General features: G+C 44.6%; 1 protein-coding gene across 2 annotated transcripts; it reads left to right on the forward strand.

Annotated features, from left to right (window-relative positions):
- The first annotated feature begins 37,168 nt into the window (after positions 1–37,168).
- Positions 37,169–94,428, forward strand: TMEM161B (transmembrane protein 161B). 2 transcript variants are annotated; one of them, XM_075325125.1, is made up of 13 exons: positions 37,169–37,458; positions 40,410–40,483; positions 62,306–62,409; positions 66,515–66,601; positions 69,349–69,446; positions 72,424–72,580; positions 81,675–81,826; positions 83,222–83,282; positions 87,477–87,617; positions 87,777–87,890; positions 90,293–90,467; positions 92,359–92,455; positions 92,570–94,428. In XM_075325125.1, the coding sequence occupies exons 2-13, from the start codon at positions 40,481–40,483 to the stop codon at positions 92,836–92,838; spliced, it is 1,458 nt and encodes a 485-aa protein (XP_075181240.1). In that variant the 5' UTR covers positions 37,169–37,458; positions 40,410–40,480; the 3' UTR covers positions 92,839–94,428. The 2 variants fall into 2 exon arrangements, with proteins under 2 accessions (XP_075181240.1, XP_075181241.1); XM_075325126.1 differs by having other exon boundaries at positions 37,169–37,295.
- Positions 94,429–144,179: the final 49,751 nt, after the last annotated feature.

The following is a 144,179-nucleotide window of genomic DNA, read 5'->3' on the forward strand; positions in this document are numbered from 1 at the left end:
TGCTGGGGACAGAGAGGCTGATGCTGGGGACAGAGAGGCTGATGCTGGAGACAGAGAGGCTGATGCTGGGGACAGAGAGGCTGATGCTGGGGACAGAGAGGCTGATGCTGGGGACAGAGAGGCTGATGCTGGGGACAGAGAGGCTGATGCTGGGAGGAGAGAGGCTGATGCTGGAGACAAAGAGGCTGATGCTGGAGACAGAGAGGCTGATGCTGGAGACAGAGAGGCTGATGCTGGGGACAGAGAGGCTGATGCTGGGGACAGAGAGGCTGATGCTGGGGACAGAGAGGCTGATGCTTGGGACAGAGAGGCTGATGCTGGGGACAGAGAGGCTGATGCTGGCGCAGCATGGCGGATGGAGCACATTTGGGAGTGCGCAGCATGGCGGATGGAGCACGTTTGGGAGTGCGCAGCATGGCGGATGGAGCACGTTTGGGAGTGCGCAGCATGGCGGATGGAGCACGTTTGGGAGTGCGCAGCATGGCGGATGGAGCACGTTTGGGAGTGCGCAGCATGGCGGATGGAGCACATTTGGGAGTGCGCAGCATGGCGGATGGAGCACGTTTGGGAGTGCGCAGCATTGCGGATGGAGCACGTTTGGGAGTGCGCAGCATGGCGGATGGAGCACGTTTGGGAGTGCGCAGCATGGCGGCTGGAGCACGTTTGGGAGTGCGCAGCATTGCGGATGGAGCACGTTTGGGAGTGCGCAGCATGGGGTATGCAGCATGATGGGGAGTGCGGAGTATGGCGGATGGAGCACGTTTGGGAGTGCGCAGCATGGCGGATGGACCACGTTTGGGAGTGCGCAGCATGGCAGATGGAGCACGTTTGGGAGTGCGCAGCATGGGAGATGGAGCACGATGGGGAGTGCGCAGCATGGCGGATGGAGCACGTTTGGGAGTGCGCAGCATGGCGAATGGAGCACGTGTGGGAGTGCGCAGCATGGCGGATGGAGCACGTTTGGGAGTGCGCAGCATGGCGGATGGAGCACGTTTGGGAGTGCGCAGCATGGCGGATGGAGCACGTTTGGGAGTGCGCAGCATGGCGGATGGAGCACATTTGGGAGTGCGCAGCATGGCGGATGGAGCACGTTTGGGAGTGCGCAGCATTGCGGATGGAGCACGTTTGGGAGTGCGCAGCATGGCGGATGGAGCACGTTTGGGAGTGCGCAGCATGGCGGCTGGAGCACGTTTGGGAGTGCGCAGCATTGTGGATGGAGCACGTTTGGGAGTGCGCAGCATGGGGTATGCAGCATGATGGGGAGTGCGGAGTATGGCGGATGGAGCACGTTTGGGAGTGCGCTGCATGGCGGATGGACCACATTTGGGAGTGCGCAGCATGGCGGATGGAGCACGTTTGGGAGTGCGCAGCATGGGAGATGGAGCACGATGGGGAGTGCGCAGCATGGCGGATGGAGCACGTTTGGGAGTGCGCAGCATAGGGGATGGAGCACGATGGGGAGTGCGCAGCATGGCGGATGGAGCACGTTTGGGAGTGCGCAGCATGGCGAATGGAGCACGTGTGGGAGTGCGCAGCATGGCGAATGGAGCACGTTTGGGAGTGCGCAGGATGGGAGATGGAGCATGATGGGGGGTGCGCAGCATAGGGGATGGAGCACGTTTGGGAGTGCGCAGCATGGCGGATGGAGCACGTTTGGGAGAGCGCAGCATGGGGGATGCAGCACGATGGAGAGTGCGGAGTATGGCGGATGGAGCACGTTTGGGAGTGCGCAGCATGGCGGATGGACCACGTTTGGGAGTGCGCAGCATGGCGGATGGAGCACGTTTGGGAGTGCGCAGCATGGGAGATGGAGCACGATGGGGGTGCGCAGCATAGGGGATGGAGCACGTGTGGGAGTGCGCAGCATGGCGAATGGAGCACGTTTGGGAGTGCGCAGGATGGGAGATGGAGCACAATGGGGGGTGCGCAGCATAGGGGATGGAGCACGTTTGGGAGTGCGCAGCATGGCGGATGGAGCACGTTTGGGAGAGCGCAGCATGGGGGATGCAGCACGATGGAGAGTGCGGAGTATGGCGGATGGAGCATGTTTGGGAGTGCGCAGCATGGCGGATGGACCACGTTTGGGAGTGCGCAGCATGGCGGATGGAGCACGTTTGGGAGTGCGCAGCATGGGAGATGGAGCACGATGGGGGGTGCGCAGCATAGGGGATGGAGCACGATGGGGAGTGCGCTGCATGGGGGATGGAGCACGATGGGGAGTGCGGAGTATGGCAGATGGAGCACGTTTGGGAGTGCGCAGCATGGCGGATGGAGCACGTTTGGGAGTGCGCAGCATGGCGGATGGAGCACGTTTGGGAGTGTGCAGGATGGGAGATGGAGCACGATGGGGGGTGCGCAGCATGGGGGATGGAGCACGATGGGGAGTGCGCTGCATGGGGGATGGAGCACGATGGGAAGTGCACACCTCCCCACAACACACACACACACACACACGCGCGCGCGCACTGCACAACACACCACACACACACACTGGGAACCACAAACAACTGCCCTACACAGACACCCACACACACAGACAACGCTGAACACACAAATATACGCACATACCGCACAACACACACATTGCACAAAACATACCTCCCCCCAAAACACACCACACACACACAAACTGCGCAACACACACACAACGCTACAGACACACAGCGCTCCACAAACAACGCAACACACAAACAACACCCCTCTCACCCCCCATCACACCCAGACAACATCCAGAACATGTACAGCGCCCTACACAAACACTTGGTAACTACACACAACAACATCTATGTATATATATATATATATATATATATATAAAACAAAAATCATACATGAACTACACAATACGTAAATTCTAGAATACCCGATGCGTAGAATCGGGCCACCTTCTAGTGAATCAATAATGACACATTAGTCGTGGTTAAAGAGGAGACGCATAATGTGATCATGTCATAATATACATTATTTAAAAACAGGGGAAACCTGTCTTCAAACAAACCATATCCTCATGTCACTCCAGCAGTATATTTTATATTATTATGTTATTGTAATCTAGTCGTGGATAGAGAGGAAATTGAATATAGCCTCAAAGGTCCACAATAATGTTGAAAAGACCGTACCATAGTCGTGGTTGGAGAGGAAAATGAATATAGATATTGCCTCAAATTTACTGTATTTTTCGCTTTATAAGACGCACCGGATTATCAGACGCACCCCAAATTTAGACATAAAAAAGTTAAAAAAAAGAAAAATGGGGTCCGTCTTATACTCCGGTGTTCTCTTACCGGAAAGGGGGCAGCAGTGGTGGTGAAACGGGTCACAGGAGGCACAGGTTGTGCTGGCAGGCGCGGCGGGTCAATGGTGGCAGGTGCCGTGGCATCCGTGGTGGCAGGCGCGGTGGCGTCCGTGGTGGCAGGAGCCGCAGGGTCCACGGTGGCAGGTGCGGTGACGTCCGTGGTGGCAGGAGCCGCGGTGTCCGTGGTGGCGGCAGCAGCGGCAGCAGGTGAGTCATGCAGCAGGCCGGTGCAGTGAGAGTGTCCGCGTTCCCGATTCAAATGGTGGCTCAGTGGTAGCAGCGGTGGTGACGGCTCAGTGATGGCAACGGCGGTGATGGCTCAGTGGTGGCAGCGGTGGTGACAGCTCAGTGGTGGCAGCAGCGGTGACGACTCAGTGGTGGCAGGGGCGGTGACGGCTCAGTGGTGGCAGCGGTGGTGATGACTCAGTGGTGGAGCCAACCGATGCGGTGTTTTCCCAGTGTGTCCGCGGTCCCAATTCAAGTGATGGCACCTGGAGCGGCGCATGCGCAGATGGAGCTCTCATCCCAGGGCTCCATCTGCGCACGCACTGACTCCCGGAGCAGCGCATGCGCAGATGGAGCTCTCATCCAAAAGCTCCCGGCGACATCATTTGAAAGTGGGACCGCAGACAAACTGGGTAACTTACTGCACAGCCGCCCGCCCCGCACGCACAGAGTGGCAGCCAGCAGGCTACCCGCCCACCCTGCGTGCAAGCGGCAGGGTACCTGTGCTTGCGTGCGGGTGGCAGCCGGGTGCCTGTGTGAGGGCGGCAGATGCCTGCTGCCCGCACGGGCACCCAACTGCTGCCCACATGGGCACCCAACTGCCGCCGGCACACAGCACACGGCTGCCGCCAGCACACAGCACCCGGCTGCCGCCCGCACACAGCACCCGGCTGCCACCCGCACACAGCACCCGGCTGCCGCCCGCACACAGCCACGGGTACCCGGCTGCCACTGCACGCAAGCACAGGTACCTGGCCGCTTACACGCAGCCACAGGCACCCGGCCACCCGATCGCCGCACAGACAGGACCCCCAGGTTCCGCTATATTCGGATTATAAGACGCACCCCCCATTTTCCTCCCAAATTTTTGGGAGGAAAAGTGCGTCTTATAGAGCGAAAAATACGGTATATTGATATACATATACCATCTACTCACCCATATAACAATATATCATAATATGATATCAATAAACCTATACAGATGATAAAAAGGGATATAATATACATTCCACATTTCTATATAGCATAAGATCACCCCACAATATTTAAAAAAAAAAAACAATTTTTTTTTTCCACAAAAGACCGAGATAATTGAGAAGAACATGGGGAAAGAGGAGAGGGACATAGACCATACATACCATGCCACCATCCTCTGTCTCCATGCTCGTGCATTACTGTGGGGACAAAAAAAATTAACAATTAAAAACATCCATAAATCATGATCAAAAAGTACACGGAGACATGAGGGACCCTAGTCGGTGAGAAGAAGGCCCTTTTCATATTTGATATTTAAACCCATAGGGGACAAACTGTCCAACTTGAAGATCCATCTCAACTCCTTCTTCTTAAGTAGCTTAATCCTATTACCTCCCCTCCTTAGGGGTGCTTCACACACAGCGAGCTCATTGCCGAGATCGCTGCTGAGTCACGCTTTTTGTGACGCAGCAGTGACCTCATTAGCGATCTCGCTGTGTGTGACAATGAGCAGCGATCTGGCCCTTGCTGCGAGATCGCTGCTCGTTACACACAGTGCTGGTTCGTTTTCTTCAAAGGCGCTCTCCCACTGTGACACACAGATCGCTGTGTGTGACAGCGAGAGAGCGACAAATGAAGCGAGCAGGGAGCAGGAGCCGGCATCTGGCAGCTGAGGTAAGCTTGTAACCAAGATAAACATCGGGTAACCAAGGTGGTTACCCGATATTTACCTTAGTTACCAGCCTCTGCAGCTCTCACGCTGCCTGTGCTGCCGGCTCCGGCTCTCTGCACATGTAGCTGCTGTACACATCGGGTTAATTAACCCGATGTGTACAGCAGCTAGGAGAGCAAGGAGCCAGCGCTAAGCAGTGTGCGCGGCTCCCTGCTCTCTGCACATGTAGCTGCATTACACATCGGGTTAATTAACCCGATGTGTACTGTAGCTAGGAGAGCAAGGAGCCAGCGCTCAGTGTGCGTGGCTCCCTGCTCCCTGCACACACAGCTAAGCGGTGTGCGCTGGTAACTAATGTAAACATCGGGTAACCATACCCGATGTTTACCTTAGTTACCAGTCTCCGCAGCTTCCAGACGGCAGCTCCGTGCAAGCGCAGCGTCGCTTGCACGTCGCTGCTGGCTGGGGGCTGTTCACTGGTCGCTGGTGAGATCTGCCTGTTTGACAGCTCACCAGCGACCATGTAGCGATGCAGCAGCGATCCTGACCAGGTCAGATCGCTGGTCGGATCGCTGCTGTATCGCTAAGTGTGAAGGTACCCTTAGAACAGGAACAGTATCAATTACACGAAAACGTAGTTGATTCACAGAATGTCCCTTCTCTTTGAAATGTCTGGGAACAGGTAACTCAACCAATCCTGCTCTAATTGTACTCTTATGTTTCCCAATTCTCGCTCGGACCTCCACAGTTGTCTCACCCACGTACAGCAAACCGCAAGGACAGGAGATCACATACACCACATAAGAGCTGGTGCACATTTATCTCCCATCAATGCGGTAAACTTTGCAAGTACGTGGGTGAGAGAATGTGGAGCCCTTCAACATGTTATTACAACACGCACACCCCAAGCACGGGAAATTTCCCATCCTTGGGCTGCTCAATGTTAACTGTACATCCTTCTTCAGAGAACCCACATCCGATCTTACTAACGTATCCATAAAATTGGTCCCACGTCTATAGGATAACAAGGGAGGAGACTGAAATCCTTCAACTGCCGGATGTCCCTTGGTTAATAACGGCCAATATTTCCTCACAATGCCCGCCAAACGCCCACTGAGATAATTATAAGAGGAAAAAAACGGAATCCTATCATTAATCTCACGTCTACTGACATTATTAAGTAAACTAGTACTGCGTGTGTCTAGAAACCTAGATTTATACATATTCAAGGTTTGTTGTGGATATCCGCGTTGCAAAAACTTGTTACACATTTCCTTTAGACGTAAATCAACAATCTCTTCTGAAGAAACCACTCTCCTAACCCTCAATAATTGACTCCAAGGTAAGAAATTAATCATTTTTCTAGGGTGGCAGCTGTTAAACTGTAAGATACTGTTCCTATCAGATACATTTGTAAAGATATCCGTTTGAAGGACCGAACTTGTTTTATAGACTACAGTGTCAAGAAACTGAATCTTTTCTCTTGACCATGTCAAGGTAAACTTCAATTCCTGGAAAACTTCATTGAGGTAATCACTAAATCCCAAAAGGTCCTCACTGGTCCCACACCAGAGGAGGAAGATGTCGTCGATGTAACGCCATCATCCCCCGACACGGTCCCAAAAAGGGGAGGAGTACACGTACTTGTCCTCGAACACAGCCATATAGATGTTGGCATACGTAGGGGCCACATTGGACCCCATGGCCGTCCCCCGGCGCTGCAGAAAAAAGTCATCATCAAAGAGAAAAAAATTCCTCCTCAGGATGAATTCCAACAGCGCCAGGACAAAACGTGTACTCCTCGAGGCCATGTAGGAGCCGGCAAGTGTCACACCAACAACATCTAACCCTCTATCATGATTAATTGATGTATATAGGGAAACAACATCAAATGATGCTAGGATAGTATACTCATCCACCTGTAGTCCTTCCAATTTTTTCAGAAAATCACTGGTGTCCCTAATATAGGATGGAACATTCACTGCAAATCTGCGCAATATGCGATCCAAAAAATAGCTGCTCTATGAGATAATGACCCCCTGCCAGATACTATGGGTTGGCCTGGGGGGTTATACAGATCATGGCGGCACAGTGGCTCAGTGGTTAGCACTGCAGTCTTGCAGCGCTGGGGTCCTGGGTTCTAGTCCCACTAAGGACAACATCTGCAAGGAGTTTATTTGTGCTCTCCGTGTTTGCGTCGGTTTCCTCCAGGTACTCTGGTTTCCTCCCACACTCCAAAAACATACTGATAGGGAATTTAGATTGTGAGCCCCAATGGGAACAGTGTTGCCAATGTATGTAAAGCACTGTGGAATTAATAGCGCTATATAAGTGAATAAATATATATATTATTATATATCTTTGTGCATCTTCGGTAATGTATACAGTATCGGGACCACCGGATGGTCCAAGATAAGGTACTCCGACAGCTTTTTGTCAATGATTCCATCGCATAAGGACTCATTGACAAGAAGCTGCAATTCCTTCATACATTTTTGTGTGGGGTTAGTAGATAGTTTTTCATAGACATGAACATCTGACAATTGGATCTTAATTTCTTCTAAGTATTTAGCAGTATCCATTATAACGATCGCCCCACCCTTGTCAGCTGCTTTGACCGTTATCAGTGGATTCTCCTTCAGGCTTTTCAATTCATTTCTTTCTTCTCTAGATATATTAGAAGAACGTTGTTTAGGACAATATCTACGCAATTTCTTCACATCCCCCTGTACAATTTTAGTAAACAACCCGGTATTACTAAGGCGGGCTTTGCACGTTGCGACATCGCAAGCCGATGCTGCGATGTCGCACGCGATAGTCCCCGCCCCCGTCGCAGGTACGATATCGTGTGATAGCTGGTGTAGTGAAAATTATCGCTACGCCAGCTTCACATGCACTCACCTGCCCTGCGACCATCGCTCTGGCCGGCGACCCGCCTCCTTCCTAAGGGGGCGGGTCGTGCGGCGTCATAGCGACGTCACACGGCAGGCGGCCAATAGCGGCGGAGGGGCGGAGATGAGCAGGATGTAAACATCCTGCCCACCTCCGTCCTTCCGCATAGCCGCCGGCGGCAGGTAAGGAGATGTTTGTAATACTTATATATGTTCTGAGGATTTCGATAGCGTAGGGCAATGACAATCAGAGACGAGTTCCTGGTACAAGATGTTTTATAATATGTAACCACGGTAGATACACAACGGAAAACACAGCAGTACAAATACACAAAATACCTTTCCGAAACGGAGCGAAGGGAATTCCCGGGGCCACGCACCGGACTCCCCCAGGGAGACCACCAGAGCGAACCCCTATACAGGGACTGTCCGGCAATCACCCCGGAAGGCCTAAATGCGCCGCAGCCGGGACACAAGGGGCAAGCGGTAAAAGTCCAGGAGTGTCCGTACGGAATGATTGTCCAGAGTGGTTACGAACCAGAGAGAATCGGGCAGAGTGCTGACCGAAGATGGCAGACGGAATCCGGGCACAGCTTAGAGAAACCGGGTAAGGTCCAGAGTCGGTCGGTCGGTAGTCTTTAGGAGGATCCAAAGGCAATCAGGATTAGCAGCAGCAAAGCAGGAGCACACAGCAAGCAGTATACTCAGGCACTGGACTAGGCTTAGAGGCGGCCTTTTAAAGCAGCTGGACAGGAAGTAGGGCAACAGAACAGTAAACTCCATGTTAACCGAGGGCAAGCTCATTCAAAAGAGAACTGGAAAACCTGGAAACCTGACATTACTCCCCCCCCCAGAGACGGCCTCAGGACGGATCAGGGCCTGGCTTGTCCGGGAAACGTCGATGAAACTGGGCAATCTTCCGGGGTGCCCGAATGTTACCCACCGGTTCCCAGGAATCGTCCTCGGGGGCGTACCCCTGCCAACGTACCAGATACTGGAGCCGACGACGATGGAGCCGGGAGTCAATAATGTCCTCAACCACGAACTGCTCCTCGCCGTCGACCATCACAGGCGGAGGAGGGGGCACAACACGACCATGAAACGTATTAGGGGAAACGGGTTTGAGGAGAGACACATGAAAGACCGGGTGTACCTTTAGATGGTGCGGTAACCGTAGCCGACAGGCCACAGGGCTCACGATCCCGGTGATCTTGAACGGACCGATGAATTTTGACCCAGCTTCTGCGAAGGAACACCCAATCTCAGGTTTTTGGTGGATAACCATACAGAGTCCCCTACCTTGTACATGGGTGCCGGTTTCCGGTGAGTGTCTGCCGACCTCTTGTAACGCTCCTGGGCCATAGCCACAGTGTCCTTTAGAACCTCCAGATTTTGTCGTAGTTCTGTCAATCTGTCCTCCACCGCTGGCACCGAAACCGCAACCGGTGACCTAGGCAAAACAGTCGGATGGTAACCCAGGTTAGCGAAAAAGGGCGTTACCTTAGTGGAGCTGCTCTGAGTGTTGTTATATGAGAACTCCGCCAACGGAAGCATCTTCAACCAATCGTCTTGGAGATGGCTGACATAACATCGAAGGTATTGTTCCAGGGTTTGATTCGTCCGTTCGGTTTGCCCATTTGTCTGAGGATGGTATGCAGAAGACAAACAGACATCAATCTGGAGTGCCGTACAAAACCCCTTCCAGAATCTAGATGTGAACTGCACGCCCCGGTCAGAGATGATCTCATCTGGTACCCCATGCAATCGGAATACGTTCTGGATAACCAAATCCACTGTCTCTGCGGCTGAGGGAAGACCGGTACACGGAATGAAGTGAGCCGCTTTAGTCAATCGATCCACCACCACTAAAATGGTATTGTGCCCGCCTGAGACTGGCAACTCCACAATGAAATCCATGGAGATAGACCCCCAAGGGCGAGATGGCACGGGTAACGGTTGGAGGAGTCCCGTAGGAGCCACACGAGGGACCTTGCACCGGGCACAAACCACACATGAGTGGACATAGTCCTTCACATCTTTTAAACAGGTAGGCCACCAGAAGAAACGGCTCAGAAATTCCTGCGTCTTCTGTACCCCCCTATGACCAGCCAACACGGAGTCATGGACCAACTTGAGAACCCGAAGTCTTACGGCCTCCGGGACATAAATGCGTCGCTCTCTCAACCACACACCATTCCGAAGAACAAGTGTTACATCATTCGGGGGGGCAGCAAGAAATACGTCACCATCATAGGCCAGCTTGATGTCCTTCCACAAGTCCTGGTCCTGGATTACTCCAACGAAATTGGCATCCGATAACACGGTCTGAGACGGGGTTCCAGGTACGGAGTCCACGGCGTGGATTCGGGACAAGGCATCGGCTTTCCCATTACGTGAACCTGGACGGTATGTAACGATAAAATTGAATTGGTTAAGAAATAGGCTCCAACGGGCTTGCCGTGGAGACAGGCACCTGGCAGACTTAAGAAATTCCAGATTACGATGATCTGTGAGTACTATCACTTGCTGCGCGGCTCCCTGTAAGTGGTGTCTCCATTCCTTGAAAGCGGAAATAATCGCCAATAATTCCTTGTCCGCAATGTCATAGTTCCTTTCTGCAGGGGACAACCGGCGGGAAAAGAAGGCACACGGATGCATGAGACTCTTGTCCCCGGTCCTTTGAGAAAGAATGGCCCCTAATGCATAGTCGGAAGCGTCGACCTCCACGATAAAGGGAAGTGCGGGATTCGGATGTACTAATATTGGCGCTGAGGTAAAACATACCTTGAGACGATGGAATGCTTCCTGGGCCTGGGCGGACCACACAAACTTCTGTCCTTTCTTGGTCAACAGAGTGATGGGACGAACAATCTCCGAAAAGTTACGGATAAAGCGTCGGTAAAAGTTGGCAAAACCGACAAAGCGTTGTACCTCTTTGATGTTTCCCGGTTCCGGCCAGTCTAGAATGGCTTGTATCTTGCTAGATTCCATGTTCAGTCCCTGAGGAGAGATGACATAACCTAGGAATTGTATTTGTGAGCAGTGGAACTCGCATTTCTCCAGTTTAATGTATAGGCGGTTTTCCCTCAGACGGGTAAGTACGGTCTTGACGTGCTCCTGGTGGTCCTGTAGAGAATCAGAAAAGATTAGGATATCGTCCAGATAGATCACCATGAATTAGTCCATGATATCCCTAAAAATATCGTTAACTAGATGTTGAAATGCCGCGGGAGCGTTACAAAGTCCAAAAGGCATCACTAGGTACTCAAAATGTCCGTACCGACATCGGAACGCGGTCTTCCACTCGTCTCCGGGACGTATACGAAGCAGATTATATGCCCCACGGAGGTCTAATTTGGTGAATATTTTTGCCTGTTGGACCCTCTCCAATAGCTCAGGAATCAACGGTAACGGATACCGGTTCCGGATGGTTATCTTATTCAGTTCCCGGTAGTCAATACAGGGTCTTAGAGTCCCCTCCTTCTTTTTCACGAAAAAGATGGGTGCCCCTGCGGGTGAGGTAGACGGACGAATAAATCCCTTGGCTAGGCTTTCATCAATATACTCTTTTAGTGCTTCTAGCTCAGGTGCCGCCAACGGGTAGACATGACCAAACGGAATCTCCGCCCCTGGGAGTAAAGCGGGCTTTACACGCTACGACATCGGTAATGCGAACTCGTTGGGGTCACGGAATTCGTGACGCACATCCGGCCGCATTAGCGATGCCGTTGCGTGTGACACCGATAAGCGATTTTGCATCGTTGCAAAAACGTGCAAAATCGCTAATCGGCGACACGGGGGTCCATTCTCAAATCTCGTTACTGCAGCAGTAACGAGGTTGTTCCTCGTTCCTGCGGCAGCACACATCGCTGCGTGTGACGCCGCAGGAACGAGGAAGCTCCCCTTACCTGCCTCCCGGCCGCTATGCGGAAGGAAGGAGGTGGGCGGGATGTTACGTCCCGCTCATCTCCGCCCCTCCGCTGCTATTGGGCGGCGGTTCAGTGACGTTTCAGTGACGTCGCTGTGACGCCGCACGGACCGCCCCCTTAGAAAGGAGGCGGTTCGCCGGTCACAGCGACATCGCCGCACAGGTAAGTATGTGTGACGGCTGTGGGCGATGTTGTGCGGCACGGGCAGCGATATGCCCGTGTCGCGCAACAGATGGGGGCGGGTACCCACACTAGCGATATCGGGACCGATATCGCAGTGTGTAAAGTAGCCTTAAGTCTATGGGGCAATCATACGGTCTATGCGGGGGAAGCTGATCGGCTTTTCTTTTGTCGCATATATCAGCGAAGTCACGGTAAACCGGGGGTAAAACAGGTACCTGTACAGTGCCCTCCGTATTTGGTGTTACTGGAACCGGAACGGCTGGACAAATGGTCGGACCACTCTGCGGTGGGAAGGATATTTCCTTAGTCTCCCAATCGATGACCGGATTTGTAGACCGTAGCCACGGAATACCTAAAATAATCGGAAAATGAGGAGAAGAAATTATCATGAAAACAAGGGTCCCCTGCTGACCTGGCTTCATCACGCATTCGAGCGGTACTGTTTCCCGATCCACTGGTCCAGAGATTAACGGAGATCCGTCTACCGTCTCCATGGTAACCGGTGAGGATCTTTGCTGAGTCCGGATACCGTGTTTCCTGGCAAAGGAAGAGTCCATGAAATTTCCCCCTGCCCCGGAGTCTATCATTGCAGAGGTAGGAATTAGCTGTCCCTCCCAACGGATCTGAATGGGGAGTAAGCAATGGGTATATTTCCCCTCTGAGTCCTTCGGTGAGGTAGACATTACAGTCAAGGGAAATACCGCATCCAAGTGTCCACTTGCCTCAGAGATATCGGACTCTGCATCCGTGTTGTCACACTCTGCCATGGCTGCCAATACCTTATTTGGGCGATTTGGACGTTTCGGGCAGTCGATCAAGAAATGGTCCGATTGACCGCAATAGAAACACAAACGCTCACGGAGCCGGTGTTCACGACGTTCGTTGGTCTCTCGTTTTTGCAAAGAGTCCACTTGCATAGGTACGTCCTCGGCCTCCCGTGGCGTCCTGAGAGCGGGTTCTCTGGAAGGAAACGCAATATTGTTTACACGGTTTACAGCTGCCCATTTTTCCTGTCTACGTTCCGTCAAACGAGTATCAATGCGCACACAGTGCTGGAGAAACAGTTCAAAATCCCCTGGAGATTCGGAACGGGCTAACTCGTCCTTGATGGTACTGGACAAACCTTTTCTGAAAACAGATAATAATGCATTGTTTCCCCAGTCGGTGTCTACCACTAACCTCTTGAACTCAGTGGCGTATTCAACGACAGAACGCTTTCCCTGACGTAAGGAAAGGAGAGCCGATTCAGCGGTAGCACGGCGATTCGGATCATCAAACATTTGCGCCATTGCGGTCAGAAAGTCATCCAGGTGGTTCAAACGGATGTCCCGATTCTCTATCATGGGATTAGCCCAAGCCAGCGCTCGTGAGGTTAATAACATGATGATACATAACACCTTTGACCGATCAGAACGGTAATAATCAGAATGTACATCGAAAAACAGTATACATTGGTTAACAAATCCACGGAACTGACTACGATCACCATTGAAACGGAATGGGGGTAACCTAGGCATACCGGCAGCTGATACGGACGTAGTGGGGACGGCTTCCTGAGCCTCCACTCTGACTTGCAAATCCTGTATAGCCGGCCCCAGTACCTGGTGATCATGGCCCAGCTGTGCTTCCACATCTCTAAGTTTATTCTGCACCGCCTCCATCTCCTGCTGCAGGGAGTTAATCATGGAGAAGAGCTGATCTACTCGTGTCTCAGTCATTGCCCCAGCGAAATCCTCCTATGGCCTGAGTATAATGTAATACTTATATATGTTCTGAGGATTTCGATAGCGTAGGGCAATGACAATCAGAGACGAGTTCCTGGTACAAGATGTTTTATAATATGTAACCACGGTAGATACACAACGGAAAACACAGCAGTACAAATACACAAAATACCTTTCCGAAACGGAGCGAAGGGAATTCCCGGGGCCACGCACCGGACTCCCCCAGGGAGACCACCAGAGCGAACCCCTATACAGGGACTGTCCGGCAATCACCCCGGAAGGCCTAAATGCGCCGCAGCCGGGACACAAGGGGCAAGCGGTAAAAGTCCAGGAGTGTCCGTACGGAATGATTGTCCAGAGTGGTTACGAACCAGAGAGAACCGGGCAGAGTGCTGACCGAAGATGGCAGACGGAATCCGGGCACAGCTTAGAGAAACCGGGTAAGGTCCAGAGTCGGTCGGTAGTCTTTAGGAGGATCCAAAGGCAATCAGGATTAGCAGCAGCAAAGCAGGAGCACACAGCAAGCAGTATACTCAGGCACTGGACTAGGCTTCGAGGCGGCCTTTTAAAGCAGCTGGACAGGAAGTAGGGCAACAGAACAGTAAACTCCATGTTAACCGAGGGCAAGCTCATTCAAAAGAGAACTGGAAAACCTGGAAACCTGACAATGTTCCTCGCTCCTGCGGCTTCACACACAGCGATGTGTGCTGCCGCAGGAACGAGGAACAACATCGTACCTGTCGCGGCACCGGCATTATGGAAATGTTGGTGAATGCAACGATGATACGATAACGACGTTTTTGCGCTCGTTCATCGTATCATCTAGCATTTACATAGTACGATGTCGAAAGTGACGCCGGATGTGCGTCACTTTCGATGTGACCCCACCGACATTGCACGTGCAACGTGCAAAGCCGCCCTAAGTGTTAGGACATTAGAGGGAATATCCGGGGAAATATCGGCAGATTTTTTCTAATCCTTATCCACAAAAAGGACAGCCAATTCTATACAGAAAAAACAAATCATTATCGACATTAAACCAATCAATATTATTGGTTGGACAAAAGGATAATCCCTTGGCCAACAGGTTATTCTGTGTTGTAGTCAAAGATTATATATAGATATACTGTAGGTCTACCTTTGACACAAATCTACATATAGCCCTAAGTTATTGTACATTTACATATACTGAACACACAGTGAAATGTGTGCAGTTTTCATAGTGAACCTGTTACAATTACGGTGACTTAATGTGCCAGACCTCCAATAAAAGATGCATTTTGTGCCATAGTTAATGGAATCCTCTTTTCTGGCCGTGGTGTGCTCCAAGGTTAAAATAAATACATAGGTTTTCAATATTTCTTATTAGTACGCATTTTCTGTGCTCTGAAAGAACATTCTGACCCTTTGCAAAGATAAGTACTCAATGTTTTTTCCTTGTGTTACTACTAATGTATCCAGCACATCTTCAATAATATTGATGCTGGGTGATTTTAGTTTATACTTCTACATGTCCATATGATAATGAAGAATTTCTGATAACTTAGTCATGCTGGATTAAAAGGGATGAACACATTGAAAAAAATAAAAAGTTAAAAAAAGTCCAAACACTGGTGTTAAAAAAAAAAAATCTCTTGCCATCTGGTGTCTACGGCTTTTATGCAAGCCCACATTGTTCAAGATACCAGAGTTTAGCAATGGGCTAACTACTGAATGTTTGGACAGGATATAAAAAGGAGCACAAGTTTAGGATCAGACTACGCAAGACTTGTCTGTAGTCTGTAACCATGGTAACACATAGATTTGCATTGGAGTTGAACAGAATATTTTGGGGTTTTGGTTTTTTTCAAAAAAGGTGATTAGAAACTTTCCTTATTTTTCATTTTGTAGCAATTACGCAGAGTTGCTCGTATAGGAATTTTCCTATATTTATGTAGGTGCTCTGTGAAGTATGTGACTTTTCAACATTCCTGAGAGTCAAAGGGTGTTCAATATACAGTAAAATAATGAGATATCTAGACATACATAAATCATAACTTAGAAATAGCTGCCTATTCTCACAGCATTCAACACTGCTCTAACATAAAGTGAAGAGTGTTCGTCTGAACTTCAAGTTTTGCTTACAATGTTGCTGCTATACTGACCGTAAAATATTACAGATAGTAACTGTCATATTAGGCATTAAACTTTAAAAAAAATAACAATTCGTCCCATTGTTACAATTTTGTGGATCACTATTATACTGTTTCTAGAGAGTAATGCTAGACAAACCTCGAAATAAAAAATTTAGTGTACATATCGAATGTTATTTTGCAAATTTTACTAAAAACAATTAAAACTAATGTTTATGACACAATATTGAGGTACTCTATACTACAATTCATAGTGGTATAATGAGATTTATTATTTGAAAGCAATAAACAAATACAATACAGTAACATTTTGGTGTGACAGCATGCACCTTTCTCAGACCAACTACATTACAGAAAAAAATGGGCATATTTAGAAAAAACAATATGTGTTAAACATGTTTGTTACTAAAAGACATGATACAGTCAGAAAAATCAACATCAGAGCTAAAAATGCAGGTGCATCTCAATAAATTAGAATATCATCAAAAATTTCATTCATTTCAGTAATTCAATACAAAAAGGGAAATGCATATATCATATAGAGTCATTACACACAGAGGGATCTATTTCAAGTGTTTATTTCTGTTAATGTTGATGATTATGGCTTACAGCCAATGAAAACCAAAAAGTCATTATCTCAGAAAACTAGAATATTATATAAGACCAACTGAAAAAAATATTTTTTTACTGAAAAGTCTGTTCAGTAAATGCACTCAATGCTTGGTCAGGGCTCCTTTTGCATGAATTAATGCATCAATCCGACATGTCATGGAGGCGATCAGCCTGTGGCACTGCTGAGGTGTTTGGAGGACCCGGTTGTTTTGATTGCAACCTTCAGCTCATCTGCATTGTTGGGTCTGGTGTCTCTCATCTTCCTGACAATACCCCATAGATTCTCTATAGGGTTTAGGTCAAGCGAGTTTGCTGGCCAATCAAGCACAATGATACTGTGGTTATTAAACCAGGTATTGGTACTTTTAGCAGTGTGGACAGGTGCCAAGTACCACTGGAAAATGAAATTTCCATCTCCAAAAAGCTTGTCGGCAGAGGGAAGCATGAACTGCTCTAAAATTTCCTGGTAGATGGCTGTGCAGACTTTGGTCTTGATAAAACACAGTGGACCTACACCGGCTGATGACATGGCTCCCCAAACCATCAACGATTATGGAAGCGTCACCCTAGATCTCAAGCAGCTTGGATTGTGGCCTCTCCACTCTTCCTCCAGACTCTGGGACCTTGATTTCCAAATTAAATGCAAAATTTATTTTCATCTGAAAACAATACCTTGGACAACTGAACAACAGTCCAGTTCTTTTTCTCCTTGGCCCAAGTAAGACTCTTCTGGTGTAGTCTTTTGGTCATGAGTGTCTTGAAACAAGGAATGTGTCAGTTGTAGCCCATGTCCTGGATATGTCTGTGTGTGGTGGCTCTTGAAGCACTGACTCCAGCAGCAGTCCGCTCCTTGTGAATCTCCCCCAAATTTTTGAATGGTCTTTTCTTAACAATCTTATCAAGGCTGCGGTTATCCCGGTTGCTTGTGCATTTTTTTCTACCACACTTTTTCCTTCCACTCAATTTTCTATTCATATGCTTGGAGACAGCACTCTGTGAACAGCCAGCTTCTTTAGCAATGACCCTTTGTGGCTTATCCTCCTTATGGAATGTTTCAATGACTGCCTTCTGGATATCTGTCAAGTCAGCAGTCTTCCCCATGATTGTGTAGAATACTGAACCAGACTAAAGGTACCATCACACATAACGAGATCGCTAGCGAGATCGCAGCTGAGTCACGGTTTCCGTGAAGTAGTAGCGATCCCGTTAGCGATCTTGTTATGTGTGACACCTACCAGCGATCAGGCCCCTGCTGTGAGATCTCTAGTCGTTGCAGAATGGTCCAGGCCATTTTCTTCAAAGGCGATGTCCTGCTGGGCAGGACACATCGCTGTGTTTGACACTATGTGACAGGGTCTCAGTGACTGCTGAGATCGTTATACAGGTCGCTACTGCGACCTGTATTGTTCCTGCATCGCTGGTAAGATCTGATTGTGTGACATCTCACCTGTGACCTCCCAACGACTTACCTGCGATCCCTATCAGGTCGCATCGTTTTCGGGATCGCTGGTAAGTCGATGTGTGTGACTGGGCCTTAAGGGACATTTTAAACGCATAGGTAGCCTTTGCAGGTGTTTTGTGGTAATTATCCTAATTTTCTGAGATAATGACTTTTGGGTTTTCATTGGCTGTAAGACATAATCATCAACATTAACAGAAATAAACACTTGAAATAATAATATGTTATAATAATAATATAATATATAATAATATATGTTTTTTCATTTTTGTATTGAATTACTGAAATAAATGAATTTTTTGATGATATTCTAATTTATTGAGATGGACCTGTATATAAATATATCACAAGTCAGTTAATTACAGTGGGACAAAACCAGGAATATAAATATATGTGAAGGATAATCCATGGTATAAGGAACTCATGAGACTAAAGGGTACCACTTGCAGTGTAATGTTACAAAGGAATAAATTAACAATTCTACTAAAAATAAAGGAAGGTGAAGGCTGGTCAAAGTGACACTCACAAGTGCATACAAGAATGAAAATCTCTGGAGAATAAACAAAAAAGGTTATCAGAATCCATAATTCCCTTACCGCAATAAATTGGAACCCTTCTCATGAAACCACCCGAACAGGCAGTGTCATATACATCTTCTACTACAGAAGGCCCAAACCCAGGCATCTAAATACATGTAAAAGATAATACATTGTATAAGGCAGGGGTCCCCAACCTGTGGGTTGCGAGCCACATTTGGCTCACGGGCCTTTGATGTGTGGCTCATGGCTGTTGGCTAGTTTATTGCATTAGCACTAGGTCTAGCAAACAGCTATGAAGAGCAGGTCTCCAGATGGTGAATTTTGAGTGTAGTCCCTCACAGAAGAGCATATTTGAATTAGGGTATTGTGGGAACCCCTGGAACTTGGTATACTGCCTCGGTGTGATTTCTGTGGAAGCCTTGGCTGTCATTATACCAGTAATGGAGGCTCTGGGAGTCACAACTGTTAGGGGGGGGGGGGGCGGAAGCTGGATGTGGCTCTTGTGCCTCTCTCAAAGCTAAATGTGAATCACGATGTATCTCAATGCTGAATGTGGTTCTCAAAATCAGAAAGGTTGTGGACTACTTTTATAAGGGAGTCATGAGACTAAAGGGTACATCATACAGTATGTTACATATCCATAACCTGGTGATTTCACTAAAAATAAAGGAAAGTTGAAGGCTGGTCAAAGTGACACTCAAAAGGGCATAAGAACAATGAAAATCTCTGTAAAGAACAAAAGGAATGTCAAAATCCATAAATTGGTTATTAAAACAGATTTGAACCCTTCTTGGGTACCCAACTGAACCAGGGGTACCGTATATCTTCTACTGTCTAATTATTGATTTTGGAATATTTCTTAAGAGTACATTTATATCTAAGCTTCACTCTTTCATAGCAAAGGTTAGCTTTTCATTTTATCTATTGAGGTATACTGAATTGACAGAATGATGTAACCACAATTTGGAGCTCCATGTAAGAACGGCAGTCAAAAAGATATGTAGAAATTACATTGTCTTAAGATTACTATTTGTTGGGTAAAGTAAGATTATTGAACATTTGGACTCAATGAACAAGTCTATAAGACTATTCGATAATCTACTGTATAGTGCATACCTATGCTGCAAAAGAAGGGAGCTTAGCAATAATCCTGTCAAATTTCTGCAAAAGCAGAATACATAGTCATTAGGCAGATAGGCAAAAGAATAAAGATGGGTGAGTTCGGGCTTAGGCATCACAAACTAAAAACATTGCATGAGAGAGAGGAAAAATAAGCCACGTTCTAACAATTAGTAAGGCACTTCAATAACAAATAACTAATGCTGTCAAAATAAAAACAAAGTTCCAATTTTCAACTTTTTAGGGTCCCCAACAATCCTAGTAATTAGTGGAAGCCCAAAGTTGTATAGTACCTTATACTCCTTGCAGTTCCACCTTGAAGAGACCCTGTAATTAGCCTGAACCTTGTAAAAAAAAACAAACATTTCCCCACAAATTTCAGATTACTATCTGCTTATCTCAGTCTCAGATTACTATCTGCTTATCTCAGTCTCAGATTAGTATCTGCTTGTCTCAGTTCACTGTGTGCCACCCCAGCAACGGATTGAACCGCTCGGATCTGGGGGTAGTGTCCGTTCGTGACTCGAGGGTCTCCGGACCCGGGGGCTTAGGGGCCACACTCTAAAGTAAAAGGGGAATATTTACAGGGGAGTTATAGATCGTGACGCCACCCGTGGTGTGCGTTAACTGGGAGTACCGCCGCTGCCGTTGGAAGTACCTGGGGTGATGGAGTGGGGCAGCAAGGTGTCGTTGTCCTCCACGGGTAAAGGTTGACTCTGGATGATGCTACTGGGTGCCGTCAAGGGGAAATCACTCAGGTACTCCCTCAGCCAATAAGCAGATGCTGACAACCGGGTAAACAAAGTCTCTGGGTGCCACTGCCTCTCAAGGGGAGCTTGTCCGGGTCCCGTCCCCTGCAGCACTGCCTGGTGATCCATGACCTGCATCCTGGCACAAAGTTTAAATTCACCGTAGTGGCCCAGTAGTATGGAACTTGTCGGGCCCCGCTCCCCACTGTGGCTAAGTGTGGGAGCCTGCTCTCAGGGCTCACGCTTGGGATTTTAGTGGACTGCTTATATGGAAGGCCCTATCCCCCTTGTTGCGCAAGTGCCCCGATTCTTGAGCGAGTGGGAGCAGTCTGTAAAGGCTCCGTTCTCCTCAGGTTAATTGCCGGGTTGCCTGAAGCTTCTCCCCCACCTAGGGTCCGTGTACCCCGCCGTGTCTTCGGTACCGGACCGGTGAGAGGACCAGGCTGCTGACCGTTCTCTTTAACAAGTTCAGGCACCTTGCCTCAATCCCCTGCGACCGGGGGTCTGACTCCACTAGGTCCAGACCACCGTCTGCAACCTAGGCAGCTTCTCCTGGGAGCCACCACTCCCAGCCTCCTCCACTCCACTACTCCTTTCTTACTCTACTCCTCTACACTCCTCCCCTTCTTGACCCCTAGGTGGGTGACCCTATTCCGCTTAAGCCGCCCACTGGTGTGTCTGGTGGGTGTGGTGCAGGGTGTTCATAGGATTTGATCTGCTGTTGGAGGCAGCACTGTGAGATGGGGACCCAGAACCATGAGGGATTTGAATACTGCACTGAAGAGAAAAAGCGTGCAGTACCCTGTGACAAACTGATAGTCCAGGGGCGTCACAACTGACTTCTTGGTTCCACATAACCAGTCCTGTAAAACCTTCATTACCAACGTGTGGCTGCTCTACCATGCTCCTGGACCGATACTGTTCTTTTGTCCTGATGAAGAAGACGGATATGTCTTTGAAACGCGTTGACCTGCAGAAATAAAGAGAAAGGATTTCATCACATACTCATGGATTCATGTGGTTTCTAGCGCAGCATTATACTCGGATTTCTTTTATCCATATTGTTTATGCTCCTGGACCCATCATTTCATCATACCTTTACTACTACATCGTACTGCCCCTTTCCTTATTGTCTGACCTCTAATCATACCTCTAAATATTCCCATTTTGTCTGGTTTGATTCTTTCTAGATATTATCCAGAGAAACAATGAATCAGACAGAGGAACATACGGCCTTGGACCCGCCTTAAATGCTGGAAAAAGTGTATTATCATAGGTGCTGTCGGGCTACACCAGTAGGAAGAATAATAACAAAAATAGAAAGCTTAGCATTAAGGGGACAAGTGAAGGAGAGCCTGGAAACAATATGTGAAAACTAATTTATATGGTATTGATTTTGGCAGCAGTGACATCATAGCTAGAGAAATTTATAAAGACAGTTAAAGTGGAGCCGTTTGCGTCTGTTCCTGAATGTCAGAACTATGGAGTTTACCTAAGAATTATTATGTCCTGGCTCCATTTCTTTTCAGTGGGTCTCATTAGCCAAGGTCTCATACAATAACGGAGATCTCATCAATAACAGCAGCCAACATGAAATGTAACATTTCTGTTTATCCATAAAAATTCTGTTGTGATCTAGAATATGTTCACACATCACAGCAAAAGCCTAGTGATCTTAAAGGAACTGTGCCATTCTAGATTTGATCTGTTGTAGTGCAGTAAGGAAACTAAACATGTTAAACTTAATTACTTCCCAGATTACAGGGTTTTTAGCAACAGGGCTGTTATTATCTCTTTTTGTTGGGAGACTGGTCTATTAAAGGGATTGTCCACTGAAAGGATGGTCCCTTCTGAATCCCTAGGATTCCCCCTTGTGAGGCCGGGTCACACTGGCACACAGCAGCTGATGATGTCTCATGTGAGAGCATCCAATGCAATATGCTAAGGACATTAGGCTGAAACGCTGCAGCAAGCGTGAGCCAAGCGTCATTCACTGTGGTCTGATTCTCTCACATACGAGAATTGGACCATACAGTTAGGTCCAGAAATATTTGGACAGTGACACAAGTTTTGTTATTTTAGCTGTTTACAAAAACATGTTCAGAAATACAATTATATATATATTATGGGCTGAAAGTGCACACTCCCAGCTGCAATATGAGAGTTTTCACATCCAAATCGGAGAAAGGGTTTGGGAATCATAGCTCTGTAATGCATAGCCTCCTCTTTTTCAAGGGACCAAAAGTAATTGGACAAGGGACTCTAAGGGCTGTAATTAACTCTGAAGGCGTCTCCCTCGTTAACCTGTAATCAATGAAGTAGTTAAAAGGTCTGGGGTTGATTACAGGTGTGTGGTTTTGCATTTGGAAGCTGTTGCTGTGACCAGACAACATGTGGTCTAAGGAACTCTCAATTGAGGTGAAGCAGAACATCCTGAGGCTGAAAAAAAAGAAAAAATCCATCAGAGAGATAGCAGACATGCTTGGAGTAGCTAAATCAACAGTCGGATACATTCTGAGAAAAAAGGAAATGACTGGTGAGCTTGGGAACTCAAAAAGGCCTGGGCGTCCACGGATGACAACAGTGGTGGATGATCGCCGCATACTTTCTTTGGTGAAGAAGAACCAGTTCACAACATCAACTGAAGTCCAGAACACTCTCAGTGAAGTAGGTGTATCTGTCTCTAAGTCAACAGTAAAGAGAAGACTCCATGAAAGTAAATACAAAGGGTTCACATCTAGATGCAAACCATTCATCAATTCCAAAAATAGACAGGCCAGAGTAAAATTTGCTGAAAAACACCTCATGAAGCCAGCTCAGTTCTGGAAAAGTATTCTATGGACAGATGAGACAAAGATCAACCTGTACCAGAATGATGGGAAGAAAAAAGTTTGGAGAAGAAAGGGAACGGCACATGATCCAAGGCACACCACATCCTCTGTAAAACATGGTGGAGGCAATGTGATGGCATGGGCTTGCATGGCTTTCAATGGCACTGGGTCACTTGTGTTTATTGATGACATAACAGCAGACAAGAGTAGCCGGATGAATTCTGAAGTGTACCGGGATATACTTTCAGCCCAGATTCAGCCAAATGCCGCAAAGTTGATCGGACGGCGCTTCATAGTACAGATGGACAATGACCCCAAGCATACAGCCAAAGCTACCCAGGAGTTCATGAGTGCAAAAAAGTGGAACATTCTGCAATGGCCAAGTCAATCAGCAGATCTTAACCCAATTGAGCATGCATTTCACTTGCTCAAATCCAGACTTAAGACGGAAAGACCCACAAACAAGCAAGACCTGAAGGCTGCGGCTGTAAAGGCCTGGCAAAGCATTAAGAAGGAGGAAACCCAGCGTTTGGTGATGTCCATGGGTTCCAGACTTAAGGCAGTGATTGCCTCCAAAGGATTCGCAACAAAATATTGAAAATAAAAATATTTTGTTTGGGTTTGGTTTATTTGTCCAATTACTTTTGACCTCCTAAAATGTGGAGTGTTTGTAAAGAAATGTGTACAATTCCTACAATTTCTATCAGATATTTTTGTTCAAACCTTCAAATTAAACGTTACAATCTGCACTTGAATTCTGTTGTAGAGGTTTCATTTCAAATCCAATGTGGTGACATGCAGAGCCCAACTCGCGAAAATTGTGTCACTGTCCAAATATTTCTGGACCTAACTGTACATGAGAAGATGGAGAGATTAATCTCTCCGTATCCTCCACTGCCTGGCACTGCTTATAATTATGACATCCAAGTGGTCCGATGTTATGCACTTGCCCATAGACTTGAATGGGTGAGTGCCGTTCGCTAGGTGATTCCAATTTCAGCATGCAAAAATTGTTTTCTCACGCTGACTTGGCATGAGAAAAAAAACGCTAGTCGGCATTGATTCATAGTATAACATTGGAGTTAGTGCTAGCTGATAAAACATCGGATAGCACTCGTCGGTTTTATACGCAAATATATAAAGTGAGTGAACACTTACACTGATACCTCCATTGCTAGTGCCATTTCAGCATTGCTAGCACTCACTCCCCTGGTGATCGTGTGACATTGTTATGTCACATGATCCCTGGAGCTAATCAGCCTTCACACAATTTACATACACCTGGAGAAAGCGTGCGCTGCTACTCTCTAAGTTCCTCTGGATATATGTAATTTGTCCGGAGGCAGGGAGAGTGAAACCAAGGCTGATTGGTTGCAGGGGTTGCGTAACATAACAATGTTACATAATCCCTTGGAGAGGCATTGTTGTCACCTTCGGTGCCAGCACCATTCCAGTGGTTTTGGCAATGCCTTGCACAGGGATCTTGTGACAATGTTATGTCAAGTGATTTCTCCAGCTAATTGGCGGCCTCTTCAGTCTCTCCACCTGTGTGGATGCATCATACATATCTAGAGGAAGTGAGAGAGCAGCAGCACACACTTCCTCTGGATGATTGTGATTAGTCCAAAGGCGGGGAGAGTGAAAACTGCACTGACTGAGATGTCAGATGATCCCTGCAGCCAATGTCACATGTGTCACAGGGGAGGTGCTGACAGACCAGGGGTTCGTACGCTGGCCCAAAGCCTGGGGCCCCTATGCTCACCCTCACCCTGTGGGTACCCTTGAAGGTAGGGAGGGCCAGAGTCCCCGACCTGGCCCTGTCAACTGTCTGTGGCCTGATCTTACTCCCCTCTTCCCAGGGAGCGAGATGGAAACCCAATAACAAAAACCCCACAGAAAAGACATGGACAAGGGAGACCGAATCCTCGTACACACTGCACTCACACACAAAGGAGAGACAATATGTATACTTGGGGAATAAAGAAAAGGGTAGGGAAAAACTCACAACAGGGGAACGCAACAAAGCAGCTGTTGTTCACCATGAATTGATAACCACTGAGACCAGGATCGCTGATGCTATCTTCAACCGGGGGGTGGGGGGCATCCTTCAGGCTCACAAAAACCCCTTAGTGACAATACTCTGACCTTATTGGTTAAAGATGCTCCTGGACAATCCGACGCATTTCGTGAATACTCATCAGGGGTGGAGTGGCCAATGGAGCAAGAGCTTAGCCATTCAATATTAACATGCCTCGATAAAATGTTGTCCATGCATATCAGAGCCCCCTGGGCTTGACACTTGACAGCACAGTTTTTGTATTTATATATGCTATAGAGTGGAGTACTGGATTTGTTTGATCATTCCAGTTACCTGTCTTTAGCTATTTTCTCCTGTGGAATTGTTTTTTTAGGCTTTTACCTTGGTTCATTGCACCATTGATATTACATATAGGTTTTCCATAGGCGATCAAGCACTACTATACCTGAGCAGATTGCTCTTTTGGTCATCTGTAGTGAAAATTTTGTGACATTTTCAAGGGGGTTTCTTTAAATTTTTATCTCACAGGCACCTTCCTGCCCTGTTCTGTCCTATTATTGGTTGCATGAGTAATTATATGTGTATGTTTTTATAATTTTAATGGTGATATTAAAAGTTATATTTTAATCTGTGATTACACACCCTATCAATACTGTTTGCCCGGCTGGTTATTTGTTTGAATTCTAATGTGGGCATCATACACAATTGCTTATTCCACAGTTTAAGTATACCTACAATAAAAAGTACAGACCTCTCCATTCTTTGTGGGTGGGAAAACTTGCAAAATCGGCAGTGTATCAAATACTTACTGCACGTGTTCTATCTGTTCTTCATGGATATAACACATGCCCATTATAATCTATGGTGCTATTTACATGTCTGTTTTTTTCTGGTAACAGGGATGAAAATGGCCAAATCAAAATCTATGGGTTGGTGGAAGACACGTACAGTACACGGATGACATCTGTTTGCTGTCTGTATTTTAAAGTATAAGGGCGGCGTCACACGGTACGATCTATCGTGCGATCGCACGAGCGATCGTACCCGCCCCCGTCGTTTGTGCGTCACGGGCAATTAGTTGCCCGTGGCGCACAAAGTCATTAACTCCCTGTCACACGCACTTACCTCCCGGACGATGTCGCTGTGGGCGGCGAATATCCTCTTCCTGAAGGGGGAGGGACGCTCGGCGCCACAGCGACGTCACACAGCGACCGGAAAATAGAAGCAGAGGGGCGGAGATGAGCGGGGCGTAACATCCCGCCCATCTCTTTCCTTCCGCATTGCCACTGGGACGCAGGTAAGCTGTGTTCGTCGTTCCCGGATTGTGACACATGGAGCGATGTGTGCTGCCTCGGGAACAATGAACAACCGGAGCACAGAAGGAGGACCGACATTTTGAAAATGAACGACGTGTCAACGAGCAACAATAAGGTGAGTATTTTTGCTTGTTAACAGTCACTCATAGCTGTCACATATGTCTAACGATGCCCGATGTGAGTCACGGAATCCGTGACCCCGACAACATATCGCCCGATATATCATAGCGTGTGACGCCGCCATAAGCGAAGCTTTGTAATTTATTTATCCATCTGTGAAAAACCCCGATGACAATGATGGTAAAAATGGACACACAAATGACACACTGATCCAAAACACGGATGACACACATACAATGTTTTTCAAGTACCTTGTTTAATCAAGGACGTGTGAATTAGGCTTTAGTCATTTTATCGAAAACAAAAAGAAAGCTGTTGCAGAAGTATAGGGGGGATATCATACGTGTGTATTACAAAATGTTTGCTGATCAAAGCATAATGGTGATGGTTATGGGAATAAGAAGGAGATGTAAAGAGTATGGAATTAATGGGGATCTCAGCTTCTCGAGGTTTACCGACAATGCATTGTCAATTGTCATGTAAGAAAAGTATTCTTGGGAAAACCCTGTTCAATTTTTTACAAAATATAATGAAGTACTAGTGGAGTCTCCCTGATAAACAATATGTTGTAATAATTTCATGACTTGCTATTTGAAAATGAACTCGGCCATCTGTATTCTTTATTCTGCCATTGTTGTTTCACATCTCCAAACTGATAAATAATATAGCCAAGGTTTGAAGTTATATGTTGGTAGCTTAGGTTTCCTCTTGAGGTAATGGTCTCAAATAAAGGTCATTCAAATGCAAATTACAATAGTTCTCAAGATGAGCTGCCATGCATCAAAGAGTAAGATCAAAGGCTGAGTGCATAAAAAAGGCCTAAGAGATATTTGCAAAACATTTTTTTACATATGGTATTTGATCAAAACAACGCAAACTAAAATAAATAAATAATGTCATTCACATCAAACAGTTACATTCTATATGTAAATAACGATTTTGATCGACTTTTTTTTCATATACATCACAAAACATCACAGGGTACTTCAAACCTAGAACGATAACCCTCGTTTATGGAAAACACAGTCACTCCCTTCTTAATCATTCATGAAGCAGCGCTAACTAGATTAGTGTGTACAGTAGAGCTTCACAATGTATATTACAATTATCCTGCTGTACGCTGTCTTCGGTACTGATATGAAAGCCACAGCTCAGTATTGTGAACAGTGCTGCTGATGCCGGTTCATATGTAAATATATTATAATATATCAAGTTTCTAGGGCATACACTGGTGTCATAGAAGGATAAAATTATGAGAGTACAGAATACTACCTCCCTTCAAACGACAATTTCTGGTAGAGAAAACTGAATTAGAATTTTGTAAAGGTCTTAGAATGTCATCATAATTATAACACATTTTATTTCCAATACTGGACAATGGATTGAAGTTCCCGTTACCCAGAATGGAAAATTATGAATGAGTTAAGTTAAAAAGGTCTTAGAGGGATTGGCCAACCTATGCTTCTTTAACTATAGCTAAAAAGCTGCTAATTGCTTTATAATACATAAGGAATGAAAAATACAATTAGCCATATGAAAAATTTGAAAAATTGAAATGTGACATTGCATAACTGCTGAGGATTATTTGAAAAAAAAGAGAGAGATTTAGCTAATGTATTGATCAATTCATTACTGCTCCATAACCACTTCACGGTAATCTCTTGTTTATGGAGTTCATATTTCTCTGAATTTGGTGTGCAGCTTTCACTTCATATAGATTGTGTATATTTTGGCCAGCACCCTGTTTTTACACACACATTTACGATAGTGTTCCAGCAGTCTTTTTGATTATTAAAAAGCTGCTAATGTCTGGCTTCAAACAAACGCATACTCACATGATCTATCCCCTGTGAATCCAGCTGAGGCCACTCCGTTGACAGTAAGTGGTATCCTGTTCATCGGTCACCTGAATACTGAAGACTGTGAGTAGCTGTAGTGGTTAGGTGTTTGAGAAACATCTGATGACTTTCTGTTCCAGCCACCTGGCCCTGGTATTCAAACGATTCTTAATGAAGTGGCAACCCATATGCTGACTGTAGCTTTATTTGCAGGGGGGGAAAGCCCTTTATTTCCGCAATCAGTGTGCTTCTAAGTTGTTGGATTTTCCCAAGGAAATCATGTCAGCTGGCCGTTTCTCTTCCAACAGTCAGTGCAGTGAAAATGCGTTATTAGAATATCATCAAAAAGTTAATTTATTTCAAACACATATATTATATAGTCATTACAAACAGAGTGATCTATTTTACATTTTAATTTCTGTTGATGTTGATGATTATGGCTTACAGCCAATGAAAACCCAAAAGTCATTATCTCAGAAAATTTGAATAATTACCACAAAGTTCATCCAAAGGCATCCTAAGCCATTAAAATGGTCCCTTAGTCTGGTTCAGCAGGCTACACAATCATGGGGAAGACTGCTGACTTGACAGATGTCCAGAAGGCAGTCATTGACACACTCCACAAGGAGGGTAAGCCACAAAAGGTCTTTGCTAAAGACGCTGACTGTTCACAGAGTGCTGTCTTCAGAGGAATATAATGGCTCTTAACCAAGAAATCTTTCAGATTCCTACAACGTTTGGCAGTCATAAGTGGTGCTGCAGGTAGACATGACCTCAGAAATGGATCAGATTGGTTCAGATTGTCAGAATCTCCCTCATCTCTTGCTACCTCTCAAAGATAGAGATGAACCTTATACAGTCATATGAAAACGTTTGGGCACCCCTATTAATGTTAACCTTTTTTCTTTATAACAATTTGGGTTTTTGCAACAGCTATTTCAGTTTCATATATCTAGTAACTGATGGACTGAGTAATATTTCTGGATTGAAATGAGGTTTATTGTACTAACAGAAAATGTGCAATCCGCATTTAAACAAAATTTGACCGGAGCAAAAGTATGGGCACCCTTATCAATTTCTTGATTTGAACACTCCTAACTACTTTTTACTGACTTACTAAACCACTAAATTGGTTTTGTAACCTCATTGAGCTTTGAACTTCATATGCAGGTGTATCCAATCATGAGAAAAGGTATTTAAGGTGGCCACTTGCAAGTTGTTCTCCTATTTGAATCTCCTATGAAGTGTAGCATCATGGGCTCCTCAAAACAACTCTCAAATGATTTGAAAACAAAGATTATTCAACATAGTTGTTCAGGGAAAGGATACAAAAAGTGGTCTCAGAGATTTAAACTGTCAGTTTCCACTGTGAGGAACATAGTAAGGAAATGGAAGAACACAGGTACAGTTCTTTTTAAGCCCAGAAGTGGCAGGCCAAGAAAAATATCAGAAAGGCAGAGAAGAAGAATGGTGAGAACAGTCAAGGACAATCCACAGACCACCTCCAAAGACCTGCAGCTTCATCTTGCTGCAGATGGTGTCAATGTGCATCGGTCAACAATACTGCGCACGTTGCACAAGGAGAAGCTGCATGGGAGAGTGATGCGAAAGAAGCCATTTCTGCAAGCACGCCACAAACAGAGTCGCCTGAGGTATGCAAAAGCACATTTGGACAAGCCAGTTACATTTTGGAAGAAGGTCCTGTGGAATGATGAAACAAAGATTGAGTTGTTTGGTCATACAAAAAGGCGTTATGCATGGAGGCAAAAAAAACACTGCATTCCAAGAAAAGCACTTGCTACCCACAGTAAAATTTGGTGGAGGTTCCATCATGCTTTGGGGCTGTGTGGCCAATGCAGGTATCGGGAATCTTGTTAAAGTTAAGGGTCGCATGGATTCAACTCAGTATCAGCAGATTCTTGACAATAATGTGCAAGATTCAGTGACGAAGTTGAAGTTACGCAGGGGATGGATATTTCAGCAAGACAATGATCCAAAACACCGCTCCAAATCTACTCAGGCATTTATGCAGAGGAACAATTACAATGTTCTGGAATGGCCATCCCAGTCCCCAGACCTGAATATAATTGAACATCTGTGGGATGATTTGAAGCGTGCTGTCCATGCTCGGCGACCATCAAACTTAACTGAACTGGAATACCAGATTTAATGGGTCAATTAAAAAGAATACAAATTGCCAACTCTAGAATCAAGAAAAATCAATGAAACAACCAGAGTAGATGGCAGAAGGTAAAATCAATTATATTTTATTGAAGACATGATTTAAAAATATTTATTTGGGATAAAATAGAACAATAAAGGGGATTTTGCCAATGAACAATCCTTCCATTAACCACTTCACTCCACGTATGTGCGTACCACAGCAGAACCACACAGTTTATCTTAAATTGTAATCTTCTAAGATGTTCAAAAATAGAGGAATCTCATAAAGAGTATTGCACAACCCCAAACAAAACAAGGAATAATCCCAGGGAGGATATTGCACAACCCCAAGAAAGGAAGGGAAGAGAAAAAGTAGTGGTACATAAGGTCTCAGAGCAATGAATAACTATTGCACTCTCCTCTAGATATAAAAAAGAAGAATATTGCTGGTAAATACATTTATTAAAATTATTACACAGAAATAGTTTGTTTAGGCAGAAAATTACATTAAGATCAAGGATCCGTATTCACTTGCTCATAAAAATACAAAAAATACCCAAGGGGAAATGAAGTTAATAACAGAGCAAGTAAAAAATAATGCTGCCTAAAAGAAATGCCAGTTTTAAAGAGACAGGGAAATACCAGCCAAGGGGAGATATAGAGAGAGAGGAGCCAGATACACAGACAGTCTAATACAGGCAGGCGCCAGACTGTAAAGTACCATACTGGAAGCAGATGAAAGGATAAATACCCTGACGGCCGTTTCGCCTAGGGCTTCTTCGTGACGGTAGCGAGGGGTGTATGAAGATGGGTTTATATAACACTCACCTAGGCAGTAGTACCGGCGCTCATGTCCGTGATCGCGCACCGGAAACACATGCTGTGGCGTCCGATGTCACTTCCGCCCGCTCTGAAATCAGAGGGGAGGGAAGCAAGTACAGAACGCGTAGTCATGGTAACGATCACGCGACTCACAGACAGAGCGCACACCGCCGGAAGAACAGTGTGCAGCGTAAATCGCTGCCCCACTCCCAAAGGGGAGAGACGCAGGGAAGCACGCAGCACAGAGTCTATTAGTGTGGACTATAAAGAACAGAGGAATAGTATACAATATGCAAGTCACATACGGGGAGGATAAACAACAGTGAAATATATAAAATTATATAAGTGCAATGGAGAAAGATATATAAATGTATACATCTATATAATGATAAGTGAAGCAAAACATATCTAAGTGATTACCAATAATACAATTCTATATGTGTTTTTCATAAATATAATAATTAATGATAAAATTCTGTGTGATAACTGTGTAATAAAAAATATATATATATTAAACATATATAATTATATAAATAAGCTATAAATAGTATGTATAGTACATGAACACATATACGCATACAACTGCAACCATAATTACACACATACAACCATCCACTCCCGCATACACATATACGACACCCACATGCACACATATTAAATAGTGAAAAATCTACATGTGTTAATGAAAATTTGTTTTTAAAAAAATTCATATAATAACCATTAGAAAACAATATTGTACATAATTGTGCTGTGACTATATATAAAATCCACAAACACATATACATTTGATGGTATGTGTATACACACACAATTACACACATACACACAGCACACAACACCATAGACATCAGCATACACAACACACATAAACACACATGTGTACATCTCAAAACATAAAAAAACATGCGTGATGATAAAACAAAGTGATAAGTGTCATACTTAGACATGAGAAAATGTAGCATTATTAATTTAATGTGACAAATTTATCTAGAAAATCCAGATAAATCCGCGGGTTTTCCGCGGCAAAATCCACGGGTACATTGTCCCGTGGGCACATAGCCTAAAGGCTACTTTACACACTGCAATATCGGTCCCGATATCGCTAGTGTGGGTACCCGCCCCCATCTGTTGCGCGACACGGGCAAATCGCTGCCCGTGTCGCACAACAGCCGTCACACATACTTACCTGTCCGGCGACGTCGCTGTGACGGGCGAACCGCCTCCTTTCTAAGGGGGCGGTCCGTGCGGCGTCACAGCGACGTCACTGAAGCGTCACTGAACCGCCGCCCAATAGCAGCGGAGGGGCGGAGCTGAGCAGGACGTAACATCCCGCCCACCTCCTTCCTTCCGCATAGCGGCCGGGAGGCAGGTAAGGAGAGCTTCCTCATTCCTGCGGCGTCACACGCAGCGATGTGTGCTGCCGCAGGAACGAGGAACAACTTCGTTACTGCTGCAGTAACGATTTTTAAGAATGGACCCCCATGTCGCCGATTAGCGATTTTGCACGTTTTTGCAACGATGCAAAATCGCTTATCGGTGTCACACGCAATGGCATCGCTAATGCGGCCGGATGTGCGTCACAAATTCCGTGACCCCAACGACTCCGCATTAGCGATGTCGCAGCGTGTAAAGCCCACTTAAGGGTGTTTTTTTGCGTCATGAGTTGAAGTTTCTAATGGCACCACATATTTTGATTGCTGTATATTCCGCTGTTTGTCAGGCAGAATCAAGAAACAGCAATTCAGGATTTATTTTTTTTTTAATCTACACCGTGTCGTAAGTGATAAAACAGGTTTATTCTTCAGGTCACTTCGAATACAGAGACAACACGATTACACTGTTTTGTGTTTTTTTCTTGCAGTTTGTACACAAGAAAAAAATATATGTATAAAAAATGTTTTGCATTGCTGTATTCTGAGAGCTATGAAGGACGAAGAAAAGTGACCCACTTCTGGTACATTAAAGTAAAACTTGAAAATGTATTTCGTAATATTTAAAATATAAGTGCACAAAAAAGGACCATGATATAGTAGGTACATATTGGAGGGTCAATGTGGAAAAAAAAAGACTTATAAAAACACAGACGTGTTTCAAACGCTAAGTGCATTCTTAATCTTGAATAGGATCGAGGCAAACTGAAACTTTTCAGCAATTACAAACAGGGGCTGTGCCGGGATCAGATGCCCGGGCTGCACCATGTGCTGAGATTATGTGCACGTCTCCGCAGGGATCAGATACATGGCTTTATGGGCTGTATCACACATGATGGGATTAGCGGCTCTGCTATCACATGATGGGGTATATCACTCATGATGGTATTAGACATACCTCCCAACGTTTGAAGGAAAGAGGGACAAAGTCTGCGGCGCGCAGTGCGCCGCAACAAATTGTGCCAATCCCCTAGCCACACCCATTTGGCAGTAAGGGTCATTCAGCAGATGCCCCGGACTGTTCTTTCATAGCAGCCAGAATATTCTTATATTTTATATGTGTCACTATATGACATGTTGCTTATTTGTGCCTATAAAGCCGTGTTCACAAGTTGCAAAAATTCTGTTTTGTTTTTTTTCTCTTTCCGCCGCTGTCTGCACCAAACTACACAATCCATTTTTGCTGCATTTTCTCCATTATTTAATGCATTTTTGGTTCAGATGTGAATCTACGTTTTTAAGTGTTTTTATTCTACAGAGAAGCTTTTTCGTGAGATTTTTTAAGCTCCACATAGAAACCTCCAGAGAAAAAAAAAAGCACCAAAACCGCAGAGTTCAGCAGCGTCTTCTCATGGAATCACATCCACTTTACTTGGACAATTAGAAGAAAATATGTGCAAAAAAACCCAGAAAAAAATGCAGTATTTACACTACATATGAACTAACTAATGACTAATCGTCCATGCAAAGTGGATGAGACGCCATGAAATTTCTGCCCCTTTTGCATCTAAAGACGCTGCTGAACTGTGCGGATTTGGTGTTTTTTTTCTTTTTATGCTTGAGGATTCACATCAAACATGTATCAAATAAGGGGACAATGCATAAAAAATACCACATACACCCAATAATAATAATAATAATTGTATTCATTTATATAGAGCTATTAATTCCACAGCGCTTTACATACATTGGCAACACTCTCCCCATTGGGGCTCACAATCTAGAGTCCCTATCTGTATGTCTTTGGAGTGTGGGAGGAAACCGGAGTACATGGAGGAAACCCACGCAAACACGGGGAGAACATACAAACTCCTTGCAGATAGTATCCTTCGTGGGATTTGAACCCAGGACCCCATAATCAAAGAAGACACCTGCAGAAAAAACACAGCATTTACGCTACGTGTGAACTTGGCCTCAACAATACATATTAATTACATTTTTTATGGGTTTTAATAAAGAAAATAATAAATTGCGCCATTTTTTATGCCATTTATGGATCCCCATAAATAATCTGATCGCTGTATTCATGTCTTTACGATTACAGGGACACCAAATATGTCCATGATATTTTCTGATTTGTGATGTTTATTATTTTCTAAAAAAGTGTAATAAAATTACATTATTCTATTTTTTTTAATTATTTTTAGTAATTTTAGTAGAAGAAAAAAAAAAATATTTTCCTCTCTCTAGAATACAGGACACAGAGATGCTGCTCTGTACAATGGAGCTCTGTGTCCTGTATAATCTGCTGTGTAATCAGAGGCTGCATTGTAGGTTCATCCATATAAAATCCTGCCTCTGACATCACCATTCCTAGAGGCTCAACAGCTAGAAAAGCTAGGGGGGCTGCTGGTCACGAGAAAGTTGCTGGCTTGAATCCAAGGTGGTGAAAATAAAGATACATTTTTTATAAAAATATTTGTATTTTTTTCTCATTTCTTTATAGTAGTTTTATGGGAACAAATGAATCTCTTACCTACACCTACAAAGAGATGCAGTATCTATTATATATCTATCCCTCTGTCTATTATCTATCATGTATCTATCCATGTATCTATTATATATCTATCCCTGTCTATTATCTATCATGTATCTATCCATGTATCTATTATATATCTATCCCTCTGTCTATTATATATCTATTCATCTTTCTATCATGTATCTATTATCTAACTATCCCTCTGTCTATTATCTATCATGTATCTATCCATGTATCTATTATATATCTATCCCTCTGTCTATTATCTATTATATATCTATCCCTCTGTCTATTATCTATCATGTATCTATCCATGTATCTATTATATATCTATCCCTCTGTCTATTATATATCTATTCATCTTTCTATCATGTACCGTATCTATTATCTAGCTATCCCTCTGTCTATTATCTATCATGTATCTATCCATGTATCTATTATATATCTATTCATCTTTCTATCATGTATCTATTATCTAGCTATCCCTCTGTCTATTATCTATCATGTATCTATTATCTAGCTATTATGTATCTACCAATCTATGTATCTAGCCATTATCTATCCCTCTGTCTATTATCTATTATGTATCTACTACCTATCTATCGTATCTATCTATCTATCCATTATATATTTATCCCTCTGTCTATTATCTATTATATACTGTAAATACCCCTATAAACCAAAAAATAGCCAATACAAAAAATATATAAACGGTAAAGTAGAAATTTTATTGATAATTGATTAAAAGCAAAATAAAAAATAATGAAATAGTGCAATGCGCACCACAGGACAGCATGACAAGGGTCAAATAGCAAAATATATCGAAAAAAACCTTTATATTTATATATCATGTATCTATTATCTATCTATCCATTATATATCTCTATTTATCATGTATGTATCAGATCTATCCATGTATCTATCTATATCGATCCATGTATCTATCCATCTTCGTAGCTGAATAATTTGCTTCTGGTTTCTCTACTGCAATATAAAGGTCAAGATTACCAAATCTTCCTGTTTTTCAATACAGGCAGTGGCTCAGTGGTAGAGCTGCTGCCTATGGACAATGAGTTCACGAGTCGCTGTCCAGGAAACCCTGAGCCGAGCAGAATTTAAATTTAATGTATTCACTGCACTGAGGGGAGGAGCTGGGACAAGAGTTGTGAGCCGAGCTCTGAAATTGGGACAGTCCCGCAGACTCCGGGACGGTTGGGAGGTATGGATTAGATACACTGCTCAAAGGGGTGTATCAGCTAAAGACTCCCCACCTTATACTCTAAAGACCCTCCAAAACCTTATATCCTGAAGACCCTCCCCATCTTATACCCTGTAGACCCCCACCAGCCACCTCCACAGACCAGCTCAGGTCACACTGTACAGCAGGACGCCCTGCAGAGTTGCTAACTATACAGGCTGCAGATCCCGTCTCCCCTCTTATAACCTCTCTAGAGCTCCCCCTCCTGCAGAGCCCCCCATACTGTACACACTCGTCAGACCCCGGCCCTCTACTGAGACCTAGCGCAGTAAGAAAACACGTGGAGCATTCTGCGCAGCCTCGGACCGCTTGCAGCCGCACTTCGTGCCCGCGCACGTCACCGTGCTCGTACACTATGCCCGCGTTCACAAGACGGTGACCCACTCTAATGACCGCGCGCTCTGGAAAACACCGGAAGATGCTGGAAAGTGATCACGTGACTGCCACGGCACGTTACTGAGTGACGTCATCCCCACCAGCAGCCCGTGCACTCTGGTATTTACTCTACATGTGGATGCTTCTCACTCAGAAAAACACCGCGCTTCCAGCAAACTGTAGTATAGCTCCTCCCACCCAGGAGTCTGGTCACATGGGCATGACGTCATCGCAGGTCCTTTAGCCCACTAGGATTTAACATCTACCGTGACTGGAGAGAACGGTGTGTACCGGGGGCGGGCGGACGCGGGGCGCTGTGTGAGGAGCATGCATGTGGGGTTCATGAAGCGTTGTCTCATCCGCTTGGTGTGCGCAGCAGTGAGCGGTGTGCAGCTCCACAGGCTGACGCTGGCCAGTGACCTTCTGTGGACTGCTATGAATGGAGCACGGAGTAATAACCCTGCCTCTGTCATTGACTCTGCAAATGGCGCGTAACAAGCGGGGAAGTGTGTTCAGCCCTGAAAGTACTGAGCAATCACAGCACAGCTTTCAGTGTTCAACAGAGACTTGAAAAGAAAGCTGTGCCATGATAGGCTGCTGTCTCCCATAGTGACCAATTACTGCACAGTTTTCAACAGTGTAGGAGAAATGAAAGCTGTGCTGTGATAGGCTGCTGTCTCCCATAGTGACCAATTACTGCACAGTTTTCAACAGTAGGAGAAATGAAAGCTGTGCCGTTATAGGCTGCTGTCTCCCATAGTGACCAATTACTGCACAGATTTCAACAGTAGAGGAGAAATGAAAGCTGTGCTGTGATAGGCTGCTGACTCCCATAGTGACCAATTACTGCACAGTTTTCAACAGTGTAGGAGAAATGAAAGCTGTGCTGTTATAGGCTGCTGTCTCCCATAGTGACCAATTACTGCACAGATTTCAACAGTAGAGGAGAAATGAAAGCTGTGCTGTGATAGGCTGCTGTCTCCCATAGTGACCAATTACTGCACAGTTTTCAACAGTAGGAGAAATGAAAGCTGTGCCGTTATAGGCTGCTGTCTCCCATAGTGACCAATTACTGCACAGATTTCAACAGTAGAGGAGAAATGAAAGCTGTGCTGTGATAGGCTGCTGACTCCCATAGTGACCAATTACTGCACAGTTTTCAACAGTGTAGGAGAAATGAAAGCTGTGCCGTTATAGGCTGCTGTCTCCCATAGTGACCAATTACTGCACAGATTTCAACAGTAGAGGAGAAATGAAAGCTGTGCTGTGATAGGCTGCTGACTCCCATAGTGACCAATTGCAGCCCAGATTTCAACAGTGGAGGATAAATGAAAGCTGTGCCGTGATAGGCTGCTGTCTCCCATAGTGACCAATTACTGCATAGTTTTCACTATTTGACAGCTGACTAGAAGTGAAAGCTGATTGGTTGCTATGGGTGACAGCAGCCTTTCTTTCAGACGTTCCCATGACTCGCCTTGTGATGATCAGTATGGACCCAGCCTGTCATACATGTTCGTTGCCTCATTCCTGACTTTATATATTTTACGTCCATAGATAATGTCCTTTCGTGAACCTGATTCCCATTTTTCCTCCGTTAGTAACATGTTTGTGCAAATCAATATTGAAAACATTAAAATATTTGTCCTGTCTAAATCCACAAGTCTGCAGTCACTCTCTGTGTCACTCTGTGTGACTGCAGATCAATGGATCCTCACATTGTGTGCTGCGAGGATCCGCCGGTGTCAGAGCCGGAAACGGCGATCATGTGCCTGCGAGTATGTGATATACACACTCCCGACATGAATCCAACTAGATGTGTGTGACCTCTCTCAGTACAAGTGTGTTGAGCGAGGCCGAGCTCCTCTAGTTGGATTCTGGCCAAGGAGGGTGTGCATATCACATACTCGTAGCCCCGAGGCCGCCTGGGTCTGACAGTGGAGAATCCTCATAGTGTGGGTAACGGGAGGATTCACAAGTCTGCAGTCACATAGTGACACATAGAGGAACTGCAGGCTTGTGAATTTAGACCAGACAACCTTTATAAAAGCCGACTCGCTGAACGCTACAGACTGGCGGTCAAGTCAGTAGTGTGTCACTGACCGATGTCCCCAAAAAGTACGTTCCTCCAGTCTCTATAGCAGGGACCTCTGTTATTGGGCTTGTGGTGGCTTGTAGTAACGTTGACATTGGGGTCAGTGTGCCTAGTTTTATTTTATAGCCTTTTAACATTTATGGGAGGTTTGGCCAAAGATTGCACTCTGACCTTGCCTCATCACCACTGCGACTTCTATGGCCGAGTGCATATTGGCGTATGTTATGGACCAGACTGACCTTGGAGCTGGCAACCAAAACTTACAATCTCCGGCACATATGGGGAAGCATGCTTTTCTGGTTCTGCCACTACTTCGTTCTGAGGATTGTCACCTATAACAGCTCTTTAATGGAATTGATATTATCAGGGGACCTTTTGCCTCCCCTCTCCTCGCCTTCCCCTCCAGGACCCAGGTTGAAATGTAAGCCTTTGCCCTCAATATAGTTATGGCCCTGGTGGTGTCCTATCTAAGTAAAATCCCATCACTTAGAATAGGCATTATTTATTTTTTAAATGCTGTGGTCACAGTGTCCAATTTGCTACATAGCATATACATGTGAAGTAATGTACTTAAATGATAAGCGTAGAAGCGGTGGCTGCATTCAGGGTACGGACAGTCTACGGTGCACTTACAGAGGCCGGCTGTTAAGGCCAGTCAGCGATGTCTTGATAGCCTATTTAGCCAGGCTGGTCTATGCACACAGAACTATCGGGGATAGATGGTACTGTCCTCACAGATCAGGGTTCTTGGCTGCTCAGGTCCTGGTTACACAGCCCGATGTGCTACCAAGAACAATTTGCAATACACTTGTTCCCCTTGCACTGTCTAGTCTTGTACACATAGGCCAATAATCTGGAAACAAGCCTTTCTAGTAACGCCCATCCCCAATTATCAGCCCCTGTAAGTGCACCTCAGGGACTTTCTGTCAGTGTTAATGTCTATATTGTGTGCTAATAGCTCTGGTATCTGTAAACAGTGGAGTCCATTGAGTCCTCCCATCACCTTGATATGGATGGTGTTCCAGCAGGGGCAGAGTCCCACTCTTTCCTGGGTAAAGGTGCCTTTCAGACCTGACCTCTGCTGCTTCTGTAGTGCCTGTGAGTGGGTATAATATCTTCATATCATCTTCTTTCTATTCCAGTGCCTATATATGATCTCCAAACAAAGCTCCTCATATCCTAGACTCTCGGAGAACGAGCCTTCAGTACAAAGATGGTAACGTAGTCTTCCATTACTGCATTCTTTGTTTTAGCTTCTTGATGTTTTTGGATTTGCCTTAATAACCATTATTGGTTTCTTTGATGATTGTAAATTTTAGAATTTTCTAAACGATTTAGAGTATTTTTTACTCTTTGTTTATTAGGAAATGTTTTGTATTGCAAAAATCTCCTTCACCAGGTTATTAGTCAGTTGTGGCCTCCAGTATTTCCTCCGTAGCTTGAATGTAGAGGGCTCATCATGTCCACTTTTTCTTGCATCTTAGGCTGCTTTCACACATCCGGTTTTTGCTGTGCGGCACAATCTGGCTCTTTGCATAAAAACGCAACCGTTTTTTTTTTGCCGCCTGTTGCGTTTTTTCCACATAGACTTTTTTTAGTGCCGGATTGTGCCGGATGCAGCATATTTGGCCCATGCGGCGGCCGGATGGAACGTTACCTGGCACGTTTTTTTGTCCGGCGAAAAAAAACGCATCGCGCCGCATCCGGCCGATGCGGCGCTTTTTCCAATGCATACCTATGGACGCCGGATACAGCGCAATGCGGCAAAAACCGCATCCGGCCGCCGCATGCGTTTTTTTGCACTGCGCATGCTCAGTAGCGTGCCGCAACCATCAAAAACCAGACGGGCCGCATGTAAAAACTTATGCAAAGGATGCGTTTTTTTCGCCGCATCCGTTGCATAGGTTTTAGAGCCGGATTTAGCCACATTGCTAAAACCGGATGTGTGAAAGCAGCCTTATGCTACATTTATCTCGTGCATGAGACTCCGTTCACACAGGGTGATGATAGTGATGTGATCGCAGCAGACCTCGTGTGAACCTCCTAAGCACCCATGATCATGTGAAGGATTAGGGCCAGTGCTCATAGGTGCTACACATTTTTCAGAAATGCTGGAGGGAAAATGATCACAAGCATGGTCCCATAGTTCATTTTTGTTTGTTTTTTCACATGCACCATCAGATTTTGTCATTTGTAAAGTTGATCAAATGGATACTAAGTAAATATAATTTGTTTAGATTTTCCCCAAATTTGTGGATTCTAGGAAATCCAGATTCTGGAGAATTTGTTTTTTGCGAATCAAGCATAATGGTGGCCAGGCAGATTGATATTCGTTGGGAAGAGATTAAAAAATAATGAAATATCATGCTAACCTGGTCACACATTTGTTCCTGCTGGTCGCCCGCTGGCTTCACAAGACACTCAGTCCTGCTCCCGGCTCCCGCTGACCTTTTCCCAGCACTTCTGGCACCGACTAAGCCTCAATTCATGTTCTGAAGATATCACATTTATTGCCCCATACGGTCACATGGCACTGCCCATGTAATGTCATCGTAAAGTGCGTCTAGTGCTTCAACCCAAAAAATAATGGCAGAATTGTATTTTTTGCACAATTTCATCCCACTTGTATTGCAAAATCTATGATGTTATTCAAAACTACAACATGTCTTACAAAAGAAACCAAGCTTTTGAATCTCTATGTTGATAGATTAATAATACTGTTATGGTTCTCTGAAGAAGGTGAGACAAAAATATTAAATTCCCTGGTCCTCAAATCAGTGTAGGAAAAATACTACAAAGACACCAGGTATAGGGGGAGGAGATCATGCTGCCATCGTTAAGGAATAAAAACTAATTGGCAATTGTTTGTGAACTCTGCCTATAGATGTGCATTGATAAGAGTTGATAGGGATGAAAGAAGTGACACAACAGGTCATTGATAGTGAGCCATGTCTTCAGCTTGTAAATGTAGAAGCAGAAAGGCAAAGGGACCAAATCTACATAGAATGTGGCTGTCCTCCATAATCATCCAGTCTCACGCCATCATGTCTGGACAGTTTAGTTTCTCTTTTGTTTGATATATTTTTATCTCCTGAGATTAACGGGTACTTCAGACATAGCGAGATGGCTGCTGACTCACAGGTTTTGTGACGTACCAGTGACCTCATCAGCGATCTCGCTGTGTGTGACACTAAAGGTACTGTCACACTAAGCGACACTCCAGCGATCCCACCAGCGATCTGACCTGGCAGGGTTTCGCTGGAGCGTCGCTACATGGTCACTGGTGAGCTGTCAAACAGGCAGATCTCCACAGCGATCAGAGATCAGCCACCAGCGACCCGTGTAATGACGCTGTGCTTCGTAACCATGGTACCCATCAGGTTACTAAGCAAAACGATTTGCTTATAGTTACCCGATGTGTACCTTGGCTATGTGTGCAGGGAGCCAGCTTCTAGAAGCTGCGGACGCTGGTAACCAAGGTAAATATCGGGTAACCAAGCAAAGCTCTTTGCTTGGTTACCCGATGTGTAGCTTAATTACCAGAGTCCGCAGAAGCCGACTCCCTGCTCCCTGCACATTCAGATCGTTGCTCTCTCGCTGTCACACACAGCGATGTGTGCTTCACAGCGGGAGAGGAACGACCAAAAAATGGTCCAGTACATTCAGCAACGACCGGCGACCTCACAGCAGGGGCCAGGTCGTGGCTGGATGTCACACACAGCGACATCGCTAGCAAGATCGCTGTTGCGTCACAAGAACCGTGACTCAGCAGCGATGTCGCTTAGTGAGACGTGGCCTTAAGCAGCGACCTGGCCCCTGCTGTGAAATCCCTGATCGTTACAAACTGTTCTGGTTCATTTTTTGCTCGTTGGTGTCCCGCTGTGCAACACACATCGGCGTGTTTGACTGTGGGAGACCAACGAGCACCGACTCTGTGTAAGCAGCGTACGCTAGTAACCAGGGTAAATATCGGGTAACTAAGCAAAGCGCTTTGCTTAGTAACCCGATGTGTACCCTAGCTACGAATACAGGGAGCCAGCGCTGACAGCCTGTAAGCGGTGTACACTGGTAACCAGGGTAAATATCGGGTAACCAAGCAAAGCGCTTTGCTTAGTTACCCGATATTTACAGTGGTTACCAAGGTCAGCATCGTTACACGAGTCGCTGATGGCTGGTCGCTGGTGAGATCTGCCTGATCGACAGCTCACCAGCAACCATGTAGCGATGCACCAATGATCCCTGCCAGGTCAGATTGCTGGTGGGATCGTTGATGCGTTGCTACATTTGACCTCAGCCTTAGAGTCAACTCAGCTGAATCCTGTGATATCTATGGGATTGTCCTACGTCTAATGTGTGTTGGGCCTCCTGACTCCCTCCAACCAATGATGTCGGTGAAGAGAAGGATCCATGGTCGGACTTTTTTTTTCTCTCTGGAGATAACCCTTTGTTAGAGGAGTCTGGCAGCTGCTTTCCCATAGAGAACGCAGGGCCACATGGCTGAGCCGAGCATTCCTGTGTATGGGGTTATTGGAAGAGATGGCCAATGATTATTTGACAGTTAGCTACTGTGTATTGGCGACATAATTTGTAAAGTTGTAAATTCAGCTCAAACACTTTAAAAAGTCACTACCAAAAGGGTGGGGGGCTTTAACAAACACATTTATTTTTTTAAGTCGAAAACACTTCACAAATCCTCACAACTCTGCAAAGGGACACCTATTTGCAGGGACAGACACTGAGCTGTTATCAAAGAGTTTTAACTTTCTGTTCTCTAATGGAACATTCTGGGTTAAAACAATAAAATCACAAGTTACTCCCCCTCCACAGGTCCAGCGCTGCCTCTCCAAAGATACTCAATACTCCCCCTCCACAGGTACAGCACTGCCTCTCCAAAGATGCTCAGTACTCACCCTCCACAAGTCCAGCACTGCCTCTCCAAAGATACTCAGTACTCCCCCTCCACAGGTCCAGCACTGTCTCTCCAAAGATGCTCAGTACTCCCCCTCCACAGGTCCAACACACTGTCTCCAAAGATACTCAGTACTCCCCCTCCACAGGTCCAGCACTGTCTCTCCAAAGATGCTCAGTACTCCCCCTCCACAAGTCCAGCACTGTCTCTCCAAAGATACTCAGTACTCCCCCTCCACAGGTCCAGCACTGTCTCTCCAAAGATGCTCAGTACTCCCCCTCCACAGGTCCAACACTGTGTCTCCAAAGATACTCAGTACTCCCCCTCCACAGGTCCAGCGCTGCCTCTCCAAAGATACTCAGTACTCCCCCTCCACAGGTCCAGCACTGTCTCTCCAAAGATGCTCAGTACTCCCCCTCCACAGGTCCAACACTGTGTCTCCAAAGATACTCAGTACTCCCCCTCCACAGGTCCAGCACTGTCTCTCCAAAGATACTCAGTACTCCCCCTCCACAGGTCCAGCACTGTCTCTCCAAAGATGCTCAGTACTCCCCCTCCACAGGTCCAGCACTGTCTCTCCAAAGATGCTCAGTACTCCCCCTCCACAAGTCCAGCACTGCCTCTCCAAAGATACTCAGTACTCCCCCTCCACAGATCCAGCACTGTCTCTCCAAAGATGCTCAGTACTCCCCCTCCACAGGTCCAGCACTGACTCTCCAATGATGCTCAGTACTCCCCCCTTCAAAAAGGTCCAGCACTGCCTCTCCAATGATGCTCAGTACTCCCCCTCCACAGGTCCAGCACTGCCTCTCCAATGATGGTTAGTACTCCCCCTCCACAGGTCCAGCACTGTCTCCAAAGATACTCAGTACTCCCCCTTCCACAGGTCCAGCACTATCTCTCCAAAGATGCTAAGTACTGCCCCTCCACAGGTCCAGCACTGCCTCTCCAATGATGCTAAGTACTGCCCCTCCACAGGTCCAGCACTGCCTCTCCAAAGATGCTCAGTACTGCCCCTCCACAGGTCCAGCACTGCCTTTCCAAAGATACTCAGTACTCCCCCTCCACAGGTCCAGCACTGCCTCTCCAATGATGCTCAGTACTCCCCCTCCACAGGTCCAGCACTGCCTCTCCAATGATGCTCAGTACTCCCCCGCCCCCTCCCCTCCACAGGTCCTGCACTGCCTCTCCAATGATGCTCAGTATTCCCCCTTCAAAAAAGTCCAGCACTGCCTCTCCAATGATGCTCAGTACTCCCCCCTCCACAGGTACAGCACTGCCTCTCCAATGATGCTCAGTACTCCCCCCTCCACAGGTACAGCACTGCCTCTCCAATGATGCTCAGTACTCCCCCTCCACAGGTCCAGCACTGCCTCTCCAAAGATACTCAGTACTCACCCTTCTACAGGTCCAGCACTGCCTCTCCAAAGATGCTCAGTACTCCCCCTCCACAGGTCCAGCACTGTCTCTCCAAAGATGCTCAGTACTCCCCCTCCACAAGTCCAGCACTGCCTCTCCAAAGATACTCAATACTCCCCCTCCACAGGTCCAGCACTGTCTCTCCAAAGATGCTCAGTACTCCCCCTTCAAAAAAGTCCAGCACTGTCTGTCCAAAGATGCTCAGTACTGCCCCTCCACAGGTCTAGCACTGCCTCTCCAGAGATGCTTTGTACTCCCCCTCCACAGGTCCAGCACTGCCTCTCCAGAGATGCTCTGTACTCCCCCTCCACAGGTCCAGCACTGTCTTTCCAAAGATACTCAGTACTCCCCCCTCCACAGGTCCAGCACTGTCTCTCCAGAGATGCTCAGTACTCCCCCTCCACAGGTCCAGCACTGCCTCTCCAAAGATGCTCAGTACTCCCCCTCCACAGGTCCAGCACTGCCTCTCCAATGATGCTCAGTACTCCCCCCTCCACAGGTCCAGCACTGCCTCTCCAAAGATGCTCAGCTGAATGTCAGTATCGGTGACGTCACAAGTACAACGCACATCACCCTGCAGCCTATGACTAAGCTCGGCGGCTCCGCCAATGTCGCTGTGCTCGGTGATTGTCTGCAGCAGTGATGTGCACTGTAGACATGAGGGCACCACTGCAGCCTGTTAACACAGTCTGGAGCAGCGGCAGAGAGGCAGCACTGGACCCTGGACGGGTGAGTAACAGCCAGTTTTATTATTTTAAACCATAGCCGGCCATTAGAGGTCAGGAAGTTATTCCTGCCTCGCCCCTTTGTTACATTTGTAAAGTTTGTTCCGTGTATGCGCCAATACGCACCTTTTCTATATAGAGTAACCTAGTCGGCTGTTTTTCTTTACCCATTCCCATTTTCTTATGACACATTGGCAGCTTGCTTCTGACATTATACCATTGATTCCCCATACTGTGACCTGCTGCACTCTTCCTTAGGGACTACTCATGACCTTTAGACAAGGGTCAAACCCAGTGGCCAGGGTAATAGTGGTCATGTAAGTTGTCACTCATCTTCCACCAGAACCTACATGACTAAAGCATAGAACAGCATTTTTCAGGATGTTGACAGTGGTGACACTTGTGGGGTTTTTACCATTTTTTTCACCGTCTAATGTACCAAGGCTACAATTATAACATGGCTCTGGTTATCCTGATACATCGAGCACATTGTGCTCTGTAACCATTACCTGTCCATCTGGGACATAACAATAAATATCCTGTTATTAGAGAATCTGGATACTATGTATTTTTTTTTATATACATGAAAAAGTGCAAAAGATCAGCAATCTAAAATTGTCTGTGCACATGTCTCATTTTTTTGTCACTTTTAACCACTTCAGGCTTTGAAAACTAAAAATGCGGTCAAAAGAAGTAACATTTCCATCGTTTGGGAAGTCTCTGCTTGAAAGCGGCTCACATAAATATATAGTTGATAAAAAAGACGTTGAAGCTGCTGCAAAACAGTGAAGGAAACACTGCTACGAGGACGCTTCAGGAAAATGCGTCTTTGCCTTGGAAAACTCAGCGGGTATGCCATTGTCTAAAACCTTATCATACCCTTAAAGGGGTTTTCCACTATTCAGACAACTACTTCTCTATTACAGTATACACCCATGAAGAATAAAAACAGTCTGTACTCCCTTCTGATACTGGCACCATTCCCAGGTGTCCCGGGGCTTACATGACACAACAATCTGTGGCCGCTCCACTGTCCCTTCCTTCGAACAAAACAGTCATGCGGAGGAAGTCAGAGAACAGAAGCAGTTCTCACTTCTGCCCATTGTTAGGTTCGTTCAAAGGGAGTGAGAGTGAAGATACCACAGATTATGTCATGTGAGCCCCGGGAGACCAGGTGCTGACGTCACTGGAATGCTGTTGCCGCTGGAGGGGAGTACAGGTTGTTTTAACACTACCTGGGGGAATATTGTAATTGAGAAAGGGTTGTCTGAGTAGCGGACAATCACTTAAAGGTGGCCACACCAGCAACAGCTAAATCCTTGGTAGTTGGTTTATATAGTGATGTTCATACATATAAGTAAATAATTGGTATGGGAGAAGTTTTAGCCCCCCCTGGCCTGGAGCATACTTACTGCATCTGACCATGGAATGCTGCAGAACAATGACTATGATATCTCATACTGTATGTGTAACTGTCAGGAGCCCTGGGATGTGAGAAAAGAATGCCAGGATTTTTTAGTTTTTTTGCCTCCATCTTCGGTAGCATACCAAAGACAAACAAGTATCGATAAGAAAAGCAGTTTCTCTGACCTTGTAGTTGCCACCGTCTTTCTTTCTCCTTGCTGATAACCTTCTATAACTCGTCAGCCCTTGTGTTGATATAAGTAATCTCGTCCTTCATCAGTTCATATTTGCATTTGTTCATTATTGTAGAGAACACGCTTCTTAAGATAATGTTTCCTTGTTCGTTAGTGCACGGCAGTGTTCTCCTCACATTGAAGGCCTGTACGGGTTGTGAAGTATGTCATTCAGTGTAACACGATCGCTCTCAGCTTTGTAGAACATTCCCTGGAAGTGCGGCACAGATTCACAGGTTTTATGTATGTTATTTTTACATTGTGTTTTCCTACCATCCCTGGATCCAGCCTTGCATCTCTGCAGTTGCCCCTGCCTCTGTTGAAGGCCGGGGCCACACAGGGACTAATCTGATCCTCGCATGACACTCTGCTCACGCTGGCAGCACAGCAGAAGTCGAGTGTCATGCGAATGTCACTGCGACTGAGGTCCGATCATGCGATCAGACTGGCGATGAGGAGAGGCGGGCCAGCACTGAGGAGGGGAGGGAGGGATTTATCTCCCTCTCTCCTCCGTTGCCGGCTATTGCCACTCTCGCCCTGCAGTCGCGGTACACTGGTGTACTGTGAGTGCAGTGCGATCTTTCTCTCGCCCCATACACTGGAATGGGTGCGAGAGATTATCGCATTACAATTGCAGCATGCTGTGATTGTTTCCTTGGTCCGATTGGGGCCGAGAAAATAATGGCTCATGGGTGCTGGGACATAGGTTAATATTGGTCCTAGTAGAATGCAATGTTTTATCGCATTCCACTCGGTCCGATTTTCATGTCGTGTGGCTTAGGTCGAAGGGCTGCTGTAGTGAAGTCACATCAAAAATGATGCAGCCAATCACTGAGCTCAGAGACTCTGGCTGGCTATCGACTTGAGCTGCTGAGCTCAATGATTGGCTGCAGCCCTGTCTACATGACTTCACCACTCCAGCCCATCAACAGAGACTGGGTACTCAGCGGAGAAGCAGGGCTGGATCCAGGGAGGGTAGTCCGGGGAGGGTAGTTAGAATCCTGTTTGTTTGTTTTTTTACAAATAACTGAGCCTATGGACAAAGTTTCTTGAAAGTGGACAATCCCTTTAATTATTTTGATCACATTTGAAGTTGTTATTTTGCAGCAGTGACCAGAAGAACTATTCTGTGTAAGGCCCATTTAGCATTATTTTTTGTTTGTTTGTGCTTTTAACATTTTAGTATAAATATGTCTGGTGTTATTGTGCACAGTGATGAAATTTGGGGGCTTCTTTTATAGGTCCCAGTAATGGTTGGCTTGTAAATTAGGAGCAATAATCTCTGGTTACTGAGGGTTGAGATGACATTTTCAGACCACTCAATGGCCTCGAGGTGTTTTACCCATGGTGGCCTGTTAATCTCCTTATACACATTAGGCAGCTGTCGGCTGAACGATTTATTGGCCGGCCGCGATCTCCCCCAACTCCATACACAGAAGCACTGGGGTCCTGTGATCTCTGAGAGAGCTGTTTTTTTCCAGCAGCAACTTATCTCCCACAGAAAAAAGGACCAGCCATTGGAAATCCACCAACATCATTTGCTGGGGGAACGAAGACTGCCGGTGATCTCACCGATGTTGGCTGTTTCGGACGACTGTAGGCTAATATGTATGACGGCCTTTAGGCCCTGCTATCATTATTCTCTAACAGGCCGTATGTCATGGTAAAACTGTGTAAAATACAAGTATTGCAGTGTATTAGACCAACATTCAGAGTGTAAAGTGTTCAAGACTCATATTGTGGCAAAGTAAGAACAAAAGTTCATTGCAATTTGTTAAAAAGTGGAAAAAAAATAAAGCCCCCAAAATATCACTGAAAAATGTTTTGCCGTTAAAACATAACGTATATGTACTAAAGTAGCAAAATAAAAAAAAAATGGATATAATTGTTCTGTCGAGTGCTGGACCAATGTTATTCAAGAGGGCAGTGCAGATGTAAAATTTATTTTATTTTTCACAGACCAAAGCTGCGTGGGGAAAAAAATCACAGCATCCACTAGTCTCTTCCGTATCTCAGATGAGACTCACACTCAAGTCTATGGGTGCAAAAACAAAAATCAGATTCCGCATGAAGTCATAGAATAGCATCCGATATTTATGGATACATTGTCATTCTTTAACATTGGAAACTGTATTCAGTATTGGCAATTGTTAAAGGAGTGGTTCACTAGTTAGTTTCCATAGGCACATTGATATTATGTTGAGAAACAAGGTTTGTCTCAAATACCTTGTGTTGCCAATAGTGCCTGTGAGCAGCGCTATTGTGGTCCGCTCACCCCCTTTGCGTGACCCCTGGCTTCGTGACCTCTGATGTCTGGTGATGTCACGTCAACTTCCTGTTCACCTGACATCACCGCGGCCGGCCCCAGTCTCCATGAGTGACTGAGCTGTGGGCTCCTCCTTGCGACTCTGCAGTAAAGGAGGAAAGGGCAGGGAGATGTTGCGCTGTGATGCTGGGTTGTGACGAGCGGTGAAACACCGCCCACAGCCCAATCACTCAGAAAGACTGCGACCCACCTCGGGGATGTCAGATCAACAGGAAGAGGACGTGACATCACCAGACATCAAAGGTCACGGAACCCTGGGGTCACGCGAAGTGGGGTGAGCGGACCGCAATAGCGTTGCTTACGGGCACTATTGGCAATACAAGGTATTTGAGAGAAACCTTGTTTCTCAACATAATATCGACATGCCTATGAATACTAACTAGTGAACCGCCCCTTTATCTGCTGGTGTCTAAAAACAAATGCCATACGGATGACATGAGGAATATATACGGTGCGTGCGTGTGTGTGTGTATGCATGTATTTGTGTATATAATATATATATATATATATATATATATATATATATATATATATATAATTACAGTACAGACCAAAAGTTTGGACACACCTTCTCTCATCTCTAGAACAACTATGAAGAGGGGACTTTGTGCATCAGGCCTTCATGGTAAAATAGCTGCTAGGAAACCACTGCTAAGGACAGGCAACAAGCAGAAGAGACTTGTTTGGGCTAAAGAACACAAGGAATGGCCATTAGATCAGTGGAAATATATGCTTTGGTCTGATGAGTCCAAATTTGAGATCTTTGGATCCAACCACCGCGTCTTTGTAGAAAAGGTGAACGGACTCTATGTGCCTGGTTCCCACTGTGAAGCATGGAGGAGGAGGTGTGATCGTGTGGGGGTGCTTTGCTAGTGACACTGTTGGGAATTTATTCAAAATTGAAGGCATACTGAACCAGCATGCCTACCACAGCATCTTGCAGCAGCATGCTATGCCATCCGGTTTGCGTTTAGTTGGACCATCATTTATTTTTCAACAGGATATTGATCCCAAACACACCTCCAGGCTGTGTAAGGGCTATTTGACTAAGAAGGAGAGTGATGCAGTGCTACGCCAGCTGACCTGGCCTCCACAGTCACCAAACCTGAACCCAATTGAGATGGTTTGCTGTGAGCTGGACCGCAGAGTGAAGGCAAAAGGGCCAACAAGTGTTAAGCATGTCTGGGAACTCCTTCAAGACTGTTGGAAGACCATTTCCGGTGACTACCTCTTGAAGCTCATCAAGAGAATGGCAAGAGTGTGCAAAGTAGTAATGAAAGCAAAAAGTGGCTACTTTGAAGAACCTAGAATATAAGACATTTTCAGTTGTTTCACACTTTAAGTATTTCATTCCAGATGTGTTAATTCATGGTTTTGATGCCTTCAATGTGAATCTACAATTTTTTGATTTATGAAATTAAAGAAAACTCTTTGAATGAGAAGGTGTGTCCAAACCTTTGGTCAGTACTGTATGTGTGTGTTTATATATAGATAGATAGATAGATAGATAGATAGATAGAGATATAGATATATATATAGATTATTTTTTTTTTTTTCTAGATTAGTTGAAGCTTAATTGGCACAGAATATTTTCTGATTGCTGATTATTATTATTATTTATTATTATAGCGCCATTTATTCCATGGCGCTTTACAAGTGAAAGAGGGTTTACATACAACAATCATTAACAGTACAATACAGACTGGTATAGGAGGGGAGAGGACCCTGCCCGGGAGGGCTCACAGTCTACAGGGAATGGGTGATGGTGCAATAGGTGAGGACAGAGCTGGCTGCGCAGTGGTCTACTGGACTGAGGGTTATTGTAGGTTGTTGGCTTGTTGGAAGAGATGGGTCTTGAGGTTCCTCGTGAAGTTTTCCACGGGAGGGGAGAGTCTGATATGTGAGGTAGATCGTTCCAGAGTATGGTGGAGGCACGGGAGAAATCTTGTACGTGATTGTGGGAAGAGGAGATAAGAGAGGAGCAGAGAAGGAGATCTTGTGAGGATCTGAGGTTGCGTGCAGGTAGGTAGCGGGAGAATAGGTCACAGATGTAAGGAGGAGACAGGTTGTGGATGGCTTTGTATGTCATGGTTAATGTTTTGAACTAGAGTCGTTGGGCGATGGGAAGCCAGTGAAGGGATTGGTAGAGTGGCGAGGCTGGGGAATAGCGGGGGGAGAGGTGGATTAAGCGGGCCGCAGAGTTTAGGATAGATTGGAGGAGTGCAAGAGTGTTGGAAGGGAGGCGAGAGAGCAGGAGGTTGCAGTAGTCGAGGCGGGAGATGATGAGGGCATGCACTAATGTTTTTGCTGATTCTTGGTAAAGGAAAGCACGGATCCGGGAGATATTTTTGAGTTGTAATCGGCATGAGGTGAAGAGGGCTTGGATGTGTGGCTTGAAGGATAGAGCAGAGTCGAGAGTTACTCCAAGGCAACGAGCTTGTGAGACTGGGGAGAGTGAGCAACCATCAACTTTGATGGAAAGGCTTGTTGGAGGAGATGAGTGAGGAGGAGGAAAGACAATGAACTCTGTTTTGTCCATGTTAAGCTTCAGGAATAGCGCAGAGAAGAAGGATGAAATAGCAGACAGACATTGTGGGATTTTGGTTAGAGAGGTAATGTCAGGTTCAGAGAGGTAGGTAGAAGCCATGGTTCACATTCATCCTGTACTCTAAGCAGTCAAAAATGTTATGCACCTCAGAATGGTACCGATAAAACTTAAAAACTTGAACTCATCCTGCGAGAAAAAAAACAAAAAAACAAGCCCCCAATATAGTTCATCATCTGTGATTGGAAAAGTGGGGGAGAAGCAACATGGCTTATTCCCCCCCCCCCCCCCCCCCCTCAAAAAAAAATCCACAATTTTCAAAGCTAAAAGGGTTTCATGCCCTCTGAGTCCTGCAGTGTCTGTTTTTCCAGAAGCAGAACCTGGGACAATGTATGAACACTTAAAGCTCCAGCACTCCAGGGTTTGTTTTTTGTTTTTTTTAAAAGATTCAATTTTTATTAGTTTTTTTGGGTTTTTTTTTTGTTTTTTTTTATTGCACCGCTGTAGTGATGCTTTAAATGTAAGTCCCCTGCCCCCTGTCATTTATACTCTCCCTCCTGTGGCTTCATCTTCTAGCCCTGGTGCTCTTGTCGGGCTGTAGTGTTTTCAGATCTGCCGGCAGCGTCAGTGTTTCATGGAGATTGCTGGAGGTCACAACTCAAAACAAGTCTATGAGAGCCTCAATCTGGCTCTCATAGTCTGTATTGAGAGCTTGTGACATAACGTCCAGCCAGTCAGGAGATCCGGGCACAAGATGGTGCTTCAGGACCGGAGCAGTGTCAATAAAAGGTGAAGCTGCCGGAAGTGGACTATATGATAGGGGGGCAGGGGGCCTAGATTTAAAGCGCCACTCTAGCACTGAAACCCCCCCACTGGATTGGTGCTTTAAATGGCATATTTGCTATTTTCATTCTTTATGGTCCTCTGCAGTCTTATTTATGTTTGATCAGTGATTTTTTTACTGATTTAAAAATTCTGTAAACCTTCTCCCAACCATTACAACAGGGTCGGGAACCTTTTTGGCTGAGAGAGCCATGAACGCCACACATTTTAAAATGTAATTCCGTGAAAGCCATACTCACCAGGGGGAGCGATGGTGGTGGAGCGGCCTAGAAGGTCCCAGGAGACAGGGTAGGCAATGCTGTGGGCAAGGAGGAGGGGGTGTTGCAGCTCAAGAGGGTCAGTGTGTGGCGGGTCGGCGATATTGCTGCAGGCATGTGGGGTGTCACGGTGGCGGGCGCCATTGGTCTGCTTGCAGGCTGCTTTGAATCTCCCGCAGTTGACAAGATCGACTTCAAGAAAATGGCTGTGGCATGTGCGCAGATCGACGCGATGGACTTCAAGACAATGGCTGCAGAGTCCTATCTGCGCGCGCCGCCTCCGCGGCCATTTTCTTGAAGTCAATCTTGTCAACTGCTGGAGATTCAAAGCAGCCCACAGATCAATGGTGCCAGCTGCCATGACACCCCACGAGCCTGCAGTATCACCGACCCTGCGCCCCTACTGCCGCCCCGGTGAGCCATATGCGGTTTGTAAGACAGTTTTGGGGGGAAAAGTGCGTCTTACAAACCGGAAAATACGTTTTGTTTTTTTTTAATTAAAGATTTGTCGGCGAGCCAAATACAGCCATCATAAAAGCCACATCTGGCTCTCAAGCCATAGGTTCCCAACTCCTGCATTACAATGTTAATCACAGACAACACACAGGTTGCATATGCCGTCTGTAATTTTCACAGAGCCTTAGACTTGTATGGTCCCGTATTCAGGGACTGCTAAACCACCCGGACATGTGAACAGCTAGATAATTCTAATGATTGCATGTTCTGTTCTTCAAAACCATAAATAAAACTTGTAACTGAGTCACGGATCTGAATAAGGCCTTAGATTCTGTAACAAATTGCGGAGTCCACGTCTGTTACTTTTTCAGAAAATGAAAAATTTAGGTTTAAAGCAACACTTTAAAGTAATTTTTTTTGTTTTATTATCACAGTGAAATGTCTAAAATTCTGTGAGACAACTTTGATTTCAAAATGTTCACTGCACCCCTAGATGTTTTTTCCTGAGAGTTGTAGTTTCTTAAATAGGGCTCCTTTTTTATTTCTTGTTCATTTTAAGGAAAAAAAGAAATATTTCACTTTCACAGCCCTTGGTTAAAAATTCTGTGAAATATCTGTTGGGTCCAAACGCTCTCCACATCCCTGAATTCATTCTTTGAGGATTGTAGTTTGAAAAATGAGGCCATTATTTGGGGTTCACGTTTCATACTAGTAAAAAAAAAAATGTTCATTTCTTCATGCCACATGTGTTATTTCCCTTGAAACACCTGAAGGTGCAAACTCCTTAAGGCTGTATGCTTGCGTTGCGTTTTTCCCTGCGTTTTGGCTGTGTTTAAAACTGCACCGTGTCATTGTGCTTCCCCAGCAAAGTCTATAAGACGTCAGCAAATTCCATGCGCACGTTGCTTTTTTAGGCAGCATTCTGGCTGCCAAATATTTGACAATTGTTGCGTAAAAAAAAGCAGCATGTCACTTCTTCAGTGTGTCTTGGTTGCATTTTCCACCCACTCTTTCTCTCGGTCGGTGTCGGTCTCTCTCGGTCGGTGTCGGTCTGTCTCGGTCGGTGTCGGTCTGTCTCGGTCGGTGTCGGTCTCTCTCGGTCGGTGTCGGTCTCTCTCGGTCGGTGTCGGTCTCTCTCGGTCGGTGTCGGTCTCTCTCGGTCGGTGTCGGTCTCTCTCGGTCGGTGTCGGTCTCTCTCGGTCGGTGTCGGTCTCTCTCGGTCGGTGTCGGTCTCTCTCGGTCGGTGTCGGTCTCTCTCGGTCGGTGTCGGTCTCTCTCGGTCGGTGTCGGTCTCTCTCGGTCGGTGTCGGTCTCTCTCGGTCGGTGTCGGTCTCTCTCGGTCGGTGTCGGTCTCTCTCTGTCTCTCTCTGTCTGTGTGTCTCTGTCTGTCGGTGTCTCTATCTCTCTCTCTCTCTGTCGGTGTGTCTCTCTCTCTCTGTCTGTGTGTCTCTCTCTCTCTGTCTGTGTGTCTCTCCATCTCACCCCCTCTCTCATACTCACGATCACCGGCGTGGCGCTGCACAGCTGTCGCACTGCAGCGGCTTCTCCTGCTTCCGAAAGTGCCGGCCGCTCATTATTCCATTTCCTATTCACTACTTCCCCCGCCCACCGGTGCCTATGATTGGTTGCATTCAGACGCGTACCCACGCTGAGTGACAGCTGTCTCACTGTAACCAATCACAGCCGTCGGTGGGCGGGTCTATATTGTGCAGTAAAATAAATAATTTAAAAAACCAACGTGCGTTCCCCCCAATTTTGATACCAGCCAAGGTAAAGCCACACGGCTGAAGGCTGGTATTCTCAGGATGGGGAGCCCCCACATTATGGGGAGCACCCCAGCCTAAAAATATCAGTCAGCAGCCACCCGGAATTGCCGCAACCATTAGATGTGACAGTCCTGGAACTCTACCCGGCTCATCCTGAATTGGTCTGGTGAGGTAGCAATTGGGGTAATAAGGAGTTAATGGCAGCCCATCACTGCCACTAAGTTTTAGGTTAATCACACCCCCTATGATTAATCTGTAACTTAAAGTAAATAAATACTTACGCCCAAAAAATCCTTTATTTGGAATAAAAGACAAAAAAACACCCTCTTTTACCAGTTTATTAATCCCCAAACAGCCCTCCAGGTCCGGCGTAATCCACACGAGGTCCCATGACGCGTCCAGCTCTGCTACATCGGAAGCTGACAGCAAGCGGCCACAGACCACGACCGCTCTCTGTCAGCTCCACGGAGCAACTGAAGTGAGTCACACTATCAGCTGTGATGTCGCTCAGGTTACCCGCGGCCACCTTTTGGATCCTCCAACTATGGCAGCAAGTCGCCTGAGTGACTGAAGTGAGCTGCGCGATCAGCTGTGCCCTCACTCAGGTGATTTGTTGTCTCAGGTGGAGGACTCCAGCTGGCCGTGTGTAACCTCAGTGACGGCACAGCTGATCGCGCAGCTCACTTCAGTCACTCAGGGGATTTGCGGTCACCGGTGAGTCCTTCACCGATGACCACAAATCAGGCCGCGGCACACAGAGCGGCGCGATGACAATGAAGTTGGGTGAAGTTCATCCGAGTTCATTCTGATCGCACGGCACTGTCTCGCAGCCAGCCATGTTCTGTGGGGATGTAGCAGAGCCGAGTGGGACCGCACTGTCAAAAATGCATCCAAAAGGCATGCGTTTTAGATGCAATTTGTTTCTCAAACGCAGTGCTTACAGTTGCCAAAACGCTGTAGTTTATTTGCCACGTCAGAATACAGCATGCGCACATAGCCTAACTGGGTTTGAAAGCTTGGGGGGGGGGGATCACTTTTGGGGGTTTCCAATAAATAGGTCCCTCATTCACTTTAAAAGTCAATAGGTCCCTAAAAACAAAAGTGAGCTTTTGTAACTTTTCTTCATAAAATGAAAAATTGCTACTAAGCTTTTAACCCTTCTGGTACCCTAATAAAATAAATGGATGTTTGAAAAATGATGCTGACATGGATAATTTATGGTAAAAAAAAAAATCTGTGTTAATGTTTGTATCAAATTTCAGATATTTTCATTAAAAAAAAGCACAAAAATATGTCAACCTAAATTCATCTCTAACATAAAGTTCAAAAATTATTACTACGTCATAAAGTGACATCAGATATGAAAAATCTGGCCTGGTCAAGAATACTAAAACATCAGTGCCTAGAGGACCAAACTGGGTGTCTTACTATATTAAATATGTAAAATTGCAGAGTGCTTATAAAAACTGTTGGCAAGAACAGATGGATATTTTAAATTCTATTATTTCGAGCTTGTTCCCACCACTCGTTACAGCCCAGCATCCCTCCTGCTTGCGGCGCTCTGCAGTGAAGGAGGGAGCTGTGAAACGCCGTCCTCAACCCAGTCACTCAGGAAGACTTGGGCGGGCCGTGGTGATGTCAGGTCAACAGGAAGTTGACGTGACATCACCGGACATCAGAGGTCACGGAGCCTGGGGGTCACACGAAGGGGATGATTGTACCGCATGAGCGCAGCTCACATAGTATTTGAGAGAAACCTTGTTTCTCAACATCATATCGATGTGCCTATGAATACTAACTAGTGAACCACCCCTTTAACTGCTGCCACCACTGAGGAGGCTGGTTTCCTTGGCAGCTTGCGAGTGAAGTTGTCTGGATCCAGCCAGGTTCAGTGCCCCAGCGCACCTCCTAATGCTGGAGGCTGGAGAGCACTGTGCGTCTGAAGACAACTTGAGGCAATCCCTTTAAAGCAGACCTGTCACCAGATTTCACAATACAATTTGCTCACATTAAATAGATCTTTTGTATCTGACGCTGTGATATTGACTGAAAATCTATATCTGAATGGCTGTAACATCCTGGTATGAAGACGAGCATAGTACACGGCTATAGAGTGAAGTTTGCACTGAACAGCTGTCAATCAGCCTAGGTGGGCGGAGATTGAGTTAACCGTTCTTACAGAACTATAGAGCCATTCTGACATGGATTGTCAAAGTAAATACAGCAGCCTCATCAGGCTTTGGAAAACTTATGAAATCTAGTGCTAGATCTGCTTTAAAGAATCAGTTCTAGGTAATGCTTTGTCATGAAAACAGACATTGTAGTACTACATGTGAGCTTTAATGGATAAAAGTCAAAACATTTTTGTAGACTGCTACCGTATTTAAATAGTTTGCCACCACAAAAAATGTTACTGATCCCAACTGATTTACCGATCCGCTCCCTTCTTGCACCACAGCCTGTCTTGCTGGTCTCTGAGTTCCCACTTCTAGCTGGGAATGCTTGTGACTGCTGCAGCCAATCACTGATCACAGTGGTCACATGTCCCCACAGGCAGAACAGGATGTACAGAGTCTGCTCCTAGAGCTGCCTCTTCTGGCCCCATAGGCATGTGACTGCTGCAGCCAATCACTGATCAGTGGTCACACATCCCCACAGGCAGAACAGGATGTACAGAGTCTGCTCCTAGAGCTGTCTCTTCTGGCCCCATAGGCATGTGACTGCTGCAGACAATCACTGATCACACTGGTCACACGTCCCCACAGGCAGAACAAGATGTACAGAGTTTGCTGTCAGAGCCGCCTCTTCTGGCCCCATAGGCATGTGACTGCTGCAGCCAATCACTGATCACAGTGGTCACATGTCCCCACAGGCAGAACAGGATGTACAGAGTCTGCTCCTAGAGCTGCCTCTTCTGGCCCCATAGGCATGTGACTGCTGCAGACAATCACTGATCACAGTGGTTACATGTCCCCACAGGCAGAACAGGATGTACAGAGTCTGCTCCTAGAGCTGCCTCTTCTGGCCCCATAGGCATGTGACTGCTGCAGACAATCACTGATCACAGTGGTCACACGTCCCCACAGGCAGAACAGGATGTACAGAGTCTGCTCCTAGAGCTGTCTCTTCTGGCCCCATAGGCATGTGACTGCTGCAGCCAATCACTGATCACACTGGTCACACGTCCCCACAGGCAGAACAGGATGTACAGAGTTTGCTCTCAGAGCCGCCTCTTCTGGCCCCATAGGCATGTGACTGCTGCAGCCAATCACTGATCACACTGGTCACATGTCCCCACAGGCAGAACAGGATGTACAGAGTCTGCTCTCAGAGCCGCCTCTTCTGGCCTCATAGGCATGTGACTGCTGCAGAGAATTACCGGCCATAACTGAGGCATTGGGTCAAATGTTCAGCAGACTAGAATCAAGGAGAGTGGAAGGGGATGGTGTGTGGGGGATGGGGAAGGTGAATATACTTTTGTTTATTACTGTAGCGCACATCCGGTGCTTTATGAAGTTATTTTTTATGGGTGAACAACTTCATTAATGTAGACGCCATTTACCATGCCTGATTCCAGACGATAAATGACCTCTGATTGTTAAAATATAAAAGTCTATTGGTCGTTTACTGTCCATTTAATATAGTATAATTGCCATTCTGTACACATAGAGCCTAATTCATCAAAGTCACAGAATTTTGGTGCAACTGGCGATTGTGCTAAAATGGTTCAACTTTTGGCGTTCTCATGACATGTTTGCCCTAACAAAGTGAGTGGAGCTGGGGCGGGAATGGGGCATGGCGACTGACCTCGTTAAATTCATGCCGGACAGTGGTGTTCGCTATCACACAAATCTTACTCCAGCAGGGACTGGAGTAAGATTACCGACAAGATGCACACTGATTTACTAGCCGTTTCTCCGGTCCTGATTCATAAAGAGGCAGGCAACTCTTCATGAATTAGGAGCGTCTGTCTCCAGCTCACCCCCTCGCCAAGACCGGTGTGAACACTGCCAGTCATGATGAATCAAGCCCATAGGATATCATGTTATGGGCAGCAGATGACTTGTTTACTTGGCGCGATAGTCTGCAGATAACTATTTTAAGCTTGCTTAATCACTGCACCCTATGAATGAGTTTAGAGAGGTGTTTGGATGCTCATTTCCAAACTACCGGTCAGTTATATGGGCTCTCCTCTTTATTTTAATCCATCTATCACCATGCGATTTTCCAGTTTTGCATATTCATTCCCCAGCCCACCCTCTTCTAAGAGCTTCTTATTTATCCGTCAGTGCTGCCATTTATTTACTATGCATTGCTTCTATAGCTCCAACATATTCCGCAGCGCTTTACAGCAATCATTACTTGTCCTCACTGGGGCTCATAATCTAATTTCCCTATTACTGTGTCTTTGGCGTGTGGGAGGAAACCGGACCCAGAGGAAACCCACACAAACACGGGGAGATCATTCAGACTCCTTGTCCTTGGTGGGATTTGAACCAAGGACCCCAGCGCTGCAAAGCAACAGTGCTGACAATCGTGGTTTTTGCAGTATAAGGCTATGTGTGCACTGAGCGTTTTTTCCAGTACGTTTTTGGGCTCAAGACTGCATGACATTGCTTCCCCAGCAAAGTCTATGACTTTTCATTTTTGCTGTCTGCACACAACGTTTTTTATTAGCTGCGTTTTTGAGCTAAAAAAAAAAAATGGACATGTTAATTCTTTCCTGCATTTTACTGCATTTTTCACTCATGCAGTACATTGGAAAAACGCAGTCAAAAACGCACCGAAACGCAGTAAAAACACATGCGTTTTTTACCAGTGCATTTTTGCGTTTTTGTGCATTTATTGCGTTCAAAAACGCACAATAGCGCATCGTCAAAAAAACCCTGTGTGCACACCTAGCCTAAGGTACAGATTTCAATAACACCATTCACTTTTACTATATGATATACTGTAAAATTGACAATAAATTCCAAATAGGGTAAAATGGTGTATGATTCCGGCGATACCTAACTTATAAGGTGGTGGTCTTTTTTCTTTCCTCTTTTTCACCTTCCCCTAATTTGTAAATTTTTAAAACATTATAATATTTTGTGTTGCTAGTAACTTTTTTTTTTCATTGATTAAGCTATTTGGGAGCTTATTTTTATGATGGTGAGCCGATATTTCTATTGGTACAATTTTGACCTTTTAGGCCGAGGCCACATGGGTATTAGTGCGAGTCTTCGCATGATACTCTGCTCACGCTCGCAACACAGTGGGAGCAGAGTGTCATGCGACTGTGGTCCGATCGTGCGATCAGACCACAGCTGCGAAGGGGAGGGTCGGTGCTGCGGAGGGGAGGGATTTATCTCCCTATCTCCTCTGTTGCCGGCTGATGTGAGAATCGCACTGCACTCACATTACACCGGTGTAGCGTGAGTGCAGTGCGATGTTTCTATCACCCCCATAGACTTGTACGGGTGCGAGTGAAACAAGATTGCATTCCACCCGCACATGTTGCGACTGCTTTTTCGGTCCGATTAGGGCTGAGAAAAAAAATCGCTCATGGTATCTGCAACATAGAGTAATATTGGTCTGAGTAAAATGCAATGTTTTTATCGCACTCCACTCGCTCCGTATTACTCACCATGTGTGCTGATCCTTACATTTAAAGTGGCACGCCAGCGCTAAAAACAAAGCCTACTGGAGTGGTGCTTTCATAGACTGCAGAATACAGACTGTAACCCTAGTTCTGCCGTTGTTGGCCGGTGAGGTGTCTGCTCAGACTGCTGAGCTATTGTCAAATCCCACTTTCCCTTCTAGGAAGTAAATACCAAGAATATATTCAGACATTGCTGTAAGTACAAGTGTCACCCTGAACCTGTATTTCGAGGCTGTACACTTTTTTCACCTGGTTTAGTAATTCCTTTAGTTTTTTGTGACTAATTAACTCTCGGCGTTTTTGCTTTGCTCTCAGAGTGTCAGGTACTACATTGGATATCTTGCCTGTTTGCTGGTGTCACAGTCAGTAGCCCACCAGAAGTCTATCCCCTGTCGTTTTTTTGGATTAATATAGTAGAATATGAATGTTTTATCAGAATGATTACCTGTGTATGGTTTCGCCCTGATGTATCTGTGCTGCCCGCTCATACCTCATGTCCTCTTGTCTGCAGGGTGTGATTGGCGTGCAGCTGGTTGTCACATTGGTGATGGCCAGTGTCATCCAGAAGATCATACCTCACTACTCGCTGGCGCGCTGGCTCCTCTGCAATGGCAGGTAACGTCTAATGTTCTCATAATGATGATCATACATACCACTGTTACACACTAAGGCCTCCATAACATTATAAGTATTACATACAAATTATCATGTCTGTGCAGTCTCTGTTGTCGAGTTGTTTAGATGACCACCCAAAAATACAGTAAGGCTAGTTTCACACTTGCGTTGGACGGCTTCCATAGCATTGCGTTGTGTGACGGATGCAACGGATGCGTTGCATATAGTGGCACAACGCAATGCTACGGATCGTACAAAATAACGGAAAGCGTTATTTATTTATTTATTTTTTTTTTTGCTCTTTTTTACAGTACCGGCAGCCGACTATTGTGAACGATCAGCTGATCGCTCTTAATAGCCGGCGGCCGAGCGCTCTCACATGCCGGCGGCCGAGCTATAACATGCCGGCGGCCGAGCGCTCAGCTGAGTGCTCTGACATGCCGGCGGCCGAGCGCTCAGCTGAGTGCCCTGACATGCCGGCAGCCGAGCGCTCAGCTGAGTGCCCTGACATGCCGGTGGCCGGGCGATCAGCTGAGTGCCCTGACATGCCGGCGGCCGGGCAATCAGCTGAGTGCCCTGACATGCCGGCGGCCGAGCGCTCAGCTGAGTGCCCTGACATGCCGGCGGCCGAGCGCTCAGCTGAGTGCCCTGACATGCCGACGGCCGGGCGCTCAGCTGAGTGCCCTGACATGCCGGCGGCCGGGCAATCAGCTGAGTGCCCTGACATGCCGGCGGCCGAGCGCTCAGCTGAGTGCCCTGACATGCCGGCGGCCGGGTGCTCAGCTGAGTGCCTTGACATGCCGGCGGCCGAGCGCTCAGCTGAGTGCCCTGACATGCCGGCGACCGAGTGCTCAGCTGAGTGCCCTGACATGCCGGCGGCTGAGTGCCCTGACATGCCGGCAGCCGGGCGCTCAGCTGAGTACCCTGACATGCCGGCGGCCGAGAGCTCAGCTGAGTGCCCTGACATGCCGGCGGCCGAGCGCTCAGCTGAGTGCCCTGACATGCCGGCGGCCGAGCGCTCAGCTGAGTGCCCTGACATGCCGGCGGCTGAGCGCTCAGCTGAGTGCCCTGACATGCCGGCGGCCAAGCGCTCAGCTGAACGTTCGGCCACCGAGAAATAAAATAAAGTTTGTGATTAAAAAAAAAAAAAGAGCATGCGCAGTGAAAAATAAAGGTTTCCGCTGCTCAAAAAAAGTTACATGCAGCGTTCCATCCGCCCGGCACAGCGTCAAAATAACGATGCTGCGTCGTCCAACGGATGCAACGCTGACACTTGCGTTACAGTGCGTCGTCCATACAAGTCTATGGAGAATAGCGCAGTGCGTTAACGGACTGCGCTATTCTCCATAGTGACGGACTGCGCTGAACGCAAGTGTGAAAGTAGCCTAAGTGATTTTCTGAAGGTGGCCAGTATGGAGGAACGGAAAATTTGTTACTAGAGATCTGATTTGTCTTCTTATAGAGGTGGTCTTTAGGAGAAATGTCACTGTATGTTCAGTATTGAGTACACCCCAATAGATTTGTCAGAAAACTGTTAGTTTCCTCTCAGAATCAACATTTTCGTTGGGATACCATTCTACAGAAGTTTAGGCTACACAATTCTAATCAAGAATTTAAAACCACAGGTAAATCTAGTTATTCATTACACTAGTGTCCAGCAGAGCGATAGCTATAAAAGCACTTTGATTATCAAAGAAAACCCCTTCCTATTTAACGATTTTAGCAATGGTACCACATGGAAGAGAAATGTCACAAGACCAGAGAAAGAATCAAGTATCTTCACGCAAGAAGGTGAATGCCACTAGAAGATCAGCAGAGTTTTACTTATCAGTCAGAATATTGTAGCAAAAGGAAGACAAAAAATGTAACAAAGATGGAACTGCAACTATCTCACATAGATGCCCAGTCCGTCCATGGAAGAAAAAGCCTAAACAGGAGCGTCTTCTGATGAGAAGGGTTTAAAAAAGTTGACATGCAGGCTCACCGCAGTCTTTTTTTTGCTAAAGAAGAAGAATTCCAAATCCTGGGTGTGCGTTTCCTGTGACACAATACGGCATGTACTGTGGACTGGCATGCATCATGTTGTCCACGAGGGAATCCTCTCCCAAAGCCTATGCCAAAAAAAGGCCACCTTTAATTTGCCAGAGCCCATGCTAAAAATATGAAGACTACTGAGACTCTCTATTCTTGAGTGATGAGACTAGGAAAAATGTTTTTGGCGCTGATTGCTTCAAAACTGTATGGTGTCACAAAGTAGAAAAAAATTCATGGTGCCTACGGTGGAACATAGTGGTGGCAGTGTCCTTATGTGGGGCTGCATGAGTGCAAGGGAGCTACATATCATTGATGGCATCATAAATGTACAGATGTGCTGCTATATTTTGTAAGAGAAGATGTTACCATAATGCTGTGCTTTTGGCATATGTTCACTATTCCAACAGGACAATAATCCAAAACACAGAAATGTTACATTTCTGAAGCAGAACAGGGTGAAAGTGACTCAGTGGCCAAGTGTCTCCTGAGCTGATCCCAATCAATCACCTGTGAGGAGATCTGAAGAGTCAAGATGAGCATCACTCTAGGAGACTTTGTGCGATTCTTAAATGTCATGGAGGTCATAGAAATACTGAATGTAGTCATTTTTGATGTGGGGTTTATTTATTATTGCATAAACTTATTTGAGTAAAACAAGATTTTGTAATTAAAGTGAACCTGTCAGGTCCAATATGCACCAGAACCACGAGCAGTTCTGGGTGCATATTGCTAATCCCTGCCTAACCGTCCCTGTGTACACTAGCATAGATAAAGAGATCTATAGAAAAGTATTTCTAAAGATCTCTTATCATATGGTAATGAGCTAGAGGACTAGTCCCCTGGGTGTTAGTTCCCCTGGCTAGTCGGCTCCAGTAGAATGTTAGTACACCCCTGTGGGTGTGCTAACATGCTATTGAATGTGCAGCGTCAGAGGATGATTTTACTCACCTGTCCGCCGCCATCGCGACTGACGCTGGATTTCGGCTCAGTGCGCATGACCCCGGGTCATGAAGCCGAGTGTACGCGTCCTGGCTTCAAACTGAAGTAGTGTGCATAACCGGAAGGAACCACTGTGTCAGTCTACACACTGCTCCAAACACCTTAGGTTATTTTATGGCCATTTTGTAGGTCTGCCCCTTCACCACAAGCACCTTAGATTTGTTAAGACATTGGGGCGGCACATAGCCCGATTGTGTAACCCTTGAAATGGAAACCGCTACATAGTGAAATGCTATATATACTAGGTAAACATTGAAGAGAAGATATTTGGAATTGCATTACTGCTATAGAAACTAGGTTGAAAATGAGGTACGTGGTACACAATTTGGCCGATTTATGATTAGCCCAACAGCCAGTGACAAGGCGTATCCTGTTGTTGGGACCCTAGCCTTAAAAGCTTTCATCTGGGCTGAAGCCTACAATTTAAAGGGCAGGTAGGATCCAGCTTTAATTCTATTAAAGCGCCCTTGGCTGGTGTGCGAAGTGCTCAGTGAGACTGGAGTACACTACAAATATCAAAAAAACTGACCGGCGTAACCCTAGCCTAACAATACAGCAGCGACGTTCACAAGCGATCAGGACTCCCAGCTAACGTCTACTTGTTCCTACGCTCCTCAGACTGCTACCAATGTGTCAGAAGAATTAGGTGCTAAAACTAGGATAACTATGTAGTAGTTACTAAGTTAATTTGAAGGGATATTCCAGTTTCATCATTTACTTCTTGTGTGTGTATATATATATATATATATATATATATAAGTTAATTGTGAGAAAATACAATGCTTTCATGTGTCAGGACATTGTAATAATAAACAGCCTCTTAATTTCTATGTAAGCAGTAGGGGGTTTACTTACTTTTTCACACAACACTTTTGCATTTTGACCTAGTTTCTGTTAAATAGTGACACAGCTTAATCTGTCATCTGAGGTTACCTTCCTAATTGTAGGACCTTGTAAGGAACACTTGTTTTTGTTTTAATTTTCTAATTGACATAATTGAAACCATAGAACTTGGTTTGTACATAGTTTTTCTCATGGTTGTATATAAATTCCTTTCCCTAATATTATGCAGCTTATACTGGTACCAGCATCCTACAGAGGACGAGTTACGAACACTAGCTGGAAAGCAACAAATAAAAGGAAAGAACAAAAAAGACAGGTAAATGTCCCTGAAGGGGTTGTCCACTACTGTTATATTAATGACCTATCTTCAGGGTAAGTCTTCAATATCTGATTGGTGTTGTCTGACACCTGGGACTAAAGGCCACGGCTCACTAAGCGACATCGCTAGCGACATCGCTGCTGAGTCACGGTTTTTGTGATGCAACAGCGATCTCGTTAGCGATCCCGTTATGTGTGACATCCAGCAACGACCTGGCCCTTGCTGTGAGGTCGCCGGTCGTTGCTGAATGTCCTGGACCATTTTCTTCAAAGGTGATGTCCTGCTGGGCAGGACACATCGCTGTGTTTGACACTGTGTGACAGGGTCCCAATGACAGCAGAGATCATTATACAGGTCGCTACTGCGACCTGTATCGTTGCTGCGTCATTGGTAAGGTCTGACTGTGTGACATCTCACCAGCGACCTCCCAGCGACTTACCAGCAATCCTTATCAGGTCGCATCGTTTTCGGGATCGCTGGTAAGTCGCTAAATGTGACGGGGGCTTAACACTGGTCATATGTTATTACAGATGTAAACAATATATGGGGCAGAAGTGCCCATCTCTATAGTCAGTGTTGTGGCCTCTGCAGGGCACTGCAGATCAGCTCCTATTGAAGAGAATATAGAAAATATGCATATCCATATTAACAGCAAATGCAGATGACACAGGTACACAGTCATTTAAAGGGGTAGACCACTACTTATATATTCATGACTAGTGATGGGCGAATAGTAAGATATTCAAGTTCGGATTATTCGTACTGAACACCTAATAATATTCCAGTATTCATCATGCATTACAAACCCGACGCAAGTAAATTTGGAACCCGAGCATTTTTTAAGAAAAATGATCCGGTTCCCCATTGACTTGAATTAGGTTCATTATTCGTGATGAATACTGTAATAGTACTAGGCATTTGGTACTAATAATCGAAATATCTTACTATTTGTCCATCACGATTCATGTCCTATACTTATATAAGATGACCTACCCTAAGAGAATAAAGAAGATGCATAGCCGATTTCATGTTGCATCACATGGTTTTCCTTATAGAGCAATGCTCTCGGCCGCCCAGAGGCATCTGCATCTAGATCTATATATTTCTGCTTTGTGTTGGTTGAACTCCAGCTCCTATAATATGTATAGGGGACTCGCATGACATCAGTGAGAAAACCTGTAGTTTTATGCTTTGCACAGAAAAGATGGGACCTCTATGTGAAAATAGTGATTTCTACCATCAATAGATAGTCTATTTGTTAACTGGTAACTATTCAACCTTAAAGGGACCCAACCAGCAGGAGCCACCTGTCCCCCCGCTACTCCCCGACCTCTCCTCTCTGCCAATCCCTTCACTGGCTTCCCATTGCCCAACAACTCCAGTTCAAAACCCTAACCATGACATACAAAGCCATTCATCCACAACCTGTCTCCTCCCTACATCTGTGACCTAGTCTCCCGGTACTTACCTGCACGTAACCTTCGATTCTCACAAGATCTCCTTCTCTACTCCCCTCTCATCTCCTCTTCCCACCATCACATCCAAGATTTCTCACATTCCTCCACCATACTCTGGAATGCTCTGCAAGAACATATCAGACTCTCTCCTACCGTGAAAAGCTTCAAGAGGAACCTGAAGACCCACCTCTTCCGACAAGCCTACAACCGGCCGTAACCCTCAGTCTGATACAGCGCCGCACAACCATCTCTACCCTCACCTACTGTATCCTCACCTATCCCTTGTAGACTGTGAGCCCTCTCGGGCAGGGACCTCCGTCCTCCTGTACCTGTCTGTGCCTTGTATTGTTTATGATTATTGTACTGGTCCCTATTTTGTATACCCCTTTCACATGTAAAGCGCCATGGAATATATGGCGCTATAATAATAAATAATAATAATTTTCATATATAAAGTAAAGCCAGTGCTATACTGGCGCTAGGATGCTGAATCTAAGCATACCGGTTGTTCAATGATTGGATGTTTCATTTCAGAAATATGTGCAAGTAAAGTTCCAGCAATGCACTGCTATTTGATTGACAGATGCAACAGGAAGAGAATATGTGGGTTGGATCGTGGTATCTATTCCCGCCCATGTCTGTCTGCCTGCACCAGAAATATGTCTATGACAGTGACAGGGTAAGGAATCCCATAGATTGTAAGCTTTCGAGCAGGGCCCTCATTCCTACTGTAGTTGTTGAATTATGTACTATTTTGTTCTGTATTTGTCTATACAACCCTCCACACCGTATTGTAAAGTGCTGCGGAATATGTTGGCGCTATATAAATAAACATTATTATTAAGGAAGGCCAGGCAGGCAGACAGGGGCGGGAATAGATACAAGACTTAACCTGCATATTCCCTTCCTGTTGCACCTGTCAATCAAATAGCAGTGCATTGCTGTAACTTTACTTGCACATATTTCTGAAGTAAAACATCCACTCTCTGAACAAAAGGTATGATTACATTCAGCATCCTAGCGCCAGTATAGCACTGGCTTTACTTTCTATATGAAAACCCTGCTGGCTGGATTCCTTTAACTGTGCAGACCAGGTTTTCTAAAGATGTCCCATTTCCCACATTCACACCTGCAGTTGTCATACAATTTCAGTAGACCTATACAAGAAGCAGCTCCAGACTCCGCTGCCTCTTATTCTTCTTCTTGGAGGGGGGATGGATACACTGTGCTTTCTTTCTCTTTTTCACTTTTGCGCTGATGTCCCCTGTAATGTTCTTTCTTTTGCAGAAAATATAATGGCCATATCGAGAATAAACCTCTTACCATTCCCAAAGATATTGACCTTCATTTGGAAACCAAGACTGTTACAGAAGTTGACACTTTAGGTGAGGCTTCTTTTTTTTATTTCTACCCCAAAATAGTTTTCTTTTTTATCTAGCCCGTTTACTACAAGTTTACCATTGTTGTCCATGGGAACATAAGACTTGCTAAGCTGAAAAAGCATTGCAAAATGGTGCAGAACACTTTACTAAAAAGGGATTCTATCATGAAGTACAAAATTCGGTATTAGATAGAAATCTGAAGCAAAATAACCGTCCTAATTTGTCATACTTTCTATTTGCCACCTATCTCTGTTTCCAGAGGGCAATGCTTTTAGAAAGGATAACAGCAGGTTCAAGCGATGTTATATGTAACCGTGGAGACGCATAGCTCGGGAGAAGAGCTGCAGACACAAAACATGGAATTCATAATAAAAATAATAAGATTTGCAAAATTACTTCATTTGTTGTTATAAATCGTTGGAACAATAAAATTAATTGTAAGCATACACATGGCTTTAGTAACTGGAAACATTGCTTGTCTTCACTCCATAGCAATAATGAAGTAATGATCACAGCACAAAAAAAACATTTTTTTTTGCGTTTGCATGTTTTTTCACGTGCATTTTTTGTGTGCGTTTTTTAATCATGGTGATCGCGGGGGTTCAGGGGTTGTACCCCCGCGATCGCCGCCTGGTCACTGGCTGATGTTACAGCTGAGACCTGGCTCTCACTACCTAGAGCGGTGCCCGCGTCGCTCCTGGCAGTTTAACTCCTTGAATGCTGCGATCAATGCAATTGTAACATTTAGGAGGTAGGGAGAGGAATCGCTTACCTCTCCCTGGTGATCTGGTCCCTGTAATGCAATCACAGGGACGCGATTGCGGTCATGGTTATCCTTGGTCATCACCATGATGACCCCAGGTTACTGAAGTAAGCATCGCCTCACAGACCAGGGGGCACCTTCGTCACATGAGTTTCGTGCAGCAAGGTCTTGCGGTAGAGACCGCAAGATGAGAAAATTGTCTGCTGACACTGGCCTAGGTAAAGGGAACCCCGGTGACGCCACAAGGTGAACCAAGTTCATGCTGGCGGATCTGCAGGAAACCTTGGTCATCCACCGGCATGAACCTGATTCATCTTGTGACGTCACAAGAGTTCCCTGCAGTAAGGTCTCGCGGTAAAGACCGTGCGATGAGGAAATGGCTGCCGAGGGACCCCAGTGATGTCAAATAAGCACATAAAAACACACAAAAAGCAACATGTGCATTACACATGCATTTTTTATTGCGTTTTTCACTGACTCCTTTTGAAGTCAACTGATGAAAAAAATGCAGAAACAATTGACATGCTGCTGCTTTTTTCAGCAACAAAAACTGCAAGAAAAAAAGAAGCATCATGTGCACAGCAAGTCAGGATTCTCATAGAGTTTGCTGGGATACTTTTACCCTGCTTTTATTGATTAAAATAAGCAAGAAAAAAACGCAAATAAAAATATGCAACATGGGCACTTGGCCTTATTCACGCATCACAAAATACAATAAAAACTTAGTTACCGGTCACCATGCTGGACTGGAACTGTATTTTTTTTATTGTATTTTCTGATGCATGAATAAAAGACATTATTTATAGAAGAACAGAGAGCTGGAACTTTTCACTCTATTCAGTGTTTGTGGACGCCAGCCATTTCTCATGCACCTGTAGCTCGGATATTAGGGTGAGCTTTTTCCATTCCACTTTCCCTCTCTACAAAACCCCAGATTTAAACCTTAAAAAAAGTAGGAAATATTACATTTTCTGCTAGTTAAAACTTTTTGGTTGTGTCTGAGGGGTCGATCTCACCAGGAGTCAGTAAACTACTTTAGGGAATAAATAGTTAGTAGGTTAACAGTCAGCTCTTGTTAGTGTTTCTCTGCAGTTTTTGGGTAATGTGAACAACACTGCTGCAGGTACAGTAAAAAAAACAAAAAAACACAGCTCTGCTGCACAAATAGTACATCTACACACAACACCGCTGTACTTGCAACACTGTTGGATGCAATGTAGATGCACAACTCAGCTACACACTACTGCATGCATATGTGTAAACACATCTCTGCTGTATACACACTTGCACAACTCTGCCGCATACATATGTATACGCCCACAACACTGCTACACATGTATTCGCACACAAGGCAGCTGCACACTCAACTCTGCAGCAAACATTTGTATACACACAACTCTGCTGCTTACGTATGTATATGCACACAACATAGCTGCATACTCCCTCAACTCTGCAGCAAACTTTGGATACACACAACTCTGCTGCATACGTATATATACGCACACAACATAGCTGCATACTCCCTCAACTCTGCAGCAAACATTTGTATACACACAACTCTGCTGCATACGTATGTATACGCACACAACATAGCTGCATACTCCCTCAACTCTGCAGCAAACATTTGTATACACACAACTCTGCTGCATACGTACCGTATGTATACGCACACAACATAGCTGCATAATCCCTCAACTCTGCAGCAAACATTTGTATACACACAACTCTGCTGCATACGTATGTATACGCACAAAACATAGCTGCTTACTCCCTCAATTCTGCGGAAAACATTTGTATACACACAACTCTGCAGCATACATATGTACACACACAATAATGTAGAGGTTCATCTTTGCCTCCTGCTCTGTACCGATCAGAGGGATCAGTGGGCAGGAAGAGAGAGAACTGTGCTGCTGCATGGTTCTCTGTGATGAGACGCACACACTTTTTAGCAAGATATTTTTTTTTCTTGCTAAAAACTGCATCTTATAGTCAGATATTAAAGTATATTGCATAACGTCCATGACTATAGAGAATAATTGTTCTAATTTCAATGATTTATGTTATGTTATTTTCGGTTAGACACTGGGGACGGTTATGTGGTGGATTCCATGCTCTTGTGAACTATTACAATAGAATATAATGGTATATGTTGTATGCATTATACTAACTGTCATCATATTCAATGACTCTGAACCGTTTTTTTTTTCGATCCAGCCCTCCACCACTTCCCCGAATATCAATGGTTGGTAGACTTCACCGTTGCTGCTACTATTGTGTATCTGATATCTGAGGCTTATTACGGTTTAATGGGTCCATCACAGGAGATGAATATCAGCATAGTGTGGTGCATGCTCGTCCTAGCATTTGCAATGTATCCTTTATCATGAATAATCAAATAATAATAGTTACTTTCTTTGTCGCTCCATTGGGAGACCCAGACAATTGGGTGTATAGCTTCTGCCTCCGGAGGCCACACAAAGTATTACACTTTAAAAAGTGTAACCCCTCCCCTCTGCCTATACACCCTCCCGTGGATCACGGGCTCCTCAGTTTTATGCTTTGTGTGGAAGGAGGCACACATCCACTCATGCATTCTCAACTTAGTTATGTCGGTTGGAAGAAAAGCGGGCCCCCACGGGGCCCCCGGCATGTTCCCTTCTCACCCCACTACGTCGGCGGTGTTGTTAAGGTTGAGGTACCCATTGCGGGTACAGAGGCTGGAGCCACATGCCGTCTCCTTCACCATCCCTTATGCGGCTCTGGGAGAAGTGGGATCCTAAGCGGTCATCCAGTTACTGGGACCGTGCTCCATCCGCAGCCCCTGTGGGACCCTTCCAGACCGGAGCCTCTTCAACTCAGGGACCGGGCCCTGCAACTCTAAGGTACTCTGTGTCCCCCTAGGGGACTGTGCAGGGAGCACACCTTCTTCCCGGAAACCGCGGCGGCTGCTGAATCCAGGAGGCCGGTGGACTTCCGCGCCGACCGTGCCTGCTTGTCGGGCGCGGTCTCAAATTTAGTCCCCGGCTTCATCGCGGCCTAGTCGCAAAAATCCCGCCCCCGGGCCTGCCTTTCAGGGGTAAGGGCGGGATTACCGGCCTGACGTTGGATGTGAGGGCTGGAGCATCCTGCATGTTTCCTCCCCCCTCACTGATCACTGTGGGGACCCCAGATTCCCGCACTTTGCTGGCGCCGCCCACGGCTCCACTCCTCCCCTGAGAGCTCCGGCAGCCATTTTTTTGGCATTCTGCCGGTGGAGGATTCTCAGTGAACAGCTCTGCAGCTCCGGGGGATCCAGGCAGGGAATCTGGAGGACACACTCCGCGCGTTAGCGGTCGGAAAGCCACACCGGTCACCCGGTGCTGGTCCCCTTAGGGTGCCGGATTAGATACGTATATATCGATATCTATCGGTTCGGTGGGCTGTATACCCCTTTCCCATATACCCTCAGTGATCACTCTCCTAGGAGACAACAGCATGTCGTCCACAAGGAGCAAAGCTGCTAAGGCACAGGGTTTTTTTGCGGCCTGTACCTCTTGTGGGGCTATGTTTCGGTTCCCCAAACGTACACGCAATACGTTTTTTTGATCACTCTAACTTCAGGGACGCTGTCCAGAAGCCCAGAGCGGTCCCGGACAAGCGCTTCACTAAGCGCCTCACTGACACGCGTTACCCCTTCCCATCTGAAGTCGTTAAGGGTTGGGCTCACTGTCCCAAGGTGGATCCTCCAGTCTCTAGATTGGCGGCTAGATCTGTGGTGTCGGTTGCAGATGGCTCATCGCTAAAGGATGTCACTGACAGACAGATAGAGCTCCTGGTGAAGTCCATCTATGAGGCCACGGGCGCGTCTTTTGCCCCGGCCTTTGCAGCCGTGTGGGCACTCCAAGCTATCTCGGCTTGGCTGACTGAGATTAATGCTGTCACACGTAATTCTGCTCCGCAAGTTGCGTCTTTGACCTCTCAGGCGTCAGCCTTTTCTTCCTACGCCATGAACGCCGTCCTGGACTCTGCTAGCCGTACGGCTGTAGCATCCGCTAATTCTGTGGCAGTCCGCAGGGCCATGTGGCTGCGCGAATGGAAGGCAGACTCTGTTTCCAAGGGGTTCCTAACCGGTTTGCCGTTTTCTGGCGACCGTTTGTTTGGCGAACGATTGGATGAGATCATTAAGGAGTCCAAAGGAAAGGATTCCTCCTTACCCCAGGCCAAACCTAAGAGACCTCAACAGAGAAAGGTTCAATCGAGATTTCGGTCCTTTCGTCCCTCCGCCAAGCCCCAATCCTCTTCGTCCAACAGGCCGGAGAAAGGCCAGAGGAACTCCTGTGCGTGGCGATCCAAGTCTCGCCCACAAAAGGCCGCAGGAGGCACTGCCTCCAAGACTGCTTCCTCATGACTCTCGGCCTCCCCTGACCGCATCCTCGGTCGGTGGCAGGCTCTCCCGCTTTGGCGACGCCTGGTGGCCACATGTTCAAGACCGATGGGTGAGAGACATTCTGTCTCATGGTTACAGGATAGAGTTCAGCTCCCGTCCTGCGACTCGCTTCTTCAGAACCTCTCCGCCCCCCGCTCAGGCCGACGCACTTTTTCAGGCAGTAGCCGCTCTAAAGATGGAAGGAGTTGTGATCCCCGTTCCCCTTCAGGAACGTGGTCGCAGATTTTACTCCAACTTGTTCGTGGTGCCAAAAAAGGACGGGTCATTCCGTCCCGTTCTGGACCTCAAGCTACTCAACAGACATGTGAGAATCAGACGGTTCCGGATGGAATCTCTCCGCTCCGTCATCGCCTCAATGTCACAAGGAGCATCGATCGACATCAAGGATGCTTATCTCCATGTACCGATCGCACCCGAGCATCAACGTTTCCTGCGTTTCGCCATTGGGGACGAACACCTCCAGTTCGGCTTGGCGACAGCTCCACGGGTTTTCACCAAAGTCATGGCATCCGTGGTGGCGGTCCTGCATTCTCAGGGCCACTCGGTGATTCCCTACTTGGACGATCTCCTAGTCAGGGCCCCGTCTCGGGTGGCGTGTCAACAAAGTCTATCTGTCGCTCTGGCGACTCTCCAGCGGTTCGGGTGGATCATCAACTTCCCGAAATCCAAGTTGACACCGACCCAATCACTGACGTACCTTGGGATGGAGTTTCATACCCAGCAAGCGTTAGTCAAGCTTCCGAGGGACAAACAGCTTTCTCTGCAGGCAGGGGTGCAATCCCTTCTTCGGAGTCAGTCACACCCCTTAAGGCGCCTCATGCACTTCCTAGGGAAGATGGTGGCAGCTATAGAAGCAGTCCCGTTCGCGCAATTCCATCTTCGACCACTCCAATGGGACATTCTCCGCAAATGGGACAGGAGTTCGACTTCCCTCGACAGGAACGTCTCTCTTTCCCTTGCAACCAAGACGTCACTTCAGTGGTGGCTCCTTCCCAATTCTCTGTCGCAGGGAAAATCCTTCCTACCCCCAACCTGGGCTGTGGTCACCACGGACGCGGGCCTGTCAGGGTGGGGAGCGGTTTTTCTCCACCACAGGGCTCAGGGAACCTGGACTCCGATAGAGTCCTCCCTTCAGATCAATATTCTGGAGATAAGGGCAGTGTATCTAGCCCTATTGGCTTTTCATCGGTGGCTGCAGGGCAGGCAGATCCGTATCCAGTCGGACAACGCCACTGCCGTCGCATACATCAACCACCAAGGCGGCACTCGCAGTCGTCAAGCCTTCCAGGAAGTCCGACGGATTCTGCAGTGGGTGGAAGCCACAGCCTCCACCATATCCGCAGTTCACATCCCGGGCGTAGAAAACTGGGAAGCAGATTTTCTCAGTCGTCAGGGCATGGACGCGGGGGAATGGTCTCTGCACCCAGACGTGTTTCGAGAGATCTGTCGCCGCTGGGGAACGCCGGACGTCGATCTCATGGCGTCACGGCACAACAACAAAGTCCCGGCATTCATGGCACGGTCTCTGGATCACAGAGCTCTGGCGGCGGACGCGTTAGTTCAGGATTGGTCGCAGTTTCGACTGCCTTATGTGTTTCCTCCTCTGGCGATGCTGCCCAGAGTGTTACGCAAGATCAGGTCCGACTGCCGTCGCGCCATTCTCATCGCTCCAGACTGGCCGAGGCGGTCGTGGTACCCGGATCTGTGGCATCTCACGGTGGGTCAACCGTGGGCACTTCCAGACCGCCCAGACTTGCTGTCACAAGGCCCGTTTTTCCATCTGAATTCTGTGGCCCTCAACCTGACTGTGTGGCCATTGAGTCCTGGCTCCTAGCATCTTCAGGGTTATCTCAGGATGTCATTGCCACCATGAGACAGGCCAGGAAGCCTACGTCCGCCAAGATCTATTATAGGTCTTGGCAAATCTTTCTATCCTGGTGCACTGATAACGGTTTTACTCCATGGCCGTTTGCCTTACCCACTTTCCTTTCATTCCTTCAATCCGGAATGGACAAGGGTTTGTCACTTGGCTCTCTCAAGGGCCAAGTATCGGCGCTCTCCGTGTTTTTTCAAAAGCGCCTAGCCAGGCTTCCACAGGTCCGCACGTTCCTGCAGGGAGTTTGCCACATAGTCCCACCTTACAAGCGTCCGCTGGAACCCTGGGATCTTAACAGGGTGCTAACGGCTCTTCAGAAAACACCTTTCGAGCCGCTGCGGGATGTCTCTCTATCTCGTCTTTCGCAGAAGGTGGCATTCCTAGTGGCAGTTACATCACTTCGGAGAGTGTCTGAGCTAGCAGCGCTGTCATGCAAAGCCCCCTTCCTGGTGTTTCACCAGGATAAGGTGGTTCTGCGTCCGGTTCCGGAATTTCTCCCTAAGGTGGTATCCCCTTTTCATCTCAATCAGGATATCTCCTTTCCTTCATTTTGCCCTAATCCAACTCACCAGTGTGAAAAGGATTTGCACTCTTTGGATCTTGTGAGAGCACTCCGGCTCTACGTGTCCCGCACGGCGCCCCTGCGTCGTTCAGATGCGCTCTTTGTCCTTGTCGCTGGCCAGCGTAAGGGCTCGCAGGCTTCCAAGTCAACCTTGGCTCGGTGGATCAAGGAACCGATTCTCGAAGCCTACCGTTCTTCTGGGCTTCCGCTTCCTTCAGGGCTGAAAGCCCATTCTACCAGAGCCGTGGGTGCGTCCTGGGCATTGCGGCACCGGGCTATGGCTCAGCAGGTGTGTCAGGCTGCTACGTGGTCTAGTCTGCACACTTTCACGAAACACTATCAAGTGCATACCTATGCTTCGGCAGACGCCAGTCTAGGTAGGCGAGTCCTTCAGGCGGCGGTTGCCCACCTGTAAGAGGGGGCCGTTTTTTTCGGCTCTTTTTTATTGAGGTATTCTTTTACCCACCCAGGGACTGCTCTTGGACGTCCCAATTGTCTGGGTCTCCCAATGGAGCGACAAAGAAGAAGGGAATTTTGTTTACTTACCGTGAATTCCTTTTCTTCTAGCTCCTATTGGGAGACCCAGCACCCGCCCCTGTACCCTTCGGGCTGGTTGTTTTTTTTGTGTACACATCTTGTTCATGTTGAATTGTTCTTTTGGTTCATGGTTTGCAGTTCTCCGAACATCCTTCGGATTGCATTTACCTTAGACCAATTTATAAGTTTTCTCCTTCCTGCTTTTGCACCAAAACTGAGGAGCCCGTGATCCACGGGAGGGTGTATAGGCAGAGGGGAGGGGTTACACTTTTTAAAGTGTAATACTTTGTGTGGCCTCCGGAGGCAGAAGCTATACACCCAATTGTCTGGGTCTCCCAATAGGAGCTAGAAGAAAAGGAATTTACGGTAAGTAAACAAAATTCCCTTCTTTGTCATGTTTTTAGCTTGAGTTGTTAAAAGAAACTGTAAAGCATTACAGTCATCATAATTTTCATTTCATAAATCAATAGTACACCCAAAAATAAGCAACTGTATTAATCTTATCAGACACATCTGCTTTTTTCTCTGCCAGAATTGATCAGTCATTATCAAAATTCTCAAATCTAAGGTAAAATCTGTATTCAGTGAAGCCTTTCCCATTACTGAGATAGGAGATGGCAGCTGGTGCTGATGAGATTCTATGTAGATAGAAGATGAGGAAAGGTGAGGCTCTGCATCTAGCTCCTCCCTCTAGCTGCGGCCTCCAGCTCCTCCCTTTGCCTCCAGCTCCTCCCTTTAGCTGCTGTCTCCAGCTCCTCCCTCTAGCTGCTGCCTCCAGCTCCTCCCTCTAGCTGCTGCCTCCAGCTCCTCCCTTTGCCTCCAGCTCCTCTCTCTAGCTGTGGCCTGCAGCTCCTCCCTCTCGCTGTGGCCTCCAGCTCCTCTCTCTAGCTGTGGCCTCCAGCTCCTCCCTCTAGCTGCGGCCTCCAGCTCCTCTCTCTAGCTGCGGCCTCCAGCTCCTCTCTCTAGCTGCGGCCTCCAGCTCCTCCCTCTATCTGCGGCCTCCAGCTCCTCCCTCTAGCTGCGGCCTCCAGCTCCTCCCTCTAGCTGCGGCTTCCAGCTCTTCCTTCTAGCTGCGGCCTCCAGCTCCTCCCTTTGCCTCCAGCTCCTTCCTCTAGCTGCGTCCTCCAGCTCCTCCCTCTAGCTGCGGCCTCCAGCTCTTCCTTCTAGCTGCGGCCTCCAGCTCCTCCCTCTAGCTGCGGCCTCCAGCTTCTCCCTCTAGCTGCGGCCTCCAGCTCCTCCCTCTAGCTGCGGCCTCCAGCTCCTCCCTCTAGCTGCGGCCTCCAGCTCCTCCCTCTAGCTGTGACCTCCAGCTCCTCCCTCTAGCTGCGGCCTCCAGCTCATCCCTTTGCCTCCAGCTCCTCCCTCTAGCTGCGGCCTCCAGCTCCTTCCTCTAGCTGCTGTCTCCAGCTCCTCCCTCTAGCTGCTGTCTCCAGCTCCTCCCTCTAGCTACTGCCTCCAGCTCCTCCCTCTAGCTGCTGCCTCCAGCTCCTCCCTCTAGCTGCTGCCTGCAGCTCCTCCCTTTGCCTCCAGCTCCTCCCTCTAGCTGCGGCCTCCAGCTCCTCCCTCTAGCTGCGGCCTCCAGCTCCTCCCTCTAGCTGCTGCCTCCAGCTCCTCCCTCTAGCTGTGGCCTCCAGCTCCTCCCTCTAGCTGCGGTCTCCAGCTCCTCCCTCTAGCTGCGGTCTCCAGCTCCTTCCACTAGCTGCGGTCTCCAGCTCCTCCCTCTAGCTGTGGTCTCCACCTCCTCCCTCTAGCTGCGGTGTCCAGCTCCTCCCTCTAGCTGCGGTCTCCAGCTCTTTCATCTAGCTGCGGTCTCCAGCTCCTTCCTCTAGCTGCGGTCTCCAGCTCTTTCATCTAGCTGCGGTTTCCAGCTCTTTCATCTAGCTGCGGCCTCCAGCTCCTCCCTCTGCCTTTAGCTCCTCCCTCTGCCTTCATCATAGGCTCTCATCAGTAACAGCTGCCTTCTCCTATCTCAGTAAGGCTACTTTTCACACTTGCGTTGAACGGCATCCGTCACAATGCGTTGTGTGACGCATGTGACGGATGCATTGTAAATAGTGTGATATAAAGGCAACGGATTCCTGTGAAATAACAAGTTGCGTTAAACCGAGAGCGAGCCCCTATCATCACTACACACTCCGGCACTACCGCTGTTATCATCACCGCACACCTTGGCACTATCCCACTCATCATCACCGCACACACTGGCATTACCGCCCCCATCATCATCACTGCACACAGCCCGGCACTACCTCACTCATCATCACCGCACACCCCGGCACTACCGCCCCCATCATCACCGCACACACCGGCACTCCCGCCCCCATCATCACTGCACATCCCGACACTACCGCACTCATCATCACCGCACACACTCAGGCACTACAGCCCCCATCATCACCACACACACACCGGCACTACCGCACCCATCATCACCGCACACACTACCTCATTGACGTCCCCACTGACAGCGCGACTCACTTCAGTTGCTGTCTGGAGCTGACAGAGAGCGGCAGTGTTCTATGGCCGCTCCTGTCAGCTTCATGTAGCAGAGCTGGATGCGTCGCGGCACCTCGTGTGGATTACCCCGGACCTGGAGGGGTATTTGGGGATTAATAAAGTGGTGAAAGAGGGTGTTTTTTTATCTTTTATTCCAAATATAGTATTTTTTCGGGTGTATGTGTTTATTTACTTTCACTTACAGGTTAATCATTGTGGGTCTCTCATAGACGCCTGCCATGATTAGCCTAGGAGTTAGTAGCAGCTATGGGATGCTGCTATTAACTCCTTTATTACCTTGATTGCCACCGCACCAGGGCGATTCGGGATGAGCCGGGTAGAGTCCCGGGACTGTCGCATCTAATGGATGCGGCAAATCCGGACGACTGCTGGCTGATATTTTTAGGCTGAGGGGCTCCCCTGAGAATACCAGCCTTCAGCCTTGTGGCTTTTCCTTGGCTGGTATCAAAATTGGGGGGGACCGCACGCCGTTTTTTTAAATGATTTATTTATTGTACTGCACGATATAGACCCGCCCACCAGCGGCTGTGACTGGTTGCAGTGAGACAGCTGTCACTCAGCGTGGGGGCGTGTCTGACTGCAACCAATCATAGGCGCCGGTGGGCAGGGGAATCAGTGAATACTAGATGGAATAATGAGCTGCCGGCATTTTCAGAAAGAGGAGAACCCGCCAGAGAAGTGTGACAGCCGTGCAGTGCCGCGACGGTGATCGGTAAGTATGAGAAAGGGGGAGAGAGGGAGAGACTGACCGACATTGACAGAGAGAGATAGAGACTGACCGAGAGACCGACCGATCGACAGACAGAGAGAGAGACCGGCAGACAGAGAGAGAGACATGCTGAGCATGCTCAGTAGAACGTGACGGAATCCTGCACTGGAATCCGTCGCCAAAGACATGGCGACGGAATCCAGCACCATAGACATTCATTATGCCTCGTAACGGATCCCAACGGAATCCTGTGGAGTGCTTTTTTTTAGAGCAACAAAAAAACGCTACATTCAGCGTTCCTTCCGCCCGACGGGCACTGACTGTCACCGACAAAACAACTGATGCGCCGTGGGGCGGATGCAACGCAAGACCATCTGTTGCAATCCGCCAATAATAGAAGCCTATGAGGAATAAACGGTTTCCTGCAACGGTTACCGTAATTCCTCAAGGCGGCGGATAGCATCGGATGCCGCACAACACAAGTGTTAAAGCAGCCTAATGGGAAAGTCTTCACTGAACACAGATTTTTACAGAGAATTTTGATAATGACTGATTCTGGCAGAGAAAGAAGCCGATGTGTCTGATAAGATTATTACACAGTGGCTTATTTTCATCTGTATTATTGATATATGAAATAAAAATTAAAACCAGTCATGCTTTAGTATCAATGTTCTATGTATGCAGAGTATAAAAAGTATGTTGATAAAAAGAGGATGGGAGTATTTCTATATTTGGCAGAAGTTTTCTATAAAGATGCTGAAGTTGACACTTGGACGATGACAGCTGAGCATAAAGCTGCAATATAAAATCATTGCTTTCCTTGACTGTCCGTGTCCAGCAAAGTGCTGTTCTCTCTGACAGCCCATTACTTTAGAGTTGAAGACGGTGGTGAGAAATCTGTCTGTGTTACTTTTGGATTCTTCTTCTTTGTCAAAGCCATGGCAATTCTTATTGTAACGGAAAACTACCTGGAGTTCGGTCTAGAGACTGGTGAGACATTTGCAGTTTACATATTTTTTTTATATAAACTACAAAGCAGTGCTGTATAAATGAATGGTGTCATCCACCCTGCTTTCCCATGTACATAATCTGCTCAAAAAATGAAGGGAACACTTACATATCACAATATAATCCCAGGTTGGTTACAGTGTAGAGCCATCAATCTGTCCCGTAAGGAAGCATAATGTGAAACCATCTCATCTGCTGCATCCAGCATGAATAGTTTGGCGGTGGGTCAGTGATGGTATGGGGTGTTATGTCTTTGGATGGATGCTCAAAATTCCACATGATAGATTACCAGGAATTGTCAGACCTATCGATGGTGCAGTAGGTCATAGGTTTCTTCTTTGTAGGACACATAAGCAAAGTATGTAAGCTTTATCAGGATGATGGATGAATTGATGACATAGAATGGCCCTCATGTTCCCCAGACATGAGTCCAATTCGTGTGTTTGAGACATTGCATCTGTTGCTGCCAAGTAGTGCAACAGGCTGTCTAGGAACTCACTGATGCTCTGATCCAGGTCTGGGAGGACATGTCACAAGACACCATCCTCCATCTCATCAGGAGTGTGTCAAGACATTTTCAGGAGTGTTTAAAGGCTACACACATCTGACTATATTTATGAATTTCCATGATCAATTTGATTTGCAATCTAGTAGATCAGGTTTATTCACTGCAGATGCACCCTGACAATACATGTACATATTTAGAGAGATGGGACTTTGCTGAAAGAGACTATGTCAGCAGGTTTTACTATGTAGCCTGAAGACAGCATGAGGTAGGAGTTAAAACACAGATTCCAGAGATACGTCTCTTCCCAAGCTGCCTTCTGTTGTTTACTTGCAATGATTGTTTTAGCACTGGCACCTTATCATTGCTCATACTACATTGCCTGGTATTTCTGACATGCCACCTCCGGAGAAAAACAGCACACTGTCTATAAACAACACATACACCAAGCAAAGCGCTTCGCTTAGTTACCCGATGTGTACCTTGGTTACGTGTGCAGGGAGCAGGCAGCCCAGCTTCTAGCAGCTGCGGACGCTCGTAACCAAGGTAAATATCGGGTATCCTAGCAAAGCACTTCGCTTAGTTACCCGATGTTTACCTTGGTTACTAGCGTCCGCAGCTGTGAGATGCCGACTCCCAGTCTGTCACGTTCAGTTCCCCTCACTCCTGATCACATGACTTCAATGCCCGCCCATAAACTTCAAGTGACAGGATCCTGCAAAATAACACATGCGTTTGCATGCATTTTTCTTTGTAAAAACAGGATCCACTTTTCCACCAGAAAAAGTTCATGACGCATGTTAAAAAAACGTAGTGTGAAAGCAGCCTTACACGTTTCTAATATGACTTTCTCAAATGTGTTTTCCTTTTAGGCTTTACAAATTTTTCAGAAAGTGCTGTCCAATTTCTTCAAAAGCAAGGCTTGGAATCTCAGTAAGTATTTCCAGAGTGCGAATGTCCTGGACATTTAAGAGTTAACATACTGTATATAATAATATGGCTCTCTTTGGTTAGAATGCTTTTTACATTTATAGTTAACTTTATTTCACCAGACAATCCCATTATTACCTATCCACTGGATATGTCATAACTTGTTGAGGGGTGGGGGACCTGCACCGATAAGCAGAACGGGGAACTGTTAACCCTATTAGAATCGAGCAGCAGTTCAAAAGCTCCTCGACTGCTCCATCCATTCATTTTGAGGGTTGCAAGTGCTGCGCTCTGCTTCTTCGAGCAGCTCCATATAAAATGAATGGAGGGTTAGCCGGATGTCCCACCTGCCCCACTATTTTGTAACAGATATCAATTTCTTGTTGGGGATAAAACTTCCCTATCTACTGATCGATGGAGGTCCCAGAGGCGGAATGACCACTGATTAGCAAGTTTTTATTAATCATATGGATAGGTAATAATTTGCTTTAACTGGACAAGCCCTTTAATTTAAGATTTGTATATACTGTAACCTATTACCAAAATCTATTATTCTAGTATTTGTAAAATAGCATTTTAGTCAATAGGTGTAACGTAGTCGCTCATACATCCTATATGATGTAATTATATAGACTGTTCCTGTAGGGAAAGAAACTCGTAGCACAATTCATGATGATTAGAGAGGGGCTGTCATAGTTGTAAGGAAGAAGATGATGTATGTTAATCACACTGGTTTCTCAAGCTTGGCCCAGGAGGAGACCCTCTACCCTATATACTAAGGATTAATCATATCAGTGTTAAAGGGAACCAATCACCAGTATTTTTGTGTATAACATAGTGCCAGTACAGCACTGAAATTATCAGGCTGATTCTATACAGACCTGTAGTGGTCAGCTCAGATGTTTAGGTTTTGGAATCCAAGAAAGTAAAGTTTATAAAATTAGCAGCTTCTTGAGTGACAGCAGCTGAGGATCAGATAATAGCTGGGGGGGGGTATTCATAGTTATTCCCTCACCCTGTTAGAATTAGCATAAGTATTATACAATTGATTTACTTTTTCACTAGCAGGACCTGTGCTGAGGTCATACCCATGTGACCAGAAGGGGCGGGGCCTCAGCAAACAGAAAATGTTGCTTCCTGGTATTAGCTTTGTTGACTGAGGCCCGGCCCCTTCTAGTCACATGGGTATGACCTCAGCACAGGTCCTGCAAGTGAAAAATTAAAATTGATTGTATAATACTTATGCTAATTCTAACAGGGGGAGGGGATAACTATGAATACACCCCAGATATTATCTGCTCCTCAGCTGCTGTCACTCAAAAAGCTGATGATTTTTATAAACTTTACTTTCTTGGATTTCAAAACTTAAAACATCCGAGCTGACCACTACAGGTATGTATAGAATCTGCCTGATCGTGCCAGTATAGCACTGGCTTTGGGTTATATACGAAAATCCTGGTGATTGGTTCCCTTTAAAGGGAATATGTCCCCAGGTTTTTGCTACCCCATTTGAGAGCAGCATGATGTAGAAGCAGAAAAACTGATTCCAGATGTGTATTTGTTTACTGGGTGAAGCCAGTGGTGATAAAATTAGTTTTCTCAAAATTCACCAGGAGGCACGAGACTCCTAGTCCTGTAGTGATGATCTCTTGCTGATAAAATACTGATTTTATTGAAGCAACAACACACTGCCCAGTAAATAACACATCAGTTTAATCAAGCTGTCTCCTACACCATGCTGCTCTTAGATTGCATAGCAAAGACCTGCTGACGGATTTTCTTTAAAGGGTATTTCCATGTCATAGAGTGATTGCATATTGCTTAGACATTCCATCTCTTTATGATTGATCAATGGGGCTTTGATTTTTGGGACCCCCCTTGATCATGCTTTCACAGTCGCTTAATATACAGGGAAACTACATCACAGCTCTATTTAAATGAATGGGGATGGGAATACCACTGCACAGGAAAAAGGCATGAAAGTGTTACAATCATATGTGTACCCAAATAAGACTTTACACATTTAGATTTATAGTTATTTTAATAAAAGTTATTTTTAAAAAGTTATAGGGTCTTCCCATCTCCAAGATCCGATCATATTATGTTATGTAGTCAGTGTAATAATAATAGTATTAGCAAATACCTCCAATTAGAAATGTAGTATAGCTCTCCTGATTAGCTATGTTGCTTATCTCATGTTTACGACTATGAGCAACTAACTGTCCCTATATGAGGGGTCGTAACCATGGATACCTAAACTTTTGTAATGCCCTGCACATGAGGTAAGAGACATAGCTAATAAGGAGAAGTATTGCATTTTTAATTGGAAGAATTTGCTAATATTATTATTATTATTATTATTATTATTATTATTATTATTAATAACCCAAATTATGGGCAGTCTGCTGACAATTTGTAAAATAAACTGTTTCTGATGTTTATGTGTGAAGTTAGGTTTTTACATCGACCTATTGCAACCTACTACTCTAGTATTTGTGACAATTAGAGTTGAGCGGACTTCTAATAATCCGGGTCCGGGAGAGAGAGAAAAAAACAAAAAAAAAACCCTGATCTGGATCGTGCAGCCGGATTCCCGCGACCAGGTCGGACCTGGATCGGACGCTGAAACCGCGCGGATCCAGATTTTTACAGTTCGGATCCACTCAACACTAGTGACAATGCATTTTAGTCAATAGGTGTAACTAGATTGCTGACAGCAGAGCGATTATTTGTCCGACAGTAAAATCTGTCCCAACTCCCTCGTGCACATGTTTGCCAAGCACTCCTGTGTTCTCTATGAGAAATGCACTGCCATACTCCTTTAGTAGCCCTTATCTCTCTGAAAATCAGCAAATCCTTCTCTCCCCTTTCATCTGTCGGGGGACAGCTGGGAGTCCCCCATACACATTAGTCTGAAAGTTGATATCTGCAGATTCTGCTGACTTTAGTCTTATGAGTATGGATGCCTTACTACTAAATACTAATAACAGGGACCTTTCTAGAATGCAGCCCAGGAGCTGCAGAGGGGGAATCTTTTAGGTTTTGGGTGAAATTTCTGCTGACAGGTTCCCTTTAAAGGGAATCTGTCACCAGGTTTTTGCTTCCTCATCTGAGAGCAGCGTAATGTAGGATCAGAGACCCTGATTCCAGCGATGTGTCACTTACTGAGCTGTTTGCTGTCATTTTGATAAAATCAATGTTTAGGGGTGCTTCACACATAGCGAGATCGCTACCGAAATCGCTGCTACGGCACGGTTTTGGTCACGCAACAGTGACCTCATTAGCGATCTCGCTGTGTGTGATACTGAGCAGCGATCTGGCCCCTGCTGCGAGATCGCTGCTCGTTACACACAGCCCTGGTTCGTTTTCTTCAAAGGCGCTCTCCCGCTGTGACACACAGATCGCTGTGTGTGACAGCGAGAGAGCGACGAAATGAAGCGAGCAGGGAGCAGGAGCCGGCATCTGGCAGCTGTGGTAAGCTGTAACCAGGGTAAACATCGGGTAACCAAGGTGGTTACCCGATATTTACCTTCGTTACCAGCCTCCGCAGCTCTCACGCTGCCTGTGCTGCCGGCTCCGGCTCTCTGCACATGTAGCTGCAGTACACATCGGGTTAATTAACCCGATGTGTTCTGTAGCTAGGAGAGCAAGGAGCCAGCGCTAAGCTCCCTGCTCTCTGCACATGTAGCGATGTTATGATCGCTGCTGCGTCGCTGTGTTTGACAGCTAAGCAGCGATCATAACAGCGACTTACCAGGTCGCTGTTACGTCACAGAAAATGGTGACGTAACAGCGACGTCGCTGTCGCTATGTGTGAAGCACCCCTAACTCTGATCTAGCAGCTATACAGAGCTCATGAATATTCAGGACTACCTGGCAGCACGGCAAGTAGTCCTGTAATGCTAATCTACTGCTGATTAATCAGTGATTTTATCAAAACTACACTAAGCAGCCCTGTAAGGGATACATTGCTGGAATCAGGATCTCTGCCCCTACATTATGCTGTTCTCAGATTAGGCGCCAAAAACCTGGTGACAAATTCCCTTTAAAAATCTATTTTCCATCTCTTTTGCCATTTGATTACCCCTTCGTAGTCCTGGGGATCCCCTCTGAGAAGTTAATCTGTGCTCCCTTCAGTAGACTTGTAGTAATCTGTTGTATCCCTGTGACGGAGGCTTTGTTTTTTCTCTTCCGCAGAAGTCCAGTGTCTAAGCTTAGCTTTAAGTTATTTCTGGCGGTGCTGTGTTCTCTTATTGGAGCCTTCCTAACATTCCCGGGCCTGCGTTTGGCTCAGATGCACCTTGATGCCCTCAATCAAACAAGAGAAACCGTCACACAGTAAGGAGCAGGCTCTTCTGCAATGCATTTTATATATTTCTGGAACACCTTTTATATTCGATGCGGATATATGAGCAAATTTGACCTTTATTTTACAGTTAGAAATGTTGTAATTCCCGTGAGCAGGATGTTTCATCTATTTGCTTGCTTCACTTACAGGTTTTTGCTGCATGTCAATTTTTTATCACCTCTACTGATGATGCTGCTGTGGGTGAAGCCCATAACCAAGGATTACATTCTGAATCCACCGATGGGCAAGGATAGTATGCCTCTGTAAGTGTATTGCCATATATCCGGCCGTCTGTTGTAGTCATTCTTATAGTGAAACTGACTCCAGAACTGATCCCATAGTTTACACCACAGTGCGTCAGTACAGCCGATCCAAAAAGCTGTATACTGTGTATTTCTCCCTGGCTATGGACATTATCTTGGAATCATTGGTGCGGATTAGCAGCTTTTAAATCTTGTGAATGGGTTAGTGCTAGAAACAGGCAATGTAGAAATCTTGCTACTTGTGATGAGCGAGCACTACCATGTTCGGGTGCTCGAAACGAGCAGGTCTGACACTCGGATGGGTTCGACTCAAATACCGAGCATAATGGAAGTCAAAGGAAAACTTAAGCATTTTTTCTAGAAGCTCTTCTGGAAAAATGCTAGTTCCCATTGACATCCATAATGCTCGGTATTTGAGTCGAGCCCGTCCGAGCGTCCGACCTACTGGTTTTGACTATCGAGCACCTGTACTCGGTAGATGCTCGCTCATCACTACTTGCTGTGAATGTAACCCTTGTGCAGAGCATGCTGAATAGGCTTTTCTGGCTTCGCAAAATCCTTGTCCCCAGGTGCAGTTTGTTTAACTGAAAAAAAAACAAACAAAAAACTAAGGTTTGCTGACCCTTATAGGTCCATCGCAGAGCCGCTGCTACTGCTCCTTGTGTCTGTCACGTCGACAGCGCTGCAGCCAATAATTGAGTGTGGCAGCTCTGCACATGTAGAAGGCCTGAGCACGTCTGTCAACGTGACATTAACAGACACCGGAAGCCGTGGCAAAGACGCTGGACCTGGGGAGGATGAACATAGCATGACTAACAAACTGCAGACAGAGGACTAAGGTAAAAAAACTCAGCCTGGCTCACACTTACCACAATTTAAAGGAAAAAAACAAAGAAACCTAGGAGTTACTTCACATAAGGCCTAGAACACACGGTGAGAAAATCGGAGCGAGTGGAATGTGATAAAAAAAAAATCGTATTCCATTCGAACCAATATTACTCTGTGTTAGCACCCATGAACAATTATTTTCTCAGCCCTAATCGGACCAAGAAAACAGTCGCAGCATGCTCCAAGTGTACTGCGATCCAGTTTCTCTCGCACCCATTCAAGTCTATGGGGTAAGAGAAACATCGCACTGCACTCGTAGTACACCGGTGTACCGCGAGTGCAGGGCGAGAATGGCAATAGCCGGCAATGGAGGAGAGAGGGAGATAAATCCCTCCCTCTTCTCCTCTGCGCCCCCCCCTTCCTGCAGCTGTGGTCTCATTGCACGATCGGACCACAGTCACATGACACTCGGCTCCTGCTGTGCTGCAAGCGTGAGCCGAGTGTCATGCGAGGACACGCAGTAATCCCCGTGTGGCCTCAGCCTAACTACCATCATCAAGGAAGAATTCCCCACATAACCACATGTCTTGGGAGGAAATCTAGAACCATGGGTAGGGGAAAGGGAGTCAACTTTACCATATTGCCACCGGGTATCTGTAACTTTCTATAGTCTGTAAGGCTCCACCTACACCATGTGGGCACACAGTGGCTCGGTTACCTACAGAGATCAGTAATTTAAAGCTTGTATATACCACGTGGTAAATGTTGGTATGTAAAGACTGTGTGTATATAAATGTGAAAAAAAATTCTAATCATATTAGAGACCAAAAGAATTGTCATTACTATCTGTTAGGTATATGATGGCCTATGGTTATGTGAAATTTGTGTGCGGAGCTCCTCCTGGCACACACATTATATCTCCTGTACTTCACCTGCCCTTTATGGCCAGAGTGTAAAGGCCCCGTTACACGCAACGACGTATCTAACGATATATTGCCGGGGTCACGGATTCCGTGCCGCACGTCCGGTATCGTTAGCGACGTCGTTGTGTGTGACAGCAAGGAACGAGCATTAACGATGGGAAATACTCACCTTATCGTCCATCGTTGACAGGTCGTTCTTCTTCAAAAAATTGTTGATTGTAGATCTCGCAGGTTGTTCGTCGTTCCCAAGGCAGCACACATCGCTCTGTGTGACACCTCGGGAGCGACGAAGTACAGCTTACCTTCTGCCGCCGGCAATGAGGAAGGAAGGAGGTGGGCGGGATGTTCGTCCTGCTCATCTCCGCTTCTATTGGGCGGCCGCTTAGTGATGCCGCTGTGACACCGCACGAACCGCCCCCTTAGAAAGGAGGCGGTTTGCCGGTCACAGCGACGTCGCTAGGCAGGTAAGTCCCGTGTGATGGCTCCTAACGATTTTGTGCTCCACGGGCAGCAATTTGCCCGTGACGCACAAACGACGGGGGCGGGTGCTTTTCACATATCGCTGCGTGTGACACCCCCTTAAGACTTTCCTCCGCTAAGATGATGAGATGAAATTAAATGTATGTTTGTTTGTTTTGATTACAACGGTAGAATGACCGAGGACGCCTTTGATACAGTCAGACTATGGATCATCATTTCCTTGTGTGGTTTGCGGTTAATTATGATGAGATACCATCTACAGGCTTATCTAAATTTGGCTCAGAAATGTGTGGATCAAATGAAGAAAGAAGCTGGGAGGATAAGCACCATGGAACTACAGAAGATGGTAAATCTACGTGTGTGACCCTATTGTGTATCATCTCTGCTGACTGTAGATGTGGACATTACACTCTTCAAGTATTGCAATACTTCAAAAACTCATGGCGTCCCATGAACATGGACCTAGACCGGATTATTTTTGGAAATGTTAGGAAGGGTAGTTCAAAGGTGAAATCTAGCAGCCATTATTGATTGTGTCTAATGCAGCTGGCCACTTAAGGCCCCTTTACACACTGAAACTTTCTAGCGATCCCACCAGCGATCCCAACCTGGCCGGGATCGCTACAAAGTCTCTGGTGAGTCGCTGGTGAGCTGTCAAACAGGCAAACCTGGAAAACGACGCAACAGCGATCCGGACCTGCAGAACGACCTAGCTAGTCATTGGGGACGTTGTAAAGCAGCTTTTTGAAAGGGAAGTCGCTAACGAAGTCGCTGTAAAGTCCCCTTTACACACTAAAACTTTGCTGCACAGCGGGACACAAAGGACCAAAGAATGGTCCTGAACGATTTGTAGCGATCACAACTTCACAGCGGGGGCCAGGTCGCTGATGTTTCACACACTGCAATGTCGCTGGGGAGGTCGCTATTACGTCACAAAACCGGTGACGTTACAGCGATGTCGTTTGCGATGTTGCAGTGTGTAAAGCCACCTTTAGTCCTCGGGGATGAAGTATTTGGGACTTATTGTAAATTGATCTTTTTCCCTCTTCACTATTGATTATTGGCTCTACCATACGTTATTTTTGTTTGTTTTTTTTATCTTTTAAATTATTACCTTCTAAAAGAGGATTTGTTTTGTAGTTGTCGTAGCTGGCTTTTAATATAGATTATCTAGTTACTTTTTTACTTGGTTTATTCACCCTCTGTCTTCAGAAGTACAATGTACTCCTTCCGGCTTCCTGCTTGCCGGGGAACCGTGCACTCATGAATATTAAGGCTATGTGCGCACGTTGCGTATTTACATGCAGTTACACTGCGATCTGCACCGCAGCGTAACTGCATGCGTCCTGCGTCCCCAGCACAATCTATGAAGATTATGCAGGAGAGGTGCGCATGTGGCGTATTAGAGCGCAACGCTTCGGCTGCTGCCAGAAGCGCTGCGTTATAAAAAGTGACATGTCACTTCTTTCGTGCGCTCTGAATGCATCCCTCGCTCTGTCTATGGGAGGGGCTGCAGTCAGACCGCATGAAATCGGCTTTTTTTTTCATTACGGACTCTTTCTGCAGCGATTTGAAGCGCACTTACAAGTTTTAAAGCGCTTTTAAAGTGAATCTGTCACCAGGTTTTTGCTCACCATCTGAGAGCAGCATAATGTAGAGACAGAGACCCTGATTCCAGTGATGTCACTTACTGAGCTGTTTGCTGTCATTTTGATAAAATCAATTTTTGCTCTGCTGCAGATCTAGCAGTTATACAGAGCCTATGAATATACTGGACTACCTGGCAGCAGGACAAGTATTTCTGTAATGATAATCTGCTGCTGATTAAACAGTGATTTTTTTTTTTAATCAAAACTACACTGAGCAGCCTGTAAGCGAAACATCGCTGGAATTAGGATCTCTGCTCCTACATTATGCTACTGTCCAATTCGGTGGAAAAAATCTGGTGATAGATTCCCTTTTAAGAATGTGCTTGTTGCCTAGGAAACCAGCCACCTCTAATAGACTGGAGCAGTGGTCGGTAACCTAAGCAACAAGCAGTAAAATATAGAATTAAAAGATTCTTGAGAAGGGAGAACATTTTTAATAAGATGTCAATTGCAAAGTTGTTTGTTTTTACAAGTACTTTGCAATTTTTGTCCATTTAACATGAGATAGCCCCTTTAAAGTCTTTTCAGAAGTGATTGCTCTTGTATTGACCACACAGCAGCATACTGATGGATTTTGTCTTGTTTTAGGTGGCTCGAGTGTTTTATTATCTATGTGTTGTTGCACTGCAGTATGTGGCCCCTATGGTGATGCTCCTGCACACAACCCTGCTCCTGAAGACATTAGGTAGGCATGAATGTGGCGCCTGAATACATTCAGTAAATGCAACACCCTCACATTAAAGTGTTGAATGCTGGGTTATAGTGCGGGTTACAATCATGAACTTCTTTTCTTTATCAGGTAATTATTCCTGGGGCATCTATGAGTCCAGTTCTTCACTAGAAGAAGCGCAAGGATCTAGCCCGGCTTCGTCTGAAGTGCCATGTCCTGAAGAAAACATGAAAGCGACAGTAACACAAATTACCATAGCGCTCGGGGGGTTGAAGAACGTTTTCACCCCTCTTCTCTTCCGGGGACTCTTATCCTTCCTTACGTGGTGGATAGCAGCTTGCCTTTTCTCTACAAGCCTCTTCGGTTTGTTTTATCATCAGTATTTAATAGTGGCATGATCAACTCGAAAGCATTATCCTAAAAGGACCAAGTATGAGACGAGAAGCTGCACCGACAAGAGCACATGGATATCGGCAGCGTCATGTCTTGTATCAATGTTTCCTCTGTTTTCTCAGGGTAAATATTGTATCAAATCACTGTTGTGAGCTTAATCTTCATTACCTCAAAGGACGAAGACGACTTAACTGCTGATTCACGTGAAATTAGTTTGTTTTTCTTTGTGATTTTTTTTTTTTATTTTTTATAACAAGTTTTGGACTGATATAAGATATAACCTAGTCATCTTTTAATAGCTGGTAATGCACTCACATTGCTTAGTGTTTTTTCTCCCCCTTAAATATGGATGGCGTGTTACCGGAGCTTATGAGAAGTTCCCCTGCATTTTTCTGTCAAGGGCTGAGCCATACAAAGGAAGTTGAGGCTTGAAGATGACTAATTTATTTCTGCTGGGTCTGTCCATTTTTAGTGACCCAAGTTCCAGCAGGACAGAATGTATTGCTACTGTATATTACAGTAAATGTATGTGAACAACTGTGTGGTATCTGGTGACTTTTCTATGTCTGACGTACACGTGTGCTTGAAGGCCGGTAACTAGGGATGAGCAAAAAGATTCGCAGGATCCTGGTCCATCGGTCATATTGGTAATCATCACCCGCCAGACGTCATGCCGAGCCTAATAATCAAAAGAAGAGCCATGGATGCAGCCAAAGGTACAGATGAGCGGTTCAGTGGAGGTTCGGTTCTCCGGTGGCCAAGGAGCCGAGCCCCCAATGGCTCGAGCTTGACCCGAACCCCTTGAACAAGTAACCGATTGGCAGTTTGAGTCTCTGCCCACATACAGCCAGCCATAAGCAGATCACTTCCGGTTGAGGGAGGGTGGGCTTTTTCAAACAATTTTTTGGGTTGCGCACTACATGTAATCATGCTGATGTTGCCCCCCAGTGCCAGCCGCTCAAACACTGCAAGCGGCTCGCACTAGGCCAAGCACCAAGCGTACCCGAGCACAGTGTTGATCACACAAGTGAAGTTCGCACGTAAAGCATCCGAACCTTGATTATTTAAGTTGTTGTTCAATTAGAAAATCGAACCACAGGTTCGCTCATCTCTAGCCATGGGCTACTGGCATGAACGATCAACCAGGATCCTGCAAATCGTTTTGATCATCTCTCCAGGTATAGTTCTTCAGTCACTGCCCACAAAAACACTTATCAAGTGTCGGTGCTAGAAGTGTCAGACATGAGGACGTGTGCATGTGTATGGGTGAAGGGAGGGGAGATAACACTGGCAAAAGATATGCATCATATTGACTACAGCTTAATCCAAACATCACTCCAAAATCACATAGAAGAAAGAGTTTCAAATGTTCATTATATAGAAAATGCTTAATCAGACCTTTTTTGTTTTCTTTTCTTTTTGCAGAGGTGTATAAAACTTGTTACCTGAGTTTTTATTTATTTTTTAATTCATTTTTAAAGGGTTAAATGCAAACTGTTGCTTACACGCTGCTGTAAACAGATATACGTGTATATGTCAGATGAAACATATTTATATTCAATCATTTTAAAGTAAATCTTTATCAAGTTTCTAAACTGTAGAATTCTTGGTGTTTCCTAAGGTATTGATTGCTCGGTGGTTCTGCTTTCTGCCTAGCCCAGTTACCTTTGTAACCAGACTTAAGGGCACTTTACACGCTGCGATATCGATATCGCTAGCGTGCGTACCCGCCCCCGTCGGTTGTGCGTCACGGGCAAATCGCTGCTTGTGGCGCACAACATCACTTATATCCGTCACACGGACTTACCTTCCTTGTGACGTCACTGTTGCTGGCAAACCACCTCCTTTCTAAGGGGGCGATTCGTGCAGCGTCACAGCGACGTCACACGGCAGCCGTCCAATAGAAGAGGAGGGGCGGAGATGAGCAGGCGGAATATCCCGCCCACCTCCTTCCTTCCTCATTGCTGGTCGACACAGGTAAGGAGATGTTCGTCGTTCCTGCGGTGTCACTTGTAGCGATGTGTGATGCCACAGGAACGACGAACAACCAGCGGCATGCACCACCAACAATATTATGAAAAGGAGCGACGTGTCAACGATCAACGATTTTTGACGTTTTTGTGATCGTTGATCGTCGTTCCTAGCTGTCACACGCTGCGATGTCGCTAACGACGCTGGATGTGCGTCACAAACACCGTGACCCCGACGATATATCGTTAGCGATGTCGCAGTGTGTAAAGCAGCCTATACAGAACGTTGTTGCGTTACAATAACTGATGGAAAAGAAGATATTTTAATCTCCGCTAATAGCTTGTTGGACAAAAGATGCATCAAGAACTACAGTAGTTTTAGAAAAACATTAAACCACCCTAAAATGGACATGACACTACAGTAAACAAGTACTCTTTTTAAATGTTACTGGTAGCCAAAGGAATGGGCAACATGCAACTACTTTTAATCTAGCCATACCAATGAGATAGTCTGCTGTACAACTGGCTGACCGCTTTAGGCCCCCATGCACATTAAGGAAATGTTAGTTAAACCCGCTGATTGTCCTGCCGATCATGTAATGCTTAAGTACGTCATACTGTGTACGTGGAGTCTTATCTGTCTGTAAACTGTAATAGAGCAGGAAAGGAAAACCAAATTGTCGTAAATGGTTCATTATAAGGCCTCATTCAAATATACACCTGCACTCTGAGGCATTACGGCATGCAAACATTGAATATAGGAATTTGGACCTACATTACTAATAAAGAAATAAATTTAAAAATTGAGACACTTATCACATAAAAAAGGCCAGTCTTGTGTGAGTCCAGCAGCCAGTGTTACATAAAACTGGCCTTAATTGTCTCAATTTTTAAATGTATTTCTTTAGCAGAAATTAACGTCCCTATTGCTATTGCTTGTTTGCATACATTAGTGCAGCTGATTATTTGCTAGAGTATATTTTCTGTTCAGTGTGCACCTGTTCACATTTGTCTGTTAGGATGTGCTGTCACTTTTCTCATTTTAAATGACTCATGTCTTCTGACTGAGCCCTCCTTTCCACCAGCTTTAGGCACCTTTTAGTTTTCTAACATAAGGTTCCTGGCCACCCATAAAATTGTAGGCTGTTCAGCCCGTGTAGAGACATTTAGGTAGGGACCTAGCAAAGAGAGATGCGCCTTTACGCTGGCTGCTGGTCTCACATAAAACTTGCCTTTTTTATGCACAAAGTGTCCCAATTTTTACATTTATTTCCTTGACAGTAATGCATGTCCAAATTGTTATAATCAGTGTTTGTATGCCTTAGACCAGTGTTTCCCAAACTCCAGTCCTCATGGCCCCCCAACAAGTCATGTTTTCAGGTTTTCCTTGCTATTGAACAGGTGATGGAATTATTATCAAGGCATCACCTGTGCTATATTAAGGAAATCCTGAAAACATGACCTGTTGGGGGTCGTGAGGACTGGAGTTTGGGAACCTCTGCCTTAAACCCTCAGAGTGCAGCTGTATATTTGTTAAGAGTATATTTACACCTGTTCACATTTGTCTTCTAGGAAGTGCCATCAGTTTTCTCATTTTAAGGCCTCATTCATACACCCATGAATCACATACATGTTCTGTATTTTTTACAGATAGAACACGATAGAACAGCAAATCTGTTGACAGATTTATCCATAGAAGGCTATGGGTCGTGAAAATCACTGACAGCACAATTTCAGTAATACACTTTGGTTGGCACTCGTGGGTTTTGAGAACAGGATGCTTTGGTAGGAAATCCCATATAATAAAACAAGGTGTAACCAAGGCACTTCAGATGAGCATGAAGGCTTTACTGTATGATCAGCAGCAGGTATAATTCCATACAACCAAATGCGACAATGTTTATGCCACATGTCCAAGTGCTGTCCTTATATGATTAACATTGAAACAGGTAGGAAAAACTTGCAGTTTATTTTATCACGAAAATCTGATGAAACTATGATGAAAATTTGATCCAAAACACGGTCCGTGTTTTTACCAACATCTGATGAAGCCTAAATAGTATTTTACTCTGACACTCCTGCTGATCCTGGACCCAGCAGTCCAGTGGATGGTCCCAATCAGTGATCGGCCATTATTTCTATATGCACACGGCTCGATAAAATGCCGCTTAAAGATTGCACAATATTATTAATCTGACGGGTTTGGTATAAGTGTCTTTCATCTCCATACCCTTTAAATGGGCATTTAGTAAGATGTTATCAACTATTCATACATTCTCCTTAAATTGAAGTAAAATGTTGAAATTATTTAATTTAATATATATTTAAAAAATGTGTTACAATTTCTTCTTTTTTTTTTGTCTTTTTGTTTTCCCCAGAATATATAGGTTCTTGTTAAACTCAGTTTTTTGTTTAATCATGCCGTACATTGGTTAACGCTTAAGCAGAATTGGAGCTTGGACCATGTGAATAGTGGCTTTAAGGGACATTTTGAAAAAAGGGCTTGTAGAGTAGAAGACTTTTTAATGATTGTGGAACATTTTTGATTTTACATTAAATACGGTTTATTTTTGGTTTAATTTTGTGTGGTTAATTTATCAAATGGGTTTGATGCTTTTAGAGTGAAATTCCCATTTTGTCTATTTGTGTCATATCTACAACATATGCCATCTATCTAGAGAATGGTGTCCTAATATGCTGCTGTCCGTGTATGGGAATTCTGGCCGCCATTCCATGCAAAACAACTTGTGACTGTTCTCCGTTGTCAGATACATGCTGAGTTCCATAAAGCTGGTTTCACACATTCGGCATTTCGCCGCTTTGCCGGATCCGTCACACTCCAGTATAGTGCAATACAGTACAATGGCATCGCGACAAGCTCCGGTCACATGTTGTCATGTGACCGGAGCTTGCCGCGATGCAGTTGTACTGTACTGGAGTGTGACGGATCCGTCAAAGCGGCAAAATGCCGGATGTGTGAAACCGGCTTTAGTGGGACTCCAATCTACTACACATTTACGGCATATCCTGTGAATATGACACAAATACACAAAATAAAATAACCTTTAAGTAGATAATTGCCCTTAAATTTAAAAGGCATACCGAATACGAGTCTTTGACTGCAGTACTAAAGAAAACTTGTCTGTCTGTCTCATGTATGTTGCTGACAAATTGTTACTATTCTATGCATTAAATTAATTGTTAATTTGACGACTGTCAGTGGTCCCAAATCGATTTGTATTATGCATGTCTAGCCTAATTTACAGTCCTTCAACTATTTTGACAATTACCGTGTTTCTCCGAAAATAATACAGGGGCTTCTATTATTTTTTGCTTGAAAAGATGGGCTAGGGCTTTTTTCAGGGAAAGTCTTATTTTTTTTTTCCATGACCAACAAGCCACACTTATTCTTGAGCAAAAAATAAACATTAAAATATAATCATATCACATTCTGAAACCGCAACATATCTCTCCAAACCCTGTGTGTAATATGAGTGTGTGTGTGGGGGTACGGGTATGTATGTAGATAGAGATATACATACAGTATATATCTATCTATATATATCTATATCTAGGTGTGTGTGTATATGTGTGTGTATATATATATATATATATATATATAATATATATATAATATACATATACACACACACACACACACACACACCCTGCAGTTATGAGACCTGTGGAGACACCCTGATTCCAGCGATGTATTACTGGTTGCAAAAGTTGTGACCGAACCACAGTTTTGTGTGCTACAGATCTAGAAGAACTCTGAATGCTGAGCTCTTATTGCCCTGTACACACCACTGATTGGCAGATTTTTTAATGCACTGTATATTGACAGCTGCTAATCAGTGGAGGTTACACTAGTATGCACAGACTCTAATTCTCTAGTGTGATAAATCACTAAATTTATTAAAACGAAAATACACAGCCTAGAAAGTGATACATCGCTAGAATCAGGCCCTCAGCCCCTACTTCCTGGTGTTCTTATACAAGGTGGCCATAAAATAACCTAAGGTGTTTGGAGCCGTGTGCAGCCTGACCCAGTGGACAGAATTGGCTGAAAATTGGTATGTATGCTATTTAACACTAAAAGTCCCAGAGAGGGGTCATTTAACATTTCTACCATTGGAACCCTATGGAGCTCGAAATTTCTGGGACTTCTAGTGTTAAGGCATGGGGAAATGGAAGGCATTTTATATAATTTTTTATACCAAGACTCCCCACTGGGTAAAAAAGTGGCGCTGTACAGTGAGCGAGCCTTGCAACTCAGTCTGCAAGATGCCTTTCTCTTTGCTGCATCGTGCGCTGTTAGTGCGGTTCTTTATGAGAATTCCAGGAATGCTGCAGCTGTACTGAGAGCCTTTCGTTGATTGAAAAACCTTCACACATGTAGTGGTCCAATGGCTGTCAATTTGCTGAGACAGATGATGACACGTTTTGAGGCAACAGGGTTACTGAGTGTTCAGCCAAGGTGCAGGCGACGACCGGTAAGCAGAGAGGTTGTGGAGGACATTGCCACTGCCGTTGTTGAACAGGGCACGGACAACCCTGCCAGGAACAGTAGTGCACACAGTTTTTTTTTAGGCAATTGGGGCTCCCGTACAGCAGTGTGGAAAGTTCTCTGAAAGGTCTTGTGAGCATACCCGTATAAATTTAGCCATCATCAACAACTTCTTCCTCGTGACAATGATACTTGCATGACATTTGCATTCATATTTCTGGCAAGTGTGGAAGTGGATGGCAATTGACCATGGAATGTTCTGTGGTGCAACGAAGCGCATTGTTAACAGAATGGAACGGTGAACACAGAAAACTGTCGCATATGGGCTACTAAAAATCCGCATGCCGTCGAGGGGGTTCCGCTGCATTCGCCAAAGGTAACCATTTGGTGTGACTTCACCTCGGACTGTTCTTTTACGAAGAAATGAGGCCAACTCGGGTTGCTACCTGTTCCGTGACAACAGCGAGGTATCAGACAATGCTGGAAACAGTGGTCGTTCTGCAACTCCAACATCGGCGATGTCTTCAGACAACCACCTTCATGCATGATAAAGCACTTCCTCACATTGCAAATTGTGTGAAGAACATTCTGCGTGCACATTTTCCTGATGACAGGATTCGGAGCGCTCCTTCACTAACGCATGGCCACCGCATTTGCCCGATCTCAATCCTTGTGATTTCTGGTTGTGGGGACACTTGAAAGAGCGTGTTTATCAGGGAAATGTTGACACCCTGGCTGACCTCAAAGACCGCTTTATTTTGGAAGTGCGCAGCATCTCACCGGACATGTTACATGCAAGAGTCGAGCATGTTCTGCATAGGATGAACATAATCACCATGCATGATGGCGGCCATATTAAACAGTTATGCTAGTCTGTGGAACAATTGTGACATCTTCAATTATTGGCACACGGTTTTGGGCCGCTCGGTTACTGTACAACGCCACTTTTTCACCTGGTGGGAAATTTTGGTATAAAAATATTTTAAAGATGCCTTCCATTTCCCCATGACTTGAATAGCATACATACCAATTTTCAGCCAATTTTGTCCATTGGGTCAGTCTGCACACGGCTCCAAACACCTTAGGTTATTTTATGGCCACCTTGTATTATGTAAAAACCTGCTGACAGATTTCCTTTTAACACTAGAAGTCCCAGAAATTTCAAGCTCCCCCTGAAGTCCCGAAAGAGGGTCAAATGACCCTAATGCCGGCGTCACACGGTACGATATATCGGGCGATATGTCGTCGGGGTCACGGATTTCGTGATGCACATCCGGCAACGTGAGACATATCGTACCGTGTGACACCTCCGAACGACTGAACGAGCAAAAATACCTTTCTTTGTCGCTCCATTGGGAGACCCAGACAATTGGGTGTATAGCTTCTGCCTCCGGAGGCCACACAAAGTATTACACTTAAAAGTGTAAGCCCCTCCCCTCTGCCTATACACCCCCCCGTGCATCACGGGCTCCTCAGTTTTTATGCTTTGTGCGAAGGAGGCACACATGCACGCATAGTTCCACAATTTAGTCAGCAGCAGCTGCTGACTATATCGGATGGAAGAAAAGAGGGCCCATAACAGGGCCCCCGGCATGCTCCCTTCTCACCCCACTCTGGTCAGCGGTGCTGTTAAGGTTGAGGTACCCATTGCGGGTACAGAGGCTGGAGCCCACATGCTGTTTTCCTTCCCCATCCCTTAGGGGCTCTGGGTGAAGTGGGATCCTAACCGGTCACCATGCACTGGGACCGTGCTCCCTCCACAGCCCCTGGGGGAATCTGCTGGACAGGAGCCGGGTATCATCAGGGACAAGGCCCTGCTACTCTGAGGTACTCTGTGTCCCCTTGGGGACGGCGCATAGAGCGCCTGTGTTATGGACGCTGCAGCAGCTGCTGGGTGTGTTAGTGCGCCGGGACTACCGCGCTGACCGCGCTTGTTTGCCGGCCGCGCTTATAACTATAGTCCCCGGCTTTTGCGGCCTAGTACCGCATACTCCCGCCCCCGGGCCTGCCAGTCAGGGGTAAGGGCGGGACGCTGCACTGGACGTCAGCGCTGAGGGCTGGAGCATACTTTGTATCCTCCTCCCCCCTCACTGAGCACCGTGGGGCACCAGATTCCCGCACTTTCTGAGGCACGCCCACGGCTCCCTCCTCCTCTCAGAACACTGGCAGCCATTCCTGTCAGCACTTCAGACGCTGGAGAATTTCAGAGGGGAGACAACACCGAGCTCCACAGCTCTGGGAGGCCCGGGCAGGGAATCTGGTGGTCACACAACCGCTGCAGGCGGTCGGTAAGCCGCACCTGTTACTAGGTGCTGGCCCCCTGGGTGCCGAAGTGTATATTTATATACTTATTTTGTATACATTTACTCTATACGGCTGCACTATTTGCTTTTGGCTATATACCCTCACTGATTGCTCTAAGAGGAGACAACAGCATGTCGTCCGCAAAAAGCAAGGGTGCCAAGGCACAGGCTTACTTTGCAACCTGTACCTCATGTGCGGCTATGCTACCTGCAGGTTCCACCTACCCTCATTGTGTGCAATGTTCGGCCCCTGTGACACTCACTCAGCCGGAGCCTCTGCCACTGGTGGAACCCCCGGCCCAGGTGGAACCACCTGCTGCCACTGTCCAGGTGACAGGGACAGAGTTTGCAGTATTCGCTGACAAACTGTCTGAGTCTATGGATAAATGGTCTGCTAAAATACTAGAAGCTTTGCAGTCCAGACCGGTAACACTGGCCCCGGGCACAGTTGAATCATTGACCCCAGGCCCCCCTCGGTTGGAGCAGCAAAGTGCTCCTGGGGCGACTCATAGGTCCCACGGTGAGGACTCTGACACGGACCGCAGTCCCAGACCGATTAAGCGGGCTCGCTGGGAAATTCCCTCGACTTCATCACACTGCTCAGGGTCTCAGCATGAGGACTCTCTGGAGGATGAAGCGGAGGGGGCAGATCAGGGCTCTGATCCTGACACCGCTCTCAACCTTGATACACCTGAAGGGGACGCCATAGTAAACGACCTTATAGCGTCCATCAATCAGGTGTTGGATCTTTCTCCTCCAGCTCCTCCGATTGAGGAGTCAGCTTCTCAACAGGAGAAATTCCATTTTAGGTTCCCCAAACGTCCACGGAGTGGGTTTCTTGATCACTCCGACTTCAGGGATACAGTCCAGAAACACCGAGCCTTTCCAGATAAGCGCTTTACTAAGCGCCTTAATGACACTCGTTATCCCTTCCCCCCTGACGTAGTCAAGGGTTGGGCTCAGTGTCCCAAGGTGGATCCTCCAGGCTCTAGACTGGCGGCTAGATCCATAGTTGCAGTGGCAGATGGTGCATCACTCAAGGATGCCACTGACAGGCAGATAGAGCTCCTGATGAAATCCATCTATGAAGCTATTGGCGCGTCCTTTGCTCCGGCATTCGCAGCCGTATGGGCACTCCAAGCTATCTCAGCTTGTCAGTCTGAGATTAATGCAGTCACACGTGCCTCTACTCCGCAAGTAGTGTCCTTAACCTCTCAGGCGTCGGCGTTTGCGTCCTACGCCATGAATGCTGTCCTGGACTCTGCGAGCCGTACGGCGGTAGCATCCGCCAATTCGGTGGCAGTCCACAGGGCCATGTGGCTACGTGAATGGAAGGCAGACGCTGCTTCCAAAAAGTTCTTAACCGGGTTGCCATTTTCTGGCGACCGCCTGTTTGGCGAGCGACTGGATGAAATCATTAAACAATCCAAGGGAAAGGACTCGTCCTTACCCCAGTCCAAACCAAACAGACCTCCACAAAGGAAGGTACAATCGAGGTTTCGGTCCTTTCGGCCCTCAGCCAGATCTCAATTCTCCTCATCCAACAGGCCACAGAAGAGCCAGAGGAACTCCGATTCATGGCGGTCTAAGTCACGTCATAAGAAGACCGCCGGAGGAACCGCTCCTAAAGCGGCCTCCTCATGACTTTCGGCCTCACCAAACCGCATCCTCGGTCGGTGGCAGGCTCTCCCGCTTTTGCGACGCCTGGTTGCCACATGTCCAAGACCGATGGGTGAGAGACATTCTGTCTCACGGTTACAGGATAGAGTTCAGCTCTCGTCCCCCGACTCGTTTCTTCAGAACATCTCCGCCTCCCGAGCGAGCCGATGCTCTTCTTCAGGCGGTGAGCACTCTGAAGGCAGAAGGAGTGGTGATCCCTGTCCCCCTTCAGCAATGGGGTCACGGTTTTCACTCCAACTTGTTTGTGGTGCCAAAAAAGGACGGATCTTTCCGTCCCGTTCTGGACCTAAAACTGCTCAACAGACACGTGAAAACCAGGCGGTTCCGGATGGAATCTCTCCGCTCCGTCATCGCCTCAATGTCCCAAGGAGACTTCCTAGCATCAATCGACATCAGAGATGCTTATCTCCACGTGCCGATTGCACCAGAGCATCAGCGCTTCCTGCGCTTCGCCATCGGGGACGAACACCTTCAGTTCGTGGCACTGCCTTTCGGCCTGGCGACAGCCCCACGGGTCTTCACCAAGGTCATGGCAACAGTGGTAGCAGTCCTACACTCTCAGGGACACTCGGTGATCCCTTACTTAGACGATCTGCTTGTCAAGGCCCCCTCTCGGGCGGCATGCCAACACAGCCTGAACATTGCTCTGGAGACTCTCCAGAGATTCGGGTGGATCATCAATTTCCCAAAGTCAAAATTGTCACCGGCCCAATCACTGACATATCTCGGCATGGAGTTTCATACTCTCTCAGCGATAGTGAAGCTTCCGCTGGACAAACAGCGTTCACTACAGACAGGGGTGCAATCTCTCCTTCGAGCCCAGTCGCACCCCTTGAGGCGCCTCATGCACTTCCTAGGGAAGATGGTGGCAGCAATGGAGGCAGTTCCTTTTGCGCAGTTTCATCTGCGTCCACTTCAATGGGACATTCTCCGCAAATGGGACAGAAAGTCGATGTCCCTCGACAGGAACGTCTCCCTCTCGCGGGCAGCCAAGGCCTCCCTTCAGTGGTGGCTTCTTCCCACTTCTCTGTCGAAGGGGAAATCATTCCTGCCCCCATCCTGGGCTGTGGTCACGACGGACGCGAGTCTGTCAGGGTGGGGAGCGGTCTTTCTCCACCACAGGGCCCAGGGTACCTGGACTCAGCCAGAGTCCTCTCTTCAGATCAATGTTCTGGAGATAAGGGCAGTGTATCTAGCCCTAAAGGCGTTCCAGCCGTGGCTGGAAGGCAGGCAGATCCGAATTCAGTCGGACAACGCCACGGCGGTGGCATATATCAATCACCAAGGCGGCACACGCAGTCGGCAAGCCTTCCAGGAAGTTCGGCGGATTCTGCTGTGGGTGGAAGCCACAGCCTCCACCATCTCCGCAGTTCACATCCCGGGCGTAGAAAACTGGGAAGCAGACTTTCTCAGTCGCCAGGGCATGGACGCAGGGGAATGGTCTCTTCACCCGGACGTGTTTCAAGAGATCTGTTGCCGCTGGGGAACGCCGGACGTCGATCTCATGGCGTCTCGGCACAACAACAAAGTCCCGGCATTCATGGCACGGTCTCAAGATCACAGAGCTCTGGCGGCGGATGCATTATTTCAGGATTGGTCGCAGTTTCGACTACCTTATGTGTTTCCTCCTCTGGCAATGCTGCCCAGAGTGTTACGCAAGATCAGGTCCGACTGCCGCCGCGCTATCCTCGTCGCTCCAGACTGGCCGAGGAGGTCGTGGTACCCGGATCTGTGGCATCTCACGGTGGGCCAACTGTGGGCACTACCAGACCGACCAGACTTGCTGTCCCAAGGGCCATTTTTCCATCTGAATTCTGCGGCCCTCAACCTGACTGTGTGGCCATTGAGTCCTGGATCCTAGCGGCTTCAGGGTTATCTCAAGAGGTCATTGCCACTATGAGACAGGCCAGGAAACCAACTTCAGCCAAGATCTACCACAGATAACTGAATAGGATAACTGAAGTGAGCACTAATATATATATATATGAGTGCAAGCCAAAAATACATACTATATATAAGAATAAGGCTGCACATCAAACTTAGATAATGGTATAATGCCTCAAGCATATGGAAAAATATTGGAATATACAATGAAAAATGCTACTTGCTAATTTGAACATGTGAATAATGAATTGCATACCTGCTATGAATATTAGGAAAAAGGAGATATTTAGCAATCGCATTGATCAATGTAACTGAGCCCCAAAGCCTCGTCAAGGCATATCTCTATATTGGGGTCCCTAGCTCTGTGACCCTAACTGTGTGTCATCTCATTGCAATTAAAAACTGCTATGGGTGGAGAGGGGTAACTAAGGACTTTCTTATATAGGAGATGGAAAAAACATGGCCGAAAGGGGCGGAGCTGTGTTCACATTCAGAAAAAAAACTACATATAACTGAATAGGATAACTGAAGTGAGCACTAATATATATATATATGAGTGCAAGCCAAAAATACATACTATATATAAGAATAAGGCTGCACATCAAACTTAGATAATGGTATAATGCCTCAAGCATATGGAAAAATATTGGAATATACAATGAAAAATGCTACTTGCTAATTTGAACATGTGAATAATGAATTGCATACCTGCTATGAATATTAGGAAAAAGGAGATATTTAGCAATCGCATTGATCAATGTAACTGAGCCCCAAAGCCTCGTCAAGGCATATCTCTATATTGGGGTCCCTAGCTCTGTGACCCTAACTGTGTGTCATCTCATTGCAATTAAAAACTGCTATGGGTGGAGAGGGGTAACTAAGGACTTTCTTATATAGGAGATGGAAAAAACATGGCCGAAAGGGGCGGAGCTGTGTTCACATTCAGAAAAAAAACTACATATAACTGAATAGGATAACTGAAGTGAGCACTAATATATATATATATGAGTGCAAGCCAAAAATACATACTATATATAAGAATAAGGCTGCACATCAAACTTAGATAATGGTATAATGCCTCAAGCATATGGAAAAATATTGGAATATACAATGAAAAATGCTACTTGCTAATTTGAACATGTGAATAATGAATTGCATACCTGCTATGAATATTAGGAAAAAGGAGATATTTAGCAATCGCATTGATCAATGTAACTGAGCCCCAAAGCCTCGTCAAGGCATATCTCTATATTGGGGTCCCTAGCTCTGTGACCCTAACTGTGTGTCATCTCATTGCAATTAAAAACTGCTATGGGTGGAGAGGGGTAACTAAGGACTTTCTTATATAGGAGATGGGAAAAACATGGCCGAAAGGGGCGGAGCTGTGTTCACATTCAGAAAAAAAACTACATATAACTGAATAGGATAACTGAAGTGAGCACTAATATATATATATATGAGTGCAAGCCAAAAATACATACTATATATAAGAATAAGGCTGCACATCAAACTTAGATAATGGTATAATGCCTCAAGCATATGGAAAAATATTGGAATATACAATGAAAAATGCTACTTGCTAATTTGAACATGTGAATAATGAATTGCATACCTGCTATGAATATTAGGAAAAAGGAGATATTTAGCAATCGCATTGATCAATGTAACTGAGCCCCAAAGCCTCGTCAAGGCATATCTCTATATTGGGGTCCCTAGCTCTGTGACCCTAACTGTGTGTCATCTCATTGCAATTAAAAACTGCTATGGGTGGAGAGGGGTAACTAAGGACTTTCTTATATAGGAGATGGAAAAAACATGGCCGAAAGGGGCGGAGCTGTGTTCACATTCAGAAAAAAAACTACATATAACTGAATAGGATAACTGAAGTGAGCACTAATATATATATATATGAGTGCAAGCCAAAAATACATACTATATATAAGAATAAGGCTGCACATCAAACTTAGATAATGGTATAATGCCTCAAGCATATGGAAAAATATTGGAATATACAATGAAAAATGCTACTTGCTAATTTGAACATGTGAATAATGAATTGCATACCTGCTATGAATATTAGGAAAAAGGAGATATTTAGCAATCGCATTGATCAATGTAACTGAGCCCCAAAGCCTCGTCAAGGCATATCTCTATATTGGGGTCCCTAGCTCTGTGACCCTAACTGTGTGTCATCTCATTGCAATTAAAAACTGCTATGGGTGGAGAGGGGTAACTAAGGACTTTCTTATATAGGAGATGGAAAAAACATGGCCGAAAGGGGCGGAGCTGTGTTCACATTCAGAAAAAAAAACTACATATAACTGAATAGGATAACTGAAGTGAGCACTAATATATATATATATGAGTGCAAGCCAAAAATACATACTATATATAAGAATAAGGCTGCACATCAAACTTAGATAATGGTATAATGCCTCAAGCATATGGAAAAATATTGGAATATACAATGAAAAATGCTACTTGCTAATTTGAACATGTGAATAATGAATTGCATACCTGCTATGAATATTAGGAAAAAGGAGATATTTAGCAATCGCATTGATCAATGTAACTGAGCCCCAAAGCCTCGTCAAGGCATATCTCTATATTGGGGTCCCTAGCTCTGTGACCCTAACTGTGTGTCATCTCATTGCAATTAAAAACTGCTATGGGTGGAGAGGGGTAACTAAGGACTTTCTTATATAGGAGATGGAAAAAACATGGCCGAAAGGGGCGGAGCTGTGTTCACATTCAGAAAAAAAAAAAACTACATATAACTGAATAGGATAACTGAAGTGAGCACTAATATATATATATATATATATATATATATATATATATATATATATATATATATATATATGAGTGCAAGCCAAAAATACATACTATATATAAGAATAAGGCTGCACATCAAACTTAGATAATGGTATAATGCCTCAAGCATATGGAAAAATATTGGAATATACAATGAAAAATGCTACTTGCTAATTTGAACATGTGAATAATGAATTGCATACCTGCTATGAATATTAGGAAAAAGGAGATATTTAGCAATCGCATTGATCAATGTAACTGAGCCCCAAAGCCTCGTCAAGGCTGATGTGCAGCCTTATTCTTATATATAGTATGTATTTTTGGCTTGCACTCATATATATATATATTAGTGCTCACTTCAGTTATCCTATTCAGTTATATGTAGTTTTTTTTCTGAATGTGAACACAGCTCCGCCCCTTTCGGCCATGTTTTTTCCATCTCCTATATAAGAAAGTCCTTAGTTACCCCTCTCCACCCATAGCAGTTTTTAATTGCAATGAGATGACACACAGTTGGGGTCACAGAGCTAGGGACCCCAATATAGAGATATGCCTTGACGAGGCTTTGGGGCTCAGTTACATTGATCAATGCGATTGCTAAATATCTCCTTTTTCCTAATATTCATAGCAGGTATGCAATTCATTATTCACATGTTCAAATTAGCAAGTAGCATTTTTCATTGTATATTCCAATATTTTTCCATATGCTTGAGGCATTATACCATTATCTAAGTTTGATGTGCAGCCTTATTCTTAAATATAGTATGTATTTTTGGCTTGCACTCATATATATATATATTAGTGCTCACTTCAGTTATCCTATTCAGTTATATGTAGTTTTTTTTTCTGAATGTGAACACAGCTCCGCCCCTTTCGGCCATGTTTTTTCCATCTCCTATATAAGAAAGTCCTTAGTTACCCCTCTCCACCCATAGCAGTTTTTAATTGCAATGAGATGACACACAGTTAGGGTCACAGAGCTAGGGACCCCAATATAGAGATATGCCTTGACGAGGCTTTGGGGCTCAGTTACATTGATCAATGCGATTGCTAAATATCTCCTTTTTCCTAATATTCATAGCAGGTATGCAATTCATTATTCACATGTTCAAATTAGCAAGTAGCATTTTTCATTGTATATTCCAATATTTTTCCATATGCTTGAGGCATTATACCATTATCTAAGTTTGATGTGCAGCCTTATTCTTATATATAGTATGTATTTTTGGCTTGCACTCATATATATATATATATATTAGTGCTCACTTCAGTTATCCTATTCAGTTATATGTAGTTTTTTTTTTTGAATGTGAACACAGCTCCGCCCCTTTCGGCCATGTTTTTTCCATCTCCTATATAAGAAAGTCCTTAGTTACCCCTCTCCACCCATAGCAGTTTTTAATTGCAATGAGATGACACACAGTTAGGGTCACAGAGCTAGGGACCCCAATATAGAGATATGCCTTGACGAGGCTTTGGGGCTCAGTTACATTGATCAATGCGATTGCTAAATATCTCCTTTTTCCTAATATTCATAGCAGGTATGCAATTCATTATTCACATGTTCAAATTAGCAAGTAGCATTTTTCATTGTATATTCCAATATTTTTCCATATGCTTGAGGCATTATACCATTATCTAAGTTTGATGTGCAGCCTTATTCTTATATATAGTATGTATTTTTGGCTTGCACTCATATATATATATATTAGTGCTCACTTCAGTTATCCTATTCAGTTATATGTAGTTTTTTTTCTGAATGTGAACACAGCTCCGCCCCTTTCGGCCATGTTTTTTCCATCTCCTATATAAGAAAGTCCTTAGTTACCCCTCTCCACCCATAGCAGTTTTTAATTGCAATGAGATGACACACAGTTAGGGTCACAGAGCTAGGGACCCCAATATAGAGATATGCCTTGACGAGGCTTTGGGGCTCAGTTACATTGATCAATGCGATTGCTAAATATCTCCTTTTTCCTAATATTCATAGCAGGTATGCAATTCATTATTCACATGTTCAAATTAGCAAGTAGCATTTTTCATTGTATATTCCAATATTTTTCCATATGCTTGAGGCATTATACCATTATCTAAGTTTGATGTGCAGCCTTATTCTTATATATAGTATGTATTTTTGGCTTGCACTCATATATATATATATTAGTGCTCACTTCAGTTATCCTATTCAGTTATATGTAGTTTTTTTTCTGAATGTGAACACAGCTCCGCCCCTTTCGGCCATGTTTTTTCCATCTCCTATATAAGAAAGTCCTTAGTTACCCCTCTCCACCCATAGCAGTTTTTAATTGCAATGAGATGACACACAGTTAGGGTCACAGAGCTAGGGACCCCAATATAGAGATATGCCTTGACGAGGCTTTGGGGCTCAGTTACATTGATCAATGCGATTGCTAAATATCTCCTTTTTCCTAATATTCATAGCAGGTATGCAATTCATTATTCACATGTTCAAATTAGCAAGTAGCATTTTTCATTGTATATTCCAATATTTTTCCATATGCTTGAGGCATTATACCATTATCTAAGTTTGATGTGCAGCCTTATTCTTATATATAGTATGTATTTTTGGCTTGCACTCATATATATATATATTAGTGCTCACTTCAGTTATCCTATTCAGTTATATGTAGTTTTTTTTCTGAATGTGAACACAGCTCCGCCCCTTTCGGCCATGTTTTTTCCATCTCCTATATAAGAAAGTCCTTAGTTACCCCTCTCCACCCATAGCAGTTTTTAATTGCAATGAGATGACACACAGTTAGGGTCACAGAGCTAGGGACCCCAATATAGAGATATGCCTTGACGAGGCTTTGGGGCTCAGTTACATTGATCAATGCGATTGCTAAATATCTCCTTTTTCCTAATATTCATAGCAGGTATGCAATTCATTATTCACATGTTCAAATTAGCAAGTAGCATTTTTCATTGTATATTCCAATATTTTTCCATATGCTTGAGGCATTATACCATTATCTAAGTTTGATGTGCAGCCTTATTCTTATATATAGTATGTATTTTTGGCTTGCACTCATATATATATATATTAGTGCTCACTTCAGTTATCCTATTCAGTTATATGTAGTTTTTTTTCTGAATGTGAACACAGCTCCGCCCCTTTCGGCCATGTTTTTTCCATCTCCTATATAAGAAAGTCCTTAGTTACCCCTCTCCACCCATAGCAGTTTTTAATTGCAATGAGATGACACACAGTTAGGGTCACAGAGCTAGGGACCCCAATATAGAGATATGCCTTGACGAGGCTTTGGGGCTCAGTTACATTGATCAATGCGATTGCTAAATATCTCCTTTTTCCTAATATTCATAGCAGGTATGCAATTCATTATTCACATGTTCAAATTAGCAAGTAGCATTTTTCATTGTATATTCCAATATTTTTCCATATGCTTGAGGCATTATACCATTATCTAAGTTTGATGTGCAGCCTTATTCTTATATATAGTATGTATTTTTGGCTTGCACTCATATATATATATATTAGTGCTCACTTCAGTTATCCTATTCAGTTATATGTAGTTTTTTTTCTGAATGTGAACACAGCTCCGCCCCTTTCGGCCATGTTTTTTCCATCTCCTATATAAGAAAGTCCTTAGTTACCCCTCTCCACCCATAGCAGTTTTTAATTGCAATGAGATGACACACAGTTAGGGTCACAGAGCTAGGGACCCCAATATAGAGATATGCCTTGACGAGGCTTTGGGGCTCAGTTACATTGATCAATGCGATTGCTAAATATCTCCTTTTTCCTAATATTCATAGCAGGTATGCAATTCATTATTCACATGTTCAAATTAGCAAGTAGCATTTTTCATTGTATATTCCAATATTTTTCCATATGCTTGAGGCATTATACCATTATCTAAGTTTGATGTGCAGCCTTATTCTTATATATAGTATGTATTTTTGGCTTGCACTCATATATATATATATTAGTGCTCACTTCAGTTATCCTATTCAGTTATATGTAGTTTTTTTTCTGAATGTGAACACAGCTCCGCCCCTTTCGGCCATGTTTTTTCCATCTCCTATGTAAGAAAGTCCTTAGTTACCCCTCTCCACCCATAGCAGTTTTTAATTGCAATGAGATGACACACAGTTAGGGTCACAGAGCTAGGGACCCCAATATAGAGATATGCCTTGACGAGGCTTTGGGGCTCAGTTACATTGATCAATGCGATTGCTAAATATCTCCTTTTTCCTAATATTCATAGCAGGTATGCAATTCATTATTCACATGTTCAAATTAGCAAGTAGCATTTTTCATTGTATATTCCAATATTTTTCCATATGCTTGAGGCATTATACCATTATCTAAGTTTGATGTGCAGCCTTATTCTTATATATAGTATGTATTTTTGGCTTGCACTCATATATATATATATTAGTGCTCACTTCAGTTATCCTATTCAGTTATATGTAGTTTTTTTTCTGAATGTGAACACAGCTCCGCCCCTTTCGGCCATGTTTTTTCCATCTCCTATATAAGAAAGTCCTTAGTTACCCCTCTCCACCCATAGCAGTTTTTAATTGCAATGAGATGACACACAGTTAGGGTCACAGAGCTAGGGACCCCAATATAGAGATATGCCTTGACGAGGCTTTGGGGCTCAGTTACATTGATCAATGCGATTGCTAAATATCTCCTTTTTCCTAATATTCATAGCAGGTATGCAATTCATTATTCACATGTTCAAATTAGCAAGTAGCATTTTTCATTGTATATTCCAATATTTTTCCATATGCTTGAGGCATTATACCATTATCTAAGTTTGATGTGCAGCCTTATTCTTATATATAGTATGTATTTTTGGCTTGCACTCATATATATATATATTAGTGCTCACTTCAGTTATCCTATTCAGTTATATGTAGTTTTTTTTCTGAATGTGAACACAGCTCCGCCCCTTTCGGCCATGTTTTTTCCATCTCCTATATAAGAAAGTCCTTAGTTACCCCTCTCCACCCATAGCAGTTTTTAATTGCAATGAGATGACACACAGTTAGGGTCACAGAGCTAGGGACCCCAATATAGAGATATGCCTTGACGAGGCTTTGGGGCTCAGTTACATTGATCAATGCGATTGCTAAATATCTCCTTTTTCCTAATATTCATAGCAGGTATGCAATTCATTATTCACATGTTCAAATTAGCAAGTAGCATTTTTCATTGTATATTCCAATATTTTTCCATATGCTTGAGGCATTATACCATTATCTAAGTTTGATGTGCAGCCTTATTCTTATATATAAGATCTACCACAGGACGTGGAGGATCTTCTTATCCTGGTGCTCTGATCATGGTTTTACTCCCTGGCCATTTGCCTTGCCCAGTTTTCTGTCATTCCTTCAATCAGGAATGGAAAAGGGTTTGTCTCTCGGCTCTCTTAAGGGACAAGTATCGGCGCTCTCTGTGTTTTTTCAAAAGCGTCTAGCCAGACTTCCACAGGTACGCACGTTCCTGCAGGGGGTTTGCCACATAGTCCCTCCTTACAAGCGTCCACTAGAACCCTGGGATCTGAACAGGGTGCTAACGGCTCTTCAGAAACCACCTTTCGAGCCAATGAGAGATATTTCTCTATCACGTCTCTCGCAGAAGGTGGTCTTCCTAGTGGCAGTCACGTCACTTCGGAGAGTGTCTGAGCTAGCTGCACTGTCATGCAAGGCCCCCTCCCTGGTGTTTCACCAGGACAAGGTGGTTCTGCGTCCGGTTCCGGATTTTCTCCCTAAGGTGGTATCCCCTTTTCATCTCAATCAGGATATCTCCTTACCTTCTTTTTGCCCTCATCCAGTTCACCAATGTGAAAAGGATTTGCACTTGTTAGATCTTGTGAGAGCACTCAGACTCTACATTTCCTGTACGGCGCCCCTGCGCCGCTCGGATGCGCTCTTTGTCCTTGTCGCTGGCCAGCGTAAAGGGTCGCAGGCTTCCAAGTCAACCTTGGCTCGGTGGATCAAGGAACCAATTCTTGAAGCCTACCGTTCTTCTGGGCTTCCGGTTCCGTCAGAGCTGAAAGCCCATTCTACCAGAGCCGTGGGTGCGTCCTGGGCATTGCGGCACCGGGCTACGGCTCAGCAGGTGTGTCAGGCGGCTACCTGGTCGAGTCTGCACATTTTCACGAAACACTATCAGGTGCATACCTATGCTTCGGCAGATGCCAGCCTAGGTAGGCGAGTCCTTCAGGCGGCGGTTGCCCACCTGTAGGAAGGGGCCGTGTTACGGCTCTATTACGAGGTATTATTTTACCCACCCAGGGACTGCTTTTGGACGTCCCAATTGTCTGGGTCTCCCAATGGAGCGACAAAGAAGAAGGGAATTTTGTTTACTTACCGTAAATTCCTTTTCTTCTAGCTCCAATTGGGAGACCCAGCACCCGCCCCTGTTCCCTTCGGGCTGTTGTTCTTTTGTGTACACATGTTGTTCATGTTGAACTGTTCTGGGTTCATGGTTTTCAGTTCTCCGAACATCCTTCGGATTGAATATACCTTAGACCAATTTATATGTTTCCTCCTTCCTGCTTTTGCACCAAAACTGAGGAGCCCGTGATGCACGGGGGGGTGTATAGGCAGAGGGGAGGGGCTTACACTTTTAAGTGTAATACTTTGTGTGGCCTCCGGAGGCAGAAGCTATACACCCAATTGTCTGGGTCTCCCAATTGGAGCTAGAAGAAAAGGAATTTACGGTAAGTAAACAAAATTCCCTTCTATCGTTGCTCGTTGACATGTCGTTCATTTTCAAAATGTCATTCCTCCTTTTGTGCTCCGGTTGTTCATCGTTCCCGAGGCAGCACACATCGCTCCGTGTGACACCTCGGGAACGACGAACACAGCTTACCTGCGTCCCGCTGGCAATGCGGAAGGAAGGAGGTGTGTGGGATGTTATGTCCCGCTCAGCTCCGCCCCTCCGCTTCTATTGGCCGGCCGCTGTGTGACGTCGCTGTTGTGCCGAACGTCCCTCCCCCTTCAGGAAGAGGATGTTCGCCGCCCACAGCGACGTCGTCCGGGAGGTAAGTACATGTGACGGGAGGCTAACCACTTTGTGCGCCACGGGCAACTAATTGCCCGTGACGCACAAACGATGGGGGTGGGTACGATCGCTTGTGCGAATGCACGTTAGATCGTCCCGTGTGATACCGGCCTTAAGGCCACGTCACACTAAGCAACATCGCTGATGAGGCACGACTTGCTAGCGATGTTGCTGTGTGTGACATCCAGCAACAACCTGGAGGTTGTAACCAGGCTGTAACCAGGGTAAACATCGGGTAACCAAGGTGGTTACCCGATATTTACCTTCGTTACCAGCCTCTGCCGCTCTCACGCTGCCAGTGGCGGCACCCAGCTCTCTGCACATGTAGCTGCAGTACACATCGGGTTAATTAACCCGATGTGTACTATAGCTAGGAGAGCAGGGAGCCAGCGCTAAGCAGTGTGCACGGCTCCCTGCTCTCTGCACATGTAGAGGTAAGAAGTTGAAGGGAGGATCCAGCGCAAAGAAACTCCTTATAGTAAAAACATCGTAGCCTTTATTTTAAACGTTAAAAACCAACATGTAGTGGAGACCCAAGAATGTATCTATAACGGGGGAGCTTTACGCGTTTCGGACTTGAATAAAAACAAAAAAGTCCTTAGTCATATGATTTAAATCCCCGCCGCCATAATCTTCATTTACCCGGCCCCATCAGCGACGCTGTGACGTGATCACTGTGAGCCAATGCACAAGCGATCAGACTGCTGATTCTTATAGTTCCCTAGGGGAAATAGTAAAATAAAAAAAGTTAAAAAAAATTCAAAAAAATAGAACCTAAAAGTTCAAATCACAGCCCATTTGACCCATTGAAAATTAAATGGTTAAAAAATATATACATATTTGGTATCACTGCTTTCACAAATGCCAGATCAAAATATAAAATCAATTATTCTGTAAATGGCGTAACAGCAAAAAAATTCCAAATGCCAAAATTATGTTTTTTGGTCGTCACAAATTTTGCACAAAATGCAATAATAGGCAAGCAAAAACTAGCATCTGCTCAAAAATGGTACACTTAAAAACGTCAGCTTGAGACTCAAAAAATAAGCCATCACTGAGCCATAAATCCCAAAAAATGGGAACGCTATGGGTTGCGGAAAATAGCGCAAACGTGTGCCACTTTTTAGGACAAACTTCTGAATTTTTAACCCCTTAAAAGTAAGCCTGTTTGGCATCTACAAACTCGTACCGACCTGAGGAGTCATACTGACACATCAGTTTTACCTGTAGTGAACACTGTGAATAAAATATCCCAAAAACAATCATGCAATCCCACTTCTTTTGCAATTTTTCCGCACTTGGAATTTCTTTTGCAGTTTTCCAGTACAATATATGGTAAAACTTATGTTTTTATTTAAAAGTAAAACTTGTCCCACAAAAAATAAGCTCTCATATGACGGAAAAATAAAAAAGTTACGGCTCTCGGAATAAGGGTAGCTTTAACGGAAAATCGTCCGGGGGTGAAGGGGTTAAATTTTCACAAGGAATATAGGTAAAAAAGACCCCTCAATGTGTTACACAATTTCTCCTGAACGTGGTAATAACCCATATGTGACTGTACAGTACTCTTAGGCCACATCGCAGGGCTCTGGAGGGAAGGAGCGTCATTTGATTTTTGGAGCACAGATTTTCCTAGAATAGTTTGTGTATTCCATTTGCAGATTCTCTAAGTGCCAAAACAGAAAAAAAAATCTCAAGTGAACTAAGTTTGGAAATTACACCCCTTCGGGAGTTTGTAGTAACGATTTAGGCTGTGGAAAACACCCATGAAGTCAAATGTAGTGAAAGTTGCAGAATTAAAAATGGTAAATAAGCCCTTGTCGTGCCCGGTGCATTGTGGCGCTCGTACGTTGTGCCCAGCTTGTGCTTCTGGAGAAACACACCTCATAAATGAAGTGGGATCTACTCACTACAACAATGCCAAACATGTGAATGATAACTGTAGGTTAGGCACATTGTGGTGCTCACAAGGGAGGGGAGATCTGGATTTGGGAGCGCAGATTTTGCTAATTTCTTTTTTGATTGGGAGAGCTCTAGCACTTGTCCAGAGTCTTTCTGCTACCAGTAACATGGAAACCCCCTATATTTCCAATAACAGATAACGGATCTGAGTGGGAACTTGTGTTTTGTGGGTTGAATTGAATGCTATTTCATGACAATTTGGGGTACAGAACATTTTGGATCATGTTTATCCTGTGCTGTATAGTGAGCATCAGGGTTTCCATGTACAGCTCCGAAACATGTAATTCAGGTGAAACCCTTAATGGATCCATTCAATATAATGAGGCAGCAGGGTCTACTCTGGACTCTTTTTGACCTCTGTTTCGCTGTCTTTTCAAAGTTGAATATAAGAGTTGAAGACCACACTTTTGTGGACATCCAAAATATGGTCACTCCCTGACCACAGGCAAAACGGGACTTCAAAGTCACTGCCTCTGTCTCATTACAGTGAACTTTCCATTGGGAATTTTGTCTGAATGATTTAAGAGATTTACACGTAATCCCCTGTGTAAGTGTTCAGCATATATTGCATGATAAATATGAGCCATACCTTACTGCAATGTTTGTAAGGCAGAATAAATAAATCAATCAACAGCAGTTGAAGGTATGGATTTTTTTAAGCCGTTCACCTCGCGGTATAAGTGATAAGGCGGCTTTATTCCTCAGGTCAGTACAACTACAGTGATACCAGGTTTCTGTAGGTTGTTTTTTTTTTTTAGGTTTGGCTACTATCATGCTAAAAAAATGCTTTTTTTTTTTAACAAAATGCAAACTTTTTTTGTGGAAAAAAAATGAAAAGTTTGGCTAAAATTCTGATAATTTGAATTTTTATTCCTTTTAAACCATAGTTATGCCACACAAAATAGTTAATAAACAACATTTCCCACATGTCTACTTAACTCAGCGCAATTTGTGAAACAATTATTTTTGTTCGGAAATTAAAATGGTTAAAAAATTTTCAGCCATTTCCCATTTTTCCAACAAAATTTACCAAACCATTTTTTTTACAGACATCACATTTGAAATGACTTTAAAAAGCTTATTTTACAGAAAATACCTGAAAGTGACACCATTCTAAAAATTGCATCCTTCAAACTGCTAAAAGCCACATCCAACAAGTTTATTAACGCTTCACAGAAACTAAAGCAGTGTGGAAGGAAAAAATGAACATTTTACTTTTTCCCACAAAAATTTTACTTTAGCCCCAAATTTTGCATCTACACAATAGTAAAAGGAGAATTGCACAGAACAATTGTGCAATTTCTTCTGAATACGCTTATAACTCATATGTGGTGGGAAAATGACTATATGGGCACACGGCAGGACTCAGAAGGGAAGAAGCACTATTTGACAGTTTGAAAATTGGCTGGAATCATTAGCGGACTCAACGTCACGTTAGAATAGCCCCTTATATGCATAAACAGTGGAAACCCCCTCCATAAGTGACCCAATTTTGGAAACTAGACTCATTTATTAATTTATTGGGCTATTTGGTGGGCACTTTGAACTCCCTGGAGCTTCACAGAATTTTGTAAGATTGAGCTGTAAAATTCATTTTTACCACAAATGTTATTTTAACCCCATTTTTTTCATGTTCTCTAGAGTAACAGGAGCAAATGGACCTCGAAATTTGTTGTGCAATTTCTCCTGAATACACTATCCTTTATGTGGTGGAAAACTACAGTTTGGGCACACAGCAGGTCTTGAAAGGGAAAGAGCGTCATTTGACTTTTTGAAAACCAAAATTTGCTGGAATTGTTGTTGGACTCCATGTCACATTTGGAGAGCCCCTGATGTTCCTAAACAGTGGAACCCCATCACAAGTGACCCCATCTTGGAAACTAGACCCCCCCAAAGAATTTATCAAGATGTGTGGTGAGTACTTTGAACTTCTAGGTGCTTGACAGAATTTTATGACGTTGAGCCATGAACATGAAAAAAAAACAAACATTTTTTTCCACAAATGTTTTTAGTCCCCAATTTTTCATTTTCAGATGGTCAGCAGGAGACAGTGGACCCAAAAATTGGTTGTCCAATTTTTCCTGATGTGGTGGGAAACTACTGTCTGTACACACTGTTGAGTAGACTTTGATGGAATTTTCTGCAGGCGTCTTGTCGCGTTTGGAGACCCCTTGAGGTGCCAAAAAAGAGGGAAAACCCCAACACGTGACCCTATATTGCAATTAATCTAGGGTTTTCCTGGTATGTGAGTTTTATAATGTGGTGGCATATGTAAGTTGTGTACAGTTAATCAAGTTCTCATATGTTTGTTGTTTTGAGTGTCAGTTTGGCATATGTGAGTAATGTAGAGTGCATCAGGGTGGCGTATGTAAGTTATGTAGAGGAAATCAGGTTTGTTTATGTAGGTCGTGTAGAGTGCGTCAGGTTGGCATATATGAATTTAGTAGACCATGGATGTGTGGTAGATTCTGAAACTATGTTTTATACACAGGTCAGGTTTTTCAGTGAGGGTGCCACATTGCCAAGTGGTGTCCTTCCTTTTGCCCCTTCTGTAACACACTCTGCACCTTTTTTTGCAACCTTTTTTTCTTTGCCATTCGAGGGACCACACATGGGAAATGTTGCCCTGTTACAACATGAGCACCTTCAGTTATAGAGGTACTGGGGATAGCTCATTTCTGGCTTTCAAATACTAGGTGTCACAATTCCTCTGTGCAGAGCATCTTACACTAGGAGATGCTCTGCTATGTTTTCTGGACTGCTGAGCTGGCAGGTTGATTGACTGTGCAGGATTCCATTCTGGTTCTGGGAGGTGTGTGCTCAGGTGTTTCATCTTTCTGGAAATTGCCCTGTTCCTTTACTGAGCATGCTGCCCCAAACCTTGCCAGTCGTACATTCTGGTTTAGAAGTTGTGCTGCTAACCTGTGTCTTTGCTTTGTTCTGATCTCTGTTTTCTGTCCCCGGACTTTTGCTTGACTTCTCTTTGCCTGGTCCCTGTTTCTGTTGTGACTTCTTGGCTTTTGACTCCGGACCGTTATCTGACTACATCTCACTTTTCTCCCTGAAGTTATTACGTGTCTTCCTGGAATACTGACCCCGGATCGTGACCTGACTATGCCTGAATTCTCCCTGTATCTATACGTGTCCTCCTGTTACCAGACCTTGGTTTTACTGACTACTCTTCCATCTGTACTACCTATAAGTAGTGGCTTGCATTACATTAGGGCCTTGATTACTACGTCCTAGAACTGGAGGAAGGTGCTGGTATGGCATGTACATCGTGATAGCACAAAAACGTTATATAGTGTCATCTGTACAATGTGCATAGCCAGCTTCTTGTACCACACCTTAGGTTTTCTCATGGCACTGTAGGGCTGGAGGACTTGATCAGAGAGATCAGCTCCCCCCTGTTTTTATTTTACCCTGTACAGCAGTGGCGGCGCTGAAATCACCATGGATTGTGGTCAAGGAAAGGACATTCCTCTTGTCCTTGTACCTGACCAAGAGCATGTTGTCACTACATGAGGCTCTGCTTTCACCATTTCTGAGCAACTATCCAATTAGCAACTTAAGGAGGCCTCTCTGGTTTTTACAGTACTGCAAGCTGTGGTAGCTCTAGTAAAGAGGGTTTTGGACAGTGGGATTCTGGTGTAAAAACTATCTACGATAACCCTTTTCCAACAGTGGATGCACCAAATCCTGCACAATTTTCCCACTTACTCCCTGGACAGGGGGACATTCAGGGGGTTGGATCTTGGTGTCTTTCCCTTCATAAACTGTATGAAAATGTGAAGAATAAGGCCCCAAAACGTCATCAGTTCTACTGTGTCAATGGGAGTCCAGTTAAAAAAAATGATGATGCGGGGTTTTGAGCTAAAAATTGTTGGGCGTACAAATTTGTTTTGGCTACCATGAGAATTATGAAATTCTCAGAGGAAAAAACTTTGAAAAGTTAATTACTATGAGGCCTGCAATGTCAAATTGGATTCCTGATTGGACCACAAAATCAGGAATCTGTAGCTCATAATTTGCAGCGGTTGCGGTCCATAGTGGGTCGCTAGTCATAGGTTGGGGATCAGTAATGGCCCATTTGGTGTCCTGGGGCATCTGTATATCACTGGAGGAAGAGGAGTGGGAAGAATAAAGGAAAGTAGGATCCTCTCCCTCACTATCAGTGCCTCCTCAACTCAATACCATCTCTCAGACAAGCGGGACATTTTAGTGTGTGTGTGTAAAATAGACAAATTTTATTCAAGTGTGTGTGTGGTGTAATTTTATTTATTTATTAGAATAGAGGAAATAAAAAAATATAGAAGAAAGTATTTGGAAAAAAATAAGATAAAAATTAAGTAAAAAGAATATAAAAAATTGGTAGAATAAAAAAGAAACTTTCTGCATGGACGTCAGTAAAACAAAAAGTACTGAGCGCCGCAACTGACACTTACCCTTACTATATTCAGTAAAAAATATTTTAGTAGATGATAATTATACTACAGTATATGACACAGTGACCGCTCTGCACAAGTCTCTAAGCGGGAATGAGGCAGTGCAGTCACTGGGACTTCAGACCACGTCTTTGTTCTCTGATTGGAGCTCGTCATCATGCTGGTGATACCGCCATTGCTAGGCTCCATCCTATGATTGGTGCTGTTATTTCACTAATCACAGCTGAATCTCAGTGTTTCAGGCAATTTAATTGCCTGAAACATTGGAATCGCTGTGACTGGCTGTTCTATGAGAAACCGCTGGCAAATTCATGCAATCACCATGACTTTAGTCACAGTGGCGCATGCAAGTCATGACGTACCACATACATCCCAGGTCGGGAACTTCTTCGCAACCATGATCTGTGGGGTATGTCCAAAGTTGTGAAGGGGTTAAAAGACACACAAAAGCCTGAACATTCATACAGCAAGTGTTTTTTATATGTAAATAAGTATGAAGTTTCTTTGGACCTTTTCCTGAATGCTTTTTTGCACTTTTTTGTAGTGAACCAATGCGAAACCCACCTGAAAAAAAAACCATTATGTGAACATACCCAAAATGTGACTGGATGTTCTTGTTGCTTCATTAATGTGCAGTATCTCTGTTGCCAGCAAATCCTTCACTATTTTTTTTGTACGGTACCTCTCTCCGCACATCTCTCTCCTTGCTCTGTATGGAATGAAAAGGTTCCCTGAGTGGGATCACCACAAGTGGTTTACTTAAAGTGTAATTGCCGTATTAATTTTTATTTTATAAATCAATAGTACACATGAAAAAAGCCACTTTAAAATATATCTTAACAAACAAATTTGCTTTTTTCTCTGCTGGAATTGATAAGTCATCAAAATTCTCAATTCTGAGGTAAAATCTGTATTCAGTGAAGACTTTCCCATTACTGAGATAGAAGATGGCCGCTTTTACTGAGGAGATTCTACGATGATGGGAGGAGGAAGGAGAAAGAGGCAGAGGGGGAGCTAGATGCATGGGGAGGGGCTAGAGACAGAGCTCCACCCCCTCCTCCCTCTTTATCTACGTAGAATCTTATCAGTAACAACTGATGCATTATATAACGTGCTCCCCACCATTTCTCAGTGTAAAAAATATAATAGGTCAGATAGACATATTATTCATATGGTACCATGAAAAGATATGTGTTTTATAAGCCCTAATACTATTTACATTCTGGTTATTTGCCAATCAACATGGAAGGCTTTGGTTCTTCACTAGAGATAAGCATACTTTAAAGTTTGGTATTCGTACCGAACGCAGACTAAAAAAAAATCAGTGTTTGAGTTTGGTGTTTGGATGCTTTACGTATCCTAACCACTCAAGCGAGCATCGCTGTGCTCGGGTACGCTTGGTGCTCAGCCCGGTGCGAGCCAATTGTAGTGTTTGGCCTCTTTTACATGTCCGTGCATTTAACGCATGTGTGTGACTGTCCATGGGGCAGGTTAGTATGTTTAGTGTGACATCAGGATAGCATACGGACTGCATGAACTTATATACTTACCTGTCTCCGGCGCTGCTCTCACACTTGCTTCTTGGTCCGCAGTCAGTGCAATGACTATTCATGAGTATAATGAGCGGGCCCAGAAGCAAGTGTTACAGCAATACTGGAAACAAGTTAGTATTAAAATTATTATTTTGTTAAGTGATGTGTTTTCTCTGGCACGTGTCACACGGATCACATCAATGTGCGGTCTGTATGACACCTGTACTGCCTGCAGAAAATGCACATGTCGCCATGTGGAGCAGACGGACATGCGTGTCCTCCACATGGACACCTAAACTGTGTTAAAATATGGATGTGTACGCAAACTCATTGAATTTAATGGGTCTACGTGTGTTAATATCTCCGGTGCGTATGGAAACTGACACCACATGTACCGGAAACAGAGATGCATGAAGGAGGCCTTTGAAAGGCTCACTCTGAGGGTAAAATCAACATTATCAAATGTAGTGTCTGCAAAAATAAAAAATAAAAAACCCCATCCTCCATGTTCTGTTCATAGCTGGCTGTATGTGGGCAGGGAGCCAAACTGCCCAATCAGTGACTTCCATTGAGGTTCAGGTCAAGTCCAGGTCCAGAACAGATTTTATCTAATATCCAGCTGAACCCATCAAACCTGAACCTCCATGGGTCTGCTCATCTCTATTCTTCACTAAGTATATTGGCTCTTTGGCTCTTCACCAAGTACATTGGCTCTTCACCAAGTATGTTGACTCTTTGGTTCTTCACAAAATATGTCAGCTCTTCACCAAGTATGTTGGCTCTTTGGTTCTTTGCCAAGTATGATGGCTCTATGTCACACGATGTTCAGATCTGAACTCACCATGTTTCATGGTGTCTTCTAACCCTGTTCACACTGCAGAGTCTGACACAAAACCTGGTGCTTTTGAGTTTCTCACTGAGAGCTGGGTGTCAACCTATTGTGTGCTTACTAATGATCGGTCTAGCAGGAGTTAATTTCTGCTGGCCTGTGAATTGCTCCTAGGGTCATAGGTTTCTGGAGGCCTATCACGGCCACCTCCACCATTTAAAAGATTTTGGAATCTTCTCCATCCAGATAATAGGTTTTGCAATTCCGGTCTATGTGCATGGTTATCCAGCTCCTGGTGAACTGCTGTATGTTATCTGGTGTGTTGTGGAAATGCTCTTGTTGATTGATTATATCCTTCTTTTTCTTTATTTCCTCCTGAGCATATTTTGTTTATATTTTTGTGAGTGATTGCTGTGAGTTTGTGTTTGGATTTCCCTCAGTCTTTCTTTCTGTGTGGGATTTACCACTCCAGTCCTGGCCCTCTCATGGTATGGGGGTGAGGAGGTATTAGACTTAGGGCTGATCAGGAGTCTGGGCTACGTTGGCGGTCCAGACCTCTTCACTTTCAGAAGTAACTCTTGAATGATGGGCAGTTTAGGAGCCCCTATTCCCAAGTACTATGATACCCTCGTGACTCTCTATGGTCCTTCACCAAGTACGTTTGCTCTTCACTAAGTATGTTAGCTCTTCACCAAGTACGTTGGCTCTTCTGCAAGTATGATGGCTCTTTGGTTCTTCACCAAGTACGTTTGCTCTTTACTGAGCATGTCAGCTCTTTGGCACTTACCAAGTATGTTGGCTCTTCAGCAAGTACGTTGGCTCTTTGGTTCTTCAGCAAGTATGTTGGCCCTTTGTCCAAATGATGATGGGGAATGTATTAATTATGGCACAGATAACAAATGACCATAAAATATAAAAGCAGAAAGAAGCTAATTTAGTGAATTTCATTAACACTATATAAATTAAATACTATTTCATACCCCCAGTGTGTCAGAATAATTTTTGTGTGATAATCGTTGCATTATTGTATATACGTTTTCCATGTATGAACTGTGAGAACAATTCTATAGGGTGGTTTGCGTAGCTTTATGCAAGGTGAAGTATATGTTACATTTTGTGTTATGTAACCGTTCTGATTGGTAGCTGTGAATAAATGCCAGCTTCTCTTACCGGTGAAGATATCATAAAAATGAAGCAAGTAAACCAATTCAAGTTGGCAGCTATTGACTCTTAAAAGCAGCACATTATACCTGAGTGACTAACTCAAATAATCCTTTCCAATTATATCTTTGTTGAGGGGTCGCAGACAGATTGGTTTTACGTTAGATATTTGGTGGGCTTGTCCTGTTAGTGATACATACTGTCAGAAAAGTCTTTATTGTGTTCCGCCTAAAATAGATGCTGGAATTCTCTTTGATCTTTTCCCTTTCCTCACATCTATACCAGAATACACTTTAACAAAGTCTTTTTGACACTAGTATCTGAGAGAAAGAAATTCATCTTGAGAAAGTCATAGTGGAACTGCAATAGTGTAATATACAGTATTCTCAACAAATAGAATATGTGCAATTCTAAATATATAAGAGGATAGCATTCACAAGGTCTGTATCTCTTCCACAATGGTCTTGTACTTATAGATCAAAAGGGAATGTTGTGTTTATGTGGCAATGAATAGCTGCCAACTCAGTATACAATATAAGACCAGAATTATTTGTATTTCCACCTGCTTTTACATTTTACAAAGTAGGTGTCTGTACACGTTAGATAAAATTTAGCTGATACAAAGTGTGTGGGGAAGGTATCTAGGTAAAGTAGGATCGGTCTAGTGATGTCTTTCCTTTCCTATTGAAGTTTTGGAGATGATCAAATCTTTGGAAATTCAAAGCTTCAGCAAACATTTCCCCAAAATTTGATTAGCTCGGAACCGCAAGTATTGCAATTGTCCTGTAAAGTCGTATAGAACACTCTAAGGTCCCCTAGTATCCCAACACATTTCAGGCTCTTTAACTCAAACACAGCCATAATAATATCAAAGTGACCTCATCATATATGGCTATAGATAAACCAGTTGTAACCATACTTCAATGCTGTGTGTTACACACAATCTGTAATGTTTATTCATGATTTTCTGTCTTTCTCCTGTTATCTCTATTGCTAAGGTGTGATGTCCTCCCACTATACAGACTTGCACCAAATTAGTTGCTGTGTTCCCTGCCTCTGCTTTTATTCAGACTTCTGATTGGCTGTGCTATACCATGGGATGGGATAATATTTGTAATGATGCCCACCTGGTTGAACCTGAGGTCACGTGATCTTTCTGTGGCTGATGCAATCTTCTGCCATCTGGAAGGCTGCGGTGGCCATTTCTTGGCTATTCACCCAAATCAAATGTCAAATTGTTAGAAGTAAATTGATAAAAATTAAACACAAATTGTGCATATACAGGGGATGGGACAATAAGTGACCCTTGTTTCGGATCTTTTCATGTCAGCAAAACTCAGTATACATGATTTGGTAGGAAAGTGGAGTAACAAAAGAAATGTTCAATGTTCAAAAAACGTGTTCAGACAAGAGAGGATTATGAGAGGCCGAAGGAAATTGATGCAAAAATTATCCCAACTGTTGGACCTTAGTAGAACAAAATGGCACAATGAACGTAAATCACTTCACCTGAAGCCATACTAAGTTTCCGCTATACGAGAGTTAAAGTACCGGGATGCAAAGGTGATTAGAGTATTGTAATTTGCTACTGGGCATCATAGTACACAGGCTAATTGGACCTATTACAATAAATCATGTTAAGTAAAATGTGGTTCCATGTAAACAAGAGTGGAAATTTACATGAGCTGCACGAACAACCACTGCCTAATCCAAAAATAGATGTTTGGTGACTTCATTGCCTATAGTGACGCTGCCCTTCAGTAGTAGTTAGACATACCCTGCTTGCATATTATTGCTGTGTGGGTAATTTATGTTAACTCATGCAAATACACAATATGTATTCAAGACCATCAAGTAGCAGTGTTCTTTTGGCAAATGGCTATCTCCTACAAGGATTCTTTATGTGATCAAATGCAGGAAAAACACACACAATATCTCCACTCCATTCCCCTTTCCCACACCATTATAGTTGTAATATTACTTGTGAACACTGAGTTACCAATCAGGAACTAGAAACTTGTAATCTTAAAGAAAATGTCATCAAGCAGTTTTAGCAAATGTCATTTTGTTAAGGCCTGTTGTTTAAATCAACTTTTGATGCTAAACATATTTTGGATGTTTTGTTACAATTACTATGTCATGGTCGACTTATTATGTGTTAGATCTTATCTTATGGAAGTCAGATTCCATCTATTGTCTTTATGATCCATGTGATTCCTGTAACACATACACTAATGAGCAAAATGACTTTCAGGCTCCATATCTCACTATCCATAGTGATCAATAATACTATTCGATTCAGTTAGCTATGTGTACAGCTTTTTCAACTCTACCCATCCTGACAAGGGTTCGATTGTGTTGAGGTCTGGGAGATGTGGGGGCTAATCCAGCACATCTACTTCATTGTCATTGAATGATTTATTTTCCAATCTCTAGGTATGCATTGGGTCGTTGTCCTGCTGCATCAATATGTTGTCCTTTTCATACCCATAGTACTCAAGTATACAAAGTAACTCATCTTGTAGAATACTCATCTATAGCTCAGCATTGCAACTATAATCCTGAACAATTATCCAACACCTTTGGCTGTGAAACAGCCTCATATCATCAGGCTTCCTGCACCAAACTTAACAGTTCCTTCACTATCTCATAGCCCCTTTTGCCATTGATTCTTCCAGACCCATTTACACCCATCAGAGCCTATTCTCATCGCTCTAAATCACTTTCATCTTGTCACTCCAAATCACCTGTTTCCAATCTTCTACTGTCCACTTTTTGTACTGTTTTGCAAACTTGAGCCGACGCTTCTTATGGCTATATTGAAGTTGAGATTTCTTCACCACTATTCTAGACTTGTTTAGTGTGAATCACAAGGTGTTTGCATGGACGTCTGTGATCTCACTATTATGAAGCATACAAGCCATCTCTACTGCAGTGTTTATCACACCAGAACTGATAGACCTTGTAACAAGCTGACTTGTGACTCCGATATTGCCTGGATGGACAACTCTTTGCTTTTGAATAGATTAACGGACTTCATTTCTTAGTCTTACAACTGTCATGGCATTCACATGACGCAGTTTGGCAATTTTCTTGGCCAAGAGACCACTATGAATGAGCTGGATGATGCTGTTTCTCTTTTCTTGGGAAATCTTCATGGCTGCTCCTCAATTCAAACCAGTGACCTTACACTTGAGAATCAACCTAGTAACACAATGAGCTGTTAGGGAATGTGAAAACAGATTGTAATTTGTAGTATACAGTCATATGAAAAAGTTTGGGCACCCCTATTAATGTTAACATTTTTTCTTTATAACAATTTAGGTTTTTGCAACAGCTATTTCAGTTTCATATATCTAATAACTGATGGACTGAGTAATATTTCTGGATTGAAATGAGATTTATTGTACTAACAGAAAATGTGCAATCCGCATTTAAACAAAATTTGACCAGTGCAAAAGTATGGGCACCTCAACATAAAAGGGACATTAATATTTTGTAGATCCTCCTTTTGCAAAAATAACAGCCTATAGTCGCTTCCTGTAGCTTTTAATGAGTTCCTGGATCCTGGATGAAGGTATATTTGACCATTCCTGTTTACAAAACAATTTTACAAACCAGTTAAGTTTGATGGTCGCCGAGCATGGACAGAACGCGTCAAATCATCCCACAGATTTTCAATGATATTCAGGTCTGGGGACTGGGATGGCCATTCCAGAACATTGAAATTGTTCCTTTGCATGAATGTCTGAGTAGATTTGGAGCGGTGTTTTGGATCATTGTCTTGCTGAAATATCCATCCCCTGCGTAACTTCAACTTCGTCACTGAATCTTGCACATTATTGTCAAGAATCTGCTGATACGGAGTTGAATCTATGCGACCCTCAACTTTAACAAGATTCCCGGTGCCGGCATTGGCCACACACCCCCAAAGCATGATGGAACCTCCACCAAATTTTACTGTGGGTAGCAAGTGCTTTTCTTGGAATGCCGTGTTTTTTTGCCTCCATGCATAACGCCTTTTTGTATGACCAAACAACTCAATCTTTGTTTCATCAGTCCACAGGACCTCCTTCCAAAATGTAACTGGCTTGTCCAAATGTGCTTTTGCATACCTCAGGCGACTTTGTTTGTGGCATGCTTGCAGAAATGGCTTCTTTCGCATCACTCTCCCATACAGCTTCTCCTTGTGCAACGTGCGCTGTATTGTTGACCGATGCACATTGACACCATCTGTACAAGATGATGCTGCAGGTCTTTGGAGGTGGTCTGTGGATTGTCCTTGACTGTTCTCACCATTCTTCTTCTCTGCCTTTCTGTTATTTTTCTTGGCCTGCCACTTCTGGGCTTAACAAGAACTGTACCTGTGTTCTTCCATTTCCTTACTATGTTCCTCACAGTGGAAAATGACAGTTTAAATCTCTGAGACAACTTTTTGTATCCTTCCCCTGAACAACTATGTTGAATAATCTTTGTTTTCAGATCATTTGAGAGTTGTTTTGAGGAGCCCATGATGCCACTCTTCATAGGAGATTCAAATAGGAGAACAACTTGCAAGTGGCCACCTTAAATACCTTTTCTCATGATCGGGTACACCTGCCTATGAAGTTCAAAGCTCAATAAGGTTACAAAACCAATTTAGTGCTTTAGTAAGTCTGTAAAAAGTAGTTAGGAGTGTTCAAATCAAGAAATTGATAAGGGTGCCCATACTTTTACACCGGTCAAATTTTGATAAAATGCAGATTGCACATTTTCTGTTAGTACAATAAACCTCATTTCAATACAGAAATATTACTCAGTCCATCAGTTATTAGATATATGAAACTGAAATAGCTGTTGCAAAAACCCAAATTGTTATAAAGAAAAAAGGTTAACATTAATAGGGGTGACCAAACTTTTTCATATGACTGTAGTGGGGTTGACAAAGTGCTCATCCCACCCATTCCCTATTTGGGGTCCAGCACTAGGGATACCTAATGTCAGGTATCCGGCTCGGCACATAGGTGTGGAACCTATCATGGGTGGTGAGGGACTCCAGGGACCAGAAGTAGGTTTGGACACCATCTCCCCCTTACCCAGATGCAGGGGTCCCCTTCCCTCACCTTTTGCCGCTCCTCGCTTGGTACTTCCCCTTACCTAGCATGACAGTCCAGCAATGATGCCATATCTGAATCCTATTGAACACGCATACCTTCTCTCAACACCTGCTAAAATGGGTGTTGGGAGAAGGTATTCTTCAAACATGAGAGAACTGTGGCAGTTTGCAAAAGGAGAGTGGGCCAAAATTCCAGTTGAGTGGTGTAAGAACCTTTCTGGTTATAGAAAGCAATTGATTGCAGTTATTTATTCCAAATGGTGTGCAACGAAATATTATGTTGAAGGTGCCAACAATTTAGTCCTGCCCATCTTTGGTGTTTTGTGTGAAATTATGTCCAATTTGCCTTTTTTCAGGTTTTTTTGTGTTGTTCTAGTACACAAAGGAAAAAACGTGTATAACAAAACATGAGTAATTGCAATAATTTTCTCGGAGAAAAACTTCTTTTTTTAGAATGCTAATTCCTCAAACCATTAGAGTAAGTTCCCACAAGGCGAAAATGCAGTATATTTTTGTCTGGATTTTCATATGTTTTACCATACCAGGATTGCAAATGAGATTTTCGGAACTCAACAATGGCATGAAGTGACCAGGAATTCACTACTTACAGTATCTGCTGTAATACACACCATGACACAGATTTGTGACTACTGGCTTGTGTATTTCATAAGATAATCACAGGTGAGAAATCTAAGTGTATCCGGGTGGGCTCTTACACATGACAACAGGGCGTTTTACAGGGAATCCCAATCTGTGTGCACCATGAATCAGAGCATAGCGTGATTGTTGCCACGTAGTTTTTTCTCTTAAATATACTATAAAGATCCAGCTTCTTCCCTACCTGCTCTAGGTTATTGACAGGTATCTTGCTATGGAGATAGGCAATATATGGAAAAACAGCCCCCCGAAAATGGCATAAAAGATTAGTCTGATTTTTATTTCCCACGTGTTCAATTACACCATAGGTTGAAGTATAGCGATGATGTACCCTTTCTTACCGCTATCCCTAATGGTGGAAATGATGTGTTCAAATAAATGTACCATTATATTCAAGAACTGCTGCATTATCTGGAAATGGAAAAGAGAAGTAGAAGTTAGTAGTCAAAAGAACAGGCCCACTGGTACAATGGATTGTTTAAGCAGAAGGATGCTGTGGGAGAGACCTGTCTTTCACCTGTAGCGGCGGTGGACTAGTCCCATCTCCAGCTATGGTCCTCAGCCAGATCTTTAAACTATATTTTCTCTGAAATGCCAGAGACTTTAGAAAAAAATCTTCTTGGCTGTAATTGTGCAGGCAGGTGAATTCATTCTGCCTGCAGACCAGGCAACATGAATCAGGGGATAGGTTCCCTCTATTGCTTGTAATGTGGTTATCATTTGAGTTGACTGTTGGTCAGACAATACTGAGGTTGACCTTGAGGTTTTCCATATACCTTGTTTCTCTTTTGTTTTAGCTTATATCAAAGCAAAGAAGATAAATTTCTAGAAAAATCTTACACATAAACAATCTCCAAGATTTGTAAAGAAAACGGTTCCGTTGGCCATGGCAAAAAAAATAAAAATTGGTAAATATGTTCCAGGCGAAATTCACATGTTTACTATACTTACAAATATTTACTATATTTACAAATAGACAGACCTATTTAAAGAGTTGTTGTCACTTGTCATCTTTGGGAGTGCACTGGTTTCCTGTTTACCGGGAGGTGGAGCGTTCCTGAAGATTGACAGTTCAGACCAGAGTCACGGTTGGATTGTTGGTTCGAATTTTGTGCTAAAGGTGGTTGGATCATATCGTCAAGTGACTCGGTCAGCTTTAGATCAGTGCTTATGTTCTTGAAAATCGGCAAATAAGCACTGCACATGATTAGCCACATCTCTAAACTGCAGAGGTGGCCACTGGCCAGTACTCTAGACAATGAGCATTTAAAAATATAATAAAAAAAATCACTCTGATCTCGAGAACGGAGGACTTTTTAATAAGATTCAAATTACAAAATTACTTGATTATAGCAATTTTAACTGTTAGTGATGTTGATCCAATCTCTTTAACGCTATACTGATATATTTTCTATAGGCTGCCATTGAAAAATAATTTATTATTGCATAGTTGCATTGAAAAGAACATTCCATACATATCCTAAGTCTATGCCAGAAGGACACCTGTTAATCTCCATGGGGGCAATGAAAAGCAGACTCATTCTTGATATTATGATCTGCCGTATCAGGAATCTTCAATGAGTTATATTTGATTGTATATCAACATAACATAAGAATTATATTTTGAAAAAGGCAATGGGGGGTGAAAGTATTATGATGTTTTACCTATTCATATGTGTGTGTAAGGTTTCTTGGCTTGTTCCAAGAGATGTTGAAGGCAGTTAGTATAGTGTTTTGTGCAGGTTGTCAATGAGTAGCTTCAGCAAAGATTGTAAGAAATCCTCTAGTGATTAGAAAGCTCCTGTGATGCCGGCCTTGAACTATCTTATTCTGTGCTGACATCTATGGGGTGCTAGTCCCCTTTTGCCCGCTCTGATTTTCTACTACACGCAGACTGCTGTCATTTCAACTGACATCTTCATCAATTTCACAATTGCAGAATAGAAAGCGTCTACACAGTATGTTGTTACCAACAGATTTCAAGCTGCATAAATGTTAAGAAAAATAGAAGACACAGAATGTTATATCAATAGCTCTTTCTTCTCTTTCTTTACTACATCAAAAATGATTACATAGAAACGTAAAAATAGAAGAAATTAATAAAAAACCTTTGTCGACCCAAGTTCCTGAAGTTAGGTTGAAAAATATGAGTCAATTCATTCTTAAATTTAGACGAGGGCTACATGATGACTTTGGCCGCAACACAAGTCATGTGGCCAAAGTTTGATTGATGTCGCTGCTACTTTGACTGTGACAAGCTAATCACAAAAAGTCAGACGAGGTTGGACTTTTTGCAACTTGCTTGGTGCGTTAGCAGTACCCTTGGGGACCCCATTCACTTGTATCGCACTATGATGTTGTAGGGACACAAAGCAAACTTAGGCCTCAAAAGCCTTAAAAGGGTACATTTTCAAAACACATTGGCACAGATCCAACTATTAGCACAATCCCTTTTGATTCCACACGTTTCCCCAGGGTAAGTATAAAGCCTTTACTCAACTCCCGTACCGGCAACCTTTTGTTTTGTTATGGTGTCAGGTATATATCTAGTGTCAAAGTAGCTTCACACTTTAGCCTCTTCTACAGGTATTCCATATTTATAGAAATGTATATTTTTAAGTTCATATTTTTTAAGGTTAATTACTGATCTATTCTCAAAGGAAAGTAAATACATTAAACGGGGTTGTCCATTACTAGGACAACCCTTTCTTATTCGCACATTTCCCCCAAGTAAAGTAATAAAGCCTATACTCACCTCCCATACTGGCGCCCTTCCAATGGTGTCCGGGCTCGCGGTGCCGATGCTCATATGGGTTTGTGACATCACGCAAGCCTTGTACTCAATCAGCGACAGCTTCTGTTTCTTCGCCTTCATACCAAACAAATTAATCAACAGGAAGTGAGCCAAGAGGCTGTGCTCACTTGCTGTTGATTGTGCGTTTGGTCCGCTGATTGGACAATGGGCTCACATGATGTCACAACCACACATGAGCCCTGGCACCGCAACCGTGGACATCATTGGAACAGCGCCAGTATTGGGGGTGAGTATAGGCTTCATTATTTTACTTTGGAGAAATTTGTGGAATGAGAAGGGTTTGTCCTAGTAGTGGACAACCCCTTTAATGACTTTATGTTCCTTTGAGAATAGATCGGTAATTAACCTTTAAAAATGTGAACTTAAAAATATGAATTTCTTTAAATATGGAATATCTGTAGAAGATATTGAAGATGCCAAGGTGTGAGGCTACTTTGACACTGCTTAGATATCTGACACCCTAACAAAACAAAACAAAAAAATTTATGTAAGGTTTGAAGAAAAGAAAGGTATAGAAAATGGATGTAGAGGGAATCTGTCACCATGAAATTGCAGATTGATTTATATAATTTTGTGAGAAAATATTCAGTATAATCTGTGTTTTAGTCATTTAAACTTCTTTCTGGATTTTGTGGTCCAGTGGGCTGTCCTACAAGTGAATGACGGCTATCAAATATATAAGTTGTCCTACAGATATAGCTGTCAGTCACTGATAGAGCAGCCGACATAACCAAAGAACTACAACACACCAGGGCTTGAAATGATAATCCCACAGGTTATTCTGAATATTTTTTTCACCAAACTATATATCAATCTACCCAGGTCCCCCTGCTCTATCATGTGATGCCAGCAGATTGCATTGCCTTTTCCAGGTGACAGTTTCCCTTTAACAATATGCAAAGATGACATAGTTCTAGTGCACTATACAAATGTTATTTTGCATCTGGAAATTTTACCTTTTATATTTGACAAAACAATACATATTTTACATGCTATATATTTCTCAATAACATGTTTTAGATGAATGAATCTTTTAACATTCGAATTTAGCAGGTTAGCCCAATTTTCCGTGAAAATTCAATAAATGGCAAATTGTTTTGTGGCAAATCTAAATTACTACCAAACCTCCAATTGTCTTGAAAAATGAGAATGACGCTATTCTTCTTTTACAATGTTAAAAAAAAAAAAAGTTTCGAAAAGAAATACAAAGGAGTCAATGATATCAGTGCACACATGGACTCTTGCTATCCATAAAACATAGCAAAAAATGAGAAGAATGTACTCCAAGCAGCATTAACATGCTATAAACACTTTTTACTGTGTAGAATTTTTAAATAGTAGTTTCATAGTTCATATATTACCATATACAGATGAAATGTCCTTAATCCTTTTTAGGCAATGATAGGCATTTTCTTTGAACACCACTTTCTCCAATATCAAATCTAGACTCCAAGACATGTAGCAAACACAGGATTAAGGACATTTCATCTGTATATGGTAATATGTGAACTATGAAACTACTATTTAAATTGTATTTAAAATATTCTGTACTGTCCTTTTTCATCATGCATTAATCATCTTCACTGCTCTGGTATCACACTTTACCTTTAGGCTGCATTCACACATTACAGCCGTGTTGCATTTTATTTGCTGCAAGCAAAAATGCTGTGTTAATGCTGCAGTTTTCAAAAATTGCAGCAAATAAACCACTGCAAAGACTGAATGCAGCTTTAGAGTTTATTCAATATATTTGTTGCTAAGCTGTAAGCTGTGAGTTTCTCCAACTATCCAAGCTCATCATCAAATAGCTGCTGCATTTTCTGCTTCTGCATTTATACAGGCTATTATAGCCCATCCTGACTGGCTTTGCTATACCATGTGATGTGATAGATGCAAGACATGATGGAGGAACCTGCCTGAGATCATGTGATCCTTCTCTGGGTAATGCTACCATGTTTCCTCAAAAATAAGGCCTAGCAGGAGTTTTCAGCAAGGCTTAAATAATAGCCCTAACCCCAAAAATAAGAACTAGTTGCAATTCAATAACGAAGTGTCCATGCAGCTAAAAAAGTTAAAGAATACTGCAGGAAACTTCATTATAGAAAGCAGACAACCCCCAAATTAAAAAAGAGAGAAGACCCCACCATCATACTCACCAGACGCCAACCAGGAGCAGTGAAATGCATCAAGGACCTGCGGCGAAACGCACACACACACACATCAGATTGCACACACACACACACACACACACACACACCACATCCAGCGATATTGATTGCTTCTGGGCAGCATAAGGACCTGGGACGCAGTGCACTGGAGCTCCAGGATCTGCGGGTGAATTTCAAGGAGGACCCAGCGGTGGAACGCATCATAGAGACAAGAGAGCAGAGCCCTACTGGCTGGAAGCAAATGGTATCACTAGATGTGGTGAGTGTGCGAGCACGGGATTGTATGTGCGATCTCATGAGTGAGTGTGTGTGTGTGTGTTGGCCAGAAGGAGGGGAGGAAGGTATTCAGCATACCTGCTGGGAGCGCCCACAGAGGATTGCAGGAGGACCTGGGAGCCACACAGACTCCTGGGGTCTGGTAAGTATGACCTACCCTGAAAAATAAGACCTAGTGCTTTTTTCAGGGCAAAAAAAATATAACACAGTGTTTTATTTTCGGGAAAACAGGGTGTCTACAATATATTGTTTATCACCATTTTTTTAAAGCAGAATACAAGACTATGTATGGTTCAGTTATGTGATAACTGAGGAGTCATGCACACAGTAGAGCCAAGTGTATGGTATTCCTGTGTTTTCTTTGGATAGAGCCATAAGCACTTTATGTCCTGCCATATTGTACCTGTCAGCAGAATTTTACTAAGTAATTAACAGACAGGGCCATATTGACGCTGTCAAACTGATTAAAATTATGAGTTGAAGAAATTCATTTTGTATATTTTCTTTAATTTGTGTTTGAAGTTTTCTTCTATTCATATCTTCGTACATTGGGGCGGCCTTGTGGGGCAGGACTAGTGGAAGGGTCTCTCTCCAGCTCTGTTCCGGCTCCTCAACTACCTCTGGGTGTCTTTTCTTCATCCTTATTTATTTTTGTGCTGGCACTGTCCTTGCCGTGGACAACATTTGCGCAGATTGATATCTTGGCAGTCTTCTGGAAAATGATGCAGGCGACTGTGGCAAGGACGGCGCCAGTGCAAAATTTCAATTCAAATCTTTCTGTGTCTTGATCTTGAGGGCCACATAAAATGATGTGACGGGCCAGATTTGGCTGCTGGATCTTGAGTTTGACACCCATGTTTTAAGTGATAACAGTAATATTTATTCTGCCTTATGTAAAATATGCTACCATTGTTTCAATTGGGATGTTCAAAAAACACCCATAAGGCAAAATGTAATATTAGAAGTATAAAGCATGTTTCAATGATTTCCACAGGTGATAAGAACAGGCACATTATGAAATATGTATGTGGCACACCAGTTTTCTAAATGCTGATTATTACATGTCTTTTATGGAGCTCTAACTGATATCAGTATGTATTAGTTTAGTCATAATTACTTTCTATTTTTAATAGAGATGAGAGGATCAGGCAAAATTATTACAGGTATTTTCTGCAAATTTAATGTCCTTTATTATGCTCTGGGGTCTCTATTAACCTGGAACATGATAAATGTAAGATGTAATAATAACAAAAAACTTATACTCACATCTCTGGCTGCTCCAACTGCTCCATGCCCACTCTCCGGTCCTCCACACTGCCGTCATATTGCATCTTTGGCCTGATGTTCACTATAAGCCAAAGCTTCTGGCTGTGAGCTGGAAGTCACTGCCCGGTGTTCACTCTAGACAAGGACATCCACCTACAAGTAGGCGTCAGAGCATGTGCAGTGAACTCCAGGTCTGGTAACTGGACGTCATGGCCTAGAGTGAACACCAAGCCAGAGATATAAGTGGCCGGCAAAAGAAAGAAAAAAAATATATACTCGCCTCACCGCTAACCTTTCTGGCCATCCCTATTACTGCTTGCCTACTGTCCAGTCCTCTGCATCTGGGTCAAATCTCCAGCGTGGTGATCACTCTAGGCCAAGACTTCAGGCCGTGAGTAGGTCTCGGAGCAAACACAGTGAACTTCATGGCCTACTCTCACATTTCTGCTGGCCTTCTATTGTTCAGCTGGCAGTCATTTTGCTGAATTCATTAGGATCAAATTACAAAATTGTGGATTTTTGTAACATTCAAGTAGAATTCGATTCCATTCAAATTTGCCGATTTGTTAATTTTAATATGTATCTATCATGGTTCCCTTTTTTCAATAATAGAAGTGAATGGGAGATATATGAAGAATCACATTTTAAATCCAATTTAATTTTCAATTGTACATTGTGGTTGCCAAACCTGCGAAAATCACCAGCAGTCATGCACATTACACAATTAATTTTCTGTGTGCTTTTAGAATTTTGTTTTTTTTCAAAAAATAAGCAAGAAAAAGGATCAAAAAATGGTATAACACCTCCATTAGGTTACTGTTGCATTTTCATGTGTAGGAGTATCGCCTCTATGAACGGTTCAAAGTACTTTGCCTAAAAGAGACAGTGCTCCCCTGTTTCCTGTGTGTTAAGGACTGTCCAATTCTGGCTGTGCCTCTCCACTGAATTGTGAGTTGTTTTGATTATACTGACTTAAAAAGTGTGGGAAAGAGAGAGAGGAGTTTAGGCAGAAATTAGAAAAGTGGTGTCACCTGGGAGTGTAAGAGAAGGAATGTTGTCTGTTTGTCTTGCCCAAGTATGACTGTGTGGGAAGAGCTGTGGTGCCATCTGCGAGAGACATTGGGCCGGACCGTGAGAGAATCTTTAGCAGCCATTTAGCGAGTAGCGGACTGAGACTCACCCGAGGCCAACAAAGCCGAATCAAAGAGCAAAGATGTCAACCGGAAGAGTCAAGAGACCCATGAGTCATGAAGAAGAAGAAAGAATTTCCCCGGCATTGAAGGAAATGTGTGCACCGACTTGCATGGCAACTCCTGGGAGTGGACTTGTTCACCCTCTACAGTGCCGTGAGTCTTTACCAGTGTGCACACTACTAGGGCATAGCGTAGGCCTTAGTAGCAATGGCACGGTGTCTACGCACCTCCAGTAATGGAGGCTGGCTAGGTTGTAGTGTAGTGCAGTTAAATGTATATTTTGCCTGCCAGTGTTGTTGTTTTACTGGTGTTTGTAATAGTTGTGGTGACATCTGCGGTACGCTACAGCTAAGAACTGTTGTTAAAAACTGCATTGTTACCATTTTTGCACATCCCTGTTTGTTCGCATATACAGTTAGGTCCAGAAATATTTGGACAGTGACACAAGTTTTGTTATTTTAGCTGTTTACAAAAACATGTTCAGAAATACAATTATATATATAATATGGGCTGAAAGTGCACACTCTCAGCTGCAATATGAGAGTTTTCACATCCAAATCGGAGAAAGGGTTTAGGAATCATAGCTCTGTAATGCATAGCCTCCTCTCTTTCAAGGGACCAAAAGTAATTGGACAAGGGACTCTAAGGGCTGCAATTAACTCTGAAGGCGTCTCCCTCGTTAACCTGTAATCAATGAAGTAGTTAAAAGGTCTGGGGTTGATTACAGGTGTGTGGTTTTGCATTTGGAAGCTGTTGCTGTGACCAGACAACATGCGGTCTAAGGAACTCTCAATTGAGGTGAAGCAGAACATCCTGAGGCTGAAAAAAAAGAAAAAATCCATCAGAGAGATAGCAGACATGCTTGGAGTAGCAAAATCAACAGTCGGGTACATTCTGAGAAAAAAGGAATTGACTGGTGAGCTTGGGAACTCAAAAAGGCCTGGGCGTCCAATGAGGACAACAGTGGTGGATGATCGCTGCATACTTTCTTTGGTGAAGAAGAACCCGTTCACAACATCAACTGAAGTCCAGAACACTCTCAGTGAAGTAGGTGTATCTGTCTCTAAGTCAACAGTAAAGAGAAGACTCCATGAAAGTAAATACAAAGGGTTCACATCTAGATGCAAACCATTCATCAATTCCAAAAATAGACAGGCCAGAGTAAAATTTGCTGAAAAACACCTCATGAAGCCAGCTCAGTTCTGGAAAAGTATTCTATGGACAGATGAGACAAAGATCAACCTGTACCAGAATGATGGGAAGAAAAAAGTTTGGAGAAGAAAGGGAACGGCACATGATCCAAGGCACACCACATCCTCTGTAAAACATGGTGGAGGCAATGTGATGGCATGGGCTTGCATGGCTTTCAATGGCACTGGGTCACTTGTGTTTATTGATGACATAACAGCAGACAAGAGTAGCCGGATGAATTCTGAAGTGTACCGGGATATACTTTCAGCCCAGATTCAGCCAAATGCCGCAAAGTTGATCGGACGGCGCTTCATAGTACAGATGGACAATGACCCCAAGCATACAGCCAAAGCTACCCAGGAGTTCATGAGTGCAAAAAAGTGGAACATTCTGCAATGGCCAAGTCAATCAGCAGATCTTAACCCAATTGAGCATGCATTTCACTTGCTCAAATCCAGACTTAAGACGGAAAGACCCACAAACAAGCAAGACCTGAAGGCTGCGGCTGTAAAGGCCTGGCAAAGCATTAAGAAGGAGGAAACCCAGCGTTTGGTGATGTCCATGGGTTCCAGACTTAAGGCAGTGATTGCCTCCAAAGGATTCGCAACAAAATATTGAAAATAAAAATATTTTGTTTGGGTTTGGTTTATTTGTCCAATTACTTTTGACCTCCTAAAATGTGGAGTGTTTGTAAAGAAATGTGTACAATTCCTACAATTTCTATCAGATATTTTTGTTCAAACCTTCAAATTAAACGTTACAATCTGAACTTGAATTCTGTTGTAGAGATTTCATTTCAAATCCAATGTGGTGGCATGCAGAGCCCAACTCGCGAAAATTGTGTCACTGTCCAAATATTTCTGGACCTAACTGTACGTTTTACTCCTGCCTGTAAATAAAACACCCTTGTTTCTGCAACCTTTGTCTCGTAATCAAACTCTACACTGCAGTGGTCCCTCAGCCATCACTTCAGAAGTCCAGAATGGTATAGTAAAAAATAAACTTTTAGACCGATTAAAAGAAAGTGAGAGACAACAGATGGTCTTGATATATAAGGTTAGTTTTACATGGCTGCTTTATAACCTAATTTTGGCATCCATGCAACAATAAGGGTATGTGCCCATGTGGCAGATTTGTATGTAGATTTTCTGCACACAAATATGTATGTTTTGGTAGGAAAAACGCAGGAGAAAAAGCGCTAGTTTTTTTATGGCATTTTCTTGTTTTTTCAAGTGTTTTTTTCATTCTTTTTTTGTCATGGCAAATGCTAAGGTTCAGGTGCTGTACCTCCACGTTCACCGCCAGGTCTCCATTATGATAATACAGCCGGGACCTGGCTCTCACTGCCCCTCAGTGATTTAATCCACTGAATGCTGCGATCAGTGTAACAGGAGACAGGGAGAGGAGTCTCTTACCTCTCTCTGGCGATCGAGTCCCTATAATGCGATCACAGCGACCCGATTGCTGCCAAGGTAACCCTGGGTCGTCACCATGATGACCCCAAGTTACTGAGCTATGGAGAGTCTCACACACCAAGCCGGATGCATGGTTTGTGAGGCGAAGTGTCTGTGCTGCGATTGCAACACTGACAGATCGAGCACTGCAGTAGATTATATCTGCAGGAAAAAAGGCAGAAAGAATTGACATACTGTTTACTGTTTTTTCTGCACCAAAATCTGCAAGAAAAAAATTTGCAACATGTGCACAGCAATTCAGGGTTCTCATAGACTTTGCTTGGATGTGTTTTTCCTCGTAGTATTGATTAAAATCTTCAAGAAAAAATGCAGCGTGGGCACATAGCCTAACATTTGTTATTTTGTCATCTTTGTTTTGTTCAGTACCATCCATGGGAGTCTAAATGTTGCATTTTCTGAAATCTGCGAGTCTTCTATTTTCCATGCTTTGTGACATGAATAAGAGGTTAAAAACAATATTCAAAGATCCTCCATTGCTGTGCTACAGGCAACCTCCTAATTTAAGGAGCATTGTGATCCAAAGCTCAATGCCCTCAGACACACCAAGAGGAACTTATCCTTGCAATGTAAAGAGCTGCAAAATCTGCTCTCATGTAGAGACCAAAGACCGGATACAGATCCCTAACACACAGAAAGACTATAAGATTCCTGGGACATTCACATGTTCTTCTTCCAACGTGGTGTACTTAATCCTGTGCACTGTGTCCTACTGGGGGTCTCTATGTTGGAGAAACAGGACAGAGACTGAGAGCAAGAATGAGATCTTACCGCCACACAATTACAGACAAAAAAAACCATTTACCTGTGGCCAAACATTTCTGTGCTTCAGGACACAACATAAACCACATGAAAGTTGTCATATTAAAAGGCAACTTCAGATCACAAAACTATCACAGGGTCTGGGAATACAAATTCATCACAATGTTTAACTTTTTCCACATAGGACGCAACCTGTCAGGAGGACTTATGACCCACTACAAAATCTGAGGAGTCTGCTCCAGAGCTGTGGAGGCACCAGGCCTCTGATCCTACATGGATATTGGGACAATTAAACTCACACCACGAATCAAAGCTAATTAAGGATTCACTTTCTAAGGGTACTTTCACACTTGCGTTGTTTTCCTTCTGTTACAATCCGCCCTTTTGGAAAACAGCGGAATCCGTTAACGGATTCCGCTGTTTCCCATAGACTTGTATGGTTGACGGATTGTACCAAAAGGACCTGCGTTGCTTCTGCTGGGCGACGCTCCGTTGCTTCCGCCCAGCGGGAGGAACGCAGAATGTAACGTTGTTTTGAGCAGCGGAATCCTCTGGATTTCACTGCGCATGCTCTTTTTTTTTTTTTTAAAATCACAAACTTTATTTTGGCTCGCGGTGGCCGAATGTTCAGCTGAGCGCCCGGCCGTCAGCAAGTGACAGCGCTCAGCTGAGCGACCGGCCGCCAGCATGCCCGGCCGACGGCAAGTGACAGCGCTCAGCTGAGCGCCCGCCCACCGGCATGCCCGGGCGCCGGCAAGTGACAGCGCTTAGCTGAGCGCCCGCCCGCTGGCATGCCCGGCCGCCGGCATGCCTGGGCGCTGGCAAGTGACAGCGCTCAGCTGATCACCCGGCGGTCGGCTGCAGGGAGCGATCAGCTGATCACCCGGCGGCCGGCAAGTGACAGCGCTCAGCTGATCACCCGGTGGCCGGCTGCAGGGAGCAATCAGCTGATCACCCGGCGGCCGGCTGCAGGGAGCGATCAGCTGATCACCCGGCGGCCGGCTGCAGGGAGCGATCAGCTGATCACCCGGCGGCCGGCAAGTGACAGCGCTCAGCTGATCACCCGGTGGTCGGCTGCAGGGAGCGATCAGCTGATCACCCGGCAGCCGGCAAGTGACAGCGCTCAGCTGATCACCCAGCGGCCGGCTGCAGGGAGCGATCAGCTGATCACCCGGCGGCCGGCTGCAGGGAGCGATCAGCTGATCGGCCGGCTACTGGGAGCGATCAGCTGATCGTTCACAATAGTCTGCCGCCGGTAAAACTGTAAAAAAAAAAAATCAAAACGGATTCCGTTGTTTTGCAGCATCCGTTGCATCTGTTGTGCCACTATATGCAACACATCCGTTGCATCCGTCACACAACGTAATGCAACGGATACCGTTCAACGCAAGTGTGAAACTAGCCTAAGCTCAGTGTTTGTTTATTTAAATGTCTTTTATTATGCCATCCCTCTTCCCTGTTTGTGTATATATTTGTGTTTCTGCAGATATTTTGTCATACCATGCCTGAGGAAGAGACCGAAGATGTCTCGAAAGCTTGCTTTATAACATCATCATATTTTATTTTATTTTAGTTAGCCATTAAAAGTATCACAATTACAAAATTTTAATTTTGTTTCTCTCACTGAGAGCAATCAATCATATTTGTGACATGACAAACGCTGGACAAAAGTATAACTTTATAAATTTTAGAATATACAATTCTAAAATTAAATTGAACTCGTATAAATTCCGCTAAAAGTGAACATTTTTCCAAACTTTCTATAAACCGATGTTTCATGCAGTGTGAATCAATGGTTAGTGGTCTGTTTTGTATTTAACACAGCTATTAACATGCCTGTGATGTCCAGTATTAACCTTATTGCAATACACAGAGCAAAGTTTAGTCAAAGTTCATTAAAAGGTCTCACACCAAGGAGCCATAAATCTAGAGAAACTCTGGGTGACCTCCAGACTCCCTCAGACACTATATATGTCTCTTTGTCTACCAGAAGCATGCAACAATTAATTGCTCTTAAATAGAAAATTAAGCAGTCATGTAAAGTGTTATATGTGAGGTCACAGAGCGAAGCCTGATGTGAGGTCTGTTCCTGATTCCAGTGCAATGACTTAAGACACTGGACTGTGACTCCGTCCTTGCCAGGAACAGAACAACGGACTCCTTTGCTGTGGCAGAGCGCTCTGAACAGAATGAATGAGCTTAGCAAATCATCTATTTTCTAGCACTGAAACTGCAACAAATTGACATATTGAAAAATATTTCACTATTTTTACCCTTGGAGCCAAGCAAAATGTAATT

Source organism: Anomaloglossus baeobatrachus, chromosome 1 (genome assembly GCF_048569485.1).
Source record: "Anomaloglossus baeobatrachus isolate aAnoBae1 chromosome 1, aAnoBae1.hap1, whole genome shotgun sequence".
Classification (NCBI taxonomy): domain Eukaryota; kingdom Metazoa; phylum Chordata; class Amphibia; order Anura; family Aromobatidae; genus Anomaloglossus; species Anomaloglossus baeobatrachus.

Excerpts from the sequence above, each read along its gene's own strand:
- TMEM161B (XM_075325125.1), top strand. Across the intron at positions 66,602-69,348 it reads GGAAAGAACAAAAAAGACAG|AAAATATAATGGCCATATCG; the intron begins GTAAATGTCCCT and ends TTTCTTTTGCAG. Across the intron at positions 83,283-87,476 it reads AAGCAAGGCTTGGAATCTCA|AAGTCCAGTGTCTAAGCTTA; the intron begins GTAAGTATTTCC and ends TCTCTTCCGCAG.